General features: G+C 44.5%; 1 protein-coding gene and 1 long non-coding RNA gene across 3 annotated transcripts; one reads left to right on the forward strand and one right to left on the reverse strand.

The window, feature by feature from the left end:
• Nucleotides 1–3,305: 3,305 nt before the first annotated feature.
• SLC24A4 (solute carrier family 24 member 4) lies at nt 3,306–99,610 on the forward strand. The gene is made up of 18 exons (XM_066612162.1): nt 3,306–3,399; nt 14,560–14,670; nt 61,179–61,255; nt 62,972–63,046; nt 63,877–63,961; nt 67,465–67,568; nt 69,769–69,843; nt 71,781–71,806; nt 72,817–72,870; nt 78,121–78,263; nt 87,726–87,895; nt 89,822–89,933; nt 91,591–91,616; nt 93,516–93,749; nt 94,813–94,927; nt 96,349–96,461; nt 97,634–97,699; nt 99,458–99,610. Exons 1-18 carry the CDS (start codon nt 3,321–3,323, stop codon nt 99,608–99,610), a joined length of 1,818 nt encoding a protein of 605 aa, XP_066468259.1. The 5' UTR covers nt 3,306–3,320.
• Nucleotides 99,611–109,457: 9,847 nt separating this feature from the next.
• LOC136636854 (uncharacterized) lies at nt 109,458–114,729 on the reverse strand. 2 transcript variants are annotated; one of them, XR_010793558.1, is made up of 3 exons: nt 114,117–114,729; nt 113,056–113,417; nt 109,458–110,032 (listed from the first exon to the last, which is right to left on the reverse strand). It is a non-coding gene; the product is annotated as an uncharacterized lncRNA (long non-coding RNA). The 2 variants fall into 2 exon arrangements; XR_010793557.1 differs by having other exon boundaries at nt 109,461–109,546; nt 109,867–110,032; nt 113,056–114,729.
• Nucleotides 114,730–115,310: the final 581 nt, after the last annotated feature.

Below are 115,310 nucleotides of genomic sequence, written 5' to 3' on the forward strand. Positions count from 1 at the left end.
GAAGGCCCATAGCCAGGGAGACAGGCCAGGGACAGATTGCACCTGCTCCCAGTGTGGAAGGGATTGTCACTCCTGAATTGGCCTTTTCAGCCACACTAGACGCTGTTCCAGAACCACCTTTCAGAGCGCGATACCATAGTCTTTCGAGACTGAAGGTTGCCAACCTATCACATATAGGCTAATGGGTTCTGAGCTGTCTGTGACAGATCGGGAGAGAGATCTTGGGGTGGTGGTGGACAGGTCGACGAAAGTGTTGACCCAATGTGCGGCGGCAGTGAAGAAGGCCAATTCTATGCTTGGGATCATTAGAAAAGGTATTGAGAACAAAACAGCTAATATTATAATGCCGTTGTACAAATCGATGGTAAGGCCACGCCTGGAGTATTGTGTCCAGTTCTGGTCGCCGCATCTCAAAAAAGACATAGTGGAAATGGAAAAGGTGCAAAAGAGAGCGACTAAGATGAATACTGGGTTGGGGCACCTTCCTTATGAGGAAAGGCTATGGCATTTAGGCCTCTTCAGCCTAGAAAAGAGGTGCCTGAGGGGGGACATGATTGAGACATATAAACTTATGCAGGGGATGGACAGAGTGGATAGAGAGATGCTCTTTACACTCTCACATAACACCAGAACCAGGGGACATCCACTAAAATTGAGTGTTGGGAGAGTTAGAACAGACAAAAGAAAATATTTCTTTACTCAGCGTGTGGCTGGTCTGTGGAACTCCTTGCCGCAGGATGTGGTGCTGGCGTCTGGCCTGGACGCCTTTAAAAGGGGATTGGACAAGTTTCTGGAGGAAAAATCCATTACGGGTTACAAGGCATGATGTACATGTGCAACCTCCTGATTTTAGAAATGGGCTATGTCAGAATGTCAGATGCAAGGGAGGGCACCAGAATGAGGTCTCTTGTTATCTGATGTGCTCCCTGGGGCATTTGGTGGGCTGCTGTGAGATACAGGAAGCTGCACTAGATGGGCCTATGACCTGATCCAGTGGGGCTGCTCTTATGTTCTTATGAAGTCCAGCCAGTGTGGAGCTTGGCTTGAAAGGCAAAGCCTCCCGCCAAAGTTGCCATGTGCCAGACGAAGAATGGTGGAGCTACCTGCCCAGGCTCGTGGAGTTCCTATGTCACCCCCCTCAGCACAGGAACTCAGTGACCTTGGGCAGGCAGTTTCGCCACTCCTTGTTTGGTGCATAGCAAACTAGGCAGGAGTCTTTGTCTCTTAAGATAAGCTCTGTGTGGGCTGCTTCCAAGTGCTCAGCAACCTGGAAGTTCAGTAGTGACAAAAAGGTTGCTGAATGCTGGGCTAGATCATCTAGGACAGTGTTTCTCAATGTTTGTCCTCCACCATACCACTTCACATGGTCCACCTATTCAAAGTACTTCCAAAAGTCAGTGGTGATGACATCATTGCCAGTTTACTACTGGGTTGGGAGACCAGATGCAACATGACAAACACCAGTAAAAGGCTCAAGGTGTATGGGAGGGCTTTTTTGAGCATGGAAACGTATGCTTTGGAGCCTCCTACTGCTGTTGGGTGTGTCACATTCCTGGTCTCTCTGCCAGGCAGCAGGTATCCAAGGGTCCCATGAGTACCATAGGACATAACCTGAAGTACCACTAGTGGTACCCATACCACTGCTCGAGAAACACTCATCTAGGAACCTCTGTAGCCTATCACTCTCCTCCTCCTCCACACTTCATCTTCCCCACTGTTCTTTTTCTGACCCGTGGAGCCGAGCAGTGAAGTGAGTGCGATGACTGAGTGAACACATCCTATCCACATTTATTGGAGACTAAGCCCCATTGACTATAATGGGGCTTACATCTGAGGAGACATGCATAGAATTGGGCTCACGGTTGGGTGCTCCCCCTGCCAATCTGCTGCCTCAGGGCTGTAAAACTGGATAGGACTGGACCCTCAGGCTGCAATCCTATCCACACTTACCTGGGAGCAAGCCCCACTGACCGTAAGGGGGCTTACTTCTGAGTGGATATGCCTAGGGTTGGACTCACAGTTGGGTACTCCCCCTGCCAATCTGCTGCCTCAGGGTGCAACCCTATCCACACTTACCTGGGAGCAAGCCCCACTGACTGTAAGCGGGCTTACTTCTGAGTAGACACGCCTAGGCTTGGGCTGTCAGGCAGCCCCCATGGCCTTGATCTCGTGCGTGAGGAAGGGCTGGTGCAGCAGCAGCAGAGCCACCCAGGCACATGCGCTCGCATGCTTCACCCCACACGCACGGGGCAAGCCCTGCCAAGTGCTAAATGGGGAAGGGATAATTCCTGCGCCATTTCGGGGAGAGGATTAATTTGGCCGGTTAATCCCCTTCCCCTCCCCCAGCCCGCCCCGCCCCCCAGGCCAGGGGCGAGCGCGGGAAAGCGTCCCCAGAGGCAAGTGCCCAGGGAGCCCTGGCTGCCCAGGGGAGCATGCGCGCAGCCGGCCTGCAGAGGGACGCCTGAGGGGCTGCCTGGAGAGAAAGTTGCCCGCCAGGCGGAGGGGGGACAGCCAGGGCGCCCCGGAGAAGCACTGGCGCCTCTGCCTTGCAGGGACCGGCTGCTGCTGCTGCCGCCGCTTGGCGCACCTGGAGACGCGCGCGCCAGGGGATGGGGAGGAGAAGGAGGATGCCCAGGACGGGCACGGGGAGCGCCTGGCCCGCCGCAGCTCTGCCTGCCTCCCCCCGCCCCGGCGGGCAGGCGAAGGGAAGGGGGCTGTGAAACTTCCCAGCGCCGCTCCGTCGCTCTCTCTCCCCCTCTGCGCCTGGCTGGCCAGGAAGGGCGCACGGGTGCTGCTTGCGCTCCTGCTGCTCGGTCGCCCCCGGGATTTCTCGCCGCAGCGGCAGGGCCCGGCTGGCTGGCTGGCTGGCTGCAGGGGCTCTTCCTGGCACCGCCCGCGCGGCCAGCGGCGCCATGGGCTCGGAGGTGCCCGGCTCGCCCCGTCCCTGAGCGCACCGGAGCGCAGCCACTCGCCACCTGCTGCTGCGGGGCGGCGTTGCGGGCTGCACCGCGGCCCCCCACCGGCGCCCAGCCCCGGCGCCCTGCTGGTCCTGCCTCCTGCCCGTGATACGTGTCTCTCACCTGCTCGTCGGGATGACGCCCTCCACGGGGATCCCCTCCAAGTGAGCCCCGTTGGCAGCCGCCCAGAGGCAGGGAGGGAGCGAAGGAGGCTTCTTCTTCCTCCTCCTCCTCCTGCCCATCAGGCCACTCCGATCTGACCAAGCAAGCCCCCGGAGCGAGATGGGGCTGGAAGTGCCGTCGCCGGTCGTGCCCCCGAAGCCTCCCCTCTTCCAGCTGAGGAAAGTTCGCAAGAGGAGAGAGATGCTCCTGCAACAGCTCAGCTTCATCTGCGCCGTCCTCTTCTTCGTCTGGTGCATGTCCACCCTCCTTTCCAAGCTAGGTAGGTGCCCGGTGGGAACGGATGCAACGGGGGGGGGGGGGAAGCGGACTGGGCACACCCCCTCCCCCATCGCCAAGAGAGCCCAGGCTGGGTCTTGTATAAACCACAGAATTGGGATTGTGCCCCCTCCTCCCCAGCCCAGTCCGGTCAAGATCTGTCTCTCCAGTGCAACAAGTGTGCACTGGATTCACACGTGAAAACGGGTGCATTCCGATTCACACGTGAAAGCTTCCTCTTGCCTGACTCTCTGTAGACATAGTAAGATGCCCGTCAGTTCTTAGGTCCTCTTTATAGTGCAGCCCTAACGTTGCTGCCCTAACAGTGCAGCCAGTGCATTCAGTAGGGATTGCTCCCTAGAAAGGATGGCAGTCTTGATCACCATATGCAGTGGCGTAGCTAGAGGGGGTGCAAAGCACTAAGTTTTGCAGGCTCCTGAACACGCCATGCAAGTGGCCTCTCTCCCATGCAAGAGTCAATGAGAGCAAAACGGAGGTATTCACTAGGAGGCTGCAAAATTTAGTGTTTTGCACCCCCTCTAGCTACACCACTGACCACAGGGATGCCTCTTTCTGCTTCTTCATTCCTCGAGTTACATGAAATGCACTTTTGATCCCACTGGGGCACCAAGGCAAGATTAGATGCTTGTAAGTGGCTCAAACTGGTAGTTCCAGGTTAGGAACTGTCTACCAGGAATGGATTACTCAGGGCCGATTCATGCATGACTGCTCCCCCCAGCATAGGAGCTAACCTCCATGTAGCTGGGAAAAATCTCCAACCCTATACAGTCACATGTATGACAACCATGTGACTAATTCCATGCCAAGCTGAGAACTCCCAAATCAGATCTGGAGATTTTGAGTATGTGGGACAGTTTTTATGAACCACATTAGGTTTCCATGGGGAATAGGAGTTATACTTTAGTATAGAGTGATGTGTGTGACTGGAGAAAGTCATGTGTGGATTATTGGGTAGGACAAAACGGTAGAACAAAACGGCTAAACGGATTACTGGGTAGAACAAAATGGTAGAACAAAACAGCTAATATTATAATGCCGTTGTACAAATCGATGGTAAGGCCACACCTGGAGTATTGTGTCCAGTTCTGGTCGCCACATCTCAAAAAGGACATATTGGAAATGGAAAATGTGCAAAAGAGAGCGACTAAGATGATTGCTGGGCTGGGGCACCTTCCTTATGAGGAAAGGCTATGGCGTTTGGGCCTCTTCAGCCTAGAAAAGAGACGCCTGAGGGGGGACATAATTGAGACATACAAAATTATGCATGGGAAGGATAAAGTGGCTAGAGAGATGCTCTTTACACTCTCACATAACACCAGAACCAGGGGACATCCACTAAAATTGAGTGTAGGACAGACAAAAGAAAATATTTCTTTACTCAGCATGTGGTCAGTCTGTGCAACTCCTTGCCGCAGGATGTGGTGATGGCATCTGGCCTGGATGCCTTTAAAAGGGGATTGGACAAGTTTCTGGAAGAAAAATCCATTATGGTTTACAAGCCATGATGTGTATGTGCAACCTCCTGATTTTAGAAATGGGCTATGTCAGAATGCCAGTGCAAGGGAGGGCACCTGGATGCAGGTCTCTTGTTATCTGGTGTGCTCCCTGGGGCATTTGGTGGGCCTCTGTGAGATACAGGAAGCTGGACTAGATGACCCTGGCCTGATCCAGTGGGGCTGTTCTTATGTTCTTATGTAGATCAGAAGGTCAACTGGAGAGAACAGAGAAACAGAGAGGGTGGGGGAACAATGCATGACACCAAAAATAATGATTTGGTGGCTCTCTGTCCCATTTCTGTATATGGTGCATAAAAGCTACCATTCTGACTGAATTTCAGTAGGGCCAGGTCTCTGATGGAAGATGATGATGATGACAGTGATGACTGTCTAATGGGCTTCATTTCTGCCTTATGAAGAGTCCTTTGCAAGCCGAATTGTACAAAACTCACCAACAGAAGTTGGTCCACTAAAATGCTTTCCAGTTACCTGCTGTGCTGCTGTCCGTTGGTTTAGAACAGTGATTCCAAAATAGGCAGTCTGAACTAGGGTTGCTGGATCAATATTTTTAAAATAAGGAACTGTGGAATTTTGCTGCCTGTTCTGCAAGGTTTGATGGGGCTGCGGAGGGCGGGATTATATTCTAGAACTACAGACAATTCTCAAAACATGAACATGTACATGGACATCTGACAATTTCAGTTGTAGGATTGCCTGCTACCCTTCCCCCACTAATAGGTCTCCTGCCCCTTTAACAGAAGAAGGTTGACAGGTGCAGCAGCAACTTCCTTGGATGAGAAAATTGCACTGCCAGGTTGCTGATGAAAGCACAGGAGTGCCTCCTGAGGCTTGGACACGCCAGTGGGTGGGTTGTCAAGCATAAAGCCAATAATAGGTGTTGGGGAAATACAGCTTTGAAAACTAGATTAGAGAGTGAATGTGTACACACCGTTGAATGAGATGAACATTCCTTTGATGGGTTCCTTAAGAGTTGACATGGTATGTTATGTAGGTGCAATCCTGTTCAGATTTACTTAGGAGTAAGCTCCTTTGAACTTCATGAGACATACTTCTCAGTAAACATGCATAGGATTGCTCACTAAGAGTGTGAACGGTAGTCTCAGAAGTCCCAAAGTCATACAGGGCCAAATTCAGGATTTGCCCCCTCTTAACCAGTGGGCTACCATAACTAGTTTTCTACTAAATGTGTAATGTAAGCAAGCCAAGCCTTATGGCAAATCATTTTTGAAAAACCCCACTCTTTTAGAATTACATTAATATCCCAGACAGTCACTCTTCAAGGCACTGGCCAGAACCTATAGGTTCAATAAGGTGACTGTATCATGTGTCCTCAGACTTTCCATCTTGGGCTAAGACACAGCTTCACCATTCTCTATGCTAAGAGTCCTCTTTAATTATACTGCAACTTTTAAGACTTAACAGGACAGTCAAGATGATGGGAATACCTTTGTCTGAAGTTTTTGTCCAGGTTCCTCAAACCTCCTCAGTGGACCCCCTTGGCATTTGTCTCACTTTGCTGCCCTCTAGAGCTGGTCATGGGTTCAAATGTCACCCTAGCCACAGAGTTACTAGGTTGCCTTTAGGCATCTTTCCTCAAACCCCATATATTTTTTTTAAACGCAGGCAGCCCAATCCTATCCTCCCGGGGCCCAGCTGGGGGGCCCAGCTGATGCCACAGGGTCAGCACAGCTCATGCTGCATCTTATGCCCGGAGTGCACATTCTGGAGGTCTCCTTGGGGTAAGGGCACATATGTTGCCTTGCTCCAGGGTAAGCCCCAGCATGGGTAACGGGGCAACTTGGATCTGTGCAAGTTCTGTAGCTGGTCTACGTCTGTGTTGCCCTTTGTCAGTGGATCAGGCCCATGGAGGGAGATAGGATCCGCCATACATTGCCACTGACCATACTCCTCTCCAGGACCCGATCCACCCATCCCCTGCCCCTTCTTATAAGGGAATTGCTGGCTTAGAGCTTCTAACTCTGGTCTGTTGGGAGTATCCTATATTTTATTATTTGGGTCTACTGCTTCCCTATCAGAAAAAAAAGTGAGCTGACTTTTTGAGGGCAGTGACAAATCTTCGCATTTGACTGGTCATAAATCAATAAATCTTTGAACTCTTGACCTGAAGCTCTTCAAGCCACCCAAAGCAAGTTATACAAAATCCTGTCTAGCTCCTCAGTACCAATCATATACTGCTATTGAAGAATTGAGGTTGAAGACAGTTATAACATAGTGCAGGGGTAGTTTAACAGAGCTGTCACTGCCCTCAAAACACATATGCAGTTTTTCTATCCTGTGGCAAGTTTTGGAAACACACATACACACACAAAACACGGGGGGGGGGGAAGAGAAATTCTGTAGGTTTTTGGTGTGTTTCAGGCTAAAGTGGGCTATGCTGGATGCTTTTTGGCTAGCACCAATGACATTTCCACTAAACCACTCAATGAGTTGTGAAATGTTTTTGTCTTTGTTTTATAAGATGCTGTTATGTGTAAATTCATATGTGCCTATTTAGAAAAGCAAAAACAAACTCTGATAGCCTCCCTGATGCATGAGAGGAAGGCAAGATTGGGGGTTTTACAGGAGGTAGGATCTAGGATATGACTTGCTGGGTGTATATGTTTTGTAACACATGTTGCAAATTCAGATTCATTCCTCAGGTGAAAAACCTGCTGTAAATTCATGCTTGAAATGCTGTATCTGTCACTACCCTCAGGTACAGATAAACTTGCACAGTCACATTTACAAGTTAATGCAGTAGTCTCCTGCAGCAGGAGACCTGACTAACTTTCTCTTCTCATCCCATTTAAATCCTATTTAAATTTTAAATTAATTTTTTTTTTGTTCACTATCACGCCTCTGTATACATATCTGAAACTAGAGGATCAGATGACCCAATAACTGCAATAAATCTGTTTTTGGAACAATCTGGGGGTTTACAGCCCAGATAGCTTATGTGATACATGATTTAGGTCAAAGATGTTGTATGGTAAGCTCTGAACCTTATGTTGCATATACATGTGTACAGTATATCTCTCTCAATCCATATTGCTAAATCCAGTTTGTATTCTGTGAGCATAGATACTGTAAATTCCTGCTTGACAAAGAAAATTCCTGCCCTCTCAATCCAGGGATGGTCTTGGTGTGTCAAAGGAGAATTTCCTCACCCTTTCATTTTGTTGTAACCTCCTGGTTGCCCCCTCTTCACAATCGGAGACACACATATGTAAAACTGTACTGAACTCCCACTGCTTAGTATGTGGCTTGCCTTGCTTTCTGAGCCAGAATTGCTGGCTTCTATAAGGAGGGAAATTTCACATCTCAAGTTTAGACCATAATACTATCAGGTTTTCAGACATTTTCAGTAATCACAGAGACTTGGAATTGGTGTTGCAGTGAACATCCTGTATTTCCTCCCTATTTTTTGCCCGATTGTCTCTGGTTCTGGAACTTTCTAGAACCCCAGAAACTTTTTTTTTTAATGCTTTAGCTTCCTAAAAAGGTTGCTGAGTCATCCAGATGCAGTAACCATTATTCTTTCTGTTGTTTATTGCTTAGCATCTTCTTCCCTAACTGACTGGTAAAGAAAAGTTTTACCAGTCAGTTAGGGAAGAAGATGCTAAGCAATAAACAACAGCAAGAATAATTTGGCTTGAAAGAAAGAAAGAAAGACTTGGCTTGAACCAGTTCATTGAACCATGCAGCCCACCTGCATTTCCCAAAGGAGGAAATTCAGGAGTTCTGGGGACCACTTTCCCAGCAACTACTTTCACATATAAAGCAGGGTTAACACCCACAAGTTTCATAAGTTGGGGGTCTCACACACATACCCTTCCCTAGCTCATTTGCTCATGTCTGACAGGGAAGCATCTGAAGCTTCATGGGGGGAGGGGTTCACCAGCTCACCTTGCTGCAAGTGTGGGTGCCACAGGACCCCGACCCTGCGCAGCGTAAGTAGGATAGAAAGAGTATGCAGAGATGTTGCATCTGGGTTTTTATCTTATTTCTGCTTGCTCTTTAGCATCATATTAACCTTTGCCACTGCCTCCTCTTTACTCCTTTAGCTCGTAGATCAGCACTTTTAAAAAAATCCTTTGCACTTTTATATTAATTGTTTTGATATTTCATTCTTTTGAAAAACTCCTTTTGCCTGCCTAGTCTCATGGCGCAATCATAACTAGCACTTATGCTGGCATGGCAACCGCTGCATCAGCCTAGGGCAGTGTTTCTCAAACTGTGGGTCGGGACCCACTAGATGGGTCATGAGCCAATTTCAGGTGGGTCCCCATTCATTTCAATATTTTATTTTTAATTTCTTAGACTTGAGACTACCATGGTGTGTGACTGCATTTAGGGAAATGTTACAGACCTGTGCTTTGAACAAGCTACTATGTATATTCTTTTAACAATGATAGTAAATGGGACTCACTCATGGGTAGGATTGCAATGTATGATTGTTAAAAATGTTCCTGCTTGATGATGTCACTTCCGCTCATGACATCACTTTTGGTGGGTCCTGACAGATTCTTATTCTAAAAAGTGGGTCCTGGTACTAAATGTGTAAGAATCACTGGCCTAGGGTGTTACAAAAGTGCTCTGTGATACTATAAAGTGCTCCATGACACTCTGTAAGGGGTGCCAGTAGGAAGGCCTTTGCCGTCCCACCGGTTCCTGGTCCAAATTGAATGCCCAACAGAGCACGTAAGCTCCAATCAGGCAGTGCAGAGGCAGGTCGGGGGTGGTGGTGGATCAGGCCCAGGAGTGGGGGTGGAATTGGCAATGGCAGCATATGCCATATCGCAATGCTCCCTCCCCTGCTAAAAGCTCTACACAGGGCTTCTCGGACTTGTGCCAGTGATTTTGCTGACGCGGATCTGAGTTGCCCCATTTCGCATCCTGGGGCTTTACCTGGGGTAAGGGGACAAATGTCTCCTTTCCTCGAGGAGATCTCCAGCCTAATCCTTCCCAGCACTGGATACAGTATGGATTGAGCTGGCCTGCTGCTCCAATGGTGGTTAGGATTGTGTTGTCAGGTCACTTGGGAAGCAGAGGGTTGCTACATCTTCTAGATCGCTCACATTCTGTTATTGATTGGTTCTAAGGGGATCCCCTGCATCTTGAAGCTCTCTATTAACCTGTGTTGGATGCTTTCTCAAAGGTGCCTCTGGGCTCTTTAGCTTTGGGTGGTGGAAGTGAGACCTACCTTTCCCCAGTCCAACACCAGTTTACGTAGCACAAATGGGAGAAACTGGTAGCAGGGAGATGGGTGCCATGTTAATTGCTAGGTGTTGTGCCCTGTATTACCTTCTGTCTTCCTCTTTGGATGTGCACTACACGTTAACCTTCTAGCTGGTGATCTAAGTTGTCTGGGATTTGCTTCATGTTTCCCTTCCCTAGTGAGGGTATAGAGTTGTGCCATGTTTAAGATTGTATCACAATTTTGTTATTAAACTGCATTCATACCAAATTTCAATTTACTAGCTAGTGGGAAGGTTCCCTAACAGTTTTGATAGCCCTGTCGATTAGTATCCCATCAGATCCAGCCCTCTTTACACATGCACAAGCACTTTCATACAGTATAACTAGGTCAGCTCCACAAGAGCATACTTGTAGAGAAATATGTTAGAGAAATGTTCTGTTAAAATGCAATATCTGCATGGGTTTTGTGGAAAAGAGAGAGAACAGCAGGACAACAGTCTTGTCTCTCACTTTCACAACTTGCAGAATCAATGTTGAGTTTACATTCCTAAATGCAGTTTTTTTGACCATGGAAAAAAAGTGTCGCTCCTGCAGGACACTTAGTAACCAGAATTTGGTGGAGAAGGATGTGTGCTGTGCCTCCACACTGGCAGACCACATCTTCCCCCCCCCCCCCATTTCCACACAAAGAGAATAGCTCTAGGGTTCTCTTTCCAAAGTAGGAAGAATCCCTGACCACTCAGAAGATGTATATACAGGTGTGCGTAGCTTAACAACCTTCTGCTTAACAATGGACCGAATATAGGATAGTGGTCAAAGCACCACAAAGAGGCTCTTAATGAGGCAGTCAGGATTCCTGTAGCCTGCAGCAGAGTATCTTTATGCAACAAAGAGACATTAATGCAGAGAAGAGACAGTCTATCTCCAGTAGCTTGTGCAGCCAGCTACTGTCAGGCAGGTGGGTCTGTTTACACAACAAAGGCACTAGATTGGGCTAAATGTTCTCTTAACGACCTATTTGCATAACAATGGGGATTGTAGGACATATCCTTATAGTTAAGTCACGAATACCTGTACAACTACTTATGAAACTCTTAACCAGCCTCTGCTCCTGTGTTTGTTTTATTGATAGCAGTTAGCCAGGTGGTAGGTTTTACCATAGGAAAAGGGGTCCTTTCACTGTCAGGTCTGCTTCCCCCCTTTTCCTAACAGAATTCAGGTATCTAAATTAACTGTAGCCTATCTGCAATAACTGTACTCTTTGTAACAGATGAATTTATTTTTCATTTTAATCTGTTGCTCTTTGGATATCACTCATTTGTAAAATATGCAACCTTAGACTACTGCTCAATAATCTGTTTCCCATCCCTGATCCTTATATTAGCTAAGTAAGATCTATATAGATGAATCCAAGATGCTAGTTGCAGGATCTTTTCAGTCTGCACTTGTTCAGCTAGCATTTCACAAGCATTTAAAACTGCAATTTCCTACTCTGCTGCTTTAGAATAAAGGCTCCTTTGAACTTGTCATCCTACATTACACTAAAGAGAGCCTTGACAGGGACCCATTTGTTAATTTAAAGAAGTGTTAAGTTCTGTGCAGATTGTTCTGTAGGTACTGTGATTGCCTGGTGGTTGTGTTGATTAAGAGCAGTGAAGGCAAACATGGCTTTGTTTTCTTATGGGAACTCCACTGTCAGCTGGTTTCCATTGATTTGCTTGCCCCTAGTCAGTGTCACCAAATGAAGCATCTGTAGTTGGATTTTCTTGGAATCCAACTTGCTTATTATGTTTTTGCAGATTTTTTTCCCCAGACAGGAGTTTCTTCTGTGTCCACTTCTATGATTAGAGGCAGCGTACTTTTGATTGTTAGATGCTTGGGTTGGGGGAAACAACAAGGCTTGGCAAATGCATCATAACCACTTTGTGACTTCTAAAAGTTGGAGACAGAATATTGGATTAGATCAGTGGTGTCCAAACTTTTTGCCAGGAGGGCCACATCATCTCTCTGACACTGTGTTGGGTGCCGGGGGGGGGGGGGAAGAGAATTAATTTACATTTCAAATTTGGATAAATCTACATAAATGAATATACTAGAGATGAAACTTATATGAATGAATGAAGGTCTTGCAATAGCTCAAGGCCTACAAAAGGCCTTGCAAAAAGCAAGGCCAGCCCTTCCTTTGCTGCTGCTGCTGCTGCATCATCACAGATGTGAAACAGCAAGCAGTGGAGGGAGCCTTCATCCCACAGCTCACGCAAGAGGTCAGACAGTTGGCCATCACTCTGAGAGCAGTTGCATCAGACCAGTGCAGGCTCCAGCAAGTCTCTGGAGGGCCAGAGGCTCATTGGAGACTGGGGGCTCCCTGACGGCCAGACTGGGAGTCCTCAAGGGCCGCAAGTAGACTCAGGGCTGGGGTTTGGGCACTGCTGGATTAGATGGTCCCTAGTCTGATCCAGCAAGGCAGTACTTATGTTCTTATCTGCAAAATGTGGGGGAAATGTAGAGGCCTCATTCAGATGCAACAGTTCTGGTCCCACAAGAGCAACACGGAAGCCTGTGGTGTAGTCGTTCAAGTGTTTGACTTGGATCAGGAAGACACGGATTCACATTCCTGTTCAGCCTCAAAGCTTACTGGATGACCTTGAACCAGTCACTGTCTTTCAGCCTAACTAACCACATAGGACTGTTGTGAGAATAAAAGAAGGTACGCTTCTCTGGGCTCCTTGAAGGAGGAGCAGTATATAAAAGTGAAAAATAAATAACAAATATCAAGCGTGGTCCTGATTCTTCTGTTTTTCTCATGCCATAGTTCAATACTTCCTGTTTTGTTAAAACACAGTTTTCCCATGTCTGAACTGGGAAATCAAGGCCAGTTGAGGGCTATTGGGATGCCTCAGACATCCCAATAGAGCGGCCCTCGCTGCACCCCCAAAATCCACACTCCCCATACCTCACTCCTTGCTCTGCACAGGGTTTTTAAACAAACAGGAAATGCACAGTGTGTTGGGTGTGCTTCCAACATGCTCTGTGTGTCCTGCTTTGTTTAAAGAGCCTACGTGGAGGAAGGAGAGAGGCAAGTTTGTAGCAGTCTGATACTTGGGGGTCAGCTATGTCAGTGGCAGATTGGAGGGTTGTGCTTGCTATCTGTTCAGAGGGTCGGTCTTCCTCTCAACAGTCTACCACTTGGTACCATCATTTATTTATTTATTTATTTATTATTTTTCACATTTTTATACCGCCCTTCCTCCAAAGAATTCAGGGCGGTGTACACAGCTGCTCCCCTCCTTTTGTCCTCACAACAACCCTGTGAGGTAGGTGAGGCTGAGAGAAAGTGACTGGCCCAAGGTCACCCGGGAAGCTTCATGGCTAACAGGGGATTCAAACCTGGATCTTCCACGTCTAAGTCCACCTCCCAAACCACTACACCACCCTGGCTCTCCATTCATGTCATGGATGGGCCAGCCATTTGATAAAGGCTTGAGTGATCCCTGCAAATCACCTCTTGATCCTACTTTGTAGGGGTTTCTCAAACCAGTTTCCTGGTTCGGATGTCAGGAGAAACTATAGTTCAACAAGCCAGGGAAATCTGATGGCATGAGAGGGGGTGGGGACAGAGAAGGAGAGGAGAATTGCTTGTTCACATTTATAAACTGCCCGTCCTTCAAGGATCCCAGGGCTCTTTTCCTCTTTTATCCTCACATCAACCCTGTGAGGTATGATAAGCTGGAAAACCAGGAAGAATTGAACTGCAGGTCATGTCTCCTTACCCGCTGATTTGGGATCTGCGGATTTGACCCACTGTGGGTCAAAAGCACAGGAGGTACTTTGTGCCCGCTTTTAGCGAACTTTCCAAGCCTCGGGGAGTGCTGTGCAGGGCTGCGCAGGGCTCCCCGCACGTCCTGCAGCCTGCTGCAGCCCTGCCTTCTTGAAGTAAGTGCAAAGCACCCCACTCCTCTCCCTTAGCGACGCAATCCTCAGGATCGCATTGCTGCCCTAGCCCCTCCCCCGCAAGAACTTACTGAGGGAGTAAAGCTCCTTCAAAGTTTGAGAACCACTGTGTTAGACTTGATGCTACTATGGTATGTGACTGCATCTGAAGAAATGTTACACCTCTGTACTTTAAATAGGCTACTCTGTATATGCTTTTAACAATGTTAATTAATGGGACTTACTGTTGGGTAAGTGTGGGTAGGATTGCTAGGATTGCTAAAAATTTTCCTGCTTGATGATGCCACTTCCAGTCATGACATCACTTCCGGTGGGTCTTGACAGTTTTTTCTTCTAAAAAGTGAGTCCTCATGCTAAATATGTGAGAACCACTGGTCTTAGGGGATGTTTAACTAGTTAAATATGTATATAATATAGCAATATTTAGAAGCAGCAGTTTTTTGCCAATAGAAAAACTGTACCTTGTTTTAATGCAGGACAAGAGTCAGCTATTGTCGACAAAAATCTCCTGTCAGAATTATGGAGGAATAGAAGACTGATGGCAGCAGATAATGGGTCACAAGAAGAAAAGAACTGCACGAAGCCAGGTAAGAAATGGGGAGCTTTAAGTCATCTTTCAGTTCCACTTTATTGTGCTGCTGTGGCAAGAGCTGCAGTGATGTGTCAGACACGAAGACAGTGCCATGCAGGAAGAAGGTTTAATGAGCACAGGAGTTGGTGAGAGACAACTAACACTCAAGGCCTTGCCCAGGAAAATGGAAAGGTTATTTTTCTGATATGTAAAAAGTGCCCAGTTTTTCATAGTTGTTATCCTGGAAGTGCTTATGCATTGCAGCTGTGGCATATGTTCAATTTGTGCCTATTTGTGTGTTGAGGGAAAGATGAAAGCGACAGCATGTGCTGGAGTTTGATTATTTGGCTTTGAATATATGTGACTTGGAAATGCAACCTGCTTTTTTTACATTTGCGATTAGTTGAGTTGCAGTAAAAATGAACATTCCTCTTTTGAAATGTCAGTGATAACACCCTGAATTGCTGAGCAAACAAAATAGTTGCACAAACTTTATTTTACCACTGTCAGGACTAGGGGTCTGAGGACAAGCAGATACTGAAGAGGCAGAGAGGGGACCTTACAAGCAGGTAGTCAAGCAATCAGTTCATCAAGGTAGGTGGGCAAGCTGGGAGCCTGGGAGCAGCTCCTTTTGTTCCAAAGCAATAAGTGATTCAGATAGAGGAGCCAATCTGCAATCAGAAGTTTTATAGGACCACAGCTGTGCTTCTTGTGGCAGTACCATGGCTACCCACAATGTGTGCTCCCTGAAGCACTTGGTGGGCCACTGTGAGATACAGGAAGCTGGACTAGATGGGCCTTTGGCCTGATCCATTGGGGCTCTTCTTATGATCTTATGGTGGCATTAAAGGAAAGCAGAGAACAAGCCAGCAGATTCTCTGCTTGGCAAGCTACCATGGTAAGACAGCTGACTCCTGTTTGCCAGAGTTCTAGTTTGAGACTCATTCACATCTACTCTCCTGAGAATCTGCAACAAGGTGTGCTGTACTTTGAAACTATTTTTTGGGATGTTGCCTTAAGTCTGCAATGATGTTGTTACACTAATTCAAATTATGCACGTTCAGATGTTATGCATTCTTAGTTATGCTTTTCCCACCATTATTTTGGGAAGGGAAGGGGAGGCAATGCCTCAGAAGGCATTCCTTCTGTTTTGTTGTTTTGTTTTTGTGACCAAAAGTGTGCTTCTTTTTGTTTTTTAAATATTCATTTATTTATTTTTAAAAAATGTTTAAATACTATCCTCCTCCGTTAGGATCCAGAGTAGGGTACAACAAAAATAAACAATAGAAAATCAGTGTAATCAAGAATTACTCAGTAATAACTACAGGTATAGCAATGAACACAAAATGCATCATAACCAAAACTTAAGAGCTAAATATCAAATGCTTTCCTGATCAGCCACATTTTAACCAACCGCCTGAAGACTTTCAGAGTGGGTGCCCACCTGACCTCTAAGGGGATGCATTCCATAGGGCTGGGGTTGCCACCAAAAAGGCCCTGCTTCTTGTGGATGCCTGTTGCACCTCTGATGAACTGAGCATTTGGAGCAAGGCATTAGCATACTTAGGGTGCAATCCTAACCGGCAGTTATGCCAGTATAGGTGGCCCTGGAGGGTACGGCCTTCCCTGGAGGCCGTAAAGCACGTTTGCGCCTCCTTGGGCGTGAGCTGCGTCGGCACATTCAGATGCACTGACACGCGGATGGAGGCAGAAGCCTCCACCGCGGCTCCCACGCCACCACTTGTGTCGGTGGGAGCACACCGACATAACCGGCAAAGGTAGGCGTGGGGGGCGTGGGGAGGGGGTGGGAGGGGGCGTTACTGGGCAGGGGAAGGGCACGGGGAGGGAGGGCCCGGGGGCAGGCGTGCGGGGAGCCGGGGGCAGGGCTGGGACCCGGCGGTTATGCCAGATCCCAACCCCCATCCCCAGGGCAAGTGGAGCGGCTTCAATCCACTCTGCTGTCCTCAGACTTGCGCCACCTCCGGAGGTGGCGCAGGTCTAAGGAGACCCATAGGGGTGCGCAGCCGTTACGCACAGGTAAGGTGAAGAGCTTCCCCTTGCCCATGGCTGAGCCGCTGCTCGCTGCAATCCCGCGTTGGATGCAGCATAAGCCTCCTGGCTTGCCTGCTCCAGCACGGGTTAGGATTGCGCCCTTAGGGGCATACAGGAGAGTGTATATATAGGAGAAGGTGGTCTTTCAGTCTGAAACCCGTTTAAATGTCAAAACCAGCACCTTTAATTGAGCTCAGAAGCATCCATGTAGCCAGTGCCAACTGAGCAATGTAGGTATAATATGCTTTTAGCAAGCAATTACAGTTAAAACTTAGGAAGCTGCATATTTGACAAGCTGAAGCTGGTGCAGAGACCACATCTATTCACAGAACTGGAAGTGCAATGCATGTTGATTATATCATTCTCGTTATATAAAAAGGAGAATGTGAGTTTACAGTTGTTGTTCCTTTTACATGCTACATTTATTATATTCACAAATATGGAGAAAAAAACACTCATTTTTTTAAAGCATCATTGGCATCACTAGTGAAAACCCTCTGAGAGTACTGACCATGACCAAACTACAAGATAATGTTGATCCACATTCTGGGCCACAGATGACTCTGATCTTTAAATCTCCCCTTTCCTTTGCCAATCTTCACACACAGATTATGTAGCAATGCACACATATTCTGACTCAGTCCTGAACTGCAGAGAGAAATCTTAAAAAATTTCAAAGGATGCTCTTTCTGCTCCGAGAAGGCAGTGAATCAAAGCAGGTATACTTTATTTAGCTGTGGCCTGATTCTGTAGCTTCCTCGCAATCCAATCCTACCTTATTTCCCATATGGCAATGCAGCTGTGCCAGCATGACATCTGCTCCATCCTGCTGGTAAGTTTCAGCCTTTGGAGACTTTCTTTGGGGCAAGGGAACACTTGTTATTTTCTCCTAGGGTTGGCCCCTTCTACCCTGGTGGATCTACTAGGTGCAAGTCTGCGTAGACCCGTGAAGGTGGATCTAGCCCAGAAAGGGGGTGAGGATTTGGCAGATGCCACTGCCACCAAACCCGCTCCCATGCCAGGCCTGATTCACCCACTTCCCCATCCCCAACACCTCCCCATTCCATACACCCCTCATCCCATTTCATCTCTCCTGCCTCCCTCCAACCCCCTACTTAGGACAGCAGGCATTTGGTGTCCTTTGCCATGTGGAGCTGTTTGCACGCTGCTTCTGGTAGCGGCCAGTCTGCACACTCTAGTCTAGCATGTTGTGTTTGCGACAGTTGGAAAGTGCATTACACCACTGGAATGTGCATTCTGGCAGCGTAACTGAAGAATACGATTGAACCGTTCGTGTATCAAGGAACAGTATTCAACACTGAGTGCATTACAGTCTTGTGTCCAACACACTTCTTGCTGAAAGAAGATACTGACAGTGTCAACTGGAGATTCAGCAGCTTCCCCACTGATTGGCCTTTTCTGCTGTTGTCCCATTGTGGCTCCTGGATTCATAATGGAGTGTAAGCTGAGGGTTTTCTGCGAGGCAACAACATAGCTTGTGGTCACCCACTGAGCGAAAATGGAATGCACTTCCAGAAGCCGACAGCATCAATTCCATTAATGCTACCAAGCACAGATTACAATGTTGGGGTTTTGCCAGCCCTCTATACTTAGATGTCTCTTCAAACAGAGTTGTTCATTTTCTTGTGTGTGTGCATTTCTAAGGGAGCAATACAAGGAACTTGCCTGGCAGAAATTTTTGTTCTGATTTTAACGTTATTTGAAATAAATGGGGAAAACGTGATGTATGCTTTTATATAGCTGTACTCATAAAAATGTTAACAAAAGAAGATGAGACCAAGGGCTGTCTTGTCCCTTTTTCACCAGTGGCCAACTAACTTGTCTTTGTGTGACATACAAGATCAGGAAGTCTTGGGCCTTTTCTGTGGTTAGTTTGTTGTTACCTAAAAGTGTGACCACCTCCGTGTTCTTCTCCAGATCGCTTATGTATAAACTATAAATAGCACTGTTCTCAGTTAGCATAGATTCTTAAAGGATGCAGCCTCAATCCAGAGCGCAAAACATCCAAAATGTATAAGGGAGCAGGATCAAGGCAAAACAGCAGGATGCTGAGTAGGAACAGGGCTGAATTACTCATAAGGCTGACTAGACTGAATCCTAGGGGCTCTGCTGGGACTAGGGGCCTGTCATTTTTTTTTTTTACTTAGGCACGGTTACTTGTGCCCTATGGTCCAATGGCTAAAGGCATTTTGCACTCTGCTCCATAGCAATACATGTACGTATATATATTTATCTATAAGTATACAGCTGTAAGCTGTAGTGGGGTGTAAGTTTGAAGTGCCAGAAGGGGCCCGAAATACTTGAAAGCTTAGGGGCCCAACTATGGGTAAATACAGCCCTGGGTAGGAACTGGGCTGGGAGACTCCAGGTAGATAAGTTAGATTAGGAACTAATCAACTAATTGGAGATCCCTTTGAAATTAAAGGTGCCAAGGATTGACCCTGGAACTTGCTGCATGCAGAACATGGGCTCTGTTACTGAACTATGCCCCCTCTTTGACCAAGCATAGAACTTTGGGTACTTGGGCAAAAATCTGGAAAAGACCATCAATGTCTGTTTCAAGGAGAACCTGAATAGAGCTATAAATAAATAAATAAAACAAGAAACACATAGATATGCAGGCTATCTGTGGAGAACCTGGAAACCTGGTAGTCCTTGAAAACTAAATGCGTAACTATTGTTACTATTCAGACACTATTGGGACACCTATTGTCACTATTCACCCACCCTGAGTAGTGGGTGGGTCTGGAAACTAACTGTTATTAGAGGCATGTAGCTGCTGGTAAGGAGATATTTAAATCTCAGTCATGATAGAATAATTGATAGTTTTTGCTCAAAAGAGTTTGTAGCCTAAAACATTTGCATATTCTGGATGTTACAAATAACTAAAGAAGGATCTACCACAAAGAAAAATAGTCTGTCCCAAGCATCATCAGTGGCAGCCCTTGCCAGATTGTAGTTTTGAGATGTGGCACTTGGATTTATTTTTGAAAGTCTTTGACAAATTGTGTTACAAGAAGGTTGGAGTGACATCTCTGAGTCATTTCATGCTGTGCTGTACCCTGCATTTTGCTTACCTCTCTGTATATATCCTACAGGGCAAAGGGTAGATGCTGGTAGGGAGTGCTTAGATATTAGAGGTAATAAATATGAAAGATAAAAGTGAAATGCTGAAATTGTTGCCCTTTTTGCAGGTTACATCTGGAGAAGAAAAATGTCTAAGAACAGTGAATGCCAGTATCTTCAAAACTAAGTCCCATTGGCTGCAGTAAATCCCCTGTACACATGTATAGGTTTGCAATCTAAGGCTGCAATCCTATACATATTTACCTGGGAGTGAACCCAATTAAACTACTTAGTGGGCTTACTTCTGAATAGATGTTTGCAGGAAACGGAACAAGATCTTGTCTTGAGGTCCTTGAGAGCCATTGCCAGTCAGGGTAGACAATAGTGGGATAGATCAGCATTTTTCGATGTTTGTCCCTCCTCCCCCCCCATACCACATTGCATGGCTCACCTATTGGAAGTACCACCAGAAGTAACTGGCAATGATGCCATTGCCAGTTACATCCGATTGGGAGGCCAGATGCAATGCAACAAACATGGGTAAGAGGCTCATGGCAGAAAGGAAGGTGTTTTTCAACATGCAAAAAGCTCACACTGGAGCTCTGCCCACTGAGCCGAACCTCCTACTGCTGGTTGTAGTGTTGCATTGCTGGTCTCACTGCCAGGTAGTTGGGGTCAGGTGTGACATGTGTTCCACTAAACACCACCTTGAGTACCACTGGTTGAGAAACACTGGGCTAGATGGACTCAGTAAAAAGCAGCTTTGTATGTTTGTAACATGCCAACTGAGGCATAAATGATTTTGTACTCTACCTGCACATGAGTGATGCCTGGACAATGTGACCCAGATTTGTTTTTTAGCTTTGACCTCCAGGTGCCTATCTATAACATCTCAACTGAGCAGCATGTGTAGCCTAAAAGAGTAGCAGAGGAAAACTTTAGACTAATTTAGAATGCTGGCAATAAAACCACTGAGCTGTCACTGGCTATTACTCCCTCTCCCCTGCTAGCAAGTAATCTCTTCTTACAGGGTTGTGTGAAATCATGGTTTGTTCTAATCGTCAGTGAGTAACCTTTGTCATTATCTTCATGAGATAAACAAATCGGATGATATCCTTGGGTAACAGACGGAGACTCTAAATCACAGAGCTAATTCTCATTGATGTGGTAAGCGTGTGTCCGAACTGCAGGGCTGGCCCTTCTTTCCATGAAACGGACTGCAGTTTTCTTGGGCAGGAGATCGGCAGGAAGTCCTCCACTGTTTTTTCTCCTCTTTCTCTGACACACTAGCCCACAACTCTCCTCCTTCACACTTCCACTCTCTCCCTCTTTCTTTTAATCCAAAGAGTGGAAGAAGGAACAGAGGCTGGCCCATCACAGGGGAAGAGGGGACAACATTGGCACAGGTGCCTGGAGATCTTTGTGGGGCCCTGCTAAACTCCCTCATGTCATGCTGCAATTGGGGCACATGTGACTGAATGCTCTTCCATTTAAAAAAAAAATCCCTGCACATAGAAAGTTAGCATGTCAGGTAGAGGTTTAATGTTAAGTGAGAATTCTTCTCCTTGACATCTAGAGTTTTCTATGTGCAGGATTTTTTTAAAAAAAATACGAATTTCTCATTTGGTCATGTGATCCTCCACCTGCATTTTGAAGTGGAACAGTCTAGACCAGGGGTCAAACTCGTTCCATACAGAGGGCCGAAGTTAGCATTCAGGATGCCTGCTGAGGGCTGGAAGTAATGTCATTAACCAGAAAGTGACATCATTAAGCAGCTGATGGCCAAAAATCAGCACTTTGTTCTCATTAACTGCAAATGACAGAAGAGAAAATATGCAAATCTTGATTATATTTCAAGATATGGGAGAGCCCAATTTTCATGTGGGCTGCTGTTTCAGCAGTAATACCTCAGCACTGCTCAGCAGCTGAGAGCCTGAGGGCTGAATAAAAAGCTTCAGGGGGCCGCATCCAACCCCTGGGCCTTATGTTTGACAGCCCTGGTCTAGACATAGGTGTGCCAACTAGGTCAATCCTTTACATGGCTTGGGTGTAAACGTTATTGAACACTTTGACTTAATTCTGAACAAACTTAGGGTCATGCTCAGCATTACAGAGGAAACCTGCAGCAATACTGAAAACTCACTTCTAAGAACATAAGAACAGCCCCACTGGATCAGTGGGATCACATACACATCATGGCTTGTAACCCCTAATGGATTTTTTCTCCAGAAACTTGTCCAGTCCCCTTTTAAAGGCATCCAGGTCAGATGCCATCACCATGTTCTGTGGCAAGGAGTTCCACAGACCAACCACACGCTGAGTAAAGAAATATTTTCTTTTGTCTGTCCTAACTCTCCCAACACTCAATTTTAGTGGATGTCCCCTGGTTCTGTCCTCTGGTCCCCTGATAGTATTTACTGAAAGAATGGAGTACATAATTTTACATTATGTTCTCTTCAACCTATTCTTAATGCTTTTGGAATTGCTGGATTGGAACAGAAAGCATTTTAAAGTTCTGGCAATACATAACATAAAAAGTAAAAAAAAACTTAAAAACTGAACGTTGCCTGAGGTTGTGATGAGGCATGGGAAAAAGGAGACCAGGAACCCATCTTAATCTTAATATGGGTATATTGAACAGGAGGGTCTCTAGAGCAATTTTTGGCTCACTCCTAACCAACTTTCCAGTGTTGGTGGAGCCCTGACAACGGGGTATGTGTTGCATTCTGTAGTGGGGAGGGCAGTTATGGGGGCTTTTTGTGTTGGGGGGGCATGATCACTATCAACATCAGAGCCCAAGTCAACCAGATGGGTAGACCTGGGCTCCCAATTTAACTTATTGCCTCCATGGCCAAGGTTCGCTGGGCAGGTAGACCTGGGATCCTCATGAACTTGGAGCCCAGATCTACCAACTGGGTAGAGCTGGGCTCCTGCCTGAACTTGGAGCCATTGGCTGGAATGGGAGCCTAGGTCTACCCAGCAGGTAGATCTGGGCTCCAAGTCCAGGTGGGAGTCTAGGTCTGCTCGCCCAGGGATTCTCGGTCATGGAGACCATAGGTTAAATCGGGAACCCAGGTCTACCCGGAAGGTAGATCTGGGCTCGAAGTCCAGATGGGAGCCCAGGTCTAGGTAGACCTCGGCTCCTGCCTGGACTGTGGAGCCCAGATCTACAGGCTGGGTAGACCTGGGCGCCCATTCTAGTCAATCTTGCTGGCATGGTGCCCAGTGGGCGTTTCTCTGACGCCTGATTTTGCTCCCCAGCCTGGTGGGCACCCTTCCCTTCTGACAGACAGTTTGGGGGGCCACGCAACATTGGTCCCCCCTTGGATCCGCCCCTGCCTCAAGTTAAAACAATGTTTGTTCCCTTAACTCGGGGCTGTGTTGTGACTGGAAAATTGGTTAGACTTGGCCTTTTTGGTCTTTGACATTCCCAACATTTAACAAGCTGCAACCTGTTCCCTTAAAAATTATTTGCAGGGTTTGTCTTTTGGTATGCTTTTGAAGGGTTGGCCTTATTACTGCAGATCTTTTTCAGCTGAGCAGTGCCCCTTACTTCACTTCCCTCCCCTCCCCTGCCCACAGGTGTCTAATCATCATGTTGGCAACCTTCAGTCTCAAAAGACTATGGTATCGCGCTCTGAAAGGTGGTTCTGGAACAGCGTCTAGTGTGGCTGAAAAGGCCGATTCGGGAGTGACAATCCCTTCCACACTGGGAGCAAGTGCAGTCTGTCCCTGGCCTGTCTCCCTGGCTATGGGCCTTCCTTCTTTGCCTCTTTGCCTCAGTCTGTTGGCCAAATGTCTCTTCAAACTGGGAAAGGCCATGCTGCACAGCCTGCCTCCAAGCGGGCCGCTCAGAGGCCTGGGTTTCCCACTTGTTGAGGTCCACTCCTAAGGCCTTCAGATCCCTCTTGCAGATGTCCTTGTATCGCAGCTGTGGTCTACCTGTAGGGCGCTTTCCTTGGATGTATGCTAAATTACAAAATAGTTTGCCATTTGCAAATTATGACTTCCAGCTCTGTACTGAATCCCTTACTCTTCATCCATTACCCTAAAAAAGAACTTGACTCACTGTTGGAAGACCAAACAGGTCTCAGAAGCGGAGCTAGAGAGGAGCAGTTCGGTAAGTACTGGGCTTAATAAGTACTGGGTAAGTACGGCTTGGTCTGAAATACACTGTGTAAGGGGCCCCTTCCCCTTGGAGCCATTCAGGGCAGCAATGGTATGTTGCTGCCCTGCCCCAAATGGCTCTGATACCGAGGAGGAAGGGCTGCTTCCAGGGTGTGTTGTGAAGCTTGCCATGCTTACTGTGCTCCCCCTGCTCCGCTAATGACAGATATCTCTAAGCAAATCAACCCTCCACAATTAAGGACACAGTTTCATAGATGTCATTTCAGTTCTGTATTTTCTGCCTCTGTTCATCTTTGCAGTGGTTACTTGCACTATTGCATAGTTATGTGCTCCTACCGTCAGGTGGGAGAATCTCCCTCTTTCCCCCTCTCAGTATTGCACAGAGTGGCTATCATGAGTCATTTCACTGCTCTTAAACTGGCATTAACTCATGCTCATTAATCCATGTTTTAATTCAGAGGCCACTCTAGGATGAAGTCTGCATGAGGCAGGGAGTTGCTTGGAAGCTGTTAACTCATAGCAACAATTTTTTTTTTCTGAGAACCTAATGACTAAGATGGGAATCTCTAGTTAAGCGCTCCTCGTGCCATTTGGAGCGGATTTGAGTGCTGTACTTTCTCATCTGTCCTGTTACCTTGCTTACCTGTCTTCTGTGTTGTACCTGGATTTTATTTCCCAGCTGGCACATTACTCTGGGATCAGCATCTCCTTTCTCAGCAGTAGGTGTTGGGAGAAGAGCAAAGCCACTTTTTAAATAGCTTGTTGAGCAAGCTTAGCAAATTGTCATAATGTCCTTCTCCCTCAGCAAATCGCTTCAGGCAGTGGATAATTGTATGGTGGCTTGAAAATTCACCTTTTCAGGGCTAATTTAGAAGCAGCTGCATGGTGGTGATGGGGTATGTGTGAGAAATCCATCATCTTTTGCATTCAAACTGCCATCAGAATGTGTGTTATGTTCCCTGAATGTTCTCAGGACCCACAGTTACAGTATTTCTTCAGCAACTAACAGGAGTGTTCCTGTTCAGGGCTTCAGCTGTCTAGAACAGGATCCTTGGAGAGCAGCTTGAAGCTTACAGAGAGGAAAACCTTCTCCCCTCCATTCACTTTACAGGTCCAGCCTTGTTATACACAGATTTTTTATACACGGATTTGACTCAACAGGAATGGCCACTGCAAATGAGAAGGAATGTGCTGATCCCTGGAGAAGTGGAAAAGTGTATTCCTTTAAAATCAGTTTAAAAAACTGAACAGTCCTTGAACAATAGCCTCCTTAATGAGAGAGAGAGAGAGAGGGCAGCTGGCTGACAATCCATCAATCCTTCTCTCTCCAGGCAACCCCTCCCTTCCCCCTGAGCACATGAAAGAAAGGTGATCACTGCATTGATGAAGGGAGGGACTGAGTTTAGCACCTTTGTAAGTGCTTGGAGGAGGACTGATGGATTGTTTTCTTAACAATTAGTGCAACATTCTTAACAACTAACAACTTAACAATTAGTGCAACTAATTTCTTAACATTCTGCAATTAGTGCAGAATGCGGCGGCCCGTGTGGTCACTGGAGCTAGGCGGTTTGACTCTGTCAGCCCGCTTCTCCGGGGGCTGCATTGGCTGCCCATTCGTTTCCGGGTCCAATTCAAGGTGCTGGTTTTGACCTTTAAAGCCCTATACTGCTCTGGGCCAGGGTATCTCAGAGATCGTCTACTTCCACACAATCCGGCTCATCCTCTTAGGTCATCAGAGAAGGCCTTTTTACAAGTGCTGCCGCCTAAGGAGGTACGTGGGGCAGCGGCAAGAAATAGGGCCTTCTCAGTAGTGGCACCAAAATTATGGAACCCCCTTCCCCTTGACTTGAGAATGGCTCCCTCTCTTGAGACTTTTCGGCGAGGCCTGAAGACATTTTTGTTTAAAGAAACCTTCTGAGTGCATGGCCTTTTTAAACATCCTTTCTGTATATTTTAGTATTTTTACAGGCCTGATTCCTCTGATTTGCTACGTTTTGCTCTTTTTATCTGACTATGGTTTTTATGGGTATATGTTAATGTGTTTTTAATATGTTTTTATTTGTGGTTAAATTATGTTTTTAATCTGTTTTTAATATGTTGTGAGCCGCCCTGGGTCCCTTTGGGGAGAAGGGTGGGATATAAATAAAGTTGTTGTTGTTGTTGTTAATGACTCTTATTTTACATCACAAAGATTAGCAGGGCCATTTTTAAATCACAGGCCAAAAGAAACTTTGTTTTTTAAATTGATTTGCTATAGTGCTTTTTTTTTTTTTTTGCCATCCATGTGAGTGCTTGAAAGGAACCCACTCGAATAATGAGGCTCAACCTGTATAACAATAACACAGAGCTGATCTCAAACCTGCGAATTTAGTGCAGCATAGCACAGTGGGAGAGAGTGCAGGAACTCTTTTCCTCTTGCAGGAACCTGGAATGGATTTGCTGTTAAAGGACTGTGTGCTCAGTCCTGCTGTTTACAACAATTCCCTGGGCTGATCTGTTATTCTTAGTGGGTGCCTGTTCTTCTGAGCCGCTATTTTGCAACTGGCTCCAGTTGGTGAACCTCAGGATTCTGGTAAGAAACTAAAGCAGTTCCCACGAGCTGGAAGTCTGATTCCCCCCCCCCCCCCGGCAGAATAGGAACATAAGAACAGCCCTGCTGGATAAGGCCATAGGCCCATCTGTATCTCACAGCGGCCCACCAAATGCCCCAGGGAGCTCACCAGATAACAAGAGACCTGATACCATCCCTTGCATCTGGCATTCTGACATAGCCCATTTCTAGAATCAGGAGGTTGCAGGTACACATCATGGCTTGTAACCCGTGATGGATTTTTCCTCCAGAAATTGGTCCAATCCCCTTTTAAAGGCATTTGGACCAGATGCCATCACCACATCCGGTGGCAAGAAGTTCCACAGACCAACCATGCGCAAACTACCCATAGAAGACAATGGAGAAGTCTTAGATTTTATTGTCATTGGTATAGAATCATAGAATCATAGAGTTGGAAGGGACCTAATAGGTCACCTAGTCCAACCCCCTAAATGTTGGATAGTTGTGTCTTCCTCTCCAAAGGAAAAGGAGTAGGAAAGATGGGAATTCCTGTCTTTGGCATTCAGTGTGAAGCTAAAAATTCACGGTGAAGGACATGAGATGAGTTACCCTTTATTTTCTTATTTGTGTGCCCCCAACATTCCATCATTCCTGGAAGTTCATAGGTTCTTTTAGTTGTGTTCACTCCCCCCCCCCCAAAAAAAATATGTTTTCTAATTTACAAATTTATATACTTGAGGCTGGCTATTGGTGGAAACACAGTACTGGGCTAGATCGTCCTTGGTCTGATCCAGCTATGCAGTTCTTATGAAGACAGATCCTTTATGTGAGTGACAAGTGGGAGGGATGCCACCTGGGCCCAAGTGTTTACCTGTCCGGTCATCTGGATCCTGATAAAACAAGCACAGCTCCAGTTGCCTCCAGAAGCTTCAGGTTGGGCCGAATCTGGATCAACAGGGTTCCCAAGGGATAGTAGGCTCAACCTGTAAGTCAATGGGGCTTACTATCAGGTAAGTATGGATAGGATTGCATTGCAATATGAGCCATATAATCTAGCTTCCATTATGATCTTAAAAGGATCTTTAACTGAATGACTGCATGTCAGACTGCAAGGAGATATTTATCGTAATGAGTTTGGTCCAGTTCAACATTCACATTAGTTACTTAGACAGAAGACATAGAATTGTGCGAATGAACTCCCTGATATTCTAGGAAAACCAAGAAATTCTTTTGGAGGGTATTTAGAAGGACATCAGCCTGCAATCTCCATCTTCATTGATTTGCATCAGATAACATCTTTCCACTGACATAACAGATTGCATCAATTAAGAATGTAAAAAAAATCTGCTTCAGCTGTAACTGGCTGGCATTTATTATTAAAAGGGTTATGTAGCTTTGGGTTTTCAATACAGGTTTTGAAGGTTAGTAGAGACAATGCAACTAAGATGATTGCTGGGCTGGGGCACCTTCCTTATGAGGAAAGGCTATGACATTTGGGCCTCTTCAGTCTAGAAAAAAAAGACGCCTGAGGGGAGGACATGATTGAGACATACAAAATTATGCATGGGAAGGATAAAGTGGATAGAGAGATGCTCTTTACACTCTCACATAACACCAGAACCAGGGGACAACCACTAAAATTGCGTGTTGGGAGAGTTAGGACAGACAAAAGAAAATATTTCTTTACTCAGCATGTGGTCGGTCTGTGGAACTCCTTGCTGCAGGATGTGGTGATGACATCTGGCCTGGATGCCTTTAAAAGGGGACTGGGCAAGTTCCTGGAGGAAAAATCAATTACGGGTTACAAGCCATAATGTGTATGTGCAACATCCTGATTTTAGAAATGGGCTATGTCAGAATGCCAATGCAAGGGAGGGCACCAGGATGCAGATCTCTTGTTATCTGGCATGCTCCCTGGGGCATTTGGTGGGCCGCTGTGAGATACAAGAAGCTGGACTAGCTAGGCCTATGGCCTGATCCAGTGGGGCTGTTCTTATGTTCTTATTTCTTTGCTCAGCATGTTGTTAATCTTTGGAACTCCTTGCCACAGGATGTAGCGATGGCACCTGGTCTAGATATCTTTAAAGAGGGAATCAGACAGATTTATGGAAGAAAAGTCCATCGTAGGTTGCAAACCATGATGGATATATGCAGTCTCCAGGTTTCAGAGGTAAGCCCATCTCTGAATTCCAGATGCAAGTGAATGGCACCAGGATGCAGGTATCTTGTTCTCTTTTGTGCTTCCTGAGGCTTCTAGTGGGTCACTGTGAGATGCAGGAAGCTGGACTAGATGAGCCTTTCGTCTGATCCAGCAAGTCTCTTCTTATAGACTTAAGTGAGAGCTACCAAAGAGGAAAAAAATGGCTCAAGTGTTTTCTTGCCCTGCCTACATTGGAGCCTCAAGTCAGTCCCCAAGTCCCTGCAGACCTTTCTTGTTTCTCCACCTGTCAGCCAACCTGAATTCTCTTCCATCAGATCCTTCTTCTGCACCAATCTGGTTCATCAAGTCCTCAGAAACCGCCCTGGGGAGTGGGCTGTGTCGTCGTCCCCCATCCTCTTGTTCCTTCTGTCACTGGGCTGGCCCCATGAACTTCCCAAAGCTCAGTAGACTGGCTGGTTGGTTGTCCTCCAGTTGGAGACTGCTTTCTTCATTGACCAAGCTAATATCTAGTCCCACTTCTTTCTACCCCATTTCCCTTCTTAACAGCCCTCTCTCGTGGGTTCCTGCTTCTCTGCCCATTAGGACAGTGATGGTGAACCTTCTGGGCTCCTGCCTCAGGCCCACCTACAGCCCATGCTGAAAGCTGGAAGTCCCTTTTAAAGATTGGGGGAGAGGAGTTTGCCAGGCTGAAGTCAAAGTGCAGAGATCCTTTACTTCAAGTACACAAAGTAAACTTAAGCATAAAGTGCAAAGGTAAAATAAAGAATACAAAGTAAAATAAGACTTACAAGAGCTTCTTGGAATAGTGCAGGGGGTGTGCAGAAGGTCAAGGGTCAAGCAAGTGTTGGGCTAAATTAGGGAGATTATGTTGGGGGTATGGTGTGCTAATTGGTCAAATCATGTGGGTTGGCAACCAATTGACGAATGCTCCCGGGTGGTTGCCGAGGTTCTCAGGCCGCACACAACTGGTTATAATCAGATTGGATTTAAGGGAGAGATGTTACTTCTTCATTGGTGATAGGAAGTGGCACTACAGGTACAGCGTTATTGGGTGCCTGAGAATGGGCCTCGTCTTAGCATGATCTTGAATTGTGTCCAAGTTATAGAGTGCAGGTGCTAGCCTTAGCTATTACAGTTCAGCATGCCCAAAATTTGGAAAATGTCTAACTTGACTGTACTGGTATGTCACTCCCCCCCTTCCTGAACAAAAAAAGAGACAATTCTTTACATATTCATTTATTTAAAAAAAAAAATACAGTCCAATCATGTGTGGTGCTATGTATTATACAGGGTGTCCACAAAAACACTCCCTGATTTCAAACAGGTATAACATGCAAATCAGGGAGTGTTTCTGTGGACACCCTGTATAAAGAAACATCAAATAATTACAACATTGAATGCAAGTAAAGCAAACTTAGTTGTTGGGTATTGGTGAATGCTGGTATGTCACCCAAAACATCGTGGCGTGTCATAGGTTCGCCATCACTGCACTAGGGGAAGGTTGTGCTGATTCCCTTTCCCATCTGAATAGCCCCAGCCTTTACCTGAACAAAAAGTTTTAGGGAATTCTGTCTATCTGCTCCTGCTGTTCTTCTTTGTTGCTGTGGCTATCTGCCCTATCTTAGCAAGAGAGCAGCAACTATTGCTTGCTTCACCAAGGCCTGAGCCCAGAGGGAGAAGGCAAGCAAATGTACAGAGATACCATGCCAAGGAGGAAGTTGGTTCAGTCTGAGAAATGGGCCCATTAAGGGCACTTTGCCCAAGTCTTCCCTGCCCAAAACATACTTTCAAAACAGCACTGCTTTCCAGATACATGCGGTAGGTAGACTATGTCACTCTACTCATAAATTGAATAACAGGGACTGGCAGGATAAAAGTTAGTCTAATGCTATAGGATGAGTTTAAAGATGAAGCCCAGGTCTGAAACAGTTGATTGATAGCACAATCCTAAGCATATTTACTCAGAAGTAAATCTCTGTGTTCATTTTGATCCTGTTAGCATAAGAAAACTGTACATTTATTATGAACTTAAGATATTCATACATGTGTGAACTGCATAAATTGTCTTTTCTCTCTCCCTGTGAATAAACTGCTTTGGGCTTACTTTTCTGTAGGTATTATATGTTTAAAATGGCAAGAAGCAGAGCTTTTTGTGCTATTTTGGTTATGCAGTGCAGTGACTTTATATTTGAACTGAAATGTTGGGTTTTAATATTATTTAACGGTTGTGGACAAAAGCCTCTTGTAATTATGAGATTAGCCAGAGTTACACTGTGTTTTCATTCTGCCTTAAGTCCATGAGAGTGTGGATACATGTGTTCTTTGACTGAAAGTGTGTTGTGACCTTTTGGCTAGGAACTCGCTGCTTGCCGAAGGGTTTTTGTACTGTTCAAGAGACTTAAAAGAGCGGGATTGTTGCTTATGCTCAGTTTCATTACTAGGGAAATGAAAAGGTACAGATATGTGCAATTGTTGCTTTGGACGACAGTGTAGAAAGTTATACTGGAGGAGGTGTTGGCAATTTACTTGCTAGTGAGGGCCACATCAGAAATACGGACTGGCACAGGTAGGTTTGTTTGTGTTGTATAAAATGTTGTATCCCATCTTTTTATTCCAAGCAGTGACCCCCATATTGACCAGCAATCTTAACAATTAGGTACAGTAAGAATAATGTAAAGCCACTTAGCCAAATCCAACAGACAAATCCAACAGAACAAAAGTAAGGTCTTTAAAAGCAGTATCCCAAGCAAAAGCCTTTGGGATCAATTTAGCTTATTACAGATGTTGGAATGGCAGGGTCACTTGGATTAAGTGAGGCAGATTGGTGGGTGGTACCTGTTTAAGTCTGCCTGCTTGCCTCCACTGCTTCTTCCTCTCCTTCTACCCCCTGGATTGGAAAAGGAACAGGGGGACAGAGAGGGATAAGAAATGTGGAGGAGAGGAGAGTGTTGATCTGCTAGAACATTGGACTGTGGGAGGAGTAGAGATTAGCACATCATTGGATAAGGGGGGAGCGGCATTTGGCTTGCTGTTTCAGGCATCAGGAGATCTTTGGCTGGCCCTGCATAGGAACATCATCTCCTACATGATGTGAATTCAACATAACATACTGCTTACAGTGATTGGTCAGCGAAGGTTGCAATAATGGTCACTGTGTTTTTCAGGAGCAACCAGAAATCCTTCTGGCAACAATATGTTCCTGGCTACCCAGTATGAAGTGAGAGGCTTCTATTCCTCAGTTATCTGCCCATCACATAGAAATAGGGCATAGAAATAGACAGGCCATTTTTGTGCCTGTTTCCCTGGCCCTGCCAATTTGGCTTTTGGCTCTAGAATGATTGGATCAATCCCTCACTTCTTGCTGTGTTCTGGAAACGCTGGGAAATCGCAAGGTAGGATCTTGTTGCCTTCAACTGTTTTTAGAGCCCAACCTGAACCGGAACAAATCCAGTCCTGCTCTCCCAAGTGCTCTGTATATGCTCCAGAGTGTTTGAGAAAGTGGGTGGTGGCCAGTAACCACAAATAATAGTTGGCTAATTGTTCCAGTTGCCATACTGCCCTGATGGTTGAATTTTGCTGTATTCTTGGTACACGGTAACTGATTTCTTCCTAGCTTCTCATTAGATTCCTCTGCCACATACTGTGCTTTTTGGGGACTCAGGGGATTCGGTGGGAGGTTGGGGGTGAAAAAAATAGCAGTGTTGCTTCAGAGACAGAGAGAGAGAGAGAGAGAGAGAGAGAGATTATTGAAATAGCAGGAGTCAACATTTTTGTATCCTGTCTACAGACTAACCTTGTATTTTGCCAAATGCTGGTAAAGTGTGAATGATTTCCAGAGCATTTTGTTTACTATGGCCTACCAAAAGCAAAACGCTTTTTATAATTAGAGTACCCTTTGGCATGATATCTCCTTTGCTTTTTTGGTTTGAATGAGAGTCTTCAATTAAGTAAGCACATCATCAAACACTTTCCCATGTTGTGTAATTTTAATATACAAACAAATCTGCACAAGGTCACCATTCATCAAAAACCAATGACAGGATTGGTGCCTTTGTGAGGTGAAATGAACCACAGGGCAAGTTATCTCTTCCTGTGATAAGACCATTGTCCTTACAATTATTCACCCTGAATGAACATCTCTGAAGTTTTTGTTGTTGGGAGTTACTTTCTACCTGAGCGGCAGCTGGTCAGTTTGCTTCCACCATCTCATTTTGTACTGGAGTTGGGTGCTTCCATTGACAGCAGCAGTGGTGCTAGTAGACATGGTTTTAGGTATATTTATTTGTTTTTATGGATAAAAGTTCTGTAAAGCAATCTGTGATTTTGATAGAGAAGTGGAATATAAATTGACAAGTAAAAGAAACATCTCCGTGCTGTTTAAATATGCAAAGGTGTTAATGATGCAATAGGTGAGGCCCTTCTAGCTCACCCTGAAAACAATTTGGCCTTTTGAGCATTCCTTTTACAGGCCAAAAAGCCCAAGTGGTTGAAACTAGGCTTCCCACATTTCCTGCCAGCCCTCCACCTTCCCCAAGAAAAAAGTAGAAAGCTTAAGAACTCAGTACTATCCAGCACAGGACTAGTGGCACCAAATTGCTCCTGCTGTTTCCTGTGCTGGATCTGAGCAGGCTGGAGGTCTCCTTTGAGTAAAGGAACATTCATTTCCTTACCCCGAGTAAAGCCCCAGGGCCCAATCCTATCCAATTTTCCAGTGCTGGTGTAGTTGTGCCAGTGGGGTGTGTGCTGTATCCTGTGGTGGAGGGGCAGTCACTGGGACCTTCTCAAGGTATGGGAACATGTGTTACCTTACCATGAGGTTTCATTGTGGCTACACTGGAGTTGGAAAGTTGGATAGGATTGGGCCCTCAGCCTACTTAATGGGGCTTTGCGGAACTGGTACATTTAGCTGGTGTCGACTCTAGAAGCCACCTGTTGGGCTTCCAAGCGCAGGAGGGTTGGGGATAGAATTTGGCAGAGGAGACAACAGCTCTGGGCAACCCTAAAGCCTGGGGAATTGGATAGAAAGAATTGGGGCTTACTGACCCTTTTCCAATTTGGGAGATGTTAACACATGAAATCCAGCCATCCTCCATCTTAAAAAGTTTGCAGGGGTGAGAGGACCTTGGTCCGAGAAGAACAGAAAGAACTTACCAAGGCAAGATTTTTTTTTCTTTCCTCCTCTTCTATAAGAACTGCAAAGTCAGGGCATGGGGAAAGAGAAATGATTCAATGGCAAGCTCCAGCTGTTTGCTTGTAGCAGCTTAATAGGCTTACGTGCCATTTCACATGGCCTTTCTCTGCACGGCCAGGCACTTTGCTTCTGCCCAGATAGCTTCATGTTCATGCAGATTATTGGTATTATTGCAATCACAATTACAAACTTCCCAAAGACATGGCTGGACAGTGCTGGGCAAAATGGACTTCTAGCTTGTTGTAACCAGTTTATTCAGGAAACCTGTTTGCCACCAGCACAGTGCGTGCTGGGCAGGAGGAAGGAGCAGCTGGCCATGCAGAGTTAAGTGGTCCTAACTAAAGCAGTAAATTAGGAAGGAGAGTGCAGTACATTAGAATCTCCTAGGCATTACACAATTATCTTCAAGGCTTTTGCTGTTTATCCTGCCTATTTTTAAATCTTTACATAGAGGATACTCTGCATTTATTTACTAATTTATTTTAAATTGAGATGCCAGTTTTGTATGCAAGTTCAGGCCTCAGTGTGATAAAGCAGCAAAGCATTTATTATTCTTTAAGTGAAGCTCCAGACTTCAGTTCGACATAGTTGGAAAAATCTTGCATCTTTCCACATACCATATTATTTAACTTGATGAAGAATGCCCTTGGAGAAGTCACACGCTTTCTTCTTTTTTTATTGCTTCATCAGATCATACGGTATCAATGGCAGGAGTGAGGGCTTCTTGTTCCCTGGATCACATATGCAGGCACTCCATGGTGCTATGGAAAACCTCTGCTCTCTGTCCTTCCAGTTGAGCAATTCGGTTTAGTGTCTCCTGCTGGCCTTGAGTGGTAACTGAAGGAGCAACATGTTAGTGACTCATACTGGACATGTGTGGTAATTGTAAAGGAACATGTTCTTAAGGTGAAAGCATGAAGCAATCTTACAAGAGCACATGCCAGAAGTGTCCAGGGTAGTTCTATCCCCCAAATCCACTCTGTTGGCTGTGGGGAGGAGAACACTCCGTGTTATGTGGCATGGTGCCCTATAGGATTTCTGGGACAGAATGAATTATAGTGTCATCTGGAAATTTGTGGCTAGGCTTGAAAAAGCATTGGCTCAAACTATATAACTTTATTTAATATCTCTCTCTCTCTCTCTCTGTCTGTGGGTGTGTGTTTGGGAAAAATGAGGTTTGCTGTCCTAGGTTTTTTCTATGTAAGTAAATTACGAATGCATAGTTATGTTGCTTTAACTTTCCTTCATTATTGCATCAGTGAACAGTTATGGCCATTGTGGGTGTTCACATTTTGCTCAGATGACTACATAGTAATGGAAGAGGGTTTGTGCAGCCATCAGTAGTTGCCATTTGGTGAGCACAGGGTGAAACCCCTCAACAGCCACAATTGCTCATTTATGTGACTGCTGTTTCATGAACCATTGAGAAAAAACAGTGGCTGGCAGAATTAAAGGCAGGGCCAGTCCATTCAGTGGAGGGAAAGAATTGGAGCCTGTCTGGACCCCCTCCTCACAATCCACATGGAGGTTATTTATTATTATTTACTTTATTTATACCCCACCTTACTCCCCAAAGGGACCAAGGCAGCTTACAAGGATGATGATGATGATGATGATGAGTATTATTAGTATTATTAGTAAACAGTCTTTATACTTTCAACTAAAAGTTCACAGAGCGGTTTACAGAGAAAAATCAAATAACTAAATGGCTCCCTGTCCCAAAAGGGCTCACAATCTAAAAGATGCAAAAGAATACCAGCAGACAGCCACCAGAACAGACACTGCTGGGGTGAGATGGGCCAGTTACTCTCCCCCTGCTAAAAAAGGAGCACCCACATGAAAAAGTGCCTCTTACCCAATTAGCAGGGGTTTCTTACCCAATTAGCAGGGGTTTAAAAAAACAAATTAAAAATATAATTAAAAAAATAAAATAAAACATATTAATAATAGGTTGTGGGTGGGCAGCCAGTGTAGGGCCTGGCCAACTCTTTCTCTTCTAAGATAGCAGCTCTCAGGCTAGGGCATTTAAACTGCCACCACCTGCTTCTGCCACCAGAGAAGGCAAACCAGTTGGGACCTGATGGGTCTTGAGAGCACAATCCTAGACATGTCTACTCAGAAGTAAGTTCTATTGTGTTCAGTGGGGCTTACTCCCACAAAAATGTGGATAAGATTGCAACCTCAGTCACATTTTCAAACCTTCCTTCCTCTCTTCTTTCGGAGAATGGCTCATATTACATTAGGTCTACAATAACTATTTGCCCAATTTGATTGTAGGATTTCTCTTTTGGGAGAATGTTAAAATGTTTCATTTAATCACATTTTAATGTGGTGCCGTTGAAGTTCCACCACTTTATCTTCTCAATAAACCTGTTAGTAAGCTAGGCTGGGATATGGTGACTAGCCCAAGTTCACCTAGTGAATTTTACGGTTAAGTGGAGAATCTGTACACCTCACTTTGCTATAGATTGGTTTTGAATTACCAGCACCACCACAAAAAACAACAACAAAAAAGAAGACAGAATCAAATTAAATGTCTCGTATTCTGAAAACAGTCAGTCACATCTGTTCGCTGGATTCAGATGCATACAGTATTTAGTGTTTGTGAGGAAGAGTGATGCCACCAGCATATACATGGAACAGTGCCCTGTTGGGGGAAAGAGCATAGTGGTTTGGAACAGTATCTTTCTCTTGTGGGGGAAGGGAGGTTGCCGTGGAACTCTTTGAGAAATGACCGTTCAGCCCCATGTGGCTATGTGCAGTCCTGAAAAACAAAATGATTCCAGATGAGTGTTTGGCCAGCAGTAGCAATGGTTGGAATCTCTGACGTCACCAAAAGGGAGCAGACACTCCCTGCTCTTAGCTATTGCAAAATGAAGAGTTGGTTAGGCAGCACAGTTGATAGCCAGGGCAAATATGAGAATCCTGAAAGGTCAGAATAGGTGAGTCAAAACATGAGACACTGACGCAGCATAATGTGTGGTGGCAGGAGATTCCCCCCTCCTTTGCTTGCCTGTGTGGGGTGCATGGTCCTTGTGGGGTGGTGAGACAGTGTTCCCACTCAGGTGTCTGGCTGTGGAGTCCTCCTGGGGTAGAGTCCCTGCAATAAAACTTCAGAGAAGACAAGTGTTAACAAAATATCTTTCCATACTTGTTGTCAGCGACAAGAGGTTGTTTGTGCAAAGTGCTCCCTTTTTGCACCATACTTTTTCACAGCCGTTCCCATCACCAAAATTCCCCTTTGAGAGGCCAGAAAGGTATAGCCTTGTGCCACACACCTTGTAATCTGAGATACAGTCTCCCTGGCAGGAGCATAAATACTGGGGTTGCTGGTGTGCTGTGACAAGCTATGCTGTGTGTAACCTATGCTTCATTATAATGGACTGTTGCACTGGGGGGGGGGGGGAGAGGGAGGCCATTGTTGTGCCAGCATCTGTGAACATACACCATGGTGTATATTGCTCAGACCGGTGTATCTTGGATATAGGTTTGGGATGTTACTTGTATTTCTCTCATAAATGAAATGTAACATGTGAATCTAAATTTGAAGCCTAAAGGGTGTTGACAGAGTATGAGGGGAAAGGAAATAACATTAATGTACAATGTTTGGCACTTGATTTATTATATTTTTACTCCACAATTCTCCCATTGCAGCATTTTCACCTCACAATAATCTGCAAGGGAGATTAGGCTGAGAGACAGGGACTTTTCCATAACCACCCAATGCTTTACAAGATGCAAAATATGCTCAACGTTCTAGCCCAGGGATGTCAAACTTGTTTCAAACAGAGGGCCGAAGTTAGGATTCATGCTGCCTGCTGAGGGCCCAAGGTGACATCATTAAGCAGGAAGTGATGTCATTAGGCAGATGATGGCCAGAAATAAACATTTTGTTCTCACATAGAAACTCATTAGCTGCAAATGACAGAAAAGAAAATGTGCAAACCTTGTTCATTTTTTCAAGATATGAGAGCCCAATTTTCAAACTGGAAAAGCCCAATTATAACGGGGACGACGACTGGATAAATTGCTTCTGGGGGCCACATTCGACCCATAGGCCTTATGCTTGACACCCCTGCTCTAGCTGCTGTCCCACATGAGCTTATCACATAAGTAATAGAAATTTCTGGAGCCATGAAGGCTATTGAAGATAACTAAGGTTCTCTAGCCATAACACTTGGCTTTCCTGCTCTGGACAGAATGACAGTGAATGGACTGCTGTGCAGACTGCAGTTTTACAATGCTCAATCTTTATGAAAAGTAAAATAATGTCTGGAATTTTAAGCGGCAAATGCCCACATTAAGACTTCCAGGAGCTGCAAGCTTTGCATAGTTCTCTGTGTAATCCCTCCGTGTGCTATGCTTCTTTCTGAATAGGGGACAACTCACTACCACTCAGGTTCTGCAGGTGATGAAAAAGGAGAAATTGGACTGGCAGCATTGCTCTTTTATGATTGCAGATGTCAAAGTGAAGTTGGAATTCTTTGGGTGCATGTGAAATGCAAAAAGAGATCTTTCCGTTGAAGGGAATTGTTCACAAAACACAATCTTTTTGCAGTAAAGTCTTTCCAGGTTTTTCTTAAAATACAAAGAACATCCTAAAACATCTTTGTTCTTGTCAATTAAATAAAATTGTTAATGGCATTGTCAAGTATTGGCTTCTTTGTGGTTTAATTTCCTTTCCGCAGAGCCAAATTAAATTTTGTTCCCAGCAGGGATAACGTGCACATGTTTAACAGTGGGATCTGACCTCTTTTATAAAGTACACACAGATTTTTAAGTGCTGTTGGCAGAATGAGCCCTAAGCAACTCAGACACCCTATGGCTACGCTATGCTTATATTGGACCGAGTCATCATTGTTTTCCAATACAGATTCACAGCAGAACAAGGTGCTTAGTATTGTTGTATGTAGGCATTTCACTGGCTGTTTCCTATATGTGCTTCAAGGGATTTGGTGTTAACAAATCAGCATCCCAATCCTAACCTGCACTGGCTCAGTTGGGTCAAGTGGCCCACATTGCATCCAACGTAAGTTAGGAGCAGGCTGGAGGTTTCCTCAGGGTAAGGGAACATTTGATCCCAATGCCCAGTGGGACTTCTTGGATCTGCGCCAGCTAAATGGCCAATGCAAATTTGAATAGCTCTGTGTAGGGCTTTCAGGCCCATGACAGGGGTGGGTGGGTGAGTTAGGATACGATGGAGGCCTGCTCTGCTCTCTCTGCCCCTTCTGGGCCTGGACCGTCCCCTCCCTGCCCTCCCTGCCCTGAAACACAACAAAGAGGGGGGTCGCTCCTCCCTGGGCTCCTGGAGAAGGGAGGGAGGAGGGAGAGAACCGTGGGCACCACTGCCCACTCCCCGGCGACCTGCAGGGAATGCAGCTCAGTAGCGTCCACCCTGAGATAACCCACCAGCACCAGGAGTAAGGGAAGAGCAGGCCCCAAACCTTCCCTTGCAAAGCAGGACCAAGGGGACGGATGAAGCAGCTGACCCCCTGCTAACCTCCTGGGACCCCTGGAGGGCATCCCAGCTGACCCCCCTGAGAGGGTGGAACTGCGAGGGGCCACAAGACCACCTCCAGAAAGGGGTGACCTGAACTCAGACCACAGCCTGTGCAGAGGGAGAACGCCCAGGGAGCAGCAGTCAGGTGGCTCTGGGCCAATAGCGGACCCCCAAAACCCCCACCATAGGAGGGGCCAGACCCACCAGGCATAGGAAAAGTTCGTGCTACATCCTCGGCGAGAATTGTGGTGTAAACAAGAACTCATGACACTACTTCAGTACTGCTGAAAGAACTTTATTGGGGCAATTACAAGTAGGGGTAACTGTGCTGTAACAGGAACCTAAATGATTGTAAAAACCTTGACGAGATTAAATTGGGCTTACAGACCACTCTTTATGGCTTCTTGTGTCCCTCACCGCTCCGACCGGGCTCCCATTTCCTGCAAAGTCACAACCGAGGCTCCGCCCCTGGGTCCCGCCCAGGGGATGGACTTCACAGGGTACAAGAATTGAATAATAGCGGAAAAAGGCAGGTCTGTATTAGAATGCCTTGCAGGGCTGGCGTTAGACTGCCTTGCCGGGCTAATATGAGCAATACAATTTATGGAAATGGGCTGCCAACCACTGGCCTAGTTGTTTAGATTGCATTGTAGGAAATGTTGGGCGCAATCCTAAGCAACATTCCAGCACTGACATAGCTGTGCCAATGTCAGCGTGCACTGCATCCTGCAGTGGGAAGCAGACAAGGGGTGCCTCCTCAAGGTAAGGGCGTGTTTGTTACCTTACCTTGGACCTGCATTGCGGCTAGGTCAGTGTGGGAATATTGGTTAGGATTGCGCCCGTTGTCTGATAGATAATTGTATTTAAGACAGTAGCGATGCTTTTGATTTTTTCCTCAGTCTGTTTTATTTTGGGTAACCAAAAAGTACAAACAGCAAGCATTTTGGCTGAGCACTGTGTGACTGTGTCCTGATGTGACTCTGGAAGAACCAAGTGTTATTTATGCAGAAAAAGTTTGGAATGAAATAATTTACAGCAAAGGACAAATCCTGATAGATGTTATTTATTTATAATTTATTAATATTTACATAATTATTATTTAAAATTTTATATACATATATCTACACACACACACTCTTATCTTGTATTCAGCTAAATCACACCTGACATTTCATGGAAGAAATTTCTAAGCAAATTGGATCTTACAAGGAAGGTTAAAGGTGCTTGTCAACTTCCTTTATGAAAGGCCTACTACCAATTAGCTTTTCACAATTCTGAAAAGGGGTTAGAGTTGTTGTGCTTGCTTAATTCACTGCAGATGTATGTAATGTTCCTTTGAAAGTGCTTTTGGAATTGCTTAATATAATTGGCTGCAAATGGATGATGGTGTTTTGGTTGTAGGTACCTTCCTTTTGTGGTGGGGGATGGAAGAAAATGTAGGAGAGTTGGCTTCTGAAATTATAGTCAGCAAATGAGAGATGTATTACTTCATTTCATTAAATCCTTCCTTCTCAAGGCACTGTAAGTTGGGTTCTTAGGTCGTCTCCCATCCAGGCACTGTTCAGGCCCACTTAAGCTTCAACTAGGTTGTTGCAGCAAATGTCTTCAGATGCTGAGTTGAAGTTAAGTAGGCAAAAATTAAAGTGCACTATGCATTGTGTACTTATGAAGCTTTCTCCTGCTAGGCTGTTTTCTCCTGCTCATTTATCTCTCTCACTCAGTATTGACTACACTGACTGGCAGTGACTCTCCAGGGCTTCAGGGAGGTATCTTTCTCAGCCAGGGACTGAACTTGGGATGTTCTGCATGTGCTCTTCCACTGAACAATGGCTCCATTCCTAGGCAACGGTTATGGTTGTTTCTCTCACTCAAAGGTGAAATAGACTTCAGCTTACATAAGTTCTTCTGCTTGTATTTAGGGTAGTTGCCAAGAACCAGTAACGCATGGCCACAACGTCTCTTCCTGAAAAGAGAAGCTCACTTGGAATCTCAAGAACAATACTTGATTAGGAGAACTTTCAGGCTGTACCCAAAAAGGGAGACCCTAACCCTTAAAGGGAGACAGGACCCCTTAATCTCTCCAAGATCATGGGAACCTTCAACCACCACCTCTTGCTTGCAGAACGGCCACAATTGGTGGCCTTTTTATTACAGCAGAGAACTGTCTGTCATAAACTCCTCCTCCCATTGCAACCAACATTTTCACTGTTGTAAACCTCCTTTCTCAGTTTTCTCTCTCTCCAAAGGATGTGAACAGGCCCTGTGTCCTATGCAGTTAAACACTTTATTATTTCAGTGGATCTTCATGAACGTTAGTGAACAGAGCTTGGTACTGTTCTTAAGCTTAAGTTCAATAGAAGGGTACACTTTAAGAAGAGAAGGAACTACCTTTAGCATTTCCCATTCTAAATAGCCCTTTCTGTGAAGTTAAATAAGGTTAAATAAGTTAAATAAGGAAGAGGGCAGGGTGGGGAGGAACTGGGATGGGAGTGGGATGGAGCCCTGCTCCAGAAGGCCCGATATGGAGGTTCTTGCACTAATAGCACAGATGCAAGGAGACCCATTTCCAGGGCCGGGGCTTTCCTCGGAGAAAGGGGATGAAAGTCCTCTTCCCCTGACATCCAGTGGCTTCCTGGTGCCTGCTTTGGTAGCCACTTTGGTGGTGCTGCTCCAGCAGGCGCCAGGAAGTATGGAATTGGGCTGCCTACCTCTTCTGCCAGCCTGGGGCCTTGCTCTCCCATGTCTTCCTCCATCCCTTCGTGCCTGAGATTTATCTCCCATCTGCAATGTCCCTCACTTCTTCAACTTCCAGTTTCTCCTCTGCACCCCCCCCCCCACTTACCATCTTCCATCACCCCTCCAGTCACTTCTGGTGTGTTGGTTTGTCCCATTTTCCAATGGTTCTCCTGCATGATGTCATGGTGGGATGATTTGAACCACTGTTGAACCACCTTTTCCTGTTGTTGCTAGCATGGGGCAGGTGAGCGCTCACAGTGCCTTATCATAGCTCTTTGTGAACCATGATTGTATCTTAGAACATCCTCCAGTAGTATGTAGCTATACATTCCAGTGGAAATCGATAGTGGCAGGCAAGATGTCTTTCATGGAACATAGTCCACCATTATTGATATTTTCATTGAGGAACTGATACTGATAGTTCATTGAGGAATTGCTACTGCTAAGCTTTGAGGAATCCTAGGATTTCCCAGAACACATGTTGGAAACCACTGGCCTAGGCAAATCTGATTGTGTCTGTTTGAATTTGGGTTATCAAATGAGCAGGGTTATCAAATGAGCATTAAAAGGCTTATAAAATTAGCATTGTCCTCACATGAGGAAAGACTGGTTGACCTTCAGTTCATTTTGTACTTCCCCGTGCTTATAGGAGCCAGTTTCTTTACAAGATGAAGAAACATTGGGTGAGAGTGGAGCCCTTGCTCGGAGTTCTGTTTTACACAGCAGATGCAAGCAGCTCCTGAGTTGAAAGTAGCACCTAGGGTTAGATTTTCAAAGGTTAGGTTCACACTTGGGTGCCTCCCTTTAATTGAATTCTAGGAGAAGCGGGGATTCAAAATGCCATTATGACCTTTTAAAACTGTACCTATTCAGCATTTATGAATGTTAAAGTGTGGTTGAAATCCTCACATTTCTCAGATAGACATGACCTTGAGTGCTTTACAGAATCAGACTTGCAATAAGATAATGAAGGCAAAAGGCACAAGAAAAAAGAGATTAAAGTGGGAGCTGAATCAAATGCATGCAGTGGTAGAAAAGAAGTAAGGCTGAGAGCAGAAGAGTGCAAAGTGAACAGCTGAGGAAGAAAAGTAGCACTCTTCCAGACCTCAAGAACAAAAAGTTTCTAATTTTTCTCTTTGTGCTTAGTTAGTAGCACCACATCTTGTCCCCCAAGAGAGACAGAGTAACAATTTCACAGGGAATCCAATGTCCCTATTCACATTATAATGCAAATCATGTAACCAAGTCGTTCTCAAACTTTTTGAACTGGGACTCAATTTTTAGAATGACAGTCTGCCGGAACCCACCAGAAGTGATGTCATTAACCTGGAAGTGATGGCATGGGCACAACTGACATCATCAAGCAGGAAAACTTTTGAAGCCCCCCACGACAAAATCAAATCAGTAAATTAAAAGTTTACAATAAGTTTAAAAATTTATATAAAATAAAGAAAAAAACCCTTCCAACCCACCCAAGCAGTTGCTGATCTATTTAAAAAAAATTCACCAAGCATCCCAAAGGCTGCAAATCCTATGCACACTTACCCAGGAATAAGCCCCATTGACTATCATTGTTATAAACAGATACATAGTAACCTGTTAAAAGTACCGATCTGTATCATTTCCCCACATGCAGTCACATACCATAGTAGCATCAAGACTAATATATATTTATAAAATACACATTGAAATGAATGTGAACCCACATGAAACTGGTTCGCAACTCAGCTAGTGGGTCTCACCTTACTGTTTGAGAAATGCTGATGTAACCCTAGCAGAAAAATCCCTTTTGGTACTGAAAAGTGCAGATTAACATATACCTTACAGAGAAAAATGGGCTTTCTTATCCCATTTTTTGTAATGGGTTTTACAAGGTAGATAGGAATGTGTGACATTATGGTCCAATCCTATTTTGGGCCTAAGGTAAAAATTCTATTTCTGGACTGAGGTAAACAAACTAAAGTACTGAAAACATAAGCTGCTGAAAATGTTTTTTTCAAAAGTCTTTTCAGACCAGAAGATTCATTTTCTCCTTTGGACTAATTAAGGAACTTTTAATTTAAAAAATGAGGAAGATTCTTTTCCTCATTGTTGGTGTTTTGAAAAAAATCCAGACATCTGAACAGTTCTTTTCAGAATACCAATCTGAAGAATAAGCCCAAAATGGAGGTATCAAGGAGAATGATTTTGAGAGTGTATACCGATAAAAGAATTATTAATTAATTGATAATAAATGAATTATTAATTAATAACCATCAATGCTACCTACCATCACCTTACATATTCTAATCAAATGGGAGGCTGAAGCATACATGACCCAATGACTGTTAGATAAATTTTCAACCACAAGTGGTGCTCTGGAGCTGGACTGCATGAAATAAAAACCAGTCGAGTTGGTGGTATGTCTGCTCAGAAAAAAGTTCCATTGTGTCCCATGGGGCTTACTCCCAGGATGGTGCACATAGGCTTGCAGGCCAAGTCATAGATAGTCTCCAAAGATTTGTCTTTTTTTGTTTGTTTGTTTGTTTTAAGGATTTTTCCTCAAAGCAGCACACTTACTTTGGTGACATTCCAGGTGGTTAAATAGCATTTCATTTATCAAACACAATTCCTCTCTTTAGCACTTCAGATCAATGTTCTGAGGGCGACACTCCAGATATCTCAATTTTTCCCAAATCCCCAGTTGTAAAGTTGGATGCAAAAAATCTGCAATATCTCTGTCTTCCTTACATATGCATTTTGGACATTCGTGGTCCATGGATGCTAATGTCTATAATGTTTCTTCTTGCCTTCATCCCCACTGCTTCCTGTAAGGTGTGTCTAAGAAACTGACAGCCGAATCCTAGCCTGCACTGGAATAGCAGGGCTGCATGGCCTCCACTGTATCTAATACAGTTTAGGAGCAGGTTGGAGGTCTCCTTGGAGTAAGGGGATGTTTTCCCCTTACCCTGAGTAATGCCCCAGCCTATTTGGATCTGCGCCAGCTGTTTAGCTAGTGAAAGTTCAAGAAGCCCTGTGTAAAGGCTGCCAGGCCTGGGAGGGAGACTGGGATATGGCAGAGGCCTGATCTGCCAATCTCGCCCCCTCCTGGTCCTGATCCATCCCCCTTGTGCTGCATTACACCCCTCCCCACCTACAGGCACCCTCCCACTGCCCTCTTCCAGCCCCTGCACTGCTTGGCACTTACCTCCACTGATGGCTGGGGACTTGGATTCAATACCAGCAGGCCAACACAGCTTCCCACCAGCACTGCCTACATAAGAGTTGTTGCAAATGTGCTATATGGCATATTTGTGATAATCTAGGCTGGCACAGTGGCCGCTGCACTGGTGGACAGCACAGTTAGAATTGCACTGTGAAAAAAATCACATGTGCTTCCCCTGTTATTCTTGCCTCTCTCCCTCTCTGTCCCTTGGTTCTCTCCCTTGTGTCAATTCCTAGATTGTAAGGACAGAATCCTAACCCCTTATGTCAGTGCTTTCCAGCACTGGCATAGTGGTACCAGTGGGACATGTGCTGCATCCTGCAGTTGGGTGGCACTTACAGAGGCCTCCTCAAAGTAAAGGGAATGTTTGTTCCCTTATCTTGGAGCTTCACTGCCCTTATGTCAGTGCTGGAAAGCACTGACATAAGGGGTTAGGATTGCGCCCTAAGCCTCTCAGGGACTGCTGTGCATGTTGATGGCATTATAGAAATAAATATCATGAAAGAAAGTTTTCTTCCTCAAAATCCTTCTTGGCTTTGAATGTAATTTGCTGAGCCATGTGTGCTCTGATGTTGCTCATTCTGGTTAATTAATAGTTTTATAGACTACTTTTTGATGAAAAAAGAACCTCACTAAATGGTTTACATAGGAAAATAAGGGAAGAAAGCACAGCCACTTTCACTTTTATGTGATACCTGTTTGAATTTAATTTTTTTTCTTTTCATGATGGTATTTAGTGCTTTTGAAACTGCTTTGGGAGCTCACTGGCCTCTTTTATATTACTTTTTGTTTTTTGCCTCAACTCAAGGCATTCAGGCTTTCCAAAATGCTGATGTGATGGAATAATGTGTTAAATTTTCAAGCTACTTAACTTAATTGATTTAAGTAAATGGGGATAAAAATGTCTCCTGCCAGATGTATCTGGCTTGGTGTCATGGCTATCTCTCCCAGGGGCTTACTGCAGGTGATTAAAGTGTTTGCTACTCTACCATAGCAGCTGCAGCATCCTGCACAAGGCACGTTCATTCAGTGTTGTGTTTGTTGCTATCCCACACATTCTAAGTGCACAGTTTTGAAATACCAGTCTTAATGGTTGCCAGGCAAAAGAAAAATTCAACCATAGGTGGCACTCTAGAGTTGTATTGCCTTGAACATGGATCTCCATTATCTGCTATGGTGAAAATGTTCAAGGCGCACATAAGCAATGAGAAGAGTCAGCTTCTTCTTTTTAAAGTAGAAATCTTCTGGGAGGCTCCTGGTGCAAATATCGCACGTCAGTGGCTGATCTCGTGGGATTTCAAAAGAAAATTAATTGGCAAGCCAGACTTGTGGTTTTAACACTTTCTAGCCTGAATCCAACCAATCTAGAGATACAAAGCTGTTATGCACCCTCTCTGCTTGCCTTTTACTTGGTGTATTTGGAATCAATTGTTGCCCTTTCTGCTTTTTTCTTACATGTAATTTTGTTAATATCGAAAAGCTATGCACAAGACCACTGGAACACGCCAGCGATGTAACTACTCTTCGCATCTTAGCATCAGCTTCTCCTGCTGAACCTCTTCATCCCGAGTCCACTCACCATTCTGGGGCAGCATCACAGGCCAGAATAGCATTCATGCTGGAACATTTTACCAATGCAGTAATCATTGCACCTCCTCTTAGCAACTATTGGTGCAGAGATTTGCAGTTTGGCCTCTATCCGGGACAGGGCTGCAGGATAGAGCACGTTGCAACAACTGAACACAATTCTGCTGTTGAAAAATGGCTGCTGATAGTGCACAAAGCGCTCCTTCAGCAGACATTTTGGGAGCGCTGCCACAAGAGCCATCACCACTCGCCCGGTTGTAGTTGGTTCCAGCCATACCTGTCAGAGCAGGTAAGACAGCAGTAGGAGTGGACAGGAAGGCTGCAGGAAGGGGTAGATCTGACAGTGATGGCCTGATCCCATCCCCTCCTTTAGCAGCTCTCTCCCCTTTCTTTTCCCCAGATATGCACCAGCCACAGAACTGGCACAAGTCTGAGGAGACCGATTGTGAAGTGGGAGGCTTACGGAGGGGTAAGGGAAAATTATTCCCCTCCTGATCCACCCACCCCCCACTGGATACAGCATGCCTGTTTGTGGGTGGAGGGAGAGGATCTAAGTTGGGCTGTAAGGGCACAATCCTATTTTGCACTGGAACAGGCAAACTAAGAGGCTTGCACGGTATCCAGAGCTGGTAGGTGCCCAAAGTGGCTCACCCAGAGGTAAGGGGAAACTTTTCCCCTTACCTCTGGGTAAGCCACCCTGGCCCTAATGGATCTTCTCAGATTTGCACCCACCCCTTGAGGTGGCACAAGTCTGAGGAAGGCGGAGCAGCTTGAAGCTGCTTTGCGCTCCTTGGGAACAGGGGTTGGGATCCGGCATAACTGCCGGGTCCTAGTCCCACCTTCCACTCCCCACCCGCCTGCCCTCAGGGCCACCCACCACCTGCCTGCCCTGGAATGCCTCCCTCCCGCCTCCTCCCCACCCATTCCAGAGCCTTGCGTTAGCTCTTCATTGGCCTGCACGCACCAGCCTAGCTGACTCACAAGGAGGCACAAATGTGTCTTATGGCACGTTTGAGATACTCCTGGGTCGGTGCAAGGGACTTGTGCCGGTCCAAGGCGCAGTTTGGATTGTGCTGTAAGTTATTTAGTATTGCTGAGCATATTATATCTTTAATGTTATGGATGCTCCCCTCAAGTGAAGACCCATCCAAATATATTTTCTGTAAAATTGCATGGGGTTGCAAAACTGAGGGGAAGGATATTGTGGCCTCTACTACCAACCAAAGGGCCACTCGGAATAAGCAGTCCCTCTTTCATGATGACAATGTCATGGCAAGGGGAACATAAGCCCAAACAATATTCTGCAGTACTGGTCTGGGTCATGCTCACCTGGCATTCATTCAGCATGACTTATACGTGTTTAAAAAAAAACGTGTCAGGCAACACCAGCCTCATTTCAATCAATGTTCTGTTGTCCCTGAGACCAAAACGGCACAGCACGCATACGTATTATGGTGAGTGATTTGTCCTTTGTTAGATTGCAAAATGAGGGAACAGGCAGCACTTTGAAAGCATTCATGTCTTTGTACTGACAGCTGAAGTAATTCAAAGCAGACTTTGGGGTTTGGCACAAAATCTTGGATGAATGCATGTGTGTACATATTTATTTATTTTTTCATTTTATATTCCACTTTTCTCCCCGAAAGGGCACCCAAAGTGGCTTAAAGAGCCTTAATATTATCACATTTAAAAAAACTACAATTCATATTTATATAAGCCTACTGCAGGCTGTTCTATGCACCTTATGTAAGCCCCCCCCCATCTGCTCATTAAGGGCTCAATCCAGAGCCCAGCGCGCTGGCTTCCCGCTGGTGAGCACTGCTGCAAATCTGTAAGGCTTGCATTTTTGCAAGCCATACCACAGACCCAGCACTGAAGCTAGCCCAGTGGAGCTCAGCTCTACCGAATCCTGAGCCCCGTGTTGGACCGTGCAGCCCGACATGGAACTCCTTGAGTCTGCGCTGGCTCAAGAGCCTCTGCAGAATCAAGTAGTTCTATGGCGGGGCTGCTTCCTTTTCCCCGAGGAGCTGCTACTGTGGGCTACCAGCATGTGCTGGATGCTGCGTTAGCCATTTTGTCACCGTGACAGCCTTGCGCACTGGGCAGCTCAGGATTTGTCTGCCCAGCTGCAATCCTGTCCACGCTTACCTGGGAGTAAGCTCCATTGACTGTAATGAGATTTACTTATGAGTAGAGATGCATAGGATTTGGCTCTAAACAACAACAATTTTCAGTTCATTTCCTGGTGTCTCAAGCAAGATTAGGAAAAAAGATCCTTCCTTGTTGATATTGGCACTTGATACTGGTCCTTAGGAATTTATAGCTATTTCTCAGCCTTGATTCTAAATAGCAGAGTCCTGATCATCAGAGCACCTCCAAGAGATCTTGAATTCAGCCCTTTCCACATTGCAGAGCTCCATGGCATATTTTTTTCCCCTGTTGCCTCTGTTTCATGGAAGCTGATGCAGAAGAGCCTTCCACGTGCATATGACACATTCATTGCAAAGCCCTCTTAGAAATTTCTTAAGTGATCTCAAAGTAGGAATTCTGAGTCATCTAGATTTAGTCCAACTTAGACTAATCAGCTTATTGCCTTTTTGGTGAAGATTTTTAACGTGTGCAATTAATTACTTTGTCTCTGATTTTGTTCATGTTCTCGTTGTTGGTCTTCCGTGGATGGATCCAATATGAATACAGATAAGGATCTTTGTGTAGTGTCTGCCTGTCATTTTACCATATAAAGTTGCTGACATGATCTTTGAGTGATATAAGTAATAGCAGACTCCAAGGTGGTGAAGACAAGCTACTTGATAGGAACCTCCCAATTCAGAATTTTTTTTGGAGTAGTTGCATCTGGATACACCGTTTTAAATTTGCCTCGGGCATTAGATGTTGTAGGTGTTGCTTTGCCTGTGAGAGCAAAAGATTCTGAACCTCTCCCTGTCTTTCAGTATTTCTAATGTTTGGTCTTCATATTCCCTGGTGGGTTTTTTTTCCTTATGAAAGAGCACGAACACCTTTTCCCCATTTGTTTTGCAGTGTTCTTCTTTTTCCTCCTGTCGGTTGAGATCTCCAATTCCCTGTCTTCTTTTATATGGTTCCCTAGAATGTATTTAGAAATAGTGGCCATGTCCCACTAGGTCTCTCCTTTCCTAGAGTGTGTTATTGTCCCCTTTTGGTCTCCCAGGAATATGTGCCACATGATTTTATGGAAGCAAGTGTACTTATATTGGAAACAAAATTTACTTCTCCGCTACTAGTTGGTAATTTGTGTTATCTTCCCAGGAGCTGGTCTATCTTGTAACACAGCAATATCACAAAACCGAGAAGCAGAGTTTTTTACAAGGCTGGAGCACAAATCAATTTTGAGTAACAGCATTTCAGTTGTGGTTGGTTTGTGGAGAGGTGGGAATACAAGTGCCTTAATTTGGTTCTCCGATTTTTAAAAATATATCAATCAATATGAGCATAAAATTCCAACCAGCCTCAAGTCTGAACAGATTTACAATCCATTCCTGGAGCAAGTTCTTGTGCATAGTAGTTTTGGACAGAACACCCATTAGATCGGTATTTCTCAAACTGTGGGTAGGGACCCACTTTGTGGGTCGTGAGCCAATTTTAGGTGGGTCCCCATTCATTTCAATATTTTATTTTTAATATAATAGACTTGATGTTACCATGGTATGTGACTGAATTTAGGGAAATGTTACAGATCTGTATGTTTAACAGGCTACCATGAAGATGCTTTTAACAATGATAGTCAATGGGACTTACTCCTGGGTAAGTGTGGGTAGGTTTGCAGCCTAGGATTGTTAAAATTTTACCTGCTTGATGATGTCACTACTGGTCATGACATCACTTCTGGTGGGTCTTGACAGATTTTCATTCTAAAAAGTGGGTCCCAGTGCTAAAGGAGTGAGAAGCACTGCACTAGATAATTGGGAATCTCTGCACAGTTCTGAGTCATGGAATGAATTGCAGTCCCTTTTTATACATGAGGCACACGAAACTAGCCTACAAGAGAGAAATGCCTAGAGTAGAATGAATATTATACAGGTGCATTAGAGTAACAAGCCTTGTGTTGTACGTACCAGAGATGAGAGGTCTGAGTATCCAACATCCACATACTCATGAAGTACTAAGACTGAGTCCTGTGCCCACTGCCCACATATACGCAGCAGGACTTTCAAGTAAGCATGGAAGGGATCCGCCTAGAAAGAGCTTGATGAGCCCTTCTGGCAGTTCTGCTGTCAGAGGCTCCTCTTAAAGGATATGAACACTATAGGTCATAGAATTATAGCCTTTCTGGTGATCTGTCACTGGTCAAACTTGATTCTGTGTTGTCAGTCCCAGTGTCCCAGAGAAAGGGTGGTATACACAGAATAAGTTAAAATCCTGAGATTGTAGCGCTTCAGCATGCAAGCGTGAGCCGGTAGGTTGAGATTGAATCCAGAAAAGACAGAGGCCCCCCTTGTCAGGAAATCCTCGTTGCAGGTACTAAGGCATCTGCCCACTCTGAAATGAGGCACACACACACCCCTGCAGGATGGGGTGCACAGTTTGGGAGTGCTCCTGAACTCACAGCTCTCCAGGTGCCAGCTGTGACCAGGAGTGCCTTCGCCCAACTTTGGCTGGTGCGCTAGCTGCGGCCATACTCGACGTGACCGTGGTGGTCCATACCTTAGTGACTTCAAGACTGGATTACTGTAATACACTCTCTGTGGGGCTGCTATTGAAGACGATTCAGAAGCTGCAATTAGTGCAGAATGCACTGGAGCAAGGTGGTTTGAATCTGTTGGACCCCTGCTTCAGCAACTGCACTGGCTGCCCATACATTTCTGGGTCCAATTCAAGATGCTGGTATTGACCTTTAAAGCCCTTCACGGTTGGGGTCCAGGTTATCTGAGGGACCGCCTTCTCTCATACATTCTGGCCTGGTCTCTTAAGTCATCCGAGGGAGCTGTCATTCAGGTGCCACCTTTATCCCAAGAGATAGCGACATGGGGCGAACCTTCTCTGTAGTGGCACCACAGCTATGAAATACCCTACTACGTGAATGGAGAACTACCCGCTCCCTCATGGTTTTTTGGCGAGGGCTTAAAACATTTCTGTTTAGTCTTGTGGGTGCATGATGCGTTGTCTCTCTGCCCCCTGTGCCTCTGAATGCCCTTATTTTGCTTTTTATTTATTGTATTGTTGTTTATATTGTAGTGTTTGTGTTTATTTGTTTTTATTTTTTGTTTAAAGTCCAAAATTGTAAGTGGTCTTGTGAATCTGCTCCAGCAGAGGAAAGGCAGGTATAAATCTTTTAAATGAATCATAATAAATAATAATTGAATGTTCCTCCATTTAAAACAAAGCAAGACTCCCTTTAGGTAGAAAATAATCACATCTGGGCAAAGAACCAGTACATCAAAGGACACACCTAGAGCATGTTCTGAGGGCTGGGGAAGCCTCACCGACCCCCAGAAAGCCTTGTAAGGCCTTCAGAGGACACAAAAAGTTATTCTGGTCTTTTGGGAAAACCAGGAAGTGATGTTTTTAGGCCTTTAAAAGTCATTCTGGGCACTGGGGAGGGTGCATGCTTTCTCCATGGCCTTCAAAACATCCTTTAGATGTGACTGGAGCACAGCTCTGGTCTTGTTTGGTTGTGTGGGCCACAGGCTCTCAGGGGACCAGATGCTGGCTTTGAGCCAGACAGAGGCTTGCTGTGGGCTGCATCTGGACCCCCGGGCCAGGGTTTATAAAAAATAACAATACTGGAATGTGACTGTTTTCTGCTTTCAATGGAATTGAATCTAAAAGCCCAACGCTCCAAAATCCTGCACAGCAATGCAGCGGCGCCAGTGCAGGCTATTCTGCATCCTGCAGGGGACTTTTGGATGCTGGATTTCTCTTCAGGGTGAGGGGGCATTTGTCCCCTTGCTCCTGGGTAAGCCCCAGCAGCCTCAATGGGCAAACTGAGACCTGAACAAATGATATTGCTGGTACAAGTCTGCGTTGATCTGTGCAGGCAGATCAGGCCCAGGAAAGGGCTTTGGATACGGCATGCACTGGTGCCACTGATCCCACCCCATCCCAGGTCAGATGCTCGTGCCCCGTCACCACACCATTCTGCCCTCCGCTGCCCTGTGCAGGACTTACCTGGTCCTGCAGGCCTCTGTCACTCCACCAGCACTAGTGGGAAGGCTCTGGCCTTCCTGCTGGTGCATGTGGGTCCTGCACTGTCATACTTTACAGTGCTTTTGCAATAGCACATGCCGTTGGAATACACGTTCTGCGACCACCAGCCCTCATTAGGATTGGGCCTTAAGAGTCCACATTTTTAACAAGGAATTAGTGTTACATACTGTAATGTTGACTTCCACTGTGTAATTTCACAGTGAAAGCACACGCCTGGAGACTTATTTCTGTAATGCTCCGTTCTCCCACAATGCAAATATTTAGTAAATGAAATAGTTTGCAGTTGAGTCAGTCATTTGGTTTATAACCGGCCACTTTCCATGGCAAAGATAATCATGTTTAGAAGTCTTCTCTGCGTTGAGCCCAGCAAATTGAATTAATATACGGTGGGGATTAAAGGTTTTTGCAATTGCTGTCGCTTGCAGAATTGGGAGAGGGGAGGAAGCTTATGTACTGCCCTGCCGTATGGTGCTCAGCCTGTGAGAGAAAGTTTGATCTTTGACTTCTCACCACGTCAAATTGATTACTTAGAAACAGGCTTTGCCAGTGTGTTGCAAGGTGTTTCATGCCACGCTCCTTTGCAATTTGCTAGCAGGATAGTCAGTGAGACCTACGTAGCGAATGGCTTCCTAAGGAGTTTAGTTGTAGTCTCCTTTCAGTCAGGCTCATGAAGTTAAATTGACTGTGTGGTGAGTCATCTTGCATCTCTCTTGAACACTCATTGGTTATCACAGGCAGAGAGCAGGTGGCATCTGCCATCCATTAAGAAAAACCTGGTTAGTAGATTTCAGAGGGGTAGCTGTGTTAAAAGTGTTACATCATGAAGTTCTGTTGGTATCTTTAAAAATACACATTTATGGTAGCACATGCTTTTTGTGGACTGGATCCTGTTTCATTAGATGCATGAAGTGTTGTCTGTAATGAGCAGATATCCGTACTCTATTTCTAATTGTTGGCTTCTCATTTTATGGGGGGAGGGGGCAAAGCCATTGGCACCATGCATTAGTTCCTCAAGATAAGCCTACACGTAGCTGAAATAATGACATCTTCTTCCCCTTACTCCTGCATGGCAGCAGCTCTGCCATTCTGTGGCTTGCTGCTGACAGTCAAAACAGGTAAAAAATCTGGAGCCCTTGACCCAGGCCTGGTACACCCCCTTCAGGCTAACAGATTTATGGCAACAAAATAGCTGGCATAGAGCAGCTGAAGAGGTAAGTTAAAAATTCCATTACTTGCCTTTCTCCACTGGACTGGTCTCCAGCTGGCCCACAAGATGTTGTGGAGACTGCATCAGTGATGCTGCATCCCGCAGGCCAGCTGAGGATAGGATTGGGCCCTAAAATAGTGAGTGCTTTAAAGAAAACGGATTCTATTTCATATAAGGCAGAAATAAGTCCCAAGGAACTGGGTGGTCTATTTAAAACATAAGAAGCCACTGAATAAATTCACTTCCAAAATTATTTGGTTAGCTGCAGCACAACAATGTATCCTTCATCAAGAAGTCCCTTTTCCACCCATATTTCCTGCCTAAAACAAACCAGGTTATCATATGTAAAATCAAGAATTTTGTTTTCTCTCTGCAGAACAGAATAACCCTCTTTTTAGTAACAGGGAAGCCATAGGACATCCTCCACAATCACCATCCTATTCAGAATCTCTTGCCTCTGTGTGAGTAAATCAGCTGGTGATAAGGTGAAGAAATCACATGCCTGGATGGGTTATAAAACAGCAGATCCACGTGGCTGGTGAGATGTTCTATCAGGCTTATGAGATTTTGGAACTTAGTCTGTTGGCAGGCTGCCTTCAGCAGTATAGACAGGGCATATGGGAGCACTGCTCTCATGCTACCCAAGAATGCCTCTTGAAATAATCATCCCATAACCATTCTTAGCAGCAGAATCAGGTGTCAGTACTATGCCTGAATTCCCCCTGGCTTCTGCAAAGCCAGTTGATGCTATAAAATCAGGGAACTTGCTCAGACAGAGTCATGGACAATTAAGCATCAACTTTCCTTTTTATTATTTGTAGGAGGATGTTGTTAACACAGCTTTTAAAAAAGTATTCAGATATTTATAGCACAATTATTTGTGGAACATCCATCCAGTCAGTTCACAGTTTAAAAAAGAAATTGGCGAGCTTTGTTTCCGTCAGTGCTGAATTTATAGATTGATAAAGGACTTTTATGCTGTTTCAGCAAACTGAAACTTATGACTTAATGGAGGAGACAGGATCCCATGCATTTGTCTCCCCATTCATTATTTCTTAGATTATTAGAGTTACTAAAAGGAAACAAATGAATTCCTCAGATCAGTGTTTCTCAAACTCTGGGTCGGGACTCACTAGGTGAGTCACAAGCTGGTTTCAGGGTCAGTTCAATATGTAATTTCAATATTTTATTTTTAATATATTAGTTTTGATGCTACCATAGCATGTGACTGCATTTGGGGAAATGTGACACATCTGTACTTTTAACAGGCTACTCTGTATATGCTTTTAACAATGATAGTAAATGGGACTTACTCCTGTGTATATGTGGGTAGGATTGCAGCCTAGGATTGTTAAAAAAATTTTCCTGCTTGATGATGTCACTTCCAGTCATGACAGATTGTCATTCTAAAAAGTGGCTCCTGGTGCTAAAAACTTGAGAACCACTGCCTCAAACAATGATACAGTATGTGTTTTTAATTTTACTGTGGTGCAAAGAAACGAGCAGCTAAAAACACAACTTTAGATAACAACTAAACCAGCAAGTTGTGCAGTCCAGTCTTATGCCTACTCAAATGTAAGACCCATTGAATTCCCTGGGAATTTCTAACTGCCTAGGATTGCAGGCTTACACATAGGACCTGGAGACCAGAATTCAGATCCACATGTAGCTTGGTGATACAGGCTACTGAAAGTTCTTGAGCAAGTCTTAACCTAACCTGCTTCACAGGGTTGTTGTGGGGATAAAATGAGATAATATCATGCATACTGGTGCAATCTCCTTGGAGAAAGGGTAGCGTACAAAAGCAGTGGATAAATAGCCCAATCCTAACCTTCCCCCCTCCTGCCAATTCAGTGGAGCCAAAATGGCTTGCACTGCATCTTGCAGGGGAGACAGTCATGGAGGTCTCCTCTGGGTGTGGGAACATTTGTTCCCTTACCCAGGGGTAAGTTTCCATGGTATGGAGGGGTCTGCTTGAACCTGCATGAGCAAAATCATTGGTGCAGACTGCATGGACCCAGGTCACACGGCTGGGTTTGGGAAGGGGGCTAGGATTTGGCAGCTGGCCCGCTGCCAAACCCACCAGCTTTCTAGAGCTGCCACCACCAAACCTACTAGCTTCTCTTCCTCTGCCCCGTCACTGCTTCATTGTGCCCTCTCTGCCCCACTTCCCCACCCCCACCCCTTTTCACCACCCCTGCCAACTTACCTGCACTGGCAGATCCATGATGATTCTCTGGTGTGCAGAGGAAAACTGTGGCCTTCCTGCTGGCACTCTGGCAGTGTGTGACTCCATGCATTGATGGAAGGGTTTTTTTGACTGCCACAAAGCAGAACACTAGGATTGGGCTCAAAATGAGTCCTATGCAGACTTACTGGAATTCACAAAGTAGGAGGAGAGAACCACTGACTCTCTCCCTGTATGATACAAATTGTTAATGCAGCATCTGACTTGGAAAGAGGTACTGTATCTCTTCTTCAAGGCCAAGAAGCCATGGTGGGCCCTGGCAACAGCAGGTAGAACCAAATTTAGAAAAGCAAAAGTTAGAAAAGAGAGAAATTGAGTCATTTGGTGTCCACTCCAATAGCAGGACAAAGGTCACAGTGTAGATTGTAGCCTATTTTTAATGCATTTCCTTATATATAATTTGTTGGCATGGGTAGGCGTGAAGGCTGCTTGCCCCATCCCGACACATCCACAGGCGGCATAAAAGCATAGCTAACACCTAATAAAACCTAACAGCATAGCAAAGCCTCTTTAAATGCCCGCCTGTTAGAACTGGAGGCATTTCCAAACAAGAGATGGAACAAATAGGAACAAATGCAGTCCCCGGTGTCAAAATCGTTGCAGAAACTAAAAAGTACCTCTTTCAAATGGTCAGGCTTTCTACTCTATAAAGCTCTGGTGTTTTACAGCACCAGACTGGATTGGGGTCCAGAACCTTTTCTAAAAGGTAATGTCATCATTTAACAGTAACAGTTAAAACTAATTGGGTTCAGTGATCATCATAAATATCAAACTTGTCGAGGATTAAAGTATGATTTTCTTTGTTCTAATACTTCTTAAAATATTCAGTTATTGGCAATTTCTGAGTGATCGGTTGACAATCTCTATTATAACTGATCTGTGCTCAGCTGTAACTGCCTTTCTTCCAAAATGCTCACTTTTGGGTTCAGAGTGAGTATACTCTCCAACCCAACACAGCATGGCTCTCCTGTGCTCTCAGGGATTCATCTCTTCTACAGCCCAATCCTATGCTTCCCAGCGCCGAGGGCTGCCGTGGCATCAAAATGGCTACCCCTACATCCTGCTGGGCTGGGAAGCAGCGCCGGGGCTACTTGGATAAGAGAGCTTATGCTCCCTTGCCCCAGGCAGCCCCAACGGACTTGGATCTGTGCCCACTATTGAACTGTGTTGGGAGACCTGTGTTGGGTCTCCTGGGTCAGGAGAAGGATTAGGATATGGCGGCAGGGCCAGCCACCATCTCCGCTCACTTCCACCCTGCTCCCTCCCCCTCCCGGAACACCTCCCCCCGCTCAGACTTACCTCTCTGCTGCCCTGCATTGAACAGTGGACTACCATCCTTTGCCCAACGCTGGTTCATCATGGACTCATGCTAAGCTGACACCGGACTGGTGTAGACTATCACAGGCATGCCTTATGACACGTTTGTGACAGTGCATGCTGGTACTGGCCAATGTGGCCCGCATTGCATTGGGTGTGGTTAGTGTGGTCCAAAGCAGGGAGTAGACACCAAAGGTGAATGCATGCACATTAATGCTAAGATACCTCATAATGCTCTGAGTGGCGTTTTATGCACTGTAGTTGCTGTAGTTTATTTGATAAGCTATTATAGGACAGTTAGGTTTTATTAGTACATCTTTAACAAAAAAAATTGCATGCCTGGCTTTTAAATCAGTAGAAGACTAGCTATTGTAAATACCACAAGTGGACTGGAGGAGGGAGGGGAGGTGTGAACCTTCTTCTTACGATCCTTGGTATGAAAATTGGTGTGTTACGGTTACATCCCTAATTACATTTGCCAGGACATGCATCTGTCATAATGACAGGTGTGGTGGTATTGCTTTAAGCAAGTTCAGAATTAATCCCATAACAGTGTTGATATGTTAGGGATTTTGAGGGGAACAGATACTTGCTAAGTCAAGGACCAGGTGAAACTGGGAAATCTTGTACTTGATGTTATGAAACATGGCCCTGTTGGATCCTGTTGCCCTCGTTATCACTTGTTACCAAACAGTCCGCCAACCATTTTGTTAGTTAATAATAGAAAGGGATTAATACTGTCTTCTGCATTGGGAGGCAAGAGGAACAGCACAGCAGGAGTGAAGCAGTGTCGTGGGTCGGTGCATGGGAGGGCAACATCTCTGCTGATGTGATGGATTTAAGGTTGTGACTTGACTTTGTTGCATCAGTTTTATATAATGTGAAGCAATTCTGGCCTCTTGAAAAATTCACCACAGTCACTGAAGATTATTGCACGCTAACAACTGTTTTACGGATTATCCTCTTCAGCATCCCAGATTAAGAACGTCGCTTTCATTCCAGTGCTAATATGTGACATCATCTAAACCGCAAACTTCTGCCCCAGCCTCTGTTTCATACTGTCCACCACCTCTTTCTTTCTGTGCTTGAAACATTCACATAATTGTATATATTGTTTCAAAACCAGAATCTGCTGTTGTGCTTCAGGACCTGGCTCTAGCCGGGTTCGTTCATTCACCATTTAGCCAGTTTACTGGGAATGGACGTTAATAGCCCAAGGACCCACTTGAATAGCAGGGCCTCTCAGGACCTTCATGAATGTCTCAGAAAAGCTAAGATTTAAGTGCAAGGTAGTGTATTCCCCACTCTCTCCAAGTTAGAAAGAGAACAAAAATGGCATCTGGTGGCTGATTCCTCAATGAGATCAAGAGTCAGCAGTTAGAATGGAAGCTAAAAGAGAGTCAATCAAGAGCCCAGACACTTTCTGGGGTGCAGACAGGGGTTCAGACAGCAGTAGCATGCAATCCTAACTCTATCTAAATGCTCAAACTTGTATATTTGTAAGCATGGTAGTATATTACAAAAGCACTGCAAGCTTCCAGCAAACTCTCCTGTAAATTGAACCAGAACCCAGGTAGGGTGCTACCACTTGAACTGCTTTTAGAAGTGGGGCATGAACATATAATAACATATAGTGTTATGGTCACCAGCCTCCTGCACGACACAGGCCTCAGGGAAAGGATGACTTGTGTTGGCCAAGTTTGGCTGACGTGGGGGGCAGGGCTGGGAGGAGGCCGGAGGGAGGTATTTGGGGCGGGGGGGAGGGAGAGCAACAGGCGGGACCACGGGCAGGCGGATGAGCAGGGAACGGGAAGTGGGTCCAGGATCCAGCAGTTATGCCAGATCTTGACCCCCTTCCTGGGCAACCCAGGGCAGTCCCAGACTGCTCAGATTTGCACCACCTCATCAGGTGTTGCAGATCCAAGTACAGCCATTGGGGCCACTGCAGCATGACATAGAGTAAGGAAAAAGATTTCCCCTTGCCTCGAGCTGCGCTACTTTTGGCATGTGCTACTTTACTGGATGCAGCGCAGGTCCACTGACCTGCCTATTGAGGCTGACCTGCCTGATCAGCACAAGTTAGGACTGAACTCTAAGCCTCATTTATAGTAATAGGGACGTTAAAGCCAGCTTTTGTAAACATGTAGCTTTCTTATGTGGCAATACAAAAAAGAAGGGCATGTCTTATGCTTCCCTGTGTTTGTAGGTTTCCATGGCCAGCAATAAAGGGCATGCCTTGTCTTTTATCTTGTGATGCCATTATGCAAATATATTCCAATGGACATGGAAAGCAACCTGGAAAGGTTTGGATTTTGTACCAAGGCAGCATTTCTGGTATAGCTCCCTATTGATTCCTCATTGAATTTTGGAGTTATTTATCGACTGTGCTCATGAACACCTGATGAATAATTCAGTCTCTAGATGTAGAACTGCAGCAGTAACACAACAGTTCAAAAATTATCTTTGGCTTCAATTCTAAAAGAGTTAGTGGTTTTAGAGGATGAGCTTGAGACTTTTGAAAACAGGTCTGATGTGGTGTGGTCAGTATTCTGTAAAACCGATCTCTTTTGCTGTTGCAGGCACATCAAAACTGAAAAAAACTGGCCTTCCTCTTCCCCTGCCCCCCCAAAAAGTTGTAGGCACTTATACACTTGGTAATCACCAGCAGCCCAATCCTACAGTCGTCGTCCCCTACTGATGCAGCTACACTGAAATGGCTCGTGTTGCAACCTGCATAGTGGGGGCAGTCCTAGAGATTTCGTCTGGGTAAGGGAACAAATGTTCCTTTACTTTGGGGTAAGCCTCTGCAACGTGGGCAGGTCTAGTCAGAACAGCGCCAGCTGGTGCAGGTCTGTGTGGACCTGTTTTGCATGATCAAGTCCTAGAAAGGAGTTTGGATTCAGCTGCTGCTGCCAAAGCAACCCCTTCCTAGACCCAATCCACCCCAGTTGCCTCCCCATTCTGCCCGTTCCTTGTCCCCTCTCTGCCCTTTACCAGCCCCATCCTGCTTCTCCTGCCATCCTACCTGGGTCAGCAATGATTCTCCAGCGTGCAGGGGAAGGCTTCGGTCTTTTTGCTGGTGATCTGGCAGTGCTAGACTCCATACACTGCCTGAAGGGCTTTTACGACTGCTGTTGGGCATTGAACTGCTGTTGGGCATTGTTGTATTGCGATCCTAATCTCAACCTAAAGAATATTGTTTGAATTGAGATATATTTATTCAGAAGTATTATTTTTCCCCAGAGAAACAAGGAAAGTTTCACTGACTACATTGCACGCAGCTGACTCCAACCTACCTTGACTGTTGTCTCTAAAGTTTCAATATTTTGTGTGTCCTGCATTCACTTTTCTTCTTTTTTTTATGCTTTCAGCCATCCATGAATTTCCTGATGATATATTCACAAATAAAGAAAGGCAGCAAGGAGCAGTACTGCTTCATATTCTTGGTGTAAGTATGCTCCTATTCCCACACACACACACACACACACACACACACACACACACACACACACACACATATGTGTATGTGCGTATGTATGTATAGATATAGATAGATATATAGATATAGATAGATATACACTCACTCACTCACTCACTCACACAGACACACGCACAAACACTCCAAAACCCATCCATCCACAACTGCACAGTTCCCTTACCTGGGGTAAGTCTCCAAGGCCCAAGCAGGTCTACTCAGAATTGTTCCAGCAAAATCCACACAGACCCAGGTTGGAAGATTGGGTCTGGGAAGGGGTTTTGGAGTTGATACTGCCACCAAACCCGTCCTCTTCCTTGACAGATCAGTTTTACTCCCCACGCCTATTACTTCCCCGTATGTATGGCTGATCATGACTAGGTAGGCAAGTTGGCTAGGAGCTAAGGCAAAACACAGGAAAGGATATGAGCTCATAATGGGTAAGAAGTGGACAGATAAGAGAAACAGCAGTTCCCAAACTTACTGTGATCATAGTGCCCTTCTTTCACGGTGGCCTCTTCATTCTAGCTCTCCTAGAATGAATGAATGAATGAAGAGGCCATCTTGGAACATGTGAGATCTTGAGATGATTCTCGATGATTCTCAATGATTCATGTGAGAATCACATGATTCTCACAAATTATCATGCAATCAAGAGGCAGGAAGAAGAGGCAGCCAGGGATATCCTGCAGTGCCTCTGTGCTGCAGTGCCATCAGGTTCCATGGTGCACTATTGGGAATGACTACCTTAAAGTAATATATTTTCCAGACACAGTCACCATAGATTTTGACTTTTTGCTTGTTGTGTATAGTATCCAGACAGTGTTTACGTCCTATAGTATTGTGCTAGTATTTTTTCCCCAGCAGCTGGACTTTTAGGGCGAAATCCTAACCCACTTTCCAGCACCGACATAAGGGCAATGCAGGTCTGAGGTAAGGGAACAAACATTCCCTTATTTTGAGATGACCTCCATGAGTGCCACCTAGCTGCAGGATGCAGCACACATCTCATTGGCACTGCTATGCCAGTGCTGGAAAGTTGGTTAGGATTTGGGCCTTAGTCTAATATTCAGTTTGAAGGTATAGAAGACTGCGGTGGACTGCATAGATATTCTTCCCAGGAAAGCTCAGTACATATTGCAGGAGGGCAGGAGGTCTGGTCTAGAGGGTAGAGCCTCCGTTAGCCCAAACATAACATCAGAAGGTCGCCAGTTCGAGGACGCTGGCAGCTCCCTGAACGGCTGAGAATGGTGAGACCTTGAAGCAGCTGACAAGCCGAGCTGAGTGATTCCACCTCCTCTTGGTGTGAGCAAGAAGAGTCTTGGCTGCCTCCATGTGAGAGATGGAGCTGCTTGTCAGCCTGCGTGGGAGAACTGGAGGCCAAAAGTGAGACCAAACCAGGAAGATCCATTCTGAAATGTTGTTGGTTCTTGAAAGAGAGAACCTCTATGATTGTAAAAATCCCCTTGAGGGATTTAGGTACGCCTGCCTATGTAAACCGCCTTGAATAAAGTCAGAGGAGCAATCCGATGACCAGAAAGGTGGTATATAAATACCTAGTTATTATTGTTATTATTGTTATTATTATATTACTCGAATATGGAACCCAACTTTCCTTTTTTTGGTCTCATTATTGGTCAAGCAATTTTATAATCTCTTGTGTCTTTTTTTTTCTCCTCCTCCCCACAGGCTCTGTATATGTTCTATGCCTTGGCTATTGTGTGCGATGATTTCTTTGTTCCATCTTTAGAGAAGATTTGCGAGGTACGTGAAAGAGAATTTACTTACATTTATAACCTCATTCATTTGTAATTGATATTCTAAGGGGGAGACCTGCCCAACAGGCAGAATCCATTCAGTATTATTTCATCTTTCATACTGGTCTTGTAGCCCTCTGGGTTTGTTCCCTAGGGCCCAATCCACCGCTGGTGCACACTGTCACAAATGTGCCTTAAGGCAGCTTTGCAGACATTAGTGCTGGCCCAGTGCCAGAGCTGGCAAGCACAAGCCCGCATTGGAACAGTGTCAGTCAGAGGCCAGTGATTTGCTGCCCAGTGCTTGCTCGAAGCGCCAGGTGGTGGAGAGGTAAGTCGGGGTGGGTGGAAGCAGGAAGGAGGCATTCTGGGGTGAACAGAGGGCAGGGGTGGGATGTGGGACCGGCGTTGCTCAGCTCCTCCAGATCTGGAGCCCTGTGTCGGGCCTCATGGTCTGACACAAGACGTCTTGATTCTGGTGTCTTGATGGCCTATGCAGAGTTGAAAAACCCCATTGTGGGGGTCCATTTCCCTTACCTGGTCAAAGGGGGCAAATGTCCTCTTCTCCTGTGGAGCTGCTGCCGGCTACCCAGTGCGCTCAGGGTGCCGTGGCAGCCATTTTGGCACCGTGGCAGCCTCACGCACCAGGCAGCTTGGTATTGGGTTGTGAATGGCTTGTGGACTGCCTCAATGCAATTCAGAAGGCCATGGCTACCAAGGATGGCACTTTCAGGCCTGACCTCCTTGCCTCTCTCACTTCAATGTGCGGGAATTCGATTCTTTTAGCAGGATTAGAGGTGTATAGTGCTGGAGCAATGGGTCCCACTTTTTCCCCCCCAGAAACTACATTTGAGCGAAGATGTTGCAGGAGCCACGTTTATGGCTGCAGGAAGCTCAACTCCAGAATTATTTGCATCTGTCATAGGTAAGAAATGTACCTCAAAGTGTACAGGCAATAAATGCAAACCTTTTTGTTTAGGCAACCATTTGTCTTGACTTCCATTAGAAGGATTTTGTCTCTTGTGTATGTCTATATTATTTTCCTCTGCTCTGTGTTTTAGATTGTTTTTGTATGACTGTGATTGTATGTGTGTGGGTGGTGGTGGTGGTGGTAGAATACATTTCTGTGTGTGTGTGGGCACAATCCTAATATGGGCATGGGCCAGTGCAAGTCCCTTGCGCTAGCCCACTGGTGTCGTAAAAGTGTCTTAAAGCACTTTCGCACCACCGGGAGAAGAAGGAAACCAGTGCACATCCGTGCATCGGCCTCCTGAGGTCAGTTGCTGGCCCTGTTGGTGAGCATGCGCTGGCTGAGCTAAGCTGGCATGGGGGTCGGGGGGGTGTTTGGAGGGCAGGAGGGAGGCGTTTCGGGCAAAGGAGGGTGGGCAGCAGGCAGGCCCATGGGTGGGAGGGGGTTGAGCAGGGGCAGGACCTGGATCCAACACTTAAGCCACATTGTATCCCCATTCTTGGGTTGCCTGGGGCAGCTCTGGGCTACTTGTATCTGTGTCACTTCTTTAGGTGGCGCAGATCTGAGTAGACCCATTGGGGCTGCTGTGGTGTTACACAGGTAAGGGGAGGTGATTCCTCTTGCCCCAGGCTGAGCTGCTTTTTGCCCGCTGGCCTGCCTACTCCAGGGCATGTTAGGATTGGTCTGCCCAGGTGTTTATTGCAAACCTCCTTTCGCTTTCTAATTGTAGTAGAAAAACATGATAGAAATTTAGAGTTTGGAAGAACTCCTTCCTCCAGAGGTAGATCATCTTTGGATACAATCCTTGTAAAAAGTCAAACCATTTACCAAAGGCCAGGACACAAACATGGTTTCTGTAGAGTTGGGCATGCACATACCATTGATCACATGCGATACCACTGATCTTAAGAACATAAGAACATAAGAACAGCCCCACTGGATCAGGCCATAGGCCCATCTAGTCCAGCTTCCTGTATCTCACAGCGGCCCACCAAATGCCCCAGGGAGCACACCAGATAACAAGAGACCTCATCCTGGTGCTCTCCCCTACATCTGGCATACTTAACCCATTCCTAAAATCAGGAGGTTGCGCATACACATCATGGCTTGTACCCCATAATGGATTTTTCCTCCAGAAACTCGTCCAATCCCCTTTTAAAGGCGTCTAGGCTAGACGCCAGCACCACATCCTGTGGCAAGGAGTTCCACAGACCAACCACGCGCTGAGTAAAGAAATATTTTCTTTTGTCTGTCCTAACCCGCCCAACACTCAATTTTAGTGGATGTCCCCTGGTTCTGGTATTATGTGAGAGTGTAAAGAGCATCTCCCTATCCACTCTGTCCATCCCCTGCATAATTTTGTATGTCTCAATCATGTCCCCCCTCAAGCGTCTCTTTTCTAGGCTGAAAAGGCCTAAACGCCGTAGCCTTTCCTCATAAGGAAGGTTCCCCAGCCCCGTAATCATCTTAGTTGCTCTCTTTTGCACCTTTTCCATTTCCACTATGTCTTTTTTGAGATGCGGCGACCAGAACTGGACACAATACTCCAGGTGTGGCCTTACCATAGATTTGTACAACGGCATTATAATACTAACCGTTTTGTTCTCAATACCCTTCCTAATGATCCCAAGCATAGAATTGGCCTTCTTCACTGCTGCCGCACATTGGGTCGACACTTTCATCAACCTGTCCACCACCACCCCAAGATCTCTCTCCTGATCTGTCACAGACAGCTCAGAACCCATCAGCCTATATCTAAAGTTTTGATTTTTTGCCCCAATGTGCATGACTTTACACTTACCGACATTGAAGCGCATCTGCCATTTTGCTGCCCATTCTGCCAGTCTGGAGAGATCCTTCTGGAGCTCCTCACAATCACTTCTGGTCTTTACCACTCGGAAAAGTTTGGTGTCGTCTGCAAACTTAGCCACTTCACTGCTCAACCCTGTCTCCAGGTCATTTATGAAGAGGTTGAAAAGCACCGGTCCCAGGACAGATCCTTGGGGCACACTGCTTTTCACCTCTCTCCATTGTGAAAATTGCCCATTGACACCCACTCTCTGCTTCCTGGCCTCCAACCAGTTCTCAATCCACGAGAGGACCTGTCCTCTAATTCCCTGACTGTGGAGTTTTTCCAGTAGCCTTTGGTGAGGGACCGTGTCAAACGCCTTCTGAAAGTCCAGATATATAATGTCCACGGGTTCTCCCGCATCCACATGCCTGTTGACCTTTTCAAAGAATTCTATAAGTTTTGTGAGGCAAGACTTACCCTTACAGAAGCCATGCTGACTCTCCCTCAGCAAGGCCTGTTTGTCTTCAACACTTATATGCCAATAGATGACTTGTATTGTGCAGTATTAGATAACAGTGGTGTTTTACTAAGGACAGATCTGCACAGGGCTGACATCAGAGACCCAAATTCTGGTCCTTTGATCATTATAAGGGGTAATGGAGGGCTTTTATGGTACCAGCACAGACTGGACTATCTGGCATGCTGCTGCATTCTGGTGATTTGGTTTCATTGGTGGTCTCACAGCCCAGCCCTAAAGGTGGCACTGCCGCCTGGTTCGGTGGCACCAAAGCAGCTACCGCTGCATCCTGTGGCACTGTGGAAGCCACCAGAGGTCTCCTCAGGGGAAGGGGACTTTTGTTTCCTTCTCCCAGGGAAACACCCAGGCCACACAATGGGGCTTTTCCAGTCTGCATTGGCTATTTTGCTGGCGCAGCGTTGAGTGACTCTGTAGTGCCGTGTTGGGCCAGAAGCTCTGCTCCACTGGTCATCCCCCCACCCTGGTTACTCCCCCCCACCCTGGAGTGCCTCTTCCCCACCCGCAAAGCCCTCACCACTGCCTGGATCTTTTACTTAGCTCTGGGTGGCATCCAGCTGGTGCTGGGCTCAGTGCCAACTGGCACTAGGCTGGTATTGACTTGGCAAAGGGTGTCGCAGGTGTGCCTTACAGCATGTTTGCAACACCCAGCACTGGCAGTGGAGGTCAGCACTGGTGTTGACCCAGCTCAGAATTGGGCCTTTAGACATAAGATGGTTGCCAGCTATCAGAAAATTGTTTTGGCCTTTTTTGTGATATCAAACATCAGCTGCTCTAATGTTCTACTGCAATCAGAGACGGTGTTCCATTCTTTTGTGGGCTGACTCCCTATGAAATAGCTGTCCAAGTCGCAGATGAACACAGTCTCTTGACACATGGGGCAATCAGTAGTGTGCAGGTGCTGTATCAGTGCTGCAAGTTTCTCCTCTAGCACAACCTCTAAGACTACGAATATGTTTTTTTCTTTCCAAGTCAAACAGCATGTCATACAATTCTTTTTCATCCATTTCTGCCCAGCTCATAGGTGTACACATTTGATCCCTGTTGCATATATGCAACGTTGGGCAGAATGGCTTAATTGCTCACCCACCCACTCTCTCTCTTTCTCTCTCTCTCTCTCTCTCGTTTCAGGTGTGTTTATAACTCATGGTGATGTAGGAGTTGGAACCATTGTTGGTTCAGCAGTTTTCAATATCCTCTGTATTATTGGAGTCTGCGGGATCTTTGCTGGACAAGTTAGTAGGAACTTTCATTCTCTACTGTGCAATGGTCCTGCACATTATTAATATTCCTTGAATACCAAACACATCATTTTCTTGTGATCATCATATGTGAGGTCTTAGGTATAGTTCCTGCTACTGGATAAGTGTGGATCAGCTGCAGTTTTGCGTAGTATGGATCAGTGGGCAAACACAGATTAATGTAAATATGGGCCTGGAATAAAAACAGCAAGTCCTTTATTTCCTACAGTGCTGAGCAGGAGATTTTGGTTGGAATCAGTATCCTGCCACCTTAAGGGGAGCCACATATGTTTCCTTTGTTCACATGAATGTTACATTGGTTAAACCAATGTGATTTGGATTATAGATCCACTTTAGTTTGTTTACACAAGAAGAGGAATTAAAGTAAGGAAGATTATTTGTGTAAACATAAATAGGAGTTGTACTTACTCCTCTCAAGGTGTATGACAGAGAATATGGCTACATGCACTAGAAAACTGATTTAAGAAGAATTCTGGAATGAGTTTAAGAATGAATTATGGCTCTGACCCTCTTTGGGGGAAAAATACATGCACTTTTCGGATATAAATATACCATTTGGACTGAAAATAGTGCCTAGCATTGTTTGACGTATTCAAATGAGCACAGTCTTTTTTCTTTACTGTGGCAAATTGGAATATTTCTGCTACACCAGTAAGCTGTAACAAACAGTGGCTGCCATCCAGCACAGTTAGGCAGCAATTGTATACAAACTTTCCTGGGAGTAAGCCCCATTGAACCCATTGGTGCTTGCATCAAAACACACATGTGTAGGATTGTGCTGTTAAACTCTTTGAAGTCCCATTGCTTTCACTGGGAAAACATATTTTTAACATATTTTTAATTCTCCTGTTGCAATTAGTGGAACATAAAAGTGCTTAACTTCAGCTCATTTGTACCCACGATATTTAGTTCTAGTTTCCATTTGACAACACTCCATAAATAGATGGTGGATTTGTTTCATTTTAATTTTGTTTCAAATGATGTGGCAGATGGTGTTTCTCAAACTGTGGGTCGGGACCCACTAGGTGGGTCGCAAGCCAATTTCAGGTGGGTCCCCATTCATTTCAATATTTTATTTTTATATATATCAGACTTGATGCTACTATGGCATGTGACAGCATTTTTGGAAATGTTACACATCTGTATTTTTAACAGGCTACTATGTATATGCTTTTAACAGTGAAAGTAAATGGGACTTACTCCTAGTTAAGTGTGAATAGGATTGCAACCTAGGATTGTTAAAACTCTTCCTGCTTGATGATGCCACTTCTGGTCATGGCATCACTTCCAGTGGCTCCTGATAGATTCTCATTCTAAAAAGTGGGTTCTTGTGCAAAAAATTTGAGAACCACTGGCTTACACATTTGCATTTCAGTATGCATCACGATTTCTACCATTTTAGAATCTCAACTTCTTTATGTAGGTCTGTAAACATGTTTCTGTCTACATACTTCCCAGCCCATCAATCCACCCCACAGTCTACTGTAGAAGAACTCACTTCTGAAAATTGTATTTCTGAGTAACCCTTAGGCAAGTTTAAACCAATAGCCCAGTCCTATTTGGCTTATCCACTGGTTGAACTAGAGTTCTTCCAGTTGATATTGCCTTAGAGCACTTAGAAAACTCTCACCAGAAGATCGAATGAACACAGAGAAATTAATAAAAATACATAAAATCTCCCATAATGTGGGGGATACATTGCCAGAAAACAAAGCTATAGAAGCCATTGTCAAAAATAAGGCAGGAAACTGTTGCTTTTTGGCCCCCTGCATCCCAGAAAGCACTGCCCCCCTTGGCTAGAATACTTGTCAGTCTTACCAGGACAAAGAATGAATCAGTGCTAGAGGAAACAGTGCTATGGAAGGGATTACGCATCTAAAATAAACTCATTCTTAAACTGGTACAAAATTGTTTACTGAATACATATGTATTAAGTACAGTATCTAGACAAAGGGACATTTAAGAATATACCTTTTTCCAGATAGCCTTCTGGGTAAAAGTTAAGTGCTGGGTAATCAAGTAATGAGAAAGCAGGGTGACATACGTGCAGGTGTAAAGTGTCTGTAGTATTGCTTCTGTATAGTAAAGTAAGTTATATGACAAATTTTTCAAGATCAGAAATGAATTGCTGAAGCAGTGTTATTTACATGCCGTAATTATGTCCTCTTTTCAGGTGGTCCGTCTAACCTGGTGGTCTGTGTTCAGGGACTCCGTCTATTACACACTGTCTGTGGTCGTGCTTATTGTGGTAAGTTTCTGTTTTGCCATTCACTTCTTTAGGAAAGAATGAGCTTGCAATGAACAAGGAAGCACTTGTTCATATGAGATGTTCTTCAGAAAAATCAGTAAATGTGGTCACTGATAAGATTGTGTATATATGATCTCAAATTCATACCCAGGATCCTGTGTGATACAGATGCTACCAAAGAAAAGTGTTCATTCGGAGTTCATATGGTCTATTGCTCTGGAAGAGGTAGTAGTATAGAAGAGTAGTTCAGAGTGAACACTGTTCCTGAGAAAATACGAAATAACACTGTCCAATGAGTCATATATTGTGCTCACCCTTGAAGTTGCCCAAACTAAACCCCAGGCAGCAAAGTATGCAGCAATGGCATCATCTACCCTGATGCTCAAATCCACCTCACTTTCTACCTCCTGTAATATGCTGGCCTCTAACTATAAACCACAAGACAGAAAAAAAAAGGGAATGGGGGCAAACTGCATGTTAGGCACAGATGTGTGTAAAATAGCCTTCTCTTTTAAAAATGAGAAGCATTATTAAAAACACATCTGGAATTCCAGTGGAGGGAAGAAAGAAGCTGGGGGGGGCAATTTTGAGTGGAAAAATAACCATTATGGCAATGGTTAAACACCCTCCCTCTTGACTCCTCCACTCAAAATTGTAGCCTCTTGAGTCTACTTTTCATTTTAAAAATGGTTGGTGAGTCATTCATCACACACATTTGTGTGTTACATGAAGTTTGCTTTTTACTGTCTCATTGCTCTTAAGTCTAAGGCACAGTCCCAGGATCTAGCAATCTACTGTGGAGTTCTAAGGAGCCCAATGGAACTGCAGGCTCTTCCTGCCACCTGGGTGGATCTGGGATGCCCAATGATGATGTCAGCACCAAGTGCAATAGAGCCATTGGGACACTATGCTGGCTGTCCACGGCAGCTGATTGAGAGAAGGTGACGCCTGCAGAGATGACTGGCTATAAAAGTGGTAGAAACAGGGGTAGAGAAGACAGGCAGATATTGGCCATGAGGGGTGGAAAGACAGAGTGGATGGAGGAGAATAAGGAGGAGATGGGATGGGCCAGCATCCAGAAGGAGGTAATATAGTGTAAGAGGGAGAGAGGGAAAATGAGAACAGAATGTGAAGGATTTGAAGGAAGAAAGGAATGGGAAGCCTGAAGCAAAAGAAGGTGCAGAAGGAGTGGAGAGACAAGGAGGGGCTGGAAGACAAAGGAACCAGGCAAGAAAACGTAGGAGGTGGCAGAACCTTGCCACTCAAAGGCCTGGATTGTTTGTTAGGCTTATAGAGGCCAGGAGTTCGGCTGTCAGCTACAGTGACCCTCAAGTCCACCTGGTGCAGCCTAAAGGGAGTAACCTTACAGGGCCCAGCTGTTTGTTCCAGGAAACACCCACCTCTCGAGAGTGTCCATTTGAGCAAACACCACAGGAAAACCCTCAGTTACAAAAACTAAGGTGTTCGAGTTCAAGCATGGAAGGGATTTCAGTGCAATGTATGGCTCACGATTGTAATAAAGGCCACTTGCAGCATATAAAACATGGCATGTTCTCTTGGCCTTGGACGGACCCCAACTTGTCACATCGCACCTCCATTGATATCAGGCTCCCACCACGATAGGACATAGAGGAGACAGGCCTGAATACCTATTCAGTATGTAATGGTTTATCTTCAACATTATCAATGCCATTAATTTTTCAGTTTCAGTGTAGCACTGAGTTTGGCCTGACTACAGAAATAATGATTCTACACCAATCAGTTGAACTAGTTAAGAGTAAAATTTCTCAGAATGTCTGCCTTGAAATAACTCTATATCAAATCAGTAATATCTGCCATGGTAAACCTTCATGTGCAGTTTAATGTAACTGAAATTTCTCAGCAAGGCTAGAAAGATGTCATTTTCTCTCTTTCTCTTTCTTTTCCCTCTCTTTTAGTTTATATATGATGAGAAAATTGTATGGTAAGCTTCACTTGTTATTTCTTGATGATTCAATTGGTACTTAGGGTCAAATGGCACAAGGGAGCTTAGTTTTGGGCCCATGCTGTCTTGGTGATGCCAATCAGCAAAACCAAGTACATAGCAGTGCATAATAAAGATGGAAAGGGGTAGGGGAATTTCAGGTAGCATTGGTTATGTTACTGCTAGAGTGGTTTGTGAAAACCTTTGTTGCAGATTGAGAAAGGCATTAAAAGAGGAGGGGGAAATGACTTGGCCAGCAAAGAGTAGGGGTACTGCTTTGGGTACAGAGAAAGCCCCAGGGCAGGGGATATTACTGGGGAAAAGTAGAACAAAATTGGGAATGATCTCAGGAAGGAGGAAGCGAGAAGGGGTGCAAAGGAAGGAGCTTTTGTCTGGAGCAGAGAGGTAGTCCCTTGCTCATGACAGTTTTTTGTTTGTATTAATAAATGGGAGATCTGCATTCACGAAGTGTAGCAGCTGCTGCTCATTCTAGTACCCGTGGCACTTTTTCGCATGAGATGTGATTTATGACTTAATGGTAGTGCCAGTGATTTGTTAAAAAGCAGTGTAGAAGTCAGTGGCGTTGCTAGGGGGATGTGGGAGTGCAGGTAACACTGGGTGAAGTGCACAGGGAGGGAGTGACATCGCTACTGTCCAAAAAATTTTTAAATCTTGGGTATTTTCAAAGAATTCCATCATGTTATATGTTATTTGATGCGCAATTTCATGCAGAATGCAGTGAAACAAACCGTGTTGAAATATCTCTGTTCTAGAAAACATTATAGCTAAAACCAGCGGGGGCGGGGCAATGGTGCTTTACCATACCCACCACCCGAGATGTTGCCCCACCAACTTCATGGGAGGAGGTCCATCATGAGAGTGAGGCTCTGGCCTCCTGTACTGGGTGATGCAAACCCTAGTGACGCCACTGGTAGAAATATTCATAATAGTAATAGTAATAATAATTTCACCCAGTACATTACTAATTTCCTTCCTTTTCTTTCTTTGAGGTGGGAAAGCCTTATACTCATCATTATGTACTCATTCTATATACTTATCATGAAGTAAGTGCTTTTCTGTTCTCTCTCTGTTCTTCCGTGGCATTTGGTTATCATTCATCTGGTATTGCATTGAGCTTTTACATGTGGGCTTTTGATAACTTGGTAAAATTTATTTTCCTGTTTTATCTCTATTGCAGTCCTCATACTAGATAAATTTTTATCTAAATATAATCTCTGCACTACAGCAAACAGTTGAATACCAAACAGTAGTGCTCTTGTGGAGCCTGCAGTTAGTTGTGTGGGAGCCTGGAGCAGGTCTGAGGGAAGTTGTGACTGAGGGACAATTATTTTCTGTAGAAACTTGGATTGTTTATATTATGTCAGGGAATGCACAGTTTTCACTATGAGATTGTAGCTGAGAGAGAAAGCTGGTGTGGATGGATCATTTTTTTTCTTGCTTTTCTTTCATATTTAAAGTACCCAGTTTGAATGGCTAACATAGAGCCGAGGTAGACAATATGGAGAACATATGACTGCTGGCCAGAGTTTTCCTGCCTCTTCTCCAGTTCATTGGCTGCCACCTTCAGGAGCAGGAAAACTTGCAGTGTGATGTCATCACATCAGACATGGTGATTTACTGGACATTACAAAGGAAAGTAGTCTTGGTGGCATTCATGTGTTCTCTGTATTGTCTAGTTGCACCTGTAGGAGCCAGATGACTTTGAGCCCAATCCTGTCCAACTTTCCAGCACCAGTGCAGCTACAATGCAGCCCTAAGGTAAGGGAACAAATGTTCCCGTACCTTGGGGAGGCTTTTGTCACTGCCTCTCCATCACAGGATGCAGTGCACACCCTACTGGCACAGCTGCACCATCACTGGAAAATTGGATAGGATTGAGCCCTTAGGCAGTTCTTCCCTTGAGCATGTTTAACTCTTCCTAGGCATGGACAACATTCAGCTCAGCAAAGTTATACCCACAAATCTTGCTTGGCAATTGTTTGTACAGATCTCCATTTCTGTTATGGACAGGAAGTCAAACCAAAAAAGTGAATTAAACATTTTTTTTCTGGGCCAGAACAGAACTAGAATTGTTATTTCAATGTTGAACTTGATCTGGAACAGAAACTTAAATAATGGCCCAATCTTATGAGCACCTTGCTGCTGCCAGAACTAGCGTTCTAGCTCTGCAAGGTCCTTTACAAAAGCATCACAAAATCTGACCAGCATGTCTGGACCACTACTGCAAATGGTCAGTGGCCAGAACCATGTGCTAGCAGTCAGGAAGGTAGCCCTGGCATCCTGGTAAGTCAGTGCAGGGGGTGTCAGGGAAGCAGGGGTGGGCAGAATGGACATGGAGGGGGAGGAACAGGGAGGGGAGGGGCAGGGCAGTATCAGTGTCAATGGCACTGTTGGTATCCTATCTCCCTTTCCATCCTCAGACTGCCTTCCCGGGTCCATTCAGACATGCACCAGGAAAAGAACTGGCACCTGTCCAAGTAGCCCCAGTTGGGTCATGGAGGCTTACCCCTGAGAAAGGGAACAAATATTTCCTTACTCAGAGGAAACCTCTGGGACTGCCCCCACATAGGATGCAACACATGCTCGGTGGTTCAGCCGCATCGGCTGGGGTGGAGGTTTGATAGGATTGGGCTGGAAGTTGGGTTGCCAGTTGAAAATAAAGGCTCAACCGAAAAAAGGATTCTGATGTGTTGTACTCACCAGCCCTAACTGGAATGGATTATGAGTGATGACTAAAATGTCTTGGAATATCTTTACATATATTGGATTTCTCTAGATTGCTCTTTAACAGACTAGAAAACACCAAAAAAGTCAGAGGTATACTGATTTAAGGTTATATCAGGATCTAAATCTTACTTAAGGGCATAAATCTTACTTTAATGTTACAGAGCAGTTACAAGTGCCCTATTAAGTGTTCTAGATATTTTTATTTCTTATATAATTCAAAGTACCCGCTCACTTCAGTAAACCAGTACTCTAATGTGAATCATATTTAAGTTTCCCCATGTTAACCAGAGCTGAACCAGGCATCAAACTTTTTTAGCCTGAACTGAAAAAAGTCAAAGTGCAGACATCCCCCAGTATCCTTGGTGGATATGTTCCTGCCCCAAATGGATACCAGAAGCTGCGGATAAGGGAGAATCCTATTTTCACGGGGCGGTGGGGCATACCCAGTGACCTTTGTTTATCTTCATTATAGTTGTGCAAAATGTCTCTTGTGTTAAGCAGGCAGGCAGATGATAGAGTAGAGAGCGAACACTGACAGGAACGTTAACAGAAGCAGGAAGTTAATGTTCCCTTAAGTCTTCTTTCTAACCTAATAGTAGCCTTCTGTCACCAAGAGGAGCTTCACCGCTGCCACACGTTGTGGCAAGGAATAATTAAGCAAAACTACCACCAACCGTTTCACCACAAATGATATCCCCCCCCACAAAACCATGCCTGAAATTACCTTTGCATGAAATTGCCCCCTAATCCCCACCACCACCAATTTCAAGCTAGAAGTTCTCGAGAGATTTGGCTCTCATTAATTGGCTCAGAACTAATTAAAGCAGTCTTTAAATGACAATTGCACTGTGTAAATCAGCCCTCAGAGTACAGAAAAGAAGAACCATCCATATTTTCAGTCTCTCCCTTCAGTTCCAAGATAAAAATCCTCAGTCACTCTGTTTCTATGCTGTAGAAACCCAAAAATGAACATTCAGATCTTCACATTCCATCTTCCTTATAGCACTAATCAGAAAATTACAGTCGCATAAAGAATGCTTTAACCCAAACCTGAGCACAATTGTACAACTGTAAATGCATAGAAGCTACTCTGGAGAGCTTGAGAATGGTCTGGAGAGCTTGAGAACTGTCAATCAGTTGCACTTGCAGAAACAAAATCTTTGTTGTTACACTGATTTTTCAGTTCAACAGAAATAATCACCACACCTCTTCTTTAAAGTATTTTGGATCAATATCCTAAATTACTAAATTAGGAAAGTATTTCATAGCTGAGAGGCATGGAGTGCAAAAGGTTGTTTTGGTGTACAAATAATTACCTGCAGTTTTCCAGAACTTGTTAATAGCTTCCAGAAGTTGATGTGGTTAATGTGAAATCCTTGCCAGCTTTGGGAGCCATGCTCTGCTGTCTGAGTCTGATTTATAGGTTTTGTGGCATTGACTTTAAGGTTATGTAATTGTAACTTACTAGCAAATTTCCAAAGCATTAGGAATACAAAATAAGCATCTCATGAGAGGAAATAAAAGAGAAACCTCTTTCAGGGTTTAACCGCAGAAAAGAAACTGTGTTGTATTATTGTGAAATTTTCGAATAAATGGGTGGTAGTCCTGCACAGTTACTCTCATGCATGAGCCCTTTGGAGCCAGTGGTTCTGGCTTGTGCATAACTGATGTCACCCTATCAGCAGAAGGCAGGAATTGTCAGAGGGATAAAGTATCAAATGATAATCAAGTTCAGAGACAAGATATGGGATCTAGGGTCGGTTGTGGGCCTGGATATCTTTCAGGAAGATAATGCTCCAAAAGACCAGAGACACATGACATGGAATAAGGTAAACTCAGATTCTTGAGTAAGCAGACATGTTGCAGGGCAGAGCAAGAATAGTAAAAGCAAAATTAAGTCTGTTGATCAGCTGTTTCTAACAATCAGTAGCTCAAACTGAGGACCTAGTCTGGAAGCCAAAGGCCTGGTGCGTCCATATTGACCTGGAGGGTCAGCTGATACTATTCATTCAAGTCCTGCAGCCTAGTGCGTGCCCTTGACTCAAGGAGCTCCTTCTACTGGGCTAACCAGGTAATTTGTGCTGATGGCACAGAAGGTCAGGTGCTAGCATTTAGTAGAGGCCCTAGACCCACAGGACCTTGCAGAAAGTAAGCTATGCCCCAGAGCAATGATCTTTTAAAAGAAAGATAAATCTTATGAGGTTTTTATATCCTAGGGTGTGGTGCTTCATCATTATCTGAATAAGGGCGCAATCCTAACCCCTTACATCAGTGCTTTCCAGCACTGACATAAGGGCAATGCAGCTCTGAGGTAAGGGAACAATCATTTCCTTACTTTGAGGAGGCCTCCATGAGTGACACCCAACCGCAGTAGGCAGCACACATCCCATTGGCATGGCTATGCCAGTGCTGGAAAGCACTGACATAAGGGGTTAGGATTGCGCCCTAAACCGCTAGTGCCTAACTGCATTCTAAGACCATTTACCAAATTTTTTATTCTGAAATCATGGGATTAGAGTCAATGGAACTCCTATAAAATTATTCTGTGTCTAAAAAACGTGCCTAGTTTTGTGCAATTAATCAAGCTGATAGGTCTCATGCAAACTAGTTGCAGCCTTCGTTCAACTGTTATGTTGCCAAAGTAGACCTCTGGAAAGCTCACAGAGTCAAAACCATTTTTTTCAAAAGATGATCACCCTCAGATGCTATGCAGTGGCATGTTAGCTCTGTATTTACTTGTGGCAAGGCACCCAGTGCCTTGCCACACATATCTTAGTAATGTAAACATTTGATGTATATGTGCATTACATTTTCACATTAAAAGTAAGAGTACTTTTTGAAATTGAAATTATGTACTTTTGAGTGTCATTGAGATTAGTATGTATGAGAGAGTTAAGCACACTCTTGACCTTTCCACTGAAAACAATACAAGTGCTTAACTTTGCTTGATCGTGACCATATTGTGTAAGGTGTTCCTCAGTCCATTATGTTCATTGGGTGGCACTTACTCTGCCTTCACAGAGTTGTCATAACGAAAATTAGTTTATAATTGTACTGTACACTAGAGAGTTCTACAGGAAAGATGACTAAGAACCAAACAACATGTAATGAGAAATGTACATATGTTTTGCTTTTGCCTTTTGCCCTAAATATTGGAGAGGGAGCACAAAAGAGGGTGAAACCATTGCAGAGGGGTAAAGGAGCTTTAGAACCTTGCTTCTGCCATGGTTCTGTACCCACTTGTGCTCACCAGCACCCCATACACTATTCTTAATGGGGGGAAAAAAAACCTTTCATTGGTTTTCAATTGAGACTTTTCTCATTAAAAATAGCATGGAGGTGGTATGCAGTCAGGACTGGAACCACAACAGGAGCCAAGTCCTAATCCCTTCCTGCCCTCCCTGTTCTCTCTGTTTTGTGTTCTTCCACAGGTTATTTAACAAAAAAATTAAAAATAAAAATAAAAAAGGCAAAACACAGGACCATGGGTAGTTTCCCCCTGACAGTAGATAGTTAAATTTTGAACATAAAACCTGCATTTTTCTCCTTCCTCTGTCCACTTCTAGGTACAATGTGAAGATGCAGAAATTGTTTACTATCAAAAGCATGAATGTTGGGAATGGCAACACTGTTAACAGTGAACTGGAAGACGGTAATGAATCTTATGACATTAGCTGCGATGACCCATCCATGCCATTGCTGTGGACAGGTAAGGCTAAGCAGACAGGAGCTGAACAAAAAGCTGGACATGGTATCCTGTTCATTCAATGTGTGAATGGCAATTCACACATTGATAACTGAACAGTCTCAGGCAAAATGATTCAATTCCCTCCTATTTGGTCTGCTACTTTCAGACAAATTCAACACAACTGAATATTTAGAACCGTATTCAACTGTTCTGGCACATGTGTTTTTATTCTAACATTTGTGTCTGCAACATTGGTAGTATTGGCTTCTTTGCTCAGTAGGGAACACACGTGCATTGATGTACCCTCAGGGTTCCCTTAAGTCTGTCTTGGTTTCTCTTGGGATCTCAGATTCTTTTTCCTTAGATGGAAGTTGGCTGGGGTCAATAATAAGCATGCTGTTGACTGACTCGCCCTTGTGGCCACATAGATTACACTTACTATTTTATGCTTCCAGAGATCTCATATTCTTGAAATATTGCACTCTAGTATCACCTTAAAACATAGCAAGACATTGTTTTTCAAATTTAGAAGTTCAGTAATGGGAGACTGTCCCCAACACCACTTCCTCTGCACAATGCAGCTGCAGAGATGCATAGTATATGTCTTGGGCATCACATTCATTCCATATAGGGCAACAATCAAGCCCCATACGCTTGATCAGTGCCCTGCATGAACATGAACTCTAGGGCAGATTCTAATCTGCCCTAGAATCCTTTGCAATACATTAGGGTTCTGTGGGAGATGGGCAGGCATTTCTCAAATGGCATGCCCTTCTGAAAAAGGTTCCCTGGTTGTAGAAAGATTGCAAAACACTGCCGTTAAGGCAGTAGGATGAAGGACAGAAAATATTTCATTCCTTGTTAATGTGAGTCTGCTGGGTAAGAAACAGCAGGAAAACATAAGCATTCACAACAGTGCTAGACTTAAGGATGGAGTGGGTGTTTGGACACTTTGATGTCATGTGGTGCCCTAAGAGGCAATTATTTACACCCTGTGGTGCAGGATATGTAGTCTTCCATGGACTTTCATCAATGGAATTAACAGTTCCTGAGTGGTAGGAAGATCCAAAGGACATGTGCATCAGTTCAGGGCAGCAAGTGCTTGTGACCTTTTTAAACTGGGCAGTGAGATGAGGACTCCATATTCAGAAACTCTCGACACTAGTATGTAAATTATTAGCCACCCAGCAGGGAATTTTCTCCCCCGTTTTTTGTTTTACTAATATTGCATGGAAGAATCTGTATGTCCGTTCCCAGTTCTGTAATCCTACCAGATTTCCTTTCATCTGAAACTGATATATACTCCATCCTCCTCAGCTTCAAGAAAATAAACAAACCTCTGCAACAATTCTCATGAGATTTGAAGTAAGTTTTCCTGCAGGGAGAATATTGAACAGAGGAACCCTTTTCCTTGCATTCACAAGGACTGTCTCTTTACTTCAATTCAAAGGGTCAGACCTCAGTGGTAAAATGCATATTTTATATGCAGAGGGTTCATGGTTCAGTCCCTGGCACCCCCATGGAGGGCTGGAAAGGCCCCCAGAGAACTGCTATCAGTGCCTGATTATGATCTGGATCACCAAAGTTCTAACATGAACAGCTTCCTGTGTTTGGTTTTGGTCTTATTTTTCATATAAAGGAGAACTTGTATACAAGCTGATATCCCCCCATTGTATTTAACTAATATTTGTTTATTCATTATATTTATACACCCCACTTTTCAGCCAGAAGTAGTTCCCATTCTCTATAGTATGTGCATTGCAGAATCTGAGCCACACTGAAACCGTGTGCATTGTGAAATACTTCAGGTAACATATTTTATTTGTGCTCTCCACAACCATATGGAGGCAGCCTTTTTTGCTGTTATCCAGGCTGTGCCACTTCTGGCTGTTGACCTAATTGGCCTAGTCACAGTTTCTTGAAGCGGTGTTTCACTTTGTTTGGGTCAACAATCTGCCGAAGCAAGCGGAACACCTGTCTGCATCTTCCCTCGGCAAGGATGCCTGGATCTTCTTTAAACACCTCTCCTGGGTCAGTGGGGTTTGGGTTTCACCTTAATCTTCTCCAGTATGTGAGTGCAAAGTCTGATTATTCTCTAACAAAGGACACCTGCTCTCAGCCTACTGAATTCTATATCCTGACAGTGGGAATTCTATTACTTGAGGATGGGGGGGTGTAGATAAAAGGGAGGTTGACAGACTGCCAAGCTGCCTTTGAAGCTTATAACTTTTATTGCTTTCAAGAGCTTCGACTGGCAAGACATAAAAGCTTCTATTACTGGATTCTCATATATATATAAAGCTTTTTACCTGGAGGAAAATCCAATTTCAAAGACAAGACATATGCACAGGAAGCGAAGATTTGTACTTTTGTTGTTAAATGTTCATGTTTTGGCAGTAAAAGAACAGCAGCTGGACACCCCTGACTTTGGTTGTGGTGACTCACATGCCTTTGGCTCTGATTCGTATCCAGTCAATAGAGGCCTACCATGGCAAAATATGTAGGGCGATTTGGGGCAGAGTAGAGGTCAGCTGCTTCAACACTCATTCAGATTGCAGAGAGGTACCAATGTTTCTCTGTTGCAGCAAAGCAGAATGTTTTGTTACATCGTAAAGTCAGATGGATATATGACAGTCTAAGTTTTCGAGGGCCAGAGTCCACTTCATCAGATATATGTACCCAGAGTAGATCAGGGTGATCAGAGTGAAACATAGAACAGGGCTTCTGTCTCTTTAACACTGATGGAGAAGGCCTTGCTGCAGGCACTGGAAATATCACAAGCAGCTAACAGTGAAATTATAAAAAACAGTGAATAATGATGAAGTGTGTACTGAAATGAAGGAGGAACATCTGCAGTGTGGAATAATCCCAGTGGTTTAAACATGGTGAAAATGCATGATATCAATTAAAAATTAGCATCAAAGTTGTTAAAAAGCTCAGGAAAATAGGATGGTCTTGACTAGGTACCTGAAAAGTATTAACGAGGGGAATTTCCCTAAGGAGGAACCTTCAGTGCCAGTGTGCTGCCACAGAGAAGGCTTTCTCCCTGCTAGCCACCTACTTCAGGTAGCAGAGGAATCCCAGAGAGGGGCCTCACTTGCATACCTCCTTAAGGAATAGGACTTCTAAAGTAGGCCTGAAATGCCTCCCTTCCAACTTTACTGCCCCATTCTGCACATGCCCGATCTTGTCTGATCTTGGAAGCTAAGCAGGGTCAGGCTTGGTTAGTACTTGGATGGGAGACCGCCTGGGAATACCAGGTGCTGTAGGCTTATACCATAGTCTTTCGAGACTGAAGGTTGCCAACCAGGAACACTTAAGAATAAGATTAGGAATGTAAGGTTCCATGCTGAGGTTCTCCCTCTGTAAAGGTAAAGGTTCCCCCTGGTGTTGTCTACTCGAGTCCGACTCTAGGGGTGGTGCTCATCTCTGTTTCTAAGCCAAAGAGCCGGAGTTTGTCCGTAGATAGTTTCTGTGGTCATGCGACCGGTATGACTAGGTGCCTAATTTCACAGAATGCCGTTACCTTCCCACCGAGGTGGTACTTATTTATTTACTCGCATTTTTACATGCTTTCGAACTGCTAGGTTGGCAGGAGCTGGGAGAAGCAATGGTAGCTCACCCTGCCGCGCGAATTCGAACTGCCAACCTTGTGGTCAACAGGCTTGTCAGCTCAGCAGTTTAACCCACCGTTCCATTGCATCCCATTCTTTCTCTGTACATGGTCACAAACAGACAGCTATGTACTTCTTTAGCATTTTTCTTACTCCAGCTGCAGTTTGCTTCCCATAGACTGGTGGCCATGGGTAGGTTTTCCCTCCAGATTCTCTCTCAGAAGGATGCTGCATCAATATGCAGCATCTCTCCAAGGGAGAAAATGAAACTGCTGGGAGAAACACCCCTGCTGCCGTGTAACAGGCAGCAGCAACAAAAGGGCAAACCGAGGGGGGCACTTTTGTCCCCCGTTGTCATCCCTGCAGTTGGAACCAAAAGTTCCTGCTGGGTACATTTGGCTCAGCCATACTCCAAAGCAGAGTAAAATCCATTTGGAATTTTTGTCTCAATAAACAGTTTGCTAAGCACAGGCCCTAAGTGGAGATCAGGACTTTATTCTTGAACTACCGCACATAACGTACCCTCAGTTTCTGTACTTTTAGGGTACTGAAGGTCACATCTGTCTGTAAGGCTTTGTAACACATCCTCCTCACTCCATGTCCTCGCGTGTACATGTCAATGTTGACCTAGCATTACCAGACTGGAAAAAAAATGGATTCACCATGAGAGATAACTTCTCAGCAAGGGTTTATTTACAGGTTTACAATCCCTCTCCCCTCTCGGATCTTCTTCTGGTGTCCTTTTTGGTCATTTGTCCCATCTTCCTGGGCTTCATGCAGTAGCCCTCAAAAGGAAGCTCCTTCACTCCAACTGGCAAGAACCTGATTTGAGGGTTTCTGATGCCTAGCTGAAACACTTTTGGCAGAGCTCAAGGCTAGGCCAGGAGCTCAAAGGTTTGGAAATAAATCAGAGCTTCTGGCTGCAGGGGCTGGACCATAGTCTTTTAGCATCTACCAAGGGATCAGCTGTAGTTGGGGAGCAGAGACCCTGTCTTATTTTTCCCTTATCCTGACCTCTCCCCCTTCTTCTTTCCTCCTCACCCCTTTCTTTCCCTTTTAGGAAATGCTCCACCTCTCTCCCTCAGGTCCCTTTCTGGTTCTATCTTTATCCATTTCCTCTCTTTCAGTTTTTCAGGTCTTCCCATTGTACTCTTATTTGTCTCACTCCAAACCTTTCCATAATCCTTCCACTGTTTCCATCTGTCCCTCAAGACCAGGGGTGTCCAAAGTTTTTGGCAGGAGGGCCACATCATCTTTCTGACACTGTATCGGGGTCCGGGGGGAAAAAAGAACTAATTTACATTTAAAATTTGAATAAATTTACATAAGTTTACATAAATGAATGTATTAAAGATGGAACTTATATGAATGAATGAAGGTCTTGCAATAGCTCAAGGCCTATAAAAGGCCTTGCTCGAAGCAAGGCTGGCCTTTCCTTTGCTGCCACTACTGCATCACAGACGTGAAACAACAAGCAGTGGAGGGAACCCTCATCCACAGCTCATGTGAGACATCAAACAGTTGCCCTCACGCTGAGAGCAGTTGCGTCGGGCCAGTGTGGGCTCCAACAAATCTCCAGAGGGCCAGAGGCTCATTGGAGACTGGGGGCTCCCTGAGGGCCGCATTGAGAGGCCTCGAGGGCCACAAGTGGCCCCAGGGCCGGGGTTTGGGCACCCCTGCTCAAGACTAAGGTATTGCATCCTGGACAATTGTGTTCTGACCAAATGCGTCCCAATTTTGCATAAATTTTAGTGTCCCAATCATTTGCATCCCACTATGACTGGACAACAAACCTCATGTTATATATTCTAAGCTTCTTATCCCAGCCCTAACCATACCTTTGCATTTTAAAAAATTAAAAAGCACATCTAATATAAATATACATATATTGGTACACAAATGTTCGGGACCCAAAAAAAACCAGACACGAATGTACAATAGGATGCATTTGATTGGGACACAGAAGAAGATCTGAGGGGGGAGAGGGAAAAGAGATTGAAAACCTGAAAATAAACCCTTGCTGAGAAGCTATCTCTCGTGGTGAATCCATTTCTTTTCCAGTCTGGTAATGCTAGGTCAACATCCACATGTCCATGGGAGGAGGTGGAGTGAGGAGGACGTGTCACAAAGCCTTACAGACAGATGTGTCCTTCAGTACCCTAAAAGGACACATGGGTCCATGCCACTCTGTTCCTCAGAGTTTGCCTCTCCCATTCTCCTTGCTCAGTCCCAGACCTTTGTGTTCTCTCCAGCTTGTCCTCCCGCCCCTGCCTGCTCCTCTTTGCCTACCACCCCATCCCAATCACTCCCTGGCCTTATATTTCCCTGTCTGTTGTGGCTCTGTCCTCCCCCTATGGAGACAAACAAGGTTCACCAGCCTCAACCTGCATTCTTCAGGGCTCAGCAAGGATATCGCACAGTGGTCGAAGCTGAGAGATGCACTGTTTCTCAGCGTCTCAAGCTGTGGCAGGGCGCTGAAGCAGCAGAGGGTTCCACAGGCTTGTATACTCCTCATATTTCTACAGCACTTACATCACAGGTAGTTCTCACATGCCCCCAACTTTACGCTAAAGGCAGGTTGCAGTTGTCCATCGCAGCATTTGCTTGCTTGCATGATCTTACTGAATAATGAAGAGGAAGCAACCTTAGAGTAGAGTAACCTTAGAGTTATTTCTTGGTGCAGCAGGCAAGAGATAAACTCGATGTCTGTGCAGATCTCCAGTTTAATTTTAACCTTGTGGCTACTGACGCTTGGTAAACATTCAGATATAATCTGTGTGCGCACACTAGTTCTTATTTATTAAAAATGCTTTGGCTAGAGCTGTCTCCTCCACATAAGAATCAGCACGGGTGTGGTTCTTGTTTTCTCCAACTCTTTTAAGCCATTTGTGAGGTTGGATCTATGTGGACCAGGTGAAATAATGTCAGGAACTACTGGGATTACCACCAGGAGCTCCTGAGCTACCTTCTGTTGTCCTTAGGTAATTCCACTTGACACTGCAGAGAGAAGATGGAAACAGTTGCATAGTCCTCATGAGGTTCCAGCATAGTTCCACCCATCCAGGCATCCATCTTGTTCCACTGCCCTGACTGTAAATACATCTGGGTTGGGCCTAAGTCTTTTCTTTGGACAACAGCTATCTTCTGGCCCTGACTATCAAGATCTTCAGGTGCATTTCAAGTGTCTTGGCACTTCCATCTTCATTGTCTAGTTTCTCTTCTCTGCCATTTCTTCTCAGGCTAAGGCCTCCTCAGCTTCTCCATCCTGGTCTGCTTGACTTGTACACCCAGTTCCCTGTATTCCTGAATAACAGAGCTGTCATAAAACCTCAGATTGGAAAAAGAATTGGATTGAAGCAGCAAAACCAAAAGGGGGGGGGGTAACATGTTTAACTTACACTTAAGCCAGCGGTTTTCAAACTCTCTAGAAGAGTTTGCACCGCTGTAAGTTCTTGCAGGGAGGGGAGGCAGCGACGCGATCCCCAGGATCGCTTTGCTAACGGGACTGCAGGGACTGCACTCACCAGTCCCTGCAGCAGCCTCCTTGGGGTGCGGGGAGCCCTGTGCAAGCATCTGCAGGCCTCCCCAGCCTGCAGAAAGTGAAAGTGGAGCAATCATGTTCCACCTCTGCAAAACCGGAAGTGGAGTGCAGTTGCTCTACTTTCACTTCGGGCGAGCCGAGGAGCCCTGCAGTGACCCATAGGGGCCAGTGGCCCTTACCCAGGGGTAAGGGGAAATGCCACTTATGGCCACTATCCTGCACTGTATTCAGTGCAAGCCTCCTGGCTTGCCTGTTCCAGCACAGGATAGGATTGCGCCCTATATCATTTAAGTCTGCAGTTGGTACAGTATCATTTTTGAATGCTTCCCTGTATAACACGTGCTCACATACACACCCTGAGAAGTAGAAAATTCTGCATTCAGAGGTTTTGCATGTGAGAATCATATTAATGCCTGTGCAAAGCCCAGCCCAGCCCAGCCCAACTCTGTACCACTTTCTTCCCCAGCTGTATATTGCTTCTTGTATATCCAGTTTAGCACTGTATCACATAACCAATGGGGATGCATCCTTGGGAAATGCTATGAGGACTTAACTGCTGTCTTGGCCATAGTCTGAAATAAAATGTCAGTTTCAATCTCTTCCTCCGCACTCTCTTCTGTCTTCATCATTCTGTGAAATAACAAGCATGTGATCATCAGACTTTTTTGAGGGATTTTCTGTGATTCCTTTTGCTTCAGCTCCATGTTTTCCCAGATTTTCAACATTCTCAAGCTAAAATTGTGCACTAACAGGTTTTTTTTTTCATTTCTTCACACTAAATTCTCCTGGTGCTCTCAATGTAAGTAACCTGCTGTAAACATATATGTTTGTATTTATCCAAATGAATAACAATGGCAATAAAGAATGGTATTGCCCCTCACTCCCCATCGCCTCCGCCTGTACCCCTTTTTCTCTGGGGTTAACATACACTTTACTGTAATGTGCATTCTAACAACATACGTCTCCTGTCTGCTAAGCCTTACTGCACTTCCTATGTCTGGTTGGTAACATTTGTTGTAATACTTGCGTGCATTTATTATGTTTTCCTTTTATTAATGATCAGGGTTGCATGTTTTGTCTCTTAGATTAGAAACCAAGTTTAGTACAGCATAGCACTCCCCTTTATATGCATTGTCCCAAAGCTATCAAGAAAAGTTCTTGCTAAGCTGCCCAGTAGCTTGACATTTTAATGGTCAAATTTTGGAACATTTTAGGATATAATTTATCTTACAAAATCTAGTGAGTTGAAGGATTGCTTTCTTCGTCTTTATGAAATCGCATCACTAAATTTTAAGGAAGTTTCTCCTTAGTCTTGATTACTGGCATGTGCTTTTTGTTACTTTTACAACATATTCCAGACAAATAAAGTACTTTTAAAGTCTTGTTGATTTTGACAGCAGAGACAACATCCAAATTGTATCAGCAATATGTAATTTGTTGGGCCCAAGTCATTTTGAGAAAATTCTCATCTTCAAGGTCATTGTGTTTTGTACTGTATGTGTGAAATTATTGAAATGACTTAGGGCCCAATCCTATCCAACTTCCCAGCACCGGTGCAGCTGCAATGCAGCCCTGAGGTAAGGGAACAAATGTTCCCATACCTTGAGGAGGTCTCTGTGAGTGCCTCCCCCACCACAGGATACAGTGCACATCCCATTGGCACAGTTGGACCGGCACTGGAAAATTGGATAGGACTGGACCCTTAATTATTTTGCTATGTGGAATATAGAACATGGTGTCCCAAGACAAGAAAGAGTCTTGTCTCAAATTGCATAGGACCCAACAAAAATCACACATTCTTAGTGCAATTTGGAAATTGAACTTTCTGTCTTTAATTGGTAACTTCCCTCCTTCCTTCTTTTCCCAGGAGAAAGTTGAACACGTTTAATTTTGCTGTTGTAATCAGTGGAACTTGGCTTTGCCTGGATTACAACTGCTATTATTGACTATAAATTTACAAAATGCCTAAAATTTCATAGGTGCTGTGTAACAAACATTTGCTAACATTCACTAATATAAATTAAGGGGAATTGTTAGACCAGGATGAAGGAAAACCCTTTCCAAGACTAGAGAAAAACTCAACCAGTTTCCATATAGCTGCCTCTTGAAATGATTGCCCTAAGTTGGCAAAATGTCCTTTTTGGCAGGCAGCCTGATCTGATTGCTGATAGAAATCCCTTTAAAGATTTTAAACTTTTAAAGAATTTTATGGTTTTGGATTGCATTACCTTTCAAAAAAAGTCAAGGAGCCACTGAGGGCAAATAGGGCAAGGAGAAGCACAGAGTAAAGCAGATTTTGTAGCTAACCATTGGCATTGTGGTCAATAGTGAAGGGAACACAACAGTATGGTCGAAATTCTGTCGTGATGGTCGATGAGATCATTTGTTCCAGTCCTCCAAAATTCCGCTTCCCTGAAGCAGGCCTACGAATCATGATCACGAATAAGTTTGGACCGAGAACCAGGCTACGAATGGCAAGTAGGCTGATAATTAATGAGGTGAGTCTAAAAGGCAGAGAACAATTAAAATGCTAATTTATTTAATAACTCTTTAGTTTTGGAAGTGAGCTAATGGCAATTATGCGTTTTTTTATGCAGTGAATAGAATATATGATGCTTTACAGAATAATATTTTTGAAAAAAAAAACAGCTCTTTGCCCTCTGGAATGTACAATTAAAAGTTTGCCTATGAAGAAGAATGGAAAAGGAGAGGGATTAAGAGAAGTAAGGGTAACAGAGGGATGAATATGTGTAATTCATATTGGTTATCTAATCTGTTGTCTGAAACACTTATTTACACATGCCTAATTAACCAATGGAATTAACTAACACAAGATGCAATGATGGCCACTAGCTTTTTAAGGCTTAAAAAAAATGAGATTAGAAATATTCACAGAGGATGGAGTTGTCAGGAACTATTAACTATGATGGCTAAATACGTGTGGGCTTCCTCCTTGAGGATAGCTCTGAAGTAATTACAAACTTGGTAGCGGTCTTACTGGTGACAGTTATCAAAAAACATAGTCGGTCGTGAACTATTATTTGGGATGGGTAAATGAAGGCAAGCTACCTTGTGTATTCAACTGTTTCTAATGCCAATAAAGGTTTATGAAATGAATGAATGATGGCTAAATAGAGTCTCCGCATTCAAAGGCAGTATGCCAGCAGAGGCCAATTTCTGGAGAATACAATGTATGAGGGCTATTACCTTCAGTGCCTTGCTGGCACACTTTAGCAACACATACTCTTAACATTCACTGTAGGTGGGGGACTAAATATATCTGTTTTTAGTTTCTTTCTGCACAAATGCTTAGCTAGCACACTGTAGGTGGGGGACTAAAGTTAACTAGTGGCCCAATCCTCTATCAGTGCGCATGATGTCAAGCCACCAGTGCAGCTTCTGCTGCTTCCTGTTTACCAGTTTGGGGAAAGGCCGGCTGGGGAAGATAAGAAAAGAAAACTTTTACTTACCACCTCACAATTGCCTGGTTCACTATGGGATTCCTCAAGCTATGTCAGCTCTTTTGCTGGCATAACTCTGAGGGGCTTGCTGGGGGCATGGTAGATGAGGTCCCAGTTACAGTGGATGCCAGTACTGCTTATATCTGCCAAAGTCCCAACTCCTGACCTTCTGCTGGCAGTACCCCATTGGCAGCCAGTCTGTGCTGCTCCACTGGATCTTAGGCTGCAAAGCCCCACACGGAGGCTCTCAAGTCTGTACCAAAAAAAATAACCAGCGCTGAATTGAGAAACTCCATTGTGGCGCTTTGGGCTTTTCCTGAGGCAGCCTCAGGGGTGCCGCTGGATGTAGCGGTAGCCATTTTGGTGCTGCTGCTGCACCCAGCGGAGCCACCAGGGATAGGATTATTAGGCTGTAAGGTAGGCTGTGTTCTGACTAGCCTGGCCAAGTGTCTGTTAACCAGGATGCCCTTCTAAAGCATACAGAAGATCCCAAACTTACTGTATTCTAGGCCTATTAAATGTTGTTTTTTCTGTATTTATTGTGGTATCTTTTCAGGTATAGGGATGCATAAACTATAAAAAGAGTTAGATTTGAGATGATATTGAGTGGAGAGGAGGATTGCTTTTGTTTTGATTCTTGGTATTATGTGTACTATATTGTTCCTGAGAAACTTAAAACTAAATATGTACAGTAGTGTGGGAACACTCTAATATCATACAAGGTTTTTTTTGGGGGGGGGGGGGGGGGAACCCAAGAACATGAAAGTAGTTGCACATCCCCAAAGGAATCTTTGAATTCTACCCATCAAGGAGTTAAATATGGTTAGCTGGTGGATATTAAACACAGAATTGCTCAAAGTTGCCCTAGAAAAATTATATACAATGAGTCAAAAATAGGCAGGATTGGAAAACTCCCCTGCAATGGTCACAGGTCTAAGTGGTTTTGATCTCACTGCCTTCTAGCGCCAGCGACTCATCCACACTGCCAACGGCAAACTGACCCAAAATGGTAAACATGAGAATATTGAAAACGGGGCCATCCATGTCGAGAACCAAGAAGAAGAGAACGAGCATAGTAACCTGTCTCCATTTTCACCACCAGGTAAATCTGAAAGGCACATTGCAGATTTAATAAGATGAGAAGACTGCTTTGCTGTGGAGCATTAGCCAAAGTGTTGGGGTGTCAAGCTTCCCCCTTCCCATGAGTCATCAGACTGCACACATTTCCATTAACTTCAATGGCATGCACACTGGCTTATGCCCAGACAGCTTCAGTGGCTTCCTCTACAAAGTCATATGGGTGACTCTATATGTCCGACTTGCCTGTCATTTGTAATCTGCAAGTTCTAAGGAATTCTTTTTCCAACACCTCTTGTTCGTGAAGATTTAATAACCATTCTTTTTCCCCAGGCAGCTCTGGAGAATGTAGTTCTGTGAAAGGACTCAGGGTCTTTCATAGAGAAATGTCAGCTTCCTCGGGAAACTACAATTCTCAAAATTTTTGTGGGAAGCAAAAACACTTCTGCTGATATGAAACCTTGTCTGTTTCTGTCTATATGTGCCCCAAATGGCTGTCTGCATCACATAAGTCAGGCCTCAAGGGTGCACCTAGATTATTTCTTGTCCATTTGTTCTTCCTTCACCTGGAATTGCAAGCTTGGAGTATCTTTTTCCCCCCTAATAAATGTTGAATTTGGATAATTGCAGCCACATGCCCTTTTCCCCTGACCTGCACAGATTAATTTGAACTAGTTTCCAAAAGAACATGGAGACCTTGACAGAGAGTGATGAAGTAGCTAGGTTTAATTGCTATTCCCTCCCACCCACCTTTGATCTCACTTTGAATTTCTTCTGTGTGAGCAAAGGTTTGTGAGGAGATGCATCGTAGTTCTATGAGTAGTACTTTTTTCCATGGTTGGCAGCCTTCAGTCTCAAAAGACTATGGTATAAGCCTACAGCACCCGGTATTCCTAGGCAGTCTCCCATCCAAGTACTAACCAGGCCTGATAATGTTTCACAAATTGATAATGTAAGTCAGGATTGCACAGCAGAGATTACTTTTCCCCCTCAGTTAACTCATCACCTCTAATTTAACAATGCAGAACAACATGACTTTTGAGGGAAGAATAATGGCAGCTTCTGTGGAATAGCAGAACATTAAGTAAGTTCTCCCAGTCCCATTGAAATCAATATAGCAAGAATAGGTTGTGATAACTGTATCTGAAGCTTTCTACAGTTTAACATGGGATGCACCCAGGAAGCTGTCCTGTACAGGTCCCATTAAAATGAATGACAGCGATGCACAAGTACCACCACTGTTGGACAGCCCAGAGGCATCTTTGGAGGTCTTTTCATTCTAGCATCACTGAAGGTGCAGTTGATGGGGCTGTTGGACAGAGCCTTTTCAGTTCCGCATCTCCTTGCTACAAGAGGCTTCCCTCACCCCCCTCTGACGGTATTTGGGGAAAGCCTCTGTATTTTGCCATGCTTGTGAGCTCTTTTGACCCCTCTCCTGTGCTAATTTTTGCTGCAGCCTCTTTTTTTTTAAAAGTGAGGATGTGTTCGTTCTTGTTTTATTGTTTTTAATAGGTAGTTTTTGTTTTAATTTTGATTATCGTTAGTTGTCTTGGGGTTTTCCCAGGGACCAAAAAGAGGAAAGTAAATGTCAGTACTGTGCCCACATGCAAAGGAGGAAGAGCGCTGGGCACTGGTGCCCTGGGAGCCCTCTCAAGACCACCCAGCTCCCAGACCTCCTCCAGTCCCCTCAAAGGGGAGGAGACTCCCAGACTGGGCCAAACAAACCCCAGTCTCACTGCTTACATTGCGCAATTGGCATAAGTAAATGGGGCTCCCATGTGTGAAGCATGCACCCATTGGATCAAATCTGTCTCCCACTCCCTGCTTTTATTTTTTGTTTTATAGATTTGTCTTGCTTTTCATGCAAAAAGTTACACTAATCTTTCACCTTTAACAAAAAAAAAAAAAAAAACAACTACTGCCAGCATAACAAGCAACCACAAATCCTCAGTCCAGCTGAAGCAGAAGCAGGTATCTGGTAGCTGCTCAATCTTGCTTCATGACAAGGTCACCTCCAGCTATAGTATCCTATCCAGCCACTGGGGATAAATGACTGCATTGCACTGGCATGAATAAGACACAAATGTTTTTAAGAACTTTAAGGTTGAAAGCAATTGCTAGCAACAACTTAAAATCAATCTGTGGTTTTACCTATTAGTTTAACTGTGCTCCAAATTATATCCTACTTATTGTGTTTCATTGGAAAACCGATTGCCTTTAATAATATGGTGCAATGTGTACTTCTAGCAAATGACATCACTGGCATCTAGCTCCCCATAACCACCACCATTTGGGACATTATTTAGGACCCAGGACATTTTTTTTTTAACTAAGAAATGGAACTTAGAATGAAGAAAGAGAAAGTCAACATAGAATTTCTTACATCCTGCACTTTATAAAGAAAGCACAGTGGTTTTTGAAGTGAGCATAGGGCCTCTGGCTACACTGCTAGCATAATTTTAATCTGGTTATTCAGCATTTTTTTTAAGAACATCCCTTAGGATAGTTGATGCAGAGCTGACCACACTGGATCTCAGCTGTTTTGCTACAGACTATAATAGAGAAATGGCTCACTTAGGAGTTCAAGAGCTTATGTAAGAGCCGTAAAGACCCGTGGTTTAAAATCCCTGGTTATTTTTAGTGTCTGTTACTCCCCTGTCCAGTGCAGCACTCTCTCTCTCTCTCTCTCTCTCTCTCTCTCTCTCACTCACACACACACACACACACACACACACACACACACACACACACAGAGAATTTCAAGTGTCTTTGTCAAAGGCCAAATTATTTCCTACTCTTCTATCGTTTACCTCTTCTGGCCGTCTTGAACAGTTCAAACTATATAGCTATTGCCTCTTTAACCCTTCAACAGGAAAGCTCTGAAATAACACAGTCGTCGTCCCCCGTCCCCATCCCCCACACACACAGTTTGTATGTATGTCTGTTGTGATTAGCAGAACTATGTGGATATTTGCTCTGTCGTATCCTGGACACAAGCTGGCCTTTAGCATTGCTGGTAATAAGTACCACAATTTCCTTTCTCTGTGCTAGTATGGTCTAGCGGGCAGTGTTCAGAGACCTGATTTCGAGCACTAAGTAGGTGTAAGAGTGGCACAACCTTTGTCTTAAGACCTATGTTGCACCACACAACTGTAAGCTAAGGAATAGGAGCCAGTTTAACCAGGTGGAAGATGGATGCTCAACTTTTCCATCACCCACTCTTTTTGCCCCTGAAGCTGGCTTTACTAGCTTTGCTCTAATCTAAATAATGCTGCTGGGACCAAATGGAAGCCAATTAATGCCATATTCATATCTTTTTTTTGTTTTCCAAAGGGATGGTGTTTCATGTACGTCTGCTATTTTGAGAAGAAAGACAGGGTCGTCTTATACAATTCACACTTCTCAAAATGCAAAATTTGGAACTGGTGTTAAACCGCTTCCTTTCAAGTGTGCTTTCTCTCTCTCTCTCTCTCTCTCTCTCTCTCTCTCTCTCTCTCTCTCTCTCAAACACGCACATGCACACGCACAGTGGTAACTAGCCTTAATTTTATTTTCTTCTAAGTTTCATCTTGTGCTTAAGTATAAGTATAACTTTGTGCAAGAAACTGCAATGGCAAAATTGCCATTTCCCTTTTCTCTTTATCCAGAAGGAAAAATGGACAAAGTCAAATGGATTCTGACGTGGCCATTGATATTCCTCCTCTTTTTCACCATCCCAAACTGCAGCAAACCACGCTGGGAGAATTTTTTCATGCTGACATTTGTCTTATCCACTCTATGGATTGCTCTGTTTTCCTACTTTATGGTGTGGCTGGTGAGTGGGTGCAAGGTTACTTGTTTTACCAATTGAAAAGTGTCAAATGCTGCTTGCTTTCTTCCTTCAAAGCTTGTAGACAGACAAAAATAACAGTCAAGTCATTATAGTAGCCAGTCTGTTCCCTGACACACATGACTGCTGTTACTGATGACATAGACATACTCATGACAGAGAAAATATTTCTTTACCCAGTGTGTAATTAATGTGTGGAACTCCTTGCTGCAGGATGTGGTGATGGCCACTGACCTAGATGCCTTTCAAAAAGAGAAAAGAAGGAAAGTCCATCACAGGTTACAAGCCCTGATGGGTATGTGCAGCCTCTAGGTTTTAGAAGTATGTTACTTCAAAAGGTCAGGTGTAGGGGAGTAGCAACAGGATGCAGTATCTTGTTGTGTGCTTACAGAGGCATTTGGTGGGCCACTATGAGATACAGGAAACTGGACTAGATGAACCTTTAGCCTGATCCAACAGGGCTCTTCTTATGTTCTTATTACCCCACATTCTCCAATTTTATGTGTACTTCCTGCTGAGTCTAATCAGTGGAAGAGAGGCATGCAAGTTTAGAGGAGAACTATGGTCAGGAGAGGGGCAGTAGCTTAATGGTTGAGCAGCTGCTGTGCATGTAGAGGGCTCAGGTTCAGTTCCTGGCATCTCCAGGTAGGACTGTGAAAGGACCCTGTCTGAGACCCTGAAGAAGCACTACCAGACTGACTAGATTGATTCAATAGAAGGGAGCTTCCTACGTAGAAATTTAGAAAGGACCCACACCCCAGATATTGTCTAGGTGTTACTTCACACAAGCACAGCCCATTGGAAATATCTCTTGTTAAACAGAAGTGATTTGCCGCTCTCCACATTTATCTCTGTCTTTTGCAAGTGCTTTTGTTTTGTTCTAGGTGATTAGTCAGGTTACTGCTGCAATTCATTGCTGAAATGCTTAAACTTATTCGCTTGATTCATATTAACACCCCCACACTCAAAGAGTCAAACATGAATCTTTTTGAGAGTGCAGGACCAAACTCTGTATTGTTTTCAAGGACTGTTTTCCTTTGTCACATAGGTTACGGTGATTGGATACACCCTGGGGATTCCTGATGTTATCATGGGCATTACCTTCCTAGCTGCAGGAACCAGTGTGCCAGACTGCATGGCCAGTTTAATAGTAGCAAGACAAGGTGAGGGCTGCAATGGTTTCTGATAAATGCTGTGTCTGTTCTCTTCCTCAGTAGACAGATCCATTGCATTTGTTATGCACAGATGGAGCTAATGCTATTTAAGAAGCGGTATGTGTCCAAAATATTAGAATTGGCATTGGAAAAGGTATCTAGCTGCGAGAAGACTCTGCAGAGCTACTTCTTAGGATGACATATTTAACATCAGCCAGCCCTGAATTCCATTCTTTTTATTTAAATTGAAAGTTGCTTTGGGAAACCTGTTCAGGATAAAAAGTGGGGCATAAGGATAATATAAATGAATTAATTAGGCATTATTATTATTATTTCGCCTTTCCCATGCCAAAGCAAATGCCCAAGGCAGCTTGCAGAGTTTATAACAAATGAATAATGCATGGGGGGGGGAAGCAGCATAACAAGCCATTAGGGCCCCAGTCTTAAGGAGTGTGCACTGGCTTACCACCAGTGCGTATGGTCGCAAATGTGCCATAAGGCACTTTTGTGGGCCCTAGCACCCGTACTCCGCTGGTGCTAGCCCAGCGCTGACCAGTTCTGGGCTAGTGCTGGCAGAGCATTGGAGCTCTGCCGCTCGGAGGTCACACGGACTGCCGAGCAGTGGAGAGGTAGGTGGTGCAATGGGGGGAGGCAGGGAGGAGGTGTGCAGGGGGGAGGAAGCGGGACAGGAGGGAGGTGGGACCAGTGGAACTTCGCTCCACCCGATCCAGAGCCTCCTTGTCGGGCTGGCCACCCAACATGGAGTCTCTTGCTTCTACACCAACCTTCCATAGAATCAAGTAGCCCCATTGCATGGTGACTCGGTTCACCTAGGGGAAGGAGACGAAAGTTCCCTTTTCCTGAGGAGGAGGCAGCAGCTGCCTGGAGTGCGCAGGATACTCCGGCAGCCATTTTTGGCACTGTTGCAGCCCCACGTGCCAGGCAGCTCAGGATTGGGCTCTAAAACATTAATTTTAACAGTTAAACACTAAAACTTTTTTAAAAGGAGCATTAAAACAGCAAAAACCCAACACGTTGTTGAGCCATTGGGGGGCATTGCCAAGTGAGTTTGAGCATGCTCAGTGGAATGTTTTATTTTTTTCCCCCTTTTGTGCACACGCACACATACACACCCCCAGGGCCATGTCACAAACTGCTTTGGAAAGTCTACTTATTCAGTTTCAACATGTTACTGTGTTGTATGAGGGGGACTACTGATGCAAGGAGACCAGCCCCAAAATGACCGCACCACCCTTTGGGACATTCAGAATCAGTGCAGTTTCTTTGAGCAAACTGGTCTGGTGTGTATTGTTGCTTCCTCTCACCATGCAGTGTCTATCAGCCTTCAAAGATGTATTGGGGTGCTTAAGAAAACGTCTGTTTCTATTAATCAAAATGCTGGTTTCATTGGAAAAGTGTTTGTTTTTCAGGCCTTGGCGACATGGCCGTGTCGAATACAATAGGCAGCAATGTATTTGACATCCTTGTGGGTCTTGGAGTACCATGGGGCTTACAGACTATGGTGATTAGTTATGGCTCAGTTGTACGTATATACATTCTTATTTTCTTTTTCAAATCTTCTGTTACAGAAAGAAATGTACATAAATCCTATCAAAACCATTTTCCCTTCTCGGGGATTTAGATCGTCCTAGTCCATGCTCCTTCGTGGGCAGATCTCCAGCCAGGGCAACACTGTTGTCAGGATTGTTTGGCCCTGTAGGGTAGCAGTTCTCAGCCACTGCTGTGGGACATTGGTGTGCCGCAAACTGTCTGCAAGCGTGCCGTGGGAGTTCGGGAGAGTGTCATATATTAGCAGGGCCATTGGGGGTTGTGAGCCCCCATCCTGCAGTGCAGTGTGCCTTGTTAATTGTCAAAAAAACTAATGGCGTGCCTTTGATAATTTTAATGCCTTCTCAGTGAGTCATGAGATGAAAAAAGTTGAGGATCATTGCTGTGGGGTGATCAATGCTGTCACTTCATGCTGGGCACCACCTGAGTTGGAAGTGGTGCCTCACCAGGTGTGGCAGAGATTCAGAGAAGTGGCCCACACACAACTTGACAGGATTCCCGAGAAACTTCTGCAATAACACGGAGACCTCTGAGGTGCCAATATTGGACCATCTTTGCTCTGAGGCACTGAATAGTTCAATATGATGGGTTGCCTATATGCTTTAGTGTGTCTGTCTGAAGCTTCCTCAACTCCAGTCAAATTCTTCACAATGGGTCTTTAGACCTCACAGTTGATGGCATTACTTGCCCTGCTGTTGTGAAAGCTTCAGCATTGTTCTCTGTGCTTCATGTCAGTCAAGAAGAGTGCCACCAAAGAACTGCATCTCTCTCTGGGCCTTCTAGCTAATATTTTGCTCTGGAAACCGAGCTTGATCACTAAGGCTGCAATCCTAACCTCACTTTCCTTGGAGTAAGTCCCATTAAACACAATAGGTAGACCTTGTGCCCTAATTGACTCTTGCTCTGTGATATGTACTTTTTCTGCTGAAGTCCAAAGCAGAATTCCTGTTAACCTCAAAGGTTGTATGAGGTTTTCAATTTTCTGTTGACTTTGTTTAGCCAAAGGCTTAGGACTGAATTATGTTAATTATTATTTTTTAAATGCACAATGTTTCACAGCCTGTAGCAGTTCTCTTTCTAGTGCATCCTTGATGCGTGTTCAGTATTTTAAGATATAGATTGTTTTCTCCTTTCTGATTTTGACAGGTTAAGATCAACAGCAAAGGACTTGTATACTCTGTGGTGCTTCTCCTGGGATCTGTAGCTCTTACTGTAAGTGTGTTTCTGTTGTGTTAGTCATTCCCCGCCTCTGCAATACAGTTATACAGTAGGATTCTAATGCTCTGACCAAGCTTCCCTAGAGATATGAGCAATCCATGCTTTGTAGATGCCAGTGCTTGCTTAGCTCTGCAGAGAGCCTCAAGAGACATATTTCCTCATCATTTTGTGCAGTACTAAAGGTGGCAGTGAACATCTCCGAATCAGAACATCATGTGGGACAGTTAATTTAATTGTTTACTTTTTGTTTGCATTGCCTTTCTGACTGAAAGCACTCATGGCAATGTACATAGGGATAAAAATACTGTATTAAACATTCCAGAGTTAAAAACAGAAATGCAGAGCATTCATCTCAATCTATATTTTATTTTTAATATATTGGACTTGATGCTACCATGGTATGTGACTGCATTTGGGGAAATGTTACAGATCTATACTTTTAACAGGTTACCATACAAGTAATACAATACAATAATACCTTTTCTGGCATATAATAAATAAACAGGTGACCACTACAACAGTCACTAATAAAATACTTAAGCATAAAAAGGAAAATAGGAATAATACAGGAAAAAGGGAAAAGAAAAGAAAAAAGTTTAGGGAGGGGGGATATTTTAATAATATGGGATAAAGCAACTGCTAAAGTAATATTTGCCTGATTATCACTAAGTAAGACAAAAATAGGATCAGTAAATGGGCCAAAAGGGTAGCTTAGAAAAGGGCCCAAAACATGTTACCATATATATGCTTTTAACAATGATAGTCCATAGGGCTTGCTCCTGGATATGTGTAGATAGGATTGCAGCCTTTGGGATGTTTGGGGAATTTTTTTAACCAGATCAGCAACTACTTGGAAGGGTTTCTTCTTTATTTTTAATACATTTTTAGACTTATATTTCTTGTAAACTTTTAACTTAATTAATTAATTGATTTGATGTTGTATGGGGTTGTTAAAAATTCTCCTGTGTAATGATGTCACTTTGGCCATCACGTCACATCCAGGTTAATTACATCACTTCTGGTGGGTCCCAGCAGATTGACATTCCAAAAAGTGGGACCCAATGCTAAAACTTTGGTGAATCACTGCAGTAGAGAATCCATAGCAAGCACAGAAATGTAGAAAAAGCTAATGAATACATAGGAGAACATAAGAAGAGCCCCACTGGATCAGGCCAAAGGCCCATCTAGTCCAGTTTCCTGTATCTCACAGTGGCCCACTAAATGCTTCAGGGAGCACACAAGACAACAGACACAACTGCGTCCTGGTGCCCTCCTCTGTATCTGGCAATCAGCAGCAGCCTGCCTCTAAAACCAGGAGCTTTCACATACCTACTATGACTTGTAACCCATAATGAACTTTTCCTCCAGAAATTTGTCCAATCACCTATTAAAGGCATCCAGGCAAGATGCCATAACTACTTATTGTGGCAAAGAGTTCCACAAACTAATTACACACTGGGTAAAGAAATATTTTCTTCTGTCTGTTCTAACTCTCCCAACACTCAACTTTAGTGGGTGGGAGATGTTTGTTTCTTCATTTTTTTTGTTCATTCTTATAGCTGCTTTTCCCAAATAAACATTCAGAGCAACATATGCTAACAACTAAAGCTTTCACAATGACATTAGTCTAAAAAGAGCAGCAAAAAAAAAAAAAAAAGAGACAGAGAGAAAAGAACTCCAATTTAAAAGACTCTCTTTTAGCTTGTAGCATTTGTTTCCTTCTTAATTAACTCCTGCACTATGTTCTTACAGGTGGGTGGAATCCACTTCAATAAATGGAAACTTGACAGGAAACTGGGCATCTACGTGCTTGTCCTTTACTGCATCTTCCTGTGTTTCTCAATACTGATAGAGTTTAACGTCTTCACTTTTGTCAACTTTCCAATGTGCCGAGAAGATGATTGAAAGGAACTGCCAAGAGGCGTCGTCCTGTTGCATCGTGCTCTAAATGACGGGAGACCTTTGCACCTGCTTCTTATCCAAAATTTGAGTGTCTTTCCTGCTTCATCACCTTCCAAGCACTTTTCCTCTACTTGGAAGGAGAACAAGACGTTTTCTTTAAATAACACGCAAGTTTAAGGCAACCAAAGCATTTTCTTCTTATTTGGATTTACTTCTCCGTCAAGCAGCTCTGTGGATCTCATGCAAAACTTGCAAATGCCCTGCAGTGAAACAGTAAACGTCTGTTGTGGTTTCCAGTCTCTTTAGGCAGACAGTTGTCCATCAGCTTCATGATTTAACACAAAGACTGGAAAAGAACCGGCGCCTTGCTTTTTTTGGCATAAGGCTTTCCAAATAAGAGGAAAAGAGAATGGGTCAGGATTTTACCTTGGCCCATTTAAAGAGAATGGGTCAGAATTTTACCTTGGCTCAGCCAGTGGGTTCTAATGCACTTATTATATAACATGCACTACTAAAGACCTTCCTTTACCCTTCTCAAGTGCTCTGTTTATAGAGAACTTTCACTGAGGAATCACTGGTGGTGTTCAGTAGTACGTTGTCACACTTTTTTATTTTAAAAACAAAAGGATGTGAAAGACCTTAAGACATTTATACTGAGGAAGAGCAGGAAATGGATAATTCAGCACTTCTGATGATACACTCCAAAAATCATGGAAACTGAAACACTGCAGACTGGATAGCCATACTTGAAGGAAAAAATAATTAAATAAACCCATGCTGTTCTGTAATCGGTTAAGAACAATTGCAAATATCAAGCATGGCTGTACATGGTATATTAAGCTTACCAGTCAAAACATGTGCCACCACTAGTAAAATAAGCATTTCCCCATAATGTTAGAGGAAAACCGAAAGACCGGAATCCTGAAGACTGCCTCACTAGTTGTGAAAGGTCATCATCAGAAGTCTTTGGTCCAAATGCCTTCCAGGTCATCATAGGTGAAATTGGAGTTGTTTCATTTTCATTGTAGATGTATTTGTTCTAAAAATTGCTGCACAATCCCCCTATTTGTTGCTGTTCCACTTCGAAGGCCCATCTCTACAGACCTGAAGGTGGCTTGAAACGTGGGCTGAACTTGAGTGCAGAGCAGTTGTGTGCAGTTCCTTCGTGGTGTGCCCCAGCCATTCTTTTTCAATGTAGGCCCATAATTTAGCAGAGACTTCAGGGGGCCGGTCAGCAGGAACGTGATAGACAAAGTCAGCCTGCTTTGCAAAGTTGGGACCTGGACATTCGTCAGAATTGTGGAACATGTGCACATATGAGCCTTTGTTCCTGCACAGAACATTTGAGCCCTCTTTTGGCAATAGGCTAAGTCTGCCCAGTCAGCACTGTGAAGATCATTACACGCTGAAACTGGCCAGACCCTGAAGTGGTCCATCCCCTGGTCCAGTAAAGCAGTTGAGAAACTCTTTAGCTTCAAGAATATGGACAGTTGCTTGGAGGGTACCAAAAAGGATCCCAATTAGTTACACGCGTGCTGCTTTGCTGCCCTGCCCTGCTCAACATTTTGCAGGATTGGTTCTCAAATACATCGAGAACCATTATTAGCTTAATTTACATTTTGCAATGCGTGACCAACTTTCCATCTGAGTTGGATTCTTAATCCCCTAAGGCCACAATCCAGTTTCTATTTCACCAGCATATATCAGATATGAAACAGGTCTATGGGTATGACTGAGAAATGACCCTGACCTATTGAGTATAGCACTGTTGGCAGCTTGGGACATTACTCCAGGCAGGGGAAAGGAAGTGCCTAGCACACATGTCCTGTTTCTCGCGTCTTGTCTGAAGCAAAGTCTCCTGCATCTCCAGCATGTCAAGATGCATTAGTTATACCCACATCTAGAAGTATGAGAAGTATCTCTCTGTGAGGAAATGCAAAAGACCCTGTTTTTGACCTTTATCGAGAAATTCAGACATGAGTGCAAGTTGCAGATGGTTAAATTTAAAGTGGTTCTCTGTTACATGACATGTTGACATGGTGATCCTAACCGAGATTTACCAAACCCATTGGCACCTTTTAATACTGCTACTGAACTCCAAAATAATGTATTGCAAAGCTGCTGATGAACAGAGAGAGTTTCTAAAGAAGCACAAGAGACCTTTATACATAGCTTTTTATTCTTTTAACATATATAGCAAAATGAAATATATATTGGATGTTTTAAAAAAAATGATGGAGGTAAAAACTGATCAGATATATTTTTGCATGCACAACAATGACTTGGCAGGATTCCTGCAATAATTGCATCAACAACATAATACTGTTTTATTGTATGAAGCAAACAGGACTGTTCAGAATGCGTTGAAAACCTCTGTAATTTTCACCTCAGAATCTTGATGGCTACATTAACATCTCAGCTAATAAGCAATTCCTCTCTCTGCACATTAATCTCCTCCTGCTGTAAAGGTTCCCCCAACACTTTGGTTCTCAAACTTCTCTGAAGTTTGAGACCCGAGGCAAGTATGTGCAGAGGAAGCGCAAAGGGAGTAACACAACCCCCAGGATTGCATTGCTGCCGGGGATGGGAGGGTTTTTACTAGGAGCCATCACATGAGTCCTGGGGGGTCCAGGGGAGCCTTCCATAGGGCTTCCTGCACTTCCATACATCTAAAAAAAACACAAATGCGCACTTCTGGTTTAGTGATGAAAACCGAAAGTGCCAATTTTTTTTTTGATGTTTGGAAGTGCGGGAAGCCCTACTGAGGGATTCCGAGACTCCCCAGGACTCCTGCGCTGGCTCCTTGTAAGTAAAAAAATTTCTCTTGCACTACTGCCTTTCTTCTTCCTCTATCCCTTAAAGGGACAGGGATAGCACTTCCCTGGCTGGGGTGTCACAATGCTCTAGCCCCTTGCTCCACACTTGAATTAGTGCAAAATAGGGCATTCTCTTCCTTGGCCTAGGCTCAGTTTTAAATTTTAATCCTCCTTCCTGGATTTAGCGGATCACAAGAATTTGATAGCGGATCACAAGAATGGCAGAGCAGCACTGCCAGTGCAGCACCCAGTGTATCCTGCAGCGGAGTTTCGACCTCTGGAGGCCACCTCAGAGTAAGGAAATGTCTGTTACCTTTCCCGGAGGTAAGTCCATGTTGGGCTTCCAGGTGTACTTGGACCTGCACCCATGATATTGCTGGTGAGAGTCCATGTGGACTCAGGTCAGGGAATCAAGGTCGGGAAGGGGGTTAGGAGTCAGTTGATGCTACTGCCGCCAAACCTTCCCCCTTCCTGGTGCTGATCCACTCTCTTCCCCACCCTATCACCATCCTGTTCCATCCACCCTCTATCCCAGTCCGCCACCTCCCTTCTGCCCCTTGTGCACACTTACCTGTGCTGGCAAGTGGCCACAGGTGCACAGATTTGGCCACTTGCTACCTGCAGCAGCAGCCAGGCTGCATGCTCTGGCATGTTACCTTTTGCAACATCCAGAATGTGCCTAGAGCTGCTAGAATACTTTTTCCAGCTGTGCTAGTCTCCTTTAGAATTTGGCCAAAAGGTATGTTATAGGGACTGGTTAGCATATGCGTATTTCATCACTTGATGACTACAACATCAGGTGTGAATCAGGTATAGAACTTTCAAACCACCTCATCTCAAACACAAGATTTCTCAAGGGAATTGGATCACACACAACTATTTCACACATTACAGGGAGGCAAACATGGGCTTGCTAATGAGTGCGCTCTCAACAGGGAGCTGCAGCCAATCCTGGCTCCCTAATGAGTGTTGAGCATCCATAGATACGACTTGTCACTTTAGTCATTTGTCTTAAAGTGTTTGCTTAAAAATGTCATGTGTGAATAGTTTGGATTCTGTAGTGACTAATTAGTAATCAGATTATTTCTGAATAATCTGATCATATGCATATGAATATAAAACAGCCCAGAGGCATTCACGCATCCATACAAACAGTAGGAGAGAGGACACAATACATTTTAGTATGGTCTGTGTAAACATCCACACAACCCATGTTCTGTCAATGCATTATTTATTCCAATTGCACAGAACTGCTGATTCCTTTCAAAGCAAACTTGTACAGAGATGATTCATTTTACTGGGCAGTGTGCAGTAAATAAGAATCTTCTTTATAACCATATGCTTCATTATTAGTTGCTGCATTTTGAAGAGTTTTATGCAAAGGGAGAAACCTGTCTATAAATCTCCTTTTGGTCTTTGTAACACATATCAGTATTAACTAAACTGGCAACCGAGTCCCACAAATTGGTTTTAGTTGCACTAGTAATTTGCATCATAAAAGCTGAAATTGTCCTCATCTTATATTTGGCACATCTAAGAGTGTGACAGAGACATTATGTTCTGCCTCATACACCTGAAAAAGCCCAGATGGTGGTTTGTTTGTCTCTTCCTGCCTCTGGAACCAATGAACAGCCTGTTGAATGCTGCTTTAGATGGATTTGCTGGCCCTTCTGCCCATGCTCTGGCCCATTTCTGCCACAACAAATGGGAAGTGAAAGAGCATCTGATTGTTGCTGATGCTGTGCCAGCATTTGAACTGACATTGTGTTTGCATCAGAGGTGTTGCGGGGGGGGGGGGGGGGCGGTGCACTACGTTTTGCAGAGAGGCTCCCTGCAGTGTGCAAGTGGCTCCTCCCCTTCCCTGTGGAGCCATGGGGGAGGGAACAGAGGCGAATGGCTACCGAGGGGATGGGGAGGAGCTGCTTGCATGCTGCAGGGAGGCTCTCTGCAAAACTTAGTGCACCCCCCTTCTAGCCAGTGGTTTTCTGTGCCAGAGAAAGGGAACAGTTGTCTCTACAAACTAACTGAGGTTTGCATGCCTATAGTGCAGCCTCAGGACAGAGGTAGATGACACTCTTAAATCTACACACCTTTTGTCTAATTGGATCAGTCCAGTGGTTCCCAAACTATGCACCACAGTGCTCTCAAGCACCATGGTGAACTCACAGGGGCACCACAGGATGTCCCCTGTGACCACTTCTTCTGGCTTTCCCAGACACTGCCATCTTGGATCTTGTGAGAACTCACACTTTTCTTGCAAGATCTCGTGCGATTCTTGCACGATCCAAGATGGCAGTGCCTGGGAGAGCAGGAAAAAGAGGGTGCAGTGAAAGAAGGGCACTATGATCTTGGTCAGTTTGGGAACTATCAGAATAACAGCAAACAATGCCAATAGGATACGAAGGGCTTGCTTATTGGTTATGTAGGCACGATCTGTTTGGGACAACCTCAAGCACAAATGCACTTGTGAATTTGCATTATGGCATTAGAGAAAACCTTCATATACCCAGGAGGAAAATTAAACCTCTTTTCTCATATTTGGGGATCACCACTAGTAAACTGAGACTGGCCTGCAAAGACACATTATATATTAAAAGCCATTGGACTGGTGCTTTTCTCTCCTCATTTTAGAGGAGGAAAGGTATGTGAATGTATCCAAATTCCCTTCCCTTCCCTTCCTGCTCACTCTTTGCTTCAGGGCCCATTAGTTCCAAACCAAACCAAAACACTAGATTTAAATATCATGTAGTCATGATTTTCATGAGAAAATATGCAAGTTCCCTGCACTTTACCGTAGATTTTAAAAAGCCACAGCCCAGTTTTCTGTTTTATTTAATTACATATTACTTTGGGGCAGATACCAAAACAATGTCCGTTAAAATGATTCTTTTGTTTGGTATTTGAATGAAACATTATACAGTACCCATATGTGTGTACAAACACACAGAGATGTAGACTTTGCCAAAGAATGTGTACACTTTGTTGTAGGTGATGACCAGCAATCAAATGCAGCAATGTGTGCTGAAGATTCCCGTAAACTTTATGTCTTTACTTTGCTGTGTAAATCGCTTTGTGAACTACTTTTTGTTGAAAAGTGGTATATAAATATTCTTAATAATGATAATGCACTTGATCCGTGTGCAAAACCCTATTGCATCCAAGCCATGCAGACAAGATGAGCTGCCTGATAACTACTTGGCATTTTATTGATTGCCACATTGGTATAAGTCCCAGAAGCTATATTTCTGCAATATTTGCCAAGATTTTCCCAAGCTAATATAAGACTTGTGCCTTGTGTTTGCTCCTAAAACAATTTTTCATGTAACCTGAAAAAAAATCAGTTTTTAAAAAAACATTTTCTTATGGCAGTTGACACCCAGGGATTTATGTGTTCCTTCTCTTACAAAAATCTTAACATCTTGCTTTGTAGCCAGTACAGTTGTAAACATGTTTTGTAAGGGTACAAACTGTTTATTAGATTGAGTTAGCCAAGTTAGTCTTGCGTTTTGTTGACTGTCTAGGAGCTGAATAAGTCCTGAATGAAGGAAAGTCTCCCTTCTAAGATACCCAAGTGGCCAATAGATTAAGCATTAAGATTTGCTTTATTTAGAAATGTGTGCTTCATGCATGTGTGAAAGATGGATACAATTTTTACATGTGGCACTGAAGTCCTCAAAAAGGCTGATTCACAAACCAGTAAACTAGTTGTGCTTTTCACTGAAGAAGAAAACTGTGTACTTGAAAAAGCCCTCCCAGCTGCCCTGGTCTCCTTGCTTCTGGTCGCCAAACAAGTGGCCTGCAAGTGGCCAGTGATCTAACCGTGTGACATGAATGCATCACTCACCACCATTCACTTCCAGGATTGAGCCCTGGCGAAGGGCACTGCCAGCTGGGTACGTTTGGGAAGCGCTGGTCTAGAGTCATGCTTTTAGTTTTGAATATGAGAAGTCCCTGCATAACTGAAGCATTTAACAAATTAGCCCTAGGATGTCTCAACTGGTTTATGAGTTAGCCTTTGAGATATGCAGAAAAATCTTTCGTTAAATGCGAAGTGGATTGGGGCCTACCTGCAGGGCAATCCTGTGCATATTTACTCATAAATATGACCCAATGTGTTCAGTAGTGCTTACTTCCAAGTAAATGTGCTAAGGAACATTCTGATCCTGTTCCTTAGAAGTCAGTTCCTTTTATCTCACTAAGATCTGATTTCACGTAAGAGTGCTTAGGATAAGTCTTCATTTCTTGCATTTTTATTTTTATTCCACTTTATATATTTTTTTTTCCTTTAAAAAGGACCTTCTACTACCTTTTACATTTTGGAAGTAATCAGGCATACCTTGATTTTACTGTTTCTGTTTCAAGTGAATTCATGTTCCATGTGTCTTCCTAAACTTACCAGTCAATCAAACATGAAACTGTTCTTGTGTCCACTAAGGTGCAGGGTAGGTTTGGGATGAGTTCCTATGAAAGAATGCTCCTTGTCAAAATGATACAGGCCTGTAATCAGCTGCAGAGCTGTTTCTCTTTGGGGCTGGAGGGAGAGAAGTGCTCTTTCAGAAAGCTGAAAATGGTCTGAAAGATGGCCTGTCACCCATGTAGCCATTTCACTTTTGCCTTCAGTAAACAGGTTTTGCAGGCTCGGAGATTGTTTAAGCCATTTCTACCCAACGTTGCATATACTCAGTAAGGGCCAAATTTGTACACCTGTGGGCCAGGCAAAAATGGGTTAAACCAGCCTGCAAAGCCTGTATGATCAGAAGCAACAGGGGGACATAAGAAACACATGTGCAGACCACATGGAAAGCAGTGTCTCAAACCACTTTAAACTCTCTTTGAAAAACATTGTCTTCAGCTTTCTGCAATGCTCTCAAATAACACAATGTGAAAGAATGTTGCAGGGTTCTTTTGATTTTGATGTTTGAAAAGTTCTTGCATCAGCCCTGGTCCTTCAGTAGGTGTTCTCACTTGATACTCTTCCAATTGGAAGAACTAACTGCATAGATACTGCAGGATGAGGCCCTGGGTTTGGTTTTTTTTTTGGGGGGGGGGGTCTTGTTTGTTATCAAACAGTATGTAAGAACTAGTTTTGTGTTTCTTGGGTTGTAAGCCAGCCTGGAAGACCACCTGCGCATGTCTTCCCTATAGATCCCCCCTTTTTTTTCTTTGTGCTTGCTTGTTCACTTGTCATCATCATTGTGCCAAGTTTTATTTTTTTATATGTAAGAAACCATATATACGTATAGTTTCTTACATCCACCACAGCTGTGATGAATAAGTAGCTCAACTATGAATTTTTTTATTGTTTGGTCAACTTCAAAACAAAGCAGAAAAAAAAATTCCCATTTATTTTTGTTTCCTCTGAGTCGTTTTTATACTGTATTGAAAATTGTACAGAAAGTTGTATTCATCTCGTGGAATTGCTTGGTAAATGCTTGTAGAAATTAGCACTCTTGTCCTCTCTGCCTCCTTAGCTTTCACATCTCATTTCCTCTCAAAAGGGTTCTTCCTCAATTGATTGAAATTGTATGTCAATTATTAAAGGTAAGGTTGTTTCATCTGAGTTTGGACTGCGTTTATTATCAACACTGCCTGAATTATCAGGCTAATGCAGGAAATTAAAAGGTCAAATCCAAGGTTGTTTTAAAGCAAACAATCAATTCTATTTGTGCCCATGTGAAACCAAAGACTTTTGCTATTAGACATTGCAGCACCTTACAGTCCCATGTTTTATAGTGGAAGGCTCCTTTAGCTGCTTGGTGTTCAAACAATACCAGACTGTATGCATTGCCCTCTGAGTGTTTGCAAATTGGCTTTTGCTAGTTATTTGATAGATTTAGGGTGCAAACCTAACCCCTTACGTCAGTGTTTTCCAGCCCTGGCACAGCAGTGCCAATGGGACATGTGCTGCATCCTGCAGTTGGGTGGCACTCACAGAGGCCTCCTCAAAGTAAAGGAATGTTTGTTTCCTTATCTCGGAGCTGCATTGCCCTTATATCAGTGCTGGAAAGCACTGACATAAAGGGTTAGGATTGCGCTCTTAGAAATGTGTCCTACCCCAAAAGTCACTTGCAACATTGCTATTAATACTGTTTAACGTGAACAAGGCAGGCAGCTCCTGGCTGCTAAACGAGAATATCATCGCCCTGAAAGTTGGTAGCATATGCAGTTCGCTTCTTGGTTTTATGTTCTCTTTAAAAATGTTTTTTGAATTCTGTATTACATTCCTAGGTTATTGAATATACTTTCCCTAGAGCCAGTGGCTTTCTGATTTTCTACCATCAGGGAATCCTTTATCACATCAGCTTGAAAGCCAAGGAGCCCTAGCGTGTTGCAAAGAATTCTGGGAAGTGTTAAGGTGCATGTGGGGCACTGACCAGGTTCCTGGATTTGCATTGAAATTGTGCCCTAGTTAAGGGTGAGCCAAAAGTTGTCATTGGAGAACTTTTAGCTTAAAATTGGGCAGGAGGGGAAAGCAAAAGGAAAAACTGAAACCAGCTTAAGTTTTGTCTTTTTCCCCCACTGCCACTCTCTGTTTTGTGGTGCTGCTTGCTGACAGGTGATCACATTCACCCTCCAGAACTCTCCCAGCCCTCCACCAAACAATACTATGGAATAAAGCTTAGTGTCACTCAGAGGCAGGCTTGTGGGGGGACGGGTCGAGATGGGATGCAAGCTACCAGGAGTGCCATTGGTGCTGGTAAGTTTCACCCCTCTCAAGATCCTGTCCCAACCCCTCAAAACACCAAACTTTCCCTCCCCCCATTTTTGCAGTTAATGGGGCAGTGAAGATGGGAGGGCTCTTTGGCTCAGGCCTGGTACAGAGCCAACACTCCCCTACAGGAGAAGATAGGCATTGGTAGAATTCCCCCCCCCCCCGCCCCACTCAGGGGAGTTTGCTTTTTCTGGTCTTACATTAAAAAAACAAAAAAAAAAAACCTGAAACGCTTCTGAGGAACATCAGGGTTTATTGGAGCACGATTTGTCTGTACAAAGCACCAAACCTGATTAGCTGCTGGAAACAGCAAGACCTCGGGGGTTATGGATGTTGCAAATGTCCCTTTGATGCATTACTGTAGATGACATGTTCTCCACTCTGCTGTCCTCCTCAAATCTAATGCACTTTCTAAAAACAAAAAAAGATTGTAATGGAGAGCTCATGTCCATTTCCTCTCCCTTTAAAGACAATCACAGGCATCCGGTTTTGTTCAGTTTCCCCTGAAAGAATGTAGATTTCTTAGGTCTGTGAGTGCAATACGCTTTGATGTTTGGTGACCTTGAATGGTGATGAAATCAAAAACAGTGTGGGCAAGGTCTCCAGATAAGACCAGTGCTTCCTGAGAATCATCTCACACTGCAGCAAGATTATGGCCTTTATTGATCAATCATATGTAAAAACTATATATAATTTTTCAAAAAGCAGCAGTTTTGTTTCCAATGACTTACGCTTTCTGGCAAAGCTCTTCTTTGTTGGGTGAAGTGATTCAGGGATCTTTCTGAGTACAGAACAAACTGTTGATCCACGTAGATTTCCTTTCTGTTCCCACACTCAACAGGTGTATGCAGTGTGATGGTACCTCTTTGGGAAAACCATGGTACGCTTTTTATAGTGCTGCTGGGAGAATGGAAAATGATGAGTTTGTAAACTGTAAATTACACAGATCTATTTATCATGTTATTTATTTTTTCAATGACTGTGACCTTATGCACTGTGAATGCTTTTGTGATATGGGGTTCTTTGTACAGATATGTATGTCATTTAAAAAAAAAAAATCCAATTGTGATAATTTGTTACATAATATTGGCATGAATTTTGATTATTTTTATTGTGAAAAAAGAGAAAAAAATAGTTAATATAAACAGAAGATTTATATTTAACAGAAACCTAGCAGTCAGTATTGTACGGCACTATATATCAACATATGTACACTGTCAATAAAATATATAAGGACAACTTGAGAAGGAATATGATGTTTTTCTCAGGAAAAGTATATTCAGCAGTCTGAAAAGAACATTTTGGGATTTAGGGACTGGTGTGAGAACAATATTCACATTATAATAGTGTAAAGGAGCCCTACGAGGCTAAATAAGGGAGAAAAATCTTATCTGAAAGCACTTTCCAGCATTCCATCACACCAAGAAATATAACCCTGGGCTAATGAACAGAATGAAATGTGATCTTAAGTGGCTGGGGGGAGACAGGTCCTTGCTAGTCCCACCAGTGGTGATCCTGGCCCCGGTGTCACCCAGGGCCATGACCACAAGCTGCCACCTCTCCCACCAGCTCGGCTGCTGCCCCCCCGTCACTAGTTCCACCCCTGCCTCCCTTCTGGAGGAAACCAGAAATGACATTTTGATGCCCTTAGAAAGCCTTCTGGGGGCCAGGGAGGCTTTCCTGACCCTCAGACTGCCTTCTAAGGGCATAAAAACAACTCTGTGAAACTGGAAGCGATGTTTTTCAACCCTCTGAGGGCACAGGCTGCAAGCATGCTGGTGGGAAGGCTGGAGCTTTCCTGAACATGCCAGTGGACATTGGAGGCCCATCTGAGCGGGTAAGCCCACACTGGTCCAGTGCATCCTGGACAATTGTGTCAGATATGTCCTGATATTGGACATTTGCATCCATTCTTTTTGCATCATAGACATTTATGTTCCATTATATGTACTTTTTTATTCTTAAAACACAAAGGTAGGGTTAGGGTTGGGTTACGAGGCTTAGTATATATAACATGAGGTTTGTTGCTCCATGTTATATATACATGTTGTTGCCCCAGTTGTTTGTTGCCCTGTTGTAGTGGGATGCAAATAAGCTACCAAAAAAAAAATGAAAATCCAGGTGTGAATGTCCAGGAAGCCAATGACCAGGACGCACTTGGCCAGTACACAATCATCCAGGATGCAAGTACCCTACTATCATACTGGGGGTTGAAGGGAGGCATGAGGGGAAATGAACATGGTGGGGGGATGGTGTGGGGTGGTGACAGGGCAGGGAGAAGGGTGGATTGAACCCGGAATGGGGACAGGATCTGTGGTGGTGCATGCCAATTTCCAAACTCATGCCTGATCTGCCTGCAGGTCTTAGTTGACCCACTGCAGCTACTATAGCAGACCCTGAGGCAAGTGGAGAAATGTCCCCTTATCCCAAGGACAGCTCCACCAGCCAACCCCTGCGGGATGCAGCAGAAGCTGTTTCCAATGCCACTGCATGGCCACATGGGGATTTAGGTAGAATTGGGCTGTTTGGCAGTTTCATGTGTCTCTGGACACCTGGGAGCTCAAATATGTCCCAACCACAGTGCAAAAGACAAGGTTGTCCTCACTGGTAGCCCATAGATTCCTCTACTGATTGAATCCAACAGTGGGAGTCACAGGCTCAGCAGACCGGTTTATACATTCAGGTCGTACTTCATTCAGGGTCTATATTTTATGATTATTTCTTCCAGATGAAAGGTTAGCACTTTTGTCCACACAACTGGTAAGAGGCTTGGTGCTGAGGGAAAGTCCCATTCCAATGAGCAAAATCAGCCAAAGGTTAGACTCAACAGTCCCCGATGGCCAGTTATACAATAGGAGTTTGTGCTGTAAAGGGCTTGTAATCCACGGATTAACGGCCCAGGAGACCACAGCGGTTCATTCAACATCTTTATGTAGCATCCATCACTCGCATACCACTGTATGTGGTATTATTGTTATGCAATCTGCCCAAAAACTGAGGGTGCTTTAGTAAATGCACCTCTTGTCATAGCTTTCTCCTTTGGCCATCACCAGCATTGCTGCAATGTCCTTACCCTGCAGATGCCCGATCTTGTCTGATCTCTGAAGCTAAGCAGGATTAGGCCTGGTTAGTACTTGGATGGGAGACCACCCGGGACTACCGGGTGCTGTAGGCTTATACCATAGTCTTTCGAGACTGAAGGTTGCCAACCTTTCGGAAAGCATGCGCACAAAATACTTTAACAGCTGCAAGTATGTCGAAAGTTGCATTGTTCAGGTGGAAAATTTGGTAGACAAATCTGCTTTTATGCGGTGTTTCAGTGGGTTCAGTAGGAAATGTGCATAAACACCAGTGATCATGTGTATTCATATGCTGGTGTGTAGTATGGGCTCAATTGACTGAGAAGTGGGATTTTTCTTTCCTTGCCCGTGGTTAGGGTAGAACCACTAGTTTCTTCCTCTGCTGCCACTCCTCCCTGCCTCCATCAGCAGCTATTCCACCTAGCTGCCTCAGAGGTGACACAGTGAAGTCTGATCCATTGGTGCAGATGGGACCAATTGCTTATTGCGCTCCTCCTTCCCTTCCAGAAGAGATACCTGCAGAAGAGATACCTGTTCAGTGACTTCCCCAAGTGGTGGCCTAATGTGCTGCCTCCATTCTCTCCACAGCTCTGCAGCCCCTGTGTGTTTATGTGCACTTTCGTGGATGCGGGGGGGGGGGGGGGGAGAGCAGCAAAGTGAATGAACAGGTGGAGTGGAAGGCAGGTAGACAACAGGTGAAAGGGAGCAGCACATGCACAGGTCACTTCTGCCCATTCACACAGAGGAGGTAGCTGTGAGCCAAGATCAGATCAAACAGATGAGCATGTGTGAGGAGGGGAGGGGATGAGAGGGGCATGCCCACCCCTTCTCTTTACTTACTTGAGCTCAGGGCACAGCATCGCTCCTCCGTGCTGCTTCTGTTCTGAGTAGTGTAGTGGGTTCCCAGCATCCATTACTCCTCTTCATTAGACGTGGAGAAAGAGATCCTGTGTGGGAAGATGTGATCTGGTCCTGTGGCAGCTGTTTTTTCTTCCTCCAAGGGCCGCCACCGCTGGAATCCCCTTACAACTCACTCTCAGCAATGTGAAAGAGCATCAGAACATCCACCAGAGTGGCAGGCTGGAGGGGGAAGCAGACTGATGATTTGGGGGCTCATCCTTCCAAGGGGGCCATTCCACAGGATTGGTGCAGGTTGCTTCATGGTAAGGCCGGTCCAGATTCCCCCGCATATATTTTGTGTCCTTACATAGGCAGGGGTGTAAGGGAAGGACAAAGGACAAAACAGGGTCAGCACCTTGCAGTTATCAAAGGCACCTTTCTCTCTTGAACCCCCACTTCACTTTTCTTACTGGGTAAACTGGGAATAAACGGGAAAAAAGTGGTTCACTGCCATCACCCAAGACTAGGAAGTCGAGGCAGAAGGTGGTTGCCTTGGGCAAGCCTCCCTTCGAGGTGAACAGCAAATTCCAAAATACAGGAGAGGATTCCCTTTTATGCAAGGAGAGTAGAGGAACATGATGGTCTGAAAAAATGGGCAACTTGCTCCCTCCTAAGTGAATGCAGACCATGTAGGTATGCAGCAGCACAAAGAATTTATGGAAAGGCTAGAAAACCCAAAACAAGGGATGGAAAAGTGCAAGGGATAGAAACAAGGCACAGATCCATTTGAACGAAGGGAAAAGAGGGTGAACATTAAAGGCAAAATGAAAGCAGGAATGTGATTCATTGGATAATTTCCCTGCCATAAATATTCATGGTGTCCCTGGGCCCTGCTTCTTGCAACTATTCTTCTGAAAAGTGACAGGTGCTTCTGTTGTTGCCCCTGGGTAAATGGGCAAAGGGGTGTGTGAGTGAGACCCCACATTTTATAGCCTATGAACGTTACCCCTGCTTTAGCTGTGGGATTGAATATTGTGGTCGCTTGCATTTTCCACTCTTACATTTCTTGAAAAGCCAGAGAGAGCTTCACAGTCCAATGAGCCAGCTAATAGCCAGGTCCTTTGTTGACTGAACCATTGGAAAGAAGAAAATGCTGAAACCAGAAACAACCATGAAAAGGATAATGGCTATTGCATTTGGGTGACTCAGGTTGCAATCCAAAGCACTTGCTTGGCCGGCACAAGTCGCTTGCGTCAGCTGATGAGTGTCACAAAAGTGCTGTAAAGCACTTTTGCGCCACTCTTGGAGGAGATAGGCCATCACACAAATGTGCACTGGCCTCCCCACGCTGACACGGGCCCCGGTGAATTTGTGCTGGCCAAGCTTGGCCAGCGCAGGGGCCGGGGGGGCATGAGGAGGGCACAGAGGAGGCAGGAAGAAGGCATTTTGGGTTGAGGGAGGGCAGGCAGCGGATGGTTCTGTGGTGGGCGGGCAGGGAGCGGGAGGTGGGGCCAGGAGCGGGCACTTATGCTGGATCCTAGCCCCATTCCTGGGCAGCCTGGGCCAGCCCCAGACTCCTCTGATTTGTGCCACTGATTTAGGTGGTGCAGATCTGAGTAGCCCCATTGGGGCTGCTGCAGTGTTACCCAGGGTAAAGGGAACTGGGCCTGCTAGTCAGCCCCAAACTAGTGCAGGATACAATGCAGGCCTGTTGGCCTGCCTGTTCCAACACAAGTTAGGATTGCACTATCAGCAACCTTTTCAGGATTTTGAGATATCACAGAAGCCTCTGCAGTGATGGAAAGGTCCCAAACAACTGAAAAACAGTCAGAAACTAGGGTGGGGTTCTCAAACTCCTTGGGAGTAAAACTCCTGAGGGGGAGGGGAAATGTTAGCAACACAATCCTCAGCATCACACCACTGTCAGGGGGTGGGTGGGTGGGATGGACGGACAGGGGCTGTTCTTTACTCACAGATTGAAGAAGCAGTGTCCTGGGGTACAGGGAACCACACGGACACCTCTGTAGGGTGCTGAAAATGAAAACAGAACGATCGCAACCCACTTCCAGTTTCATAAGAACAGCCCCACTGGATCAGGCCATAGGCCCATCTAGTCCAGCTTCCTGTTTCTCACAGCAGCCCCACCAAATGCCCCAGGGAGCACACCTGATAACAAGAGACCTGCATCCTGGTGCCCTCCCTTGCATCTGACATAATGGTCATGATATTTCATGATCACAATGATCACAGAAGTT

This window comes from Tiliqua scincoides, chromosome 1 (genome assembly GCF_035046505.1).
Source record: "Tiliqua scincoides isolate rTilSci1 chromosome 1, rTilSci1.hap2, whole genome shotgun sequence".
Lineage (NCBI taxonomy): Eukaryota > Metazoa > Chordata > Lepidosauria > Squamata > Scincidae > Tiliqua > Tiliqua scincoides.

Coding starts and splice junctions, on each gene's coding strand:
- SLC24A4 (XM_066612162.1), top strand. CDS start 3,321: ATGCTCCTGCAACAGCTCAGCTTCATCTGCGCCGTCCTCTTCTTCGTC. Junction 78,264..87,725: donor CATGCCATTGCTGTGGACAG/GTAAGGCTAAGC, acceptor TGTGGTCAATAG/TGAAGGGAACACAACAGTAT. Junction 91,617..93,515: donor CAGCTCCCAGACCTCCTCCA/GTCCCCTCAAAG, acceptor CTTGTGCTTAAG/TATAAGTATAACTTTGTGCA.